The sequence below is a fragment of the Lepidochelys kempii genome, chromosome 6, assembly GCF_965140285.1.
Source record: "Lepidochelys kempii isolate rLepKem1 chromosome 6, rLepKem1.hap1, whole genome shotgun sequence".
Classification (NCBI taxonomy): domain Eukaryota; kingdom Metazoa; phylum Chordata; order Testudines; family Cheloniidae; genus Lepidochelys; species Lepidochelys kempii.
Genome location: NC_136385.1, coordinates 105,200,907 through 105,303,502, shown reverse-complemented (window position 1 = coordinate 105,303,502; position 102,596 = coordinate 105,200,907). Strand labels below are relative to the sequence as shown.

General features: G+C 44.2%; 2 protein-coding genes across 2 annotated transcripts; one reads left to right on the top strand and one right to left on the bottom strand.

Annotated features, from left to right (window-relative positions):
- Positions 1-18,557: 18,557 nt before the first annotated feature.
- On the top strand, positions 18,558-50,647 carry ASB2 (ankyrin repeat and SOCS box containing 2). The gene is made up of 9 exons (XM_073350707.2): positions 18,558-18,811; positions 20,548-20,640; positions 23,497-23,663; positions 25,945-26,100; positions 27,753-27,998; positions 31,975-32,146; positions 38,609-39,170; positions 45,025-45,178; positions 46,791-50,647. The coding sequence occupies exons 1-9, from the start codon at positions 18,558-18,560 to the stop codon at positions 46,925-46,927; spliced, it is 1,941 nt and encodes a 646-aa protein (XP_073206808.1). The 3' UTR covers positions 46,928-50,647.
- A 2,968-nt stretch (positions 50,648-53,615) lies between these two features.
- Positions 53,616-55,673, bottom strand: FAM181A (family with sequence similarity 181 member A). The gene is made up of 2 exons (XM_073350706.2): positions 55,629-55,673; positions 53,616-55,188 (listed from the first exon to the last, which is right to left on the bottom strand). Exon 2 carries the CDS (start codon positions 55,117-55,119, stop codon positions 54,244-54,246), a length of 876 nt encoding a protein of 291 aa, XP_073206807.1. The 5' UTR covers positions 55,120-55,188; positions 55,629-55,673; the 3' UTR covers positions 53,616-54,243.
- Positions 55,674-102,596: the final 46,923 nt, after the last annotated feature.

The window sequence follows — 102,596 nt, the reverse complement described above, 5'->3', positions numbered from 1 at the left end:
ACATTCCTGGGGCAGGGGGATCAGATTTATCCCACATCTGCCTAATGTGTGGTTTCTTGCACCTTCCTCTGAAGCATCTGGTGTTGGCCAGTGTCAGAGACAGGATACCAGACTAGATGGACCTTGGGTTTGATCCAATCTGGCAATTCCTATGTAACTGAAAAACAGGTAATTAAACTAGGCAAGAGATTAATATCTATCTATACACACACGCACACGCAGTGCGAACATGACTAGAGTACTTAAGTTATAACAAAAACAAAAGCCATTTTTGCATGATTTAAGTGCTCATGAAATGTGCTGTCCTCACAGCCCCAAAAAGCAAAGTCTTCTAGTATCTATAAAACAGGCACAGCATGGACAATATAAACATCCTAGCAGTGACTTGGTAACTTCAGCTCTGACCTTGAAGGATCCACTCTACATATGAGGCAGGCCTTTCTGCTGAGCTCACCCAAAAGGGTCCAATTCGTGCAGTTGTGACGGTTTTTGTGATGTGAGCATCTATCCATTGCTATCTGGATTGGGACCTCCAAATGTATCTCTCATAGGCTACTGTACAGCTTTCAGATGGCAGCAACGTCTGATCAGTGCTAGGCTGGATTTGGCCTGGGAACCTAGAGAGTCCCTATATCCAGTTTCTAATCCCTTGAAACAAAAACCTTTCCTTTCTCAGCAGCCACGTGGAAGCTACTAAATTCCACACACTCCATCACCACATTCTCTGATGTTCTTATAGCACCTCACATGCTGCTTATACCCATAATATGTCCCGAGCATACACCATCCAGAAGCACTATTAGATGCTGAGCTTAGACTCGTATATAGATACCACTGTGATGGGTGCCTGGGAAATACCTGGCGTAAACAGATGTACTAGGACCACTTTATACACTATTGAAACGGAGCCTTCTTTGGGACAGAGCATAGCAGCCATTCTTTACCAACCGTGCTGTAGGTCACAACTGGGTTTTAGTTAGTGAAGAAAAATGCATTTATCACACGCTGCCGAGGGAATGTTGGCAAGCAGAATTTATTCATCCACATTATTTATCTCTAGTCCTCCAAAAGGGCCACAGGCTGCTTAAAGGCAACAAGCGGCCAGAGATTTCAGCTTTCTTCTAAAGATCGTGGGGCAGATCCTCAGCTGGTATCAATTTCAATGAAACCAAGACAATTTACACCCGCTGTGGATCTACCCCAGTACTTGTAGGAGCAAAAGGACCCTCAGCATGAAGCAGGGCCATTGGCTAAATATTGACTTAGAAGGAACAATTTTTAAGTACCAAGATGATAGGAGTAGGTGCCTTAAAAATACCACAAATGGATAGACGGATAGTGGATGATAGAAATGTGTCACCAGTACTACTGTCTGTGGCATCTATTGTTGTCTAGCCAAGGCCAGATGAAGTCCCGATCTTGCTTACCTCATGTGTTTGGACAAGACACAGTGGTCTGTTGGCAGCTCAAATGGAAAAAAGACCCTGAGTTTATTAAAATATTAAGAGTATGACACAAGTCAAGACATTTCAGGGTTGATACTTCAGCATTAGTGTATGTTTTTGTGCCTGTTTTACTCTTGTCCATAACATGGTTTGGGTACTTTTGCCATTTGTGCAACAATCTTTTCTGTTTTTGAGTTTTCCCTGGAGGGCTAAGAGGACTCTAAATACAACTAAAACAAAGCTGGGGGCCAGTTGTAAATGTATTTGGTGAGCAGATTCTACTACCTTCAGTCAGACCATGTAGTACCTTACTCCACAGCTAGTCACACAGAAATTAAGGGAACCACATGTGTAATAATCTGCTATACAGTATGAGCAAGGGCAGAAGAATCTGGCTATTTACAGAATAGGGATAGGAATTAAACTAAATCAAATTAAGGCCACTTGAATTCTGTATGAGGGTGTTCACACATGAATTTAATGCAGTTTAACTAACCCACTTCAAGAAAAAATAATCCAAATTAACTAAAGGTGTGAATTTGATGTCCCTGAGTAGGCAAGCACTCAAACAGTCTCCCTGCTTGCCCCTTCTCCCTACCCAGTCATTCCACAGATAGGTTTGGAGAGGTCAGCTGGCAGGCAGGCTTCTCTAGGAGCTCCTCTTTTCAAATGAGCTCTGGTAGCCTTTCAAGTCCAGGTACTCATTAGTCAATCACCAAGGTAGTTACTCAGAGGTGGCTGAGATGGGCCTATTCTCTTTGAGCAAGCCCATCTCCCCTTAAAGGGGCCAAGCCCCACTGTGACAATACAAATATGTTTAAAAGAGTCCGCCTGCTTCTAAAGAAATGACTATGGAATGATATTTAGTATTTATCTAAACAGGGAGACTGAATTAATATAGGAAAGAAAAGGGGGAGGTTATGTTTTCTTGAGTTTATTAATCAATCTTGTCCCCTTGCATATTTGTGTCTCATTATTGTACCGTCTGTTGATCATTGCAGTGGATAAAATCCAGGAGCCTGCCAAATTACGAGGTAAGCATACAGTTATTTTTAACTAAATTAAATTTTACTCGTTCCATGGCACGTTGTGCAACAGACATACACTAGTGTCAGATGACATTCTGTCCAGACACTTATGCTAAATTTAACTCCTCTTGAGAGATATAGGGCAAACAATTAAATGTCAGCCCTGCAAAACAAACCTGTTGCATTATGATTTGCATTTAGAAGAGAAATAAAATCCTTCTTACCTTCTCATCCATAAACAAAGTAGTTGGAGGAGGATGTCTAAGCTTTCTCAGTGGTTGTAATTAGACTTCATTTGGACTGGACTTTAAATGATGAAATTAGACACATTTCAATTTGGCTGTACAGCAGTGAGTAAATAGAGATGACAGTGCATTGTCCTTCAGCATATGCTGTTCTATTCCTTTTACAGCTCTCTTCACCATAGTATGAGAGTGCCTTCTAGAAGTGCATTAAGTGACATGACTACACAACTGTCCTGCATGGTTCTCCTTTTTCTCCCCATATTATACATACAGAGGGCCCAGTTCTGCCCTCAATGAGGCCCCAATCCAAAAAAGCCCTTCATCATATGCTTAGTCTGAGCATGTGAGTAGTTCCAATTGAATTCCATGAAGCTACTCACATGCTTACGGTTAAGGACATGCTTATCAGCTTTGCTGGATTGTGACTTTAGGTGGATGTCTCTCCTATTGACCAGGCTGGCCCACAACATTTTGGCACCTGAGGCGGGGAGCTCAAATGATGCCCCCATACCCTCTCGCTTGGGAGAAAACTTTGAAACTCTGGGTCCTAGTGGCATCCCTCCCCCCCACACACACACAGTCTGGCACCTGAGGCGGGCGCCTCAGTTCGCCTCATAGTAAGGCCAGCCCTGCTATTGACTTCAGCAATAATTTTTTCTGACCCTTAGGAATTTGAAGGAAAGCAGATCTGGTATGCAGCAGACCTATTTTCATGTCATTGAAGGAAGGGGAAGGCAAGATTGACAGTAAAAAGTCACACATAGTCCTACTATACACAGTGGATGGAACAGTTGAAAACAGAACTTCCAAATCACAGCCCTAAAGAATGAGGTTTCTGTAGGATTTTTAAAACTTGTCTATAGAAATCTAGAGCAGGGGAATTGTTATACTCATGGCCTATAAACAGAAACGTTAAATAACATCAAATACTCTTGCTGGAAGGTTGCAATGTAAAACTAATTCATTTCTTAGAATCCAGAACAATAACACACAGTAACCAATAATAGAGAGACAAAGCAGGCTGCTCCTTAAGGCAGAAAGGCAAAGCTCAGCCCACCTTTTTCTGAATTGGCTCCTTCCTGACTGAGATCCCCAGATCACACACTTCACTTTCACAACAGAGAACTCACCCACACTCTTAAAGGGATAGCTTGCAATTCCAACAGTTTTCAATATACCACAGGTGAGATTCTCTATTAAATTCTACAGCTTGAGTTAAAAAGACTACTGAAAGGATACTTTTTGACCTGCCTCCAGGTAGCCACGCTAGTCACTAGCATGGATAGGGGCCACTAAGGGCCAGAGTTAGCTCCCATTCCCACCACTCAGTATAGGCAATTAGGGATAAATATCTCCTTATAAGATCAAAGGTACACCTACATTTTGGTTCTCAGGACCTCTGAAAACTGACTCTGTAGGGTCAGCTGCCTTATTCTTTTAGGGAAACGTCCTATAAAAAATAATAGAGAGTAAACCAACAGAATTCTATAGAAATTCTACAGGGTACCATATAAATATCTCAACAAACTATAAAATTTAGTAGAGACTGATATCCTTTCTGTCAAATTTTAAGCCAGCCTATTGGGGTTTAATAGAGAAGCACATTCCTACTATAGCTTTCTGTAGACTGGTTTAAAAATTTGATCAAAAAATCATTTTCTGTCACATTCTGTAGGATATCTCCATTAGGGCAGTGATTCAGAAACAGTGGCTTTGGCCATTATGTTCATTGTATGTAGTAGAATGATGTGGAACATATTGCCATTCTTGCCCTCATCCTTCCCTCTAATAATGGGTCTTCAGCTTCTGTTTCTGAAAGGTCAAGGAAAAGAACAAACCTTTCACTAGAACTCCTGATAAATCTCATTATAAAATATAAATGATATTTGCCCAACAAAGAATAGCAGAAAGGTGATGTTTACCCAAGTAAAAGGAACCTGTCTTTGTTTACATAGTCATGGAGGTTTTATTCATTGTGCATTATGATTACATATTCTCCTGTACTTTAGTCCCTTTTCATTTTGAATCTGTGTACTTGACCTTCTGATGATATTTGCAGAGAGAGGCTGAGACTGTAATAACTGCAGATTCCTCCAAGGTTTATTGGCTGTCAGGTCCAGCCTGAGTCAGCAAGCAGCTAAAATGGTGCTGAAGAGCTTATATATTTGTTGTTCCCCTTGGTGCTAATATGCTATCTCCAAAGAAGTGAGGACTCCCTCTGGACTGTAACTGAGATTCAGAAAGAAGTCCCTATGCAAAAGTGGATATAGCACGCTCAGCCACTATGCTGAATCTCTGAGGCAGTGGGCTCTAAAACACACCAAAATAAATCAGAAGCCATTCCACTCAAATCATAGGACGTACACTGATTTCACATTAAGGTGAGAGGAAACTTGAGTCTTAAAACTAATATAGTCTGAGAAACTTTTTTTTTTTGGGGGGGGGGGGGGGGGAAAGCAGATTCAGCAACACCAAAGCATTTTGCAAATTCATGGCAATTCCACCAAATTGCCGCTGTTGAAAAATATTTCTGAAAAAAAAAATCAAAACATTTCATTGACATTTTGGAAATAAAACATTTGTTTTTTCATTCAAAATGACTGTTTTTTTAAAAAAAAATGTAGCAACAAATCAAAAATGGTTTACATCAAAATGAAACGTTTCCGTTTTGTCAATATAAAACATTTCATTCAACCAGAAATGAATATTTTTTTCAATTTTTTTGAAATTCCCAGTGAACTGAAAAATCACCAGCTCTAATTCTGAGTTGATTGGGGTTGGAAGGACTTTGCAGCATCAGGGTCTTAGATAGCAGAGCCACCAAGAAATAATATATTCTGTAGACATCACACCTTAGCAATTACCCAGACCTTGGCATATTCGATATCTCACATCTTTTTTATTAGAAGTGTCATAGAATTTCAGGCCAGAAGGGACCATCAGATAATTTAGTCTGACCTGTATATCACAGCTACCAACATCACCCAGTACCCACATACTAAAGTGCTGCTGGCTTATTGTCACCATCATATAAGCATGGCCAAAGCAATCACTTCTCAGCCCATTCTTGCTATGGGAAGAAATTGAAACCTTCATCTATTGAAATTCTTGTCCCCTTGCTAGTTGGATGGAGTTTTAGTAGCAGCATGTGTGTGTGTGGAGAGAAGAATGGTCTGTTCTACAGAAATTGAAGCTAGGAGCTCCTGAGATCTAGTCCTAGCTCTAACACTGACTCCTTCTGCATCTCTGCCCTTCACCCTTCCGCCTTCCTTTCCCCCAGCTACAATGTTGAGCTAATAATAGTCTCCTTTCCCTGTTGTTAGGGTCCGTCAATGCAAAGCACTGCATAAACACTGAGTGTACGCGTTTCTCCTCTTTCACAAGTGCACTTCAGTGTATTTTATTGGTTGGCATTTTTTGCTACTATAACTCTAAATGTGAAAATTGAAATGTATGGTGTAAACAATGTTTTTAAATTAAGAATTTGGTTACAGGGTGTGTAAGTGCTGAGGAATCAAATAGAAGGCAGGTATTTGCCAGATGGTATAAAATAAAAAGCCATCTAAAACAAAATGTAGGGTCTATTGAAAATCATTTGCTTTTTCTTTGAAAGGGATCAGGATTGGGGGGTGAGTGTGGGGTAGGAGAGATGCACTGGAGTTTGCTGGTTATCTCTGAGAGTGTGCGATGGTAGTGAAATATAGCAGGCACACCAAATATCAGTTAATAGCGGAATCCCTCTCCCCATCGAAACCAATGGGAGTTGTGACATTGACATCAATGGAAGCAGGAATTGGCACCAGATTTTGATAAAGATGACTGTAAAATATGAGAATGCATGCATTGCACATTTTCTCAATGAACTACAACACCCATAATGCATTGCACCTAAAGACTAAGCCAAAGTTTAGAAGAGCTCTATGTTACCCATGAACAGTGTCACGCTCCAGGTAACCAATAGAATATCACCATGGACTATAGCTTAGAAGATATTGTGGTAAATGCTGTGACTAAATCTGCCATAAGAAATTCAGGTCAGGCAGAAAACCTAATTAAACAGCTGCTCTGCAAATGCATAATGTAAGAGATCCCATTAACTGGATCTTCTTGCATCTCATATTCCATGTGTCTTTTCAGCGCCCACTTTCTGCATTTGCTAGAGAACTACCATGTCTGAATGGCCAGCTGAAATGAAGTGGTTAGGTTGCCTATTGGAATTACAGTATCCATCAGACACAGTTAGTCTGTTGCATCTATTCAATATGTTCTTGCTTTCTCGATGGTGTCTGAATTCATCTGATCCAAACTCTCGAGTTTAGGCATCATTAATACCATTCCACTACTGAAAGGATAGCATACATGATGCGTTCATACTCATTTGCACATGAAGATTTCTAATCATGAGACAGCAAAAATGTTTCTATTTTCTGACTCCAAACGTAGAATCAGTTTCTAGTCTCACTGGCTTGCATGCACAAATTTGGTTTCTAGACTAGTCTTAGCTGCATCCACAGTAGAGGATCCTGCTGAGAAACAAGGCCTAAGGGAACTGAAGAGCTGATTAGTTAAAACAAAGGGAAGGTGAGCTTGCAAGCAAATGTAAAGCTGAAGCAAAGGTTAAAGAGGCATTTAGAAACTTCTGCTGGCTACTTTTGAGGAAGTAGGAAAAGGAACCTGCTTTTTTTTTATTTACCAAGTTTTCACAGGGTCTCCTCTCTTCCTCTTTCCTCAAACTCAGTTTTCCCTTTATGTGACCCATTCATGAGACCCTAATCCACTTCCCATAGCCACAGTGAGCTGGTTTATGATAGTGTTTTTCAGAGTAAAGAGAAAACAGATATTAATGTGCAGCATCCGAGTCTGAAAGCATTCCCAGAAAATGACATCGCATTTTATATTTATTTTTGCTGGTGACATTTTGTAATCTCTTGGAATTAAGTATTAAATTAAGATGCACAACTGAATGCGTCTTTGGGAAAAATATAAACACTTCTTCTACAATCATGATTGTTACTATGCTTTGGATGTGTTGTAGCAGACTTACAGCTTTGCTTTATTGAAAAATAAATAAAATGTATTTCTGTACATTAGTACTTCAGCAACTAATACTTCAAACTTCCAGAGGAGCTCCATCCAAGGATACAAAAACAGTTTTCCCTCAGGTAAATAGTCCTATTGGCTTCACATCAGTGAGATGTCAGGACTGAGCCCTACACATCCTTATGAGGTAAGTTAGAGCCATTATTTCCATTTGGAAGTGGGGAAACTGAGGCACAGAGAACTTAAGTTGCTGCACAAGGCTTCAAAGAGAGTCAGTGGTATCTGGGAATAGAACCCAGATCTCCTGATGCCCAGTCCTAAGCTTTAGTTATAAAATCATGCTTCATTATGGGAAAACTCTAAGGAACTACCATACCAGATCAAACAAATGGTACACATACTCCAGTATCCTGCCCTCAGCAATCAGCTGTACTGGATGCTTTTAAGTAAAGCAAATACCCTTTATACAACTGTGAATATCTGCACAGGCTGCAGAGTTCTCTCTTTTATGAGTATTTATCCAGGATGCAAAATGGGGGCTCCTAACTTGTGTACAGGGTGGTTCTAGTGATAGCAGGAAAGGTCACTGCTGACAAACTGCAGAAAAATTGCATTACTCAATGTATGCTGGTCAAAGGAGCCTAACAGGAAGACATAAATGCTACATTAAAAAAATAACCTAAAGGTGAATACATTTTTACATACTAGTAGACACATTTTCAAAGCCATTATTCCTACCACTGTTCTGCAAGAGGGTTCTCTCAGAAAGTTCTAACTGCTGCCAGTTTTGGCCCGTCTCTTGGGCAATGGATCTATGAGTCCACTGTCCTGTCCCTCATGAACCCACCTGGGAGGAAGCTAAGTGTTCTTTACAATAGTGCCATTGGCCAACAAGCTCCACAGGTCCTCTGGGATCTGCATGGATCAAAGGGAATCTGTGGCAGTCCACAACCAGCTGTTGAGAGGCCCTGTACCTCTGCACCAGCTCTGTATCCCTTATGGGTCATCCTTCCTGCATTCCAAGGCAGCACAGCTCTGATGGGGGATGATACATGTCCTAACCTGCCTTGCTCCACCCCTATCCCTTTCCCACTGCCTCACCCCTCACAGACCCCAGGACCCATAGTGCATCTTCCACAAGGTGCATGGGGGAAGGTAGGACAGTGCCATGGAGGCAGTGCTGCCCCGTTTCTGCAGGAGGAAGACACTGGTACATGGAAAGTCCTTTTCTCCTGTGGATCTTGGGACCGGAATCTGGCCCCAATGCCATTTTCTAATTAAATGCTTAATCCTGCAAGGTACTGAGCACTCCGGCCCCAATTCAGCCAAGCGGTTAGGCACGAGCTTGACTAAGTGCATGAATAGTTTCATTCAACTCAGTGGGACTCCACACAGCCAAGTAGATCTGATGACAGGGTCAGAACCTGAGAAACAAGCAGCAGGGCAGTTTTACAGAGGAAAAGAAAAAGAAGAGGAAAGGCTCTACATGTTAAATGAACAGTGGTTATCATTAAAACTAACTCAGAGAAGGTTTTAGGTTATGCTTAAAGGTGGAGAAGGGATTGCTGAGATGATTGTCAAAGGTGTGCAAGGTTCACACCCTAGGAGGTCACTGCAGCAATTGCTTCTTTGACTGCTAGCATTAGTGGTGGAATACCTTAAATGTGGTCTGAAAATAAGAATTGCTCTAACATCACGCTGTCGTGAAGGACAGAACATTCACCAGACAGCAGCTTAGAAGGAGGATGCATGATGAGATGGCCATCTGCATCACACCAGAGCAAGCTGGTCAAGGAGAAGGAACAAAGAAGGGGTACCTCTGATGTAGAAAGCATCTAAAAGAAGAGCAGGTAGACTGAAAGTAACTGAATAGATGAAGGAATATTACTAGGGTGGCTCCATCTAAGGCCACCTTATTGAGCATTAGTGTGATGGGTATTTATGCTCTGCGACCAGGCTGAGGCTCAACAAGGTGTTGACAAATGAAGGAAAGGGCCACCCACCATGAGCTTGCCCTCCATTTCGCTCATGGCACCAATATGGTAAGTGCTGGGAGAAGGAGTATTGGTATCAGCTGATTTCACACTTAGGTTTCTTCTGCCAAGGGCCTGGGGAAGCCTAACAGTCACACCTGTTTTCCCTCAGGTCTTCCAGTGACAAGACTCCCTGTTCACCTCTGGATCTCTTCCTCAGCCAGCCCTCAGGTTAGAGCATTCATTCTCCACTCCTCCCTAGTCAGCCTCCTACTGGTCAGCATTCTTCCTTTTAAGGCCCACATCCTGCCCAGGTGTGGCAGGGTGGGGCTAACTGAATGAGACTGACTGGCCTTAGGTTTCCCAGGCCCTAAAGGGGCAGGTCACCCATGTCTAGTTATTTTCAGTCCACCTGGTCTTCTTTTAGACTCCACCTGGATCCATATTATCTACTCCTTGAGCAACTTCTCTAAAGGCCACCATGAGGTATGTGACCACCATGGCACATACACTGGCCTTAAGCTGTCAAGGGAATGGGACTTTCCTTCATGTTCACATGCTATTTAGAGCAGTTCTTTCTCTGTAGTAAATGTTTATGGAATCATGTGTGGGATTGTTTCACAAGTGCTTCTGTGATATCTTGGAAGTTCTAAAGACTCGGGCTCCATGAATTCGAGTAGCCTTAAAATACATTAACCACTGTAAAACCTCAGCCAGCACCCACTGTCATGTTTGCCCTATTCTGTTTATGCAGCAGCAGCTGCAGCAAAAGCAGCTACAGTAGAAAATCTGCCTGCACCTTTCACCAAAAATAAATGAAACCCTCCAGGACCGCATACTTTATATCAAAAATATATTGCAATTTCTTTTTTCCCTTTAAGTTTCAGAAAGATATCCATATATGGTCTACTTGTCAAGGACAATAAAGAATGATGTAATAGAAAGGTCAACCTTGTGTCATTTAGCTACAGGATGCTTGATGAAATGAAGTTCTACAAATTAAAGCAACAAAGAAGAACTTTAGGATGGGTAAAAGTTTCTCCAGTGCATCTTCCAGCAGGAAATCTGAGATTCAGAACAACTTATATTTTGGCTGGTAATCCTTGATCATGGGGTGATCCAGAAATAAACTACAGGCTTCACAGTGAGAGCATTTCAAAGCTGCCCTGCAGTAGATCAGCGCACCCAGGGAAAGGCAAGAGATGAATACTAAAGGGGATTTTCTGTACTGAGACTTACTCAAGGAGAGAACTCTTTGCAGCATTATTGTTTTGTTTCAGAAACCATCAGGTAATGCAACTGTGCATGCTTTAAATTTACTTATCTTATGCAGAATCTATTGACGTGTTATGGGTTGTGAAAAAACTTCCTCCTATAATATTTTGTAAACTAACCAAGACTTTTTTTAAAACGCTCATCAGTTAAATTTAATTTGGAAATGGTTGGAAAGAATCATAGCTGCATAGTTTATTTACTTTTCCTTTACACAGAATGTGCACTTGGAATGTTTGCATGTCTTGTTTCTAAGGCACATGGAAAGATAGTTGCTGATGTTGTTGTGACATATTTAAGGTACTGTAAAGTGAATGCAGTGTACCAGGTATAGAGTAAACTAGCAAAATGATATTAGCAAATGGTTCCCTTCACTTATATCTCTGAAGTTGTTATTGCACTTAACTCTGTACTGGGATCCAGTTTGGTAAGAAATAAACCCTTTGCATCAAAGAGTTTGTGCAGACTCATGGTTTGACGGCATTGTGAGATATGCCAAGCTTACTTCATAAACAGTTAGACATGTTCTGACAGCTGGGGCTGAAATGGATTTGTTTACCTGGAAAGTTCCATCTGGAAGCCTATAGTTGCTTTATTCTGCATCGTGCTATAACTTGACCGGCTTGCATCAACCGTTATTGCAAAAGTATACTTGGCTGCTGCTGCTGCTGCTGCTGCCCTACATTATTTGTTTTCCCTCTAAACACGGTAATTCTGCATGGTTTCAAATGGAAAATCTTTTCATTGTTTAAAAAGCCCATGATATCCTTAGCAGTAAACTGCCATAATTTACTCGGAAAATTGCAGAGGTTTGACTGGCAATTTACCCAAAAAAAAAAAAAAAAAGCCAGATTCCCAACTGGTGTAAATCAGCGTAGCTCCATAGACTTCAACCCCATCTGAGGATCTGGCCCTAAAGCATGAAGACCTAAAGGCACAAGTAATGGCCTCGACCCCGCAAAGACTGAAGGACATACATAACTTTGCACATATGAGCAATCCTGTTAACTTCATATGTAAAGTTAAGTATGTGTGGAAGTGTTTGCTGAATTGGGGCCTTAAAAACTAAGAGAAAAAGAAACAGTAAGCCAAGAAATCCTCCTTAACTCTTTCATTTGGAGTCTCTTAATCTTGTTGTTGTTGTCAGCATGATCAATGCCATTTAATGAAGCATAAACCAAAGAAACTGAAGTTCTGTATCTACCTACAAGTTGAGCAGAGTGAAATCAGTGCTAAGGCAAGATCCCCTCCACTGCTCCTTTAATGACCTCTTCATTATCCTTGACCTACTATCACCTTTTCTAACAGTAAGCTGCAATGCTGCTTTCTTGAGTCTTTTGAACAGGGACTGGCTGTCTTGATACATTATGTTTTATGGGAGGTGCGTTCAGAGGCGACTTGTCGTTTCATATAAATTGTCATACTTAGTCACTAATTGTACTGAACGGTGGTTCAAGAAGTTAATGACCAACTTTTTATTCCCTATACTAATATTATTTATTTGCATTGGGTAGTGGCTAGAGGACCCACTCAGGGATCAGGGCCCCATTTTGCCAGCCACTACACACACACACACATACAACAAAAAGGAGGTCTCTGCTCCAAAGAGCATACAGTCCTATAATAATGATAACTACAGATGTCCATGGTTTTTTCCACAGAGGCAGATGGTGAGTCTTTACTCACATTGGTGAGCAGTTACTCACATGAGTAGCAACCTTGATTTCAGTGGGACTACTCATACATAACTGCTCATTCATGCAAAGAAGGAAGTCATGACCTGGCCTACAATGTTAGCACTTCATTCCTTACCATGTACTTTTGTCTCTGTTTACGCGTAACATATCCATGTACATTATGGGTCTGATCTTCTATGCCTTACTTAGACAAACTTTCATTGAAATCAATCCAATAAAAAGAAGAAGAATACTTAGCAAGGGGGAACTCTGCCTGTGCTGAAAGTGCAGGAGCAGACCCTACGTGGAGATGGCTGTGAATTAAAACCCAGGAGGATCTTGTTAGACTGAGATATTAAATTATAGCACAGTCAGCAAAATGGTACAATGAAAGAAGAGATCAGTAATGCAGCAATTCAGAATAGAGGCAAAGGGTTTTGGTAATGAATAGTGATGGGCAAAACGCCTCAACATTCAGATTCTGTTCCTATCAGGCACAATAGGTTCATCATAATTGTGTGAGCACAGGCTCTTGTGAGATTCTCAGTATTGCTTGAGAATTCAGGGGACATTCAGAAGTTCAAATCCAAATAAAATGTAGTCATTTTAACAGTTAAACCAGTAGTTTGAAACCTACAAGCAAGATTCATTTTCAATATGAAGAGATGGCTTGAATTGATTCTTACTTTAACTAAACTGGTTCAACCATTCCTAGCCACAAAAAGTTTTGATGGCACTAATTTCCCTTGCAGTGGATGTGGAATATTCAGTTTATAGGGGGCATTCATAAGGTCATTTTGGTAGCTCACCACTAAATTAAGGCAGCTCAGCTACATATCAGAAAAGCATTGTGAGAGGGAACAGTAACTTACCAGCTCTTGTGCGGCAGTAGACTGCAGGTTGGCTCCAGTCTGTAGAAAGAGAGAGGAAGGCCTGCTTCTTGCCTCAGCAGACTTAGTTCTGATACACCTGTTGCCCAGTCTTAAAATGGAGCAGTTTTGTTTTCTATCTTTGGTGGATTCTTGCTTAACTAGTCCTCAGGAGAAGTGTGTGTCCAGGCAGGATGTGGATGAAGGTGGTCATTTGCTGGTGCACAAAACAGGGAGACTGTTCTAAACATAAGGCACGTCATGAGGACAGGCATGTGGGCCAAGATTTTCAAAACTAGGGATGCCTTTTGTAATTCCAGACACTCACTGAGGTGCCTACATAAGGACAATAGTAGCCTAACTTGAGGCACCCATGCCTGAAATCCTTGGCCACAGGCAGGAGCTTGAGAAAGATGCAGAGGGGGCAGCAGATGGAAGGGGTGGGTCTGTCTGAGCAATGGGAGTCAGAGGGGGAGGAAGAAGATAAGAGAGCAAAAGAGAGAAGGAATGGAGTTATGTGGAGTGGAGTTATGCAGAGCCTTCTGGGCCCAAACCCTACCCATATACTACCCATATGCTGTGGGTGCAGAGGGCCCCTGACACAGCTGAATTGGCATGATTCCTCTACATGAGTAGAGCAGCATGTCTACACAGCAGATCATGCACACTGTTTGTGCCAGAGCTAACTCTCTGGGGGCAGGATGGTGACAGGCAGCATTTGGGGCTGGCTGGGGTTGGAACATCCAATGCTATGATGATTCTCGCAAAAGAGGCATGATATGGAGCCTATTCCAACCCTTTTGCTGAAGTTGAATGGAAAAAAAGGATTCCTTCCACCTCCCGCTCTGAAGGGCCCCAGCATCTAGTCACGTTACTTAGCTCTGGGCCATGGTGATTTGGGATTATTTATTGTTATTTATTTGTTTAGCAAGGACAATATAACTTGTGATGCAGGATCGAAAGCGCCTATTTGTTTGGTTATGATGACACCTCTGCTTTAGAGTACAGTTGTCCGGTAAAAATGTGACCTTGCTGTCAGAGCCCTGGATGTGCATGAAAAGAGAGACCTATTAGCAGAGAATGAGTGAGAATCAAATCTGGACTCTCGTCAGTAAGGAATCAGAATGTCCTCAGCTTTCTGTTACTTCGAGCCTGTCTGAAAATTCCTAGAAGTCAGGAATTTGGCTTTGGCTCCCTCATCCTTGGTCCTGCGAGTTCGATGAGAGAAACATGACTTACTAGTAAAAAAACTTTCTCTATTTTGGGCCCCATACCATTTCTCTCTGCAGGATGAGTCAGTGGTTGGAGCCGCTGCCAACGCTGTTGTTTCTGCACTCGCTGGGACTCTTGTCATAATATTTAGATAAGCGGAGAGCATCAATATGGATTTTTTTGCAAGTGGGTGGGATTGCTTAACCCATACAGAAGACGCAAGAGAGAAAATAAGAGCCGTCCCAAAATTCATGATCCCATATACCCCCCATTACACACTCTGCAGGTGATGAACCAAAAGAAAAAGGGGGAGAAGGACACTAAGAAATTACCTTCATGTCTAGGTTGTATGAGGCTTTCTATCATACAAAATGCCATCCAGCTACTTTGCCATGTACAGTCAGACAATGCGGTCTCCATACATCCACAGCACACAGACACCAGCCGCCAAGCAAGTACAGTGGATGATGGAGTGTAAAACAGCAGAGCAACATGTCAGGAGTTCAACTAGCCCGGGGCAAAGAGAGCCATTGGGGGAAGGTCTGTGTCATGGTACTTGACTTGTCTGTGGCACTAATGTCAAAGCATGGATAGGTAACAGAGTGGCTGAGAAGGGAGGTAGGGCCACTGTGGCTCTGTTCCTGCAGCTGTCAGCTGTTTGGTGGCTTGGCACAGATCCCTTGGATGCACAGGGGTCATAGCACTGGCCTGAGGCTGTCACTGCCTGTGTGCCAGCTATCACTGAAGACAATAATCAAATATCAGCCTTGTGAGATCTGGCATAAAACAGGGTTGAAGAACTTCAAGCCTCCAACCTTTTACTTAGACAACTGTTGTGGGGTACAGTTTGCATATTGTACTCCTTAATAGTCAGATTACCACTCCCAGCATGATTGAATACGTACAAAATCAAGGGTAACTCTCCGCCCTTAACTTTCCCTCTTTTGCTTTTGTGGTGCTTGGAGGCTGAGATCAATGCAGGCAGTAATCACATGTGTTATATACCCTGTGGCACTTTGCACAGCCATTATAAATGAGAATAAAGGTGAGTCCTTAAATCCACATTTCCTTGCTTTTGTAGGTTTTACTCAGGCTCTTAAATTTAATGGTAATCAGAGAAAACATCCCACGTCTCAATGGAAATATGAATAGAGACCGTCTTCACCGATTTTGACATATCCCTCCGCCACTGTAAAATCGAGCATCAGGGCTGTCTCCTCTGCCCTACAGACAAAGTCTATAAAGGTTGCTTAGAGCAGTGGTAACATATTGTAGCTGGAACATGAAATACTTTAAGTTCATGGGACCATAGTGATATGCCTGTGTGCCTGGCTCTGATGCACCACTGCTGCTCACATTCTATGCATCTGTACTTGCCATAACCCCTACCAGAGGGTTATGTTCTCCTCTAGCTGCAGTCTAGTGATCCAGAGATCGAAATGGAGAGTGCACAGTTACACAGGGGGCTGGCAGAGCAGAGTTCTTGGCCTAGTAAACTGGTACAGACACCTAGAGTGATTGGGAATGAATGGTGGTCTAGAGCAACAAAAGGTTATATGGCTCCCTACAGTATGTGCGTGAGAGAGAGACTCTGGGGCAAGAGGGGTGGGCATTTACCAGTGTGCTTAGAGCAGTACAAATGCTACAGGCCTGTCAGTGCCTGACATCTCTCCCAAGAACCCAGGCTTTTCTCTTCTGTTAGACCTTGCACACAGCTTTACAAAGTAGCAGCCGTGTTAGTCTGTATACGCAAAAAGAAAAGGAGGACTTGTGGCACCTTAGAGACTAACCAATTTATTTGAGCATAAGCTTTCGTGAGCTACAGCTCACTTCATCGGATGCATTCAGTGGAATAGGGACATTCCGTTCAGTGGAATGCATCCGATGAAGTGAGCTGTAGCTCACGAAAGCTTATGCGCAGATAAATTTGTTAGTCTCTAAGGTGCCTCAAGTCCTCCTTAGCTTTACAAATGTGACTCCTCACCCCAATTTTGAGCGAGCCCGTTATTTTGCTTATGGCGGCCTACAAAATACTTGGGAAAAGTCGGTTGCAATCGAACAGTCAGGAGAGCACCTAAAAAGGGATGCAACGTAATAGCCCTAATGAGAGGCCCTCATGGATCCTGCAGAGCTGATGGAGATCTGCACCAATGAGACTCAGTGCAAGGAAAAGGGACTCACCAGCTTTCAGATATCAGAACAGGGTGACCAGATGTCCCTATTTTATAGGGACAGTCCTGATATTAGGGCTTTTTCTTATATAGGCGCCTATTACCCCCCATTGCTGTCCCGATTTTTCACACTTGCTGTCTGGTCACCCCATATCAGAAGTTCTCTTTTGGCACAGTTGCACCTGGCTCTTGTTTCGCTATTAGAAACCCCATTGCTAGCGAAGTCATTTCCACTAGAGTAGCAGCATTAACCAGCTGTTTGCTTTTTCAGCCTTGTGCATTACTTCCTCTAAGGAGCCCCTTCCTGGGTCTCTCCCACTCCCAGTAAGCTGCTTTTAAGCATCTTGGGAGGGTAGCGACCTGCCTTTAAGGATTAACCAACAGGGCACTTCTGCAAGCCCATCAGATTTTTTTCTTTCTTTAAATGCAACCTCTCCTTATTTCTCCCAAACAGGTGATTATCTAGGAGTCATATTCACTCCTCTGCTAGTGCCAGAAGGAGGAATGCTGTCCCCGCTGCATGCTCCTTTCTTCCCCCTCCCCCAAATCCTATGGGAGACACACGGGTGGTTTTAATGTTGGGGCTTAGTGTACATTTGAGGAAGGAAGGAGACAGGGTGGAAGACACACTGTACAGCATGCTCCCATCCAAGTGGATATGTGAAATGAACTGGAGCTCTTTGAGCCCAATTGTCCACCAGTCAGCGCCTTGTATAGTCTCATATACCGTACCTGCAGAGAGTGAATGCAAAGCAGGCATCAATCACTGCCATTCAAATTGGGTAGCATTTTACACCCTCTTTGCACACGTGTAAATGAGTGCACAAAGTGTGGGGGCAGCAGAGAATCAGCCCTTGTGTCTGCACGGCCCTGAAAAGCCAGGGATTTAGCACAGGCTAGGGGTGGATGATCAATGGGAACATGGGCCTGCAGAAGTGCTGCTGTCAGGAGAGGGAGCAGATGTGCAGAAGTGAAACTGACCAGTATCTTTTTTTGTTGTTCAAGCTGAGTGCACTACAGAAAGTAACCTAATAGCCTAAAGGGTGAAAAGGGCATGGCAGGCCAGCTCCTCAGCTAGTGTAAATGGGATTAACTCCATGGAAATCAACAGTTATCTTGCTTTACACCATCTGGGGATCTGGCCCAGCAACTTTCATCTTCAATAATCAAAGACAAGTAAGAGTAACACAGAGGGGGGACATGTGAATGTTTTCTTTGATTCATTTTTAAACTGACAGTGTTTTCTTAATCCCTTGGGGCATTTCCACTACATCTTATTGCCCAGAGGTGCCCTCACCTGAAGGAAGCAGAAGAAAGTCTGCTTTACTCATTTGTAACTTCTCCCATTTAGCAAGAGATAAATTAGCTGGGTCCGCGAGGTGCAATTATTATAAGAGGGCTAAAAGAGAAAAAAAGAAATCAAGCCCATTAAATTTAAATGTTGCTTCTAGTGGATTCATTAAAATGTGTTTTCTCCTCGACTGAAAATATGCTAAGGACTCTGGTCAGTATAAGTCAAGGGGCAGATCTGACCCTGGACACAAAATGGTTGAACGTCACTTGCACATTTTCAAGATTTTGATTTTTACAGTTTCTTCTTATCCCCTGGTACTAGGCAAGCAGAGGATGGCTACAAAGATCACGGCCACAACAAACACCCAGAGAAAAACAATAGGTCATGAAGAGTACAGTCTGTACAGTAGCATGAGTGAAGACGAGCTTATTCAGCTGGCCATAGAACAGAGCTTGACAGAAGATCCCTCAGGTCAGTCAGCTGCCCAGAGTCATCAGAAATCGGTCATGACAGCCCCCGGAGAGCCACCTACGTTGACTCGTCCTTGCTCTCATAACCCACCAAACCAGATTTATCCTTGGCACAGGTGAGTGTGTGAGTGGCTGGAGCTGTCACAAAGCCCACAGTGGAAAATGGCTTTCTAAACAGGTTTATAGACCAGCACGGAAACGCGTTTAACAGACCAGTTTGTAATTAATTTACAGTGGTCAACTTCTGATCTCATTGCCACTGGGGTAGGTCCACTGGAGTCAGTGGCATTACTCTGGCCTGACACCATTGTCAATTAGATTAGAACTCGGGCCCGAATGTCGGCTAAAAGTTGTGGATCTTTGCAAAACACTGGACCAGTCCTGCAACCTTTTCTTACCTAAAGAGACCTCACTCAGGTGGCAGCCTCATCACGCCGCAGGGAGCAGAGTGCTTTCCTGAGTTAGTTCTAGTCAGGTGAGGCTTGCAAAATTTTTATGAAAAAATGTGGAATGGTTCTGATTTCCCCCCCCACACACACACAAAAGAACCAAACTACGTATATAAAACACACGGCTGTAAACACGACTGAGATGTCACAAACGTATTGCTTTTGTTTACTTCGGCACAAATTCTGAGCTCATGTACCCCCAGGTGCACCCGAGTAACTCCACGTCTAGGCAGACCCCTCTTACCACACAATGTCGCACTCGGGGCCAATGCCTAAGCAGCCCACTGGGTTACAGGAACCTGCTGTTTTAAAAAGCAAACATTTGTGATTTTCATTTTTAAAAATGAAAAATTCTCAAAAAAGATGGAAAAGGTCATTAAAAAAATCCAAATAATCAAAAAATAAAAGGTGTGTTTCAAACCCTGCAAAAGAACAACAATTTGTATATATTTTGTGTATTTTTGACAGCTGTAATTGTAATCTTATGACGCCACATTTATTACAGGCCCCCAAACAATGTGATGGGTGTCATGGGTGTTTTATATACACAGAGTGAAATCCTGGCAAAATTTCCATTCATTTAAATGGGGCCAGGATTGTACCCACTGTGATTGTTGTAGTGTTACACGATCTGGTGGAGGTACTTCTGTACGGCGCCTGATATAAGACCTGTTGTGTGGCTTGGTCATGTTGCTTAGTGTCTGAAGTGGGGATCTGATATGGGGCAGCTTCAGGGCAGATCTGTCAGCTTTGGCCCTGCACTCCGAAGGGTCCCTTGCCTCCTGCTGATTTTAGCACAGGACACCATCTGCTGCTTTGCACACTGACTGATGCTCTCCCACCTCTGCCTGAGCTCAGCAGTTTAGAGCTCCTATGCTCTGCAAGGGCACAGCCTGCCCACCCTATTACTAGGCAGGTATGGGAGCCTGCATGAAGGTTTGTGGCCCCAGGTCTTTAGCTGGCCTTGGACCTTGGTAGGGTAAGGTCCAGCATGAGGCCCGTTGCTGAATGCACAGTGCTAATGACCCTATTTCAGCCCCTCACCAGGCTTCCTCATCTGACTGTGCTCTCAGATCCTCCTTTCCTTGAGGTGAAGAATGTCATCTAGCTCTGTATCTTCCTCCTGTGTAGTGTGGGGGGGTTAACCTCATTGTTGTCTTATATGGTCATTCAAATCCCCTGACACTTCCTCAGTGGGCCAAAAATAATTCAGAGCTGAGAGAGCAGCTGAGTTCTGCACAGAGCAAGCCGTGGCCATCTGCTTTCATTCAAAGCCCCGGCGGCAGGCTCCTTCTCTCTGTGTGTCTCTTTTGGCTCCTGCCTTTATTAAGGGGCCTGAAAATGACCTGCTTCTCATATGCAGAGTATTTCTCTTTATTTCATTCGTGCCATCGCTACTCCAGGTTGGCAGCCCAGTCCGGAGGCCAAGCTCCAGGGTCATCTTGGGGGGTCAGACGAAGGTACAACGGCAGCCTGTTCATCACCCCCCAGCCTGTGTAAGTGTCTCCGTCTCGCTGTGTCTTGCTCCAAATTAGCCTTGTTGTCTGTCTGCCCTCACTCGCCAGCTGGAGGCTTTTGGGTGGCGGGGGTTGTGGCGTTATGTGTGTTGGGAGGAATGCATAGTACTGCCTGAGGGAATCGTATTCATTTCCTCCCTTGTCCACCCTACCTGCCCTCTCCTGCCCGCTCCCGAGCCCTCTACACACACTCAGTCACTCCTGGGCTATTCAGCCCTACGGCTCCCCGCACTCTACTGTGCAGGCTTCTGTGGGTCCCTAGACATCTGTGAGATGACAGGGGAGAGAGGAAAAGGGATGTGTGTGTTGTGGTTTATTTATACACACTGGCTTCCATGTCGCAATCACAACGGAATCAGGCGGGTGTTATTTTTAACTGCATCATGAAGTTCAGAGTTCGAGCCTGGGAAACAGGAACATAAACATGTCAAAGGGCATCAAATCTGAGTGAAGAAGCCTGATCCTTATCAATGCGCTTGGTCAATGTGTTCAGGACAGCTTGAGCCTCATCTGTTCACTGTACAGGGCTCCTATGTGCAAGGGTACATGTCCTCTCCCATGCTCTCAAGAGGGGCCGTGGTGTTCCTCCTCGCGGGCTGTGGCTCTGACCCTAAGGGGGAAGCTGCCATTGCAGGCTGGACTTCTTCCTTGTGAAAGAGAGTAATCGTGCTTGGCTGAGTACAGGTACTGTTGGGGAAAACTGCTGGATAGGTTAGATAGAGAGATCAGACAGGGAAGATGTAGCAGGGGGAGGGGACCAAACTGTGCCCATACTCCCGTGAAAGTGCTGGGGGGAGTGAGACCACCTGCATGGTGTTTGCATGTCACAATGCCTGTGAGGATGTGTTGAGGAGAGTGCACTGAGCACTCACTGCAGAAAGAGGCAACCTAAATTACCCTGCCTACCTGCTTGTGGGTGCTAGCAGGAATGTGACTGGGTATGTGTATGTGTGGGAGCCTTGATCACACCCCCAGTTAATCTGGCCATGCCCTTACGAACCCCCATATGCTCAGGGAGAGCCAGTAGCATCATTCTGCCTGGGGCCTGAATGGGGTGCTGGGAAGAGAAGATGGTTCCTGTACCATTTGTGCTCCAGCCCACCTGCTCTGGACTACTCAGAATAGACCCCATCCCGAATCGCTCTTGCAGTTGGAATTCAGCCGCCTGCTACCTGCCTTAGAGATGCAGTAACTAGTCTGAGCAGTTCACAAGATTCAGGGTTTTTTTTAAAACTGCCCGCTTCCTTCCTGCTCCTGCTGCAGAAGTTGTCCTGTTTCTGACAGAAACCAAGCAGCAGAGTGTTTATTCTTTTATAAAAAGAAAAGGAGTACTTGTGGCACCTTAGAGACTAAGCAATTTATCTGAGCATAAGCTTTCGTGAGCTACAGCTCACTTCTTCGGATGCATACTGTGGAAAGTACAGAAGATGTTTTTATACACACAGACCATGAAAAAATGGGTGTTTATCACTACAAAAGGTTTTCTTTCCCCCCACACCCCACTCTCCTGCTGGTAATAGCTTATCAAAAGTGATCACTCTCCTTACAATGTGTATGATAATCAAGGTGGGCCATTTCCAGCACAAATCCAGGGTTTAACAAGAATGTCTGGGGGTGGGAGGAAGAGAAAACCTTTTGTAGTGATAAACACCCATTTTTTCATGGTCTATAAAAACATCTTCTGTACTTTCCACAGTATGCATCCGATGAAGTGAGCTGTAGCTCACGAAAGCTTATGCTCAAATAAATTGGTTAGTCTCTAAGGTGCCACAAGTACTCCTTTTCTTTTTGCGAATACAGACTAACATGGCTGCTACTCTGAAACCTATTCTTTTATACTGACCAGCTGTGCTGCAGGCAATCACACAAGGGCTCCAATGAGACACTCATTAAACTTTCTGTGCTGCAGTGGAGTCTGCTTGGCTAGTGCATCTAGGGCCTGGTCCAGCAAACCCCTTACTGACACCAGTAGTTTTTATTCAAAGAACAACTCATGGGAATGAAGACTACTCACCTGGGTGAGGGGTTTTCAGGAAGGTGCCTTTAGGGATTTTCTAAAGAGCTAAGGGGCAGATTTTCAAGAGCTCAGATACCATATAAATATTTTAAAAAGGACCGGTTTTTCACAACTGTTCTGCATTCAGCAGCTCCCATTGTGATTCCTACAGACAGATTTTCAAAGGAACTCAACATTCGGAAAATCTGGCCACTTATTTTGGTGCCTAAGTGGAAACTGAGCATTTTTTAATACCTAGTCCTTACTGTGTTGTGTTTGGAGTTTCATTGGGGTGGACAGCTTTTCTCTTCCCCTCCTTAACTCAATGGACGTGATTTCAGATCTTTACACAAAGGTTCAGGTATTGATCTGAACTACATTGCTGACTTCTTAGAAACTGGACCAGCTGTCTTCTCAGAAGAGGCTCTCTTGTGAGGTTCCCAGCACTTTCTGCTTTCCACAAGAACAATCCCTCATGGTATTTCAGCGTTTCTACTTCTGGGCTCATTTCTTTTACACAATTAAGCAAACTTGTGCAAACCTCAGAAAGTTTGGTGCAGGTTAGGTGTGAGTTTGGAGCAAAGCATTGGGAAGAGGTTTCTGGACAGGTTTGACCATCCCGAGTTACCTTTTAGAGGAAAGCAGTACATGGGAGTACAATCACATAGTACTATAGAGCTAGTGTCCATTGCAGCCAGTGCACCCCAGAGCCACCAAAATCTTGCCATTTTAGTTTGCATATGTGGGCTCTAGGCTTTAAACCGTCTTGGTTTAAAAAAAAAAAAAAAGCTTTACTGTAATGCTGCAAAATGTCATTGGTTTTCAACATTGTTTTAAAGAGAGCTGGATCCTGTAGTGGAAGCAATCAAGGAAGGAGATGAAAGTGCCTTGCTCAATATGATGAAATCAGGGAAGAACCTTTCCGAACCTAACAAGGATGGTTGGCTACCACTGCACGAAGCTGCCTACTATGGCCAAGCAGGCTGCCTGAAAGTGTTGCAAAGAGGTTAGTAAAATAAAAACAGCTGATTACAAATGGAAGAAAAACTAAAAATATCAGCCAAAAAGAAGAAAATATAACCACTCCCATGTTCTGTTCACGGCATACACACAGAGACAGATTAATACTCTTGCTGAAAGGTTGTACTTGTAACACTACTTTATTTCTTAGATAACACACAAGAACCTAAAACCACAGGGGGACAAAGCAGGCTGCTCCCTGAAACAGAGAGGCACAGCTCACTCCACCTGACTGTAGGCTAGCTGGCTGCAGACTGAGTGCTGCTAGGCCCAGATCACACACTTTCCTACAGACTGCAAGCAGGATCAGGAAAAATCCTGAAATTTAAAGTGACAAGCTACAATTTTAACAGAGTTTTAATACATCGCACCAACCTTTGTTCAGTTCCTAGCTAAAAGACCCTTTACTCAAGCTTTGTACATGTGTATGAATTTCACCTATTTGAATAAGCAGCTTGCAGTCTGTACATAATAAACAACAGTTAAGATCTTAAGTGCTGATTGATATCTGTCGCTATTCTGGGTTGATGTAGGCTTGCCCCATATTATCTGGTTTCTTAGGGTATAAAATAGTGGTCTAGATCCTGAGCTGGTGTAAATCAATGTAATTCCAGAGAAGTCAGAGGAACTACACCAATATACTCCAGCTCAAGATCTGGCCTGGCCTCTGTTTGCTAATAGTTAATAATGGGGCTACTGGTTTACTTTTGGTTTCAAGTTCCCATTGGAGAACAGTTGCTCAATTGCTTTTTGAATCACCAGTTGCTATAGTCAACCTACATTTCTAACATTTTAACCTAATTTAGTGTCCGACCTATTATTCTCTAACCTATTTTATAGTCAATCTACAGGATGTTCTCAACCTACTTTGACTTTGTTTATTTGGGGTGAGGGGAGGGACCCTGAAGGATTTTGAAGGGTTAAAGTGCCTCGAAAAAGAAAATGCAGAGCACAGATTTTGGGTATCACAACACATGGATCTAAACACTATGCTCCAAGATGTCAAGTCAAAGGGCATGCTACATACCGATGGTCAGTAGGAGCACTGCTCTGGGGTGCACTGGCTTATGCTCTAACCCTTCCGGTTTATTTCTATTTCATCCAATAAATGGCACCGCCAGCACTGGCAGATACAAGTTGCACCTTTCTGATCCTCATGCAGACTCCCATCCTCTGCCTCCCCTCCCGCTGAAGACAGCATCATCACCCTTCCCCAGGCTTTCCACTGGGGCATGGCAGCTTTACATTGTGGCTCGGACTTCACTGGAGCCTCACCAGCAGAGTATGCCCAAGGGCCGCACTGAGTCATCCTGTTCTCAGGGAATACGTTGGCCACATCTTGCTCCTATCCCGTGCCAGTCACCTTTGCCGCTTGTGCTGATTGGTTATGAGCCCCTCAGTGAGAGAAGCTGGACTGCAGACACTCTGTGCAGTAACATGGTAAATTTTCCACCCCTTTGGGTCCTGGATTACCCCACCAGAGATGATGGTCTAGAGAGGGGCCTGAATTTACATCCAGATTTGGCTTCATAGCCAAACTTCCCCCAAAGCTCAGGATTGTTCAGATTTGGTGTTTCACTTTATCCCATGATACAGGCAGGCCCAGCCCCGAGTCCTCAACTTTGAATCCTCATCTGTACTTGATCTGCACTTCGAGGGGCTTGGCTGTTGTGTTCTGCTTCAGATCCGTTGCTAACATGCTGGTTAATTTCTCCATCAGTGAGATAAGGTGCCTCTTACTGATAACCAGAAAATGCATCACCTCTAAGGCTGAGTGTTAGCCAGCATGTATTGTTATGACTGTCTAAATCCAGGCCAGCTGTATAGATGAAAGCACTTTAATGTGTCAGCAAACTCATTCATGCATTTTTTTAGCGCAGCATTGATTTCTAATGCCATATTTACTGCAGCGTTAATATATGGAGTGATATGTAATGTCGTGATTTTATTTTCCTCTTTTAAAGAATCTTTCTTATCAGAGAGTTTTGGGTGGTGTTGCAGAGAATAGTGGAATCTGGTCTGGATGGCATGGCAAAGCCATCTCTTGGGTAATTTCTTAGCATTTGGTGTGTCATGTTTGAAATCATCATAGGAATGTAGAGCTGGAAGGGCCTCAAGTCACCTAGTCCATCCTCCCCACACTGAGACAGGACCAAGTATACTTAGCTCATCCCTGCCCCAAAATGTTTAGCAACAGAGTTCTTCGTTTCAGTTAGACAACATATGCTATATGCCTTACTAACTATGGAACAATGACATCTCATTAGCATACCCTGGAACCATTGATCAGCGTACGCTTCAGGAAGAGACACCGCTGTACATAGCAACAAGCAGGGGAAACCTGGACTGCCTACTTTCTTTGCTGCAAGCCGGGGCTGAACCTGATATTACAAACAAGTCCAGGGAGACTCCACTCTATAAAGGTAAATGGCCTGATTTTCAGAGGTGCTGAGCCCCCTAGATTTCAGCTGAAGTGGCAGGTGTTCAGCACCTCCAAAGATCAAGCCCATGTTGTTTCTATATGAGTATGTATGTGTTTTTTAAATTCAAAATTCAAAGCACCTATTAGATATCAGAACAAAAATAATTGAGAACACGTCAGTCGTTCACTTATAGTGTGGGCACAGGCACAAATGTACAGTATTTACTACAACAGATGTATGCTAATATGAAAAAATGCTATAAGGTATCCTGGGTACGCTACATTGTTGCTTTGTGTTGAGCACACTTTATTCAGCAAAGCCACACAAAATCCATGGAATCAGAGTTTGGAGAAGGAGAAGTTCTCTTAGGTCATCAGGTCCATCTCCTTGTGAATGGATGGTTCCCCATGGTACATTTTGTAGTGCTCTGTCTAGTGCCCATGGGACTCACTCTAGTGCTCTGACTAGCCTAGTCTTAAACGTATAGGCCCAGATTTTACAAAGTGGCCACTCTCTTTGAGTGCCTGGATTTATGGAGACCCAGCTTGACACTGGATTTTGAAAATCTGGCCCAAAATAGGCTACCAGATTTAAGGGACTGTTTCACTTTTCAGTAAATATAAAAGATGGGACAAAACATAGCATATGGAAGCACACCCAGCCTTAGAAAACTGTTACGAAAATTTACTAGTCTCAGCACAAAATCTGCTTGCTCACAGGTGGCAGTGTATTACCCAGGCAGCATATTACCTATTTCTTGGTGGGTCCCTTTAACTTTCTTATCACCAGCTCCACTGGGCATGGCTGCCAAAGTCTTTCAAAGTCAAAATGATCTTAAACTCAAACTTTGATAACCAACAGATTTCTTCCCAGTGCTCCTCCTGGCTGGAGGCATTTCTCACTTCTCTTCCAAGGCCTCACAAGGAGAACCCAGGTCACTCCTGCTCCTTCTGTGAGTAAGGGTTGAAGGCTTACTAGCAGAACAATCTTTCCTTATGTGATGCCTTATGTGATGCCCTTCTCCAAGGGTTTTATTTTGACTGGTTGGAGGCTTGATTGGGAGAGAAAGGAGCATTGCCCCACCCTTCATTACAAGGCTCCTGGTGCCTTAAAGAGACAGTCATATCTTCTCAGCAAGACTCAGTCTTACCCCAAGACCTCTCCCCCTCCCCCCAGCCAGCTCCTCCTCCCCCCCAGCACCTCCTGGCTGCCGGCAGCCCCACCGATCAACTCCTCCCCCTCCCTCCCAGTGCCTCTACCCACCATGGATCAGCTGTTCCACAGCATGCAGGAGGTGCTGGGAGGGAGGGGGAAGAGCGGGAATGGGACACGCTTGATTAAAGCTTTTTACAAAAGGAAAGTTGGGGGTGGAACTGAGTGGGAAGAAGCAGGGCAGGGGTGGAGCAGGGGCAGGAAGAGGCAGGGTGGGGATGGGGGCTTGAGGGAAGGGGTGGGATCAGGGGTGGGAGTGGGATCAGGGACAGAGCAGGGGTTGAGTATTCCCGGGGCAAAGAAGAAGCCGGCACCTGTGCCTGTGATTCTAGGTACCTCAGGTTCTAGCATGTTGTAATGGGGCACCCAGAACTGTGGCACCCAGAGTTAGTGGCCTCTTGAAAAGTTTGGCCTAAATGACCTGCTTTTTGTTGAAACAGCCTGTGAACGCAAAAACGTCGAAGCTGTAAGGATGCTGGTGCAGTACAATGCTGATGCAAACCACCGATGCAATCGGGGATGGACTGCTCTCCATGAGGCTGTCTCCCGGAATGACATAGAAATAATTGATATCCTGATCAAAGGGGGAGCCAAGATTGAAAGCAAGAACACCTATGGGATCACCTCTTTATTTGTGGCTGCCGAGGGTGGGCAGTTAGATGCTTTGAGATACCTTGCCAAGTGTGGTGAGTACAGTGGTGCTGTTCATTTGCTTTATATATTATGGCCTAAATATTCAAAAGTATCCACTAATTTTGGTTGGCTCAGTTTTTCAGTAGCCAACTGGAGATGAGACCTAGTTTTCAGAGGTGGTGAACACCTGTTGCTCCCATGGAAGCTTCTAGCAAGAACAGTCCACATGGGTGAGAAGGGGGTGCTGCTGGTTAGAATACAGGTGCACAATGATTGTGTTTCTTCAGTATCAATGGACACTCGGTTTAGAAGCAATTTGGTGCCCTTACTTTGTGCGGCAATGATAACACAAAAATTTTTGTGACTCTCACTGTACATGTGTATCATAAAAATTCAGGGACAGAAGAATAGGTCACAGACAGGGAAAGATAAGAATAAGATCAGAGTTAAATGTTAGCCAAGCACGGTCTGCTCATGAACATTCGGTAAGATATGACTTGAGCAAAGCTAGTTCTCCTCAAATATTATATCACTTTGTCCTGTTTTCCATAATGTTGAAGGTTCACAGTATGCAATGCTGTTGTACCTATGTCAGGATATTACAGAGACAATGTCAGTGAGGGAATATCTTTTATTGGACCAACTTCTGAAGTGAAATAAATAGATATTACCTCATCCACCTTGTCTCTCAGAAGGTCACAGGGAAGATATTTTTTTCCCATGGTCAAGGGACTCCCTCTTGTGGCATAGGGTAGTTCACTGAGGCTCTATTGTAGCTTTCAGCCATAGCCCTGAGTAGGAGTTTTGGAGCCACAGGTCTCCAGTGGGAGCAATGAGGGGCACAAAGCCTCCTAGAGCTCCACATCATGCAGAGAAAGTGCAGCATTGTTCATCTGTAGGAGGGTGCAGCGTACACTCCCTTTCTTGGACAGCCAGCTCTGTTGGCTGACAAGGTGGTAGGAGGGACCTTAGCTTGGTTCCTTCCCTCCCTATCCCTTTTCAAGTGGCTTGTGCTCCAGAAGGCAAGGATCAGTCTTTGAAATCTATGTGATTTTTGTCCGACCCTTTAGCAAGGGGCAAGAGGGGAGAAGACTTCTGGTACCTTCCACACTTGTACACCTGCGCTGGGGCTGGTCACCTCGTTATCCCCATTTTACAGAAGGCGATACCATACTCACCATTCCCACCTCATAGGGGTGCCAGGAGGATTAATGAGGAGGTGTTTGCAAATCACTTTGCAGTTGAAAAGCACTAAATACATTTATTAGTGTTAGGGAGGGGGGAGGATTTTAAAGTCCCTAGGTAAGGCCAAATCCTGCTCTCATTACTCATGTGAGGAGTTAGTCCCTTTGAAGTTACCATGTCTATTGTTGTGAGTAAGACAAGCAAGATATGGCCCAGGAAGAATATATTTCTTAGTCAGTCGGAGGAAGAATAAGAATATTTTGATTCTCATAATGAGTCAAGAAGTCACATCTCATATTACTTCCCCCCCAGAAAGGCCTTTTAGAATCCAGCTCTCTCCTGTAGTCCCATGAGTCTTTGTGCTCACTTCTTCTCAGGTGGGTTCATAACCTTAAAATCTCTCTTACACATGCACCAGAGCAGATTCCTGGCACTTCATGATGCATGTAAAACCAACCCTTTGGCTTCACCATCCCTTACAAAGAAATGATACATCGGCCCCTTTCAGCTGTGAACAGGCCAGCAAATACAAGGAGACCATGCTTAAGCCTGTCGTTAATGTCCAGTGCAAACAACAAATTTTATGTAGTTTATCAAATAATAAAGATTCTCAGCTGGTATAAATTGGTGAGGCAGCATTTAAGTTAATGGAGCTACACTGATTTACACCAGCTGGGAATCAGCCAATATGTGGTGTGTCAGTGTGTTTGTATAGATAGATAGAGTGGGCCTGATTCTCATTTACACTAAGGCCACTTACACCACTCTAGTCATGTAAAAGGACCTTAAAAGTGGATGCAAATATAATTATACTGAATATAATTTAATCTGTCTCCTTTACACTGCCAGAGCAGCGCAGCCTCCTTAGAGTAAAGGAGAATCAGACCCAGCATATAGAAATGTTGCATATAGAGTCCAGCGAAGGGCAACAAAAATGATTAGGGGTCTGGAACACATGACTTATGAGGAGAGGCTGAGGGAGCTGGGATTGTTTAGCCTGCAGAAGAGAAGAATGAGGGGGGATTTGATAGCTGCTTTCAACTACCTGAAAAGGGGTTCCAAAGAGGATGGCTCTAGACTGTTCTCAATGGTAGCAGATGACGGAACGAGGAGTAATGGTCTCAAGTTGCAGTGGGGGAGGTTTAGATTGGATATTAGGAAAAACTTTTTCACTAAGAGGGTGGTGAAACACTGGAATGCGTTACCTAGGGAGGTGGTAGAATCTCCTTCCTTAGAGGTTTTTAAGGTCAGGCTTGACAAAGCCCTGGCTGGGATGATTTAACTGGGAATTGGTCCTGCTTCGAGCAGGGGGTTGGACTAGATGACCTTCTGGGGTCCCTTCCAACCCTGATATTCTATGATTCTATGAAATATATTGATGAAATAAGAACTAAACTGCAATGAAGATAAGAAAAATCTCTAAAGAAAGATATGTGGCTGTAAAAATACAGATTGCAGTTATGGCTGATAGAGAACAAAAGATATTGCTGGCTTTCCAGTTCACTTTTTTCACAAGTCAGCTTTATGCGACATTGAAAACTAACCAGTTATTCCATCGTGATTTAAAACACTGATTTGAATATAATTTGTGGTTCAACTCAATTACATGTTAGTATTCCCTTAAAGTTCAGTTTTGAGGAAAGTCCAATAAAAGTGCCCAATATTTCCCAGCCATAAAAGACCCGCTGAGAATCTCAGTAATAATATAATTGTATTTTTACAATAAGCAATGTTTGCCATAAATAAAAAAGAAAGATTTCATTTATTTCTCATTAAGAAAGTAGCTCTGTTTTGTGTTTTGTCATTGAAATTCTCCTGGTGTTTCAAGCTACAGTATCTTTAAATTGCCAAACAAAACACAGATGTTTCAGCTAGGGGGGAAATGTTCTCTTTGGCGGGGAGTTTTCACGGCCAAACAAAAGACTGATTGGCTGTACTTTTTTTTTGTTTGTTTCTTATCAGAGTTTGGGAAGCAGAAAAACAATGGATTGTAATTCTCTTTTAAGATACCCATAGATCAGGCAGCCTGAAGGCAGAGTGGCACTGTGTATTACAATCGAAGCCCCAGTTTGGAAATTGACACAGGTTTTCAGGTCCTAAAACTGTGCCACAAAAATAGCTACATTTCAACGTGGTTGTGGCCCAACAATATTTTATCAGGGTTTATTCTTGCTGGTGTGCATATTAAACCATGTAATGACTAGAGCTAGTCAATACAAAAAATAAAATAAAATGCAAAATCCCTACCATGTTACAGAATCATCTTTTAGCCTGGATATATGCACAAGGATTAAAACATGGTTCTTCAACACAGGGTTATATAACATGGGACTTTCTCTGTCCATGCAGGCAAGAAAAGGCCATGTTATAACATGATTTCTCCTCAACCATATTTAACCATAGTAAAGAAGCTGGGGAGGGTGGGGCTGGGCTCATGACCAGAATCTAACTGTAGACACCCTTTGTGGGTATTATCCTGTGGGTACTGCTGTTTAATCTCTCTTCCTGTGTAGTGTATTACCACTTATATGCAATGGTTTGTCCTTGGTGGATTGGCTGGCCCCAGGGAATACCCTGTTACACTCAGTCCCTCAGCACTGGGGAAAACATTTACCTCATAGCAGAAACACAGTGAAGAAGACATAAGCTGTTCTTTTATTGCCTTGACCACATTCTCACCCCACCCCAGCAAATAGTGCTAGGAAAATATGAGCAATCACTTGACCTTACTGACAGTTTTGTAGTTGAAACCTTAGGTAAGTCATGGAGACTTGGGCTGTTGATCCAAAATATGTTACATCTGATTCTAGCCATTTAGCTCTTCAATGTTTTTTGTGCTCTTAGGAGCTGATATCAACACCCAAGCCAGCGATAGTGCCTCTGCTCTTTATGAAGCCTGTAAAAATGGACATGAAAAGGTGGTGGAGTTTCTCTTGTCCCAAGGTGCCGATGCTAACAAAGCCAATAAGGATGGGTTATTACCTCTTCATATAGCATCCAAAAAAGGCAACTATGAGTAAGTTTTTGGTGTGTTTTTAATCACTTTATTGTATCATTTCACCCTGTAGAAAGGAATTCAGATATTTTATTAAATTAATGGCCCAGATACTCACATATTTATGTCAGTATATCTCCATTAAAGTCAATAGAACAACACTTATTTATACCACCTAGGAATCTGGCCCTATATTCACAGAGTTTGGGTTTCAAATACTAAACTCAAGGGTGTGTTTGCTGGGATGGTATAAGCCAGTCATAGGGCCTTCCCTTCCACACCAGGGATGGATCCTGCTACCTCAGCTGAGATATTACTTATTAGTGGTGGGCCTTCAGAAGCAGAACATGCTGCCCAACTCTTCAGTGTGTTCAGATTTTATCACCATTTTTAGAGAACAATAACTCAAAGGCTGACAGGCGAGGAGTGGATAAATGACAGGCGAGGAGTGGATAAATGAATCTCTATGGCATTAGAGAGACCACAGCTGGAATACTGTGTCCAGTTCTGGTGTCCGCACTTCGAAACGGATGTTCAGAAGTTGGAAAGAGTTCAGAAAAGAGCTACAAGAATGATCTGAGGTCTGCAGAATATGCTATAAATTATAGTAACAGTCTAAATAAGATCAATCTGTTTTGTTTAAACAAGAGAAGGTTAAGAATTGATTTGATCACCTTCTGTAAGTGGGGAAAAGACTTCTGATAGATGGCTCTTTAATTTAGCAGACAGGCATAACAAGTTCCAGTGGCTGAAAGCTGAAGCTCGACAAAACACATTTTTAATAATGAGAGTAATTAACTATTGGAACAACTTACCATAGGATGTGATGGATGTGTGTGGCCCAACAATATTTTAGCATGGTTTATTCTTGCTGATGTGCACATTAAACCATGTAATGACTAGAGCTAGTCAAATAATGCCAAAAACCAATGCACTTGAAGTGTTTAAATCAAGGTTGGATATCATTCTAAAAAATATGCTCTTGTTGTAGAAACCACTTGGTGAAATCTATGCAGTTATGCAGGAGATCAGACTAGGTGATCCTAATCATTCCCTCTGGCCTTAAATTCTATGGATCTATTAATTTTTCCAGAAAATCCCCAAATAAATAGTAGAATCAGAAACTAAATACAGCTGCAAAATGTGTGTATGGATTTTTCCCATTTCATAGTGCATGAAGAACCAAACCTTTTTGACAACACCATGCCTTTTATCCAAAGATCTCCGTGCACTTTGCAGACATTAACTAAACTTCTCCATATTACTGTGATGTATATAAGGATTATTATTTTCTGTAACTGTACCGTTGTGGAGGCTGTATGTGCTAGGAGGCATCCCGGAGTGAATTTATGTAACTGATGTATATATTGCTATCATGTGAGTAGGAGTAGCTATTACAGCCTTTTGCTGGCATGACTCAGAATTCTCTCTGGGGTTTAAGTTAAAAAGAGATTTTCTTAAAAACAAACGTATTTTAAACTAGAAAAGGGTCAGAGCAAAAACCCGTTCCAGTCCTCCTTTCCTAAACTCTGGAAAAGTGGCTCTGAATCTGAATGCCTATACTAAACCTGAACAAGACCTCTCAGTTTGAACACCCCCAAAACCTGGACAAGTTTAACTTCAGTTCCAAAGCTCTCCAACTTGAGTCCAACCCCACTTTCAAAATAAGGGGCCTGATCCAAATCTCTCACCAGTCATTGCTGATTCCCATCAGTGCAAATGAGTTCAGAATTAAGTCAGAAGTCTTAGTTCCTTCACACTTAAAAGGTTGAACACATTTTTTGGTTTATAACTGCTGTGAACTGAAGTGAAACAAAAGTATCCTTTCTTTAGCGGCCAAAATCAAATATTTATCCAGATGACAAAGCTTTACCCCAAGTGGCCAGTCGTTCTTAATTCCTTTGGTATTCAGTATAATAACACCCTTCATGGTGACCTCTCTTTATATTCCTGCGGATTTAATATGTAATTCTCCAGGAATTCCACATTCAGACTTGCTGCCAGAACACGGAGGCTTCATAACGTCAAAAAGCCAAGAATGTGGTCCCAGGGCTCAACATTCAACTCTTATTGCTTGGTGTTTGTTTATTTTAAATGATGCCTTGTCAATATTAATGTAAAATGAATTTTGTTGGCATGGAATTCATAATTGTGTATCATCGGTGTCATGATCATAGCAAGAGGTCACTTAACCCCTTTCTTCCCAGTGCTCAGGAGTGGTGGTGGAGAAGGGCAGAATTTGTTTGTGATTTATTTTGATTTTTTAAAGATGGCAGTCAATCACTAGGTGCATTTTTATTGGTATCCTATTATCTACAGCAGCTGGGAGGCAATGCAGCCAGCAGTGGCATTGGAACAATTTGTATAGTGGGGTGCTGGAAGCCATTGAACAAAACTGAAAACCCTGTATATGATGAAAACCATTTCAAGCCGGGGGCGCTGCTGCACTCCCTGTGTCCCTAGTTCAGGCATCCCTGGTCTCAGGTGGCAGAAAGGGTCAGGTGGTAGGGACCATGGGGAATCTAGCATCACTTCCAGTGTGAGTATGGCACTTGGGTGGCCCTGTGAAGGAGGTGGCCTTGGGTGGCCATGTAAAGCAGTAATTGGCTTTGCTTGGATGTCTCTCACTGGGAAGAACCCCCCACCTTTGAATAGGAAGTACAGTCTGCAGCCTTGGAGGCACGGTCATGCTGAACAGAGCCCTTGGGGTCAGAAAGAGAGATGGGCTCCAGCTGCAAAATTAGGTTCCTGATACCCATTTTAGTGTTCCCCATCCCCAATCCTAAAATACATGCAGGGGGCTTTGGATCTGGGCTTTGGGTTTGTCACTTTAGCAAGAGAGGGGACATTTGCAAAATTCAGATCCAGAGCCAAGTACAGATTTCAAATACCCTCGGAGTTCAGGATTCTTCAGGCCCCTCTCAATCAGATACAGAGAGCTGGGCTGAGCACATTCACTTCTTGAGCAAGAGAACAAAAGCAACCCTTAAATCTTAACAAGACCCAGTAAATCACGGGATGACTAATGCTGGCACTTGGCATGGTGTAATCGCAGTGCTGCATGTGCTTTTTTTGCTTTTATGGCTATTATGAAGCATTTGTTGGTGATGGATGATAGCCATCTAAGCAGCACCCAAATCGCCTGGATTCTGGTGAGCATCTTTGTTACATGAGGTCAGTCTCTGCTTTGAGAAAGGCTCTGGGTGGAAATTTCCTCTGTAGGCTTTGGATCTTTTCCTTAAATAAAGACAAAACTTCTTCAGGTATATAAATAATGGTGTAGCTATAAACTTGCCATGGGAGACATCATAGTCCAACATGTAAATAGGCATATAAGGTTCTGCATGTCTCCAACTCTCATTTTAGTCCGAGTAGAGGAAGCTTAGCACCATTCAGGAGCAGCTAAGCACATGGCATCATCAGATGCTTTAAAAGTTATAATAATTACTATTAAGTTGGATTTATCCTGTAAATATTCTGATCATGGGATATGCTGAGCAGCTGCCATTGCAGTCAAGCTAAAGATGGCCAGTACCTTGTAGAAGGCACCCAACGTCTTGCAGGATTGGGCCCTAAATGGGTTTAAATGGACCCTAAGGGGGTTTAAATGTTTGTTGTTTATTTGTTAGTTATGATGGCTTAGGAGGCTCAAGAGCTGAGTGAAGGAATGGGTTAGTTGTTAATTAGTACTTATTCACCACCTGCTGTATAATTGCTGCGCAGGGATGGACCCAGGCAACAAGATTCAGATCTAGATTTTCTCAAAACACACACAAATTCTGGGGGTATTTAGCAGAGCTAGTCAGGAAATCTTTATTTCCCAGCAAAAAATTTCACTATACATGGTTATACTGAAATTTTTCAGGTTTTTGTCAAAAGCCCCAGACCCAAAAGTGGTGGGGGTTTTTTTGTTTTTTGTTTTTGTTTTTTTTTTAATGTTGGCATTTGGTTGTTGAGACCAGAAAAATTTTGGCCAGTCAGGCAAAAAAAATTCAGTTTTACTGAAGACTTTCAATTGATTTGCTGATTTTTCTCTGGTTGTGTTGCTAAAAATTTTCATTTTGGGAGTTTTCAGCAGACCCTCACTATCTTTTTTTTTTGTCATCACAAACAGACATTTCCCATGAAGATGACCATTTTGACAGAAAAAAGCATTTTTTCAATTAAAAAAATTTGTTTCTCAAATAAAAAGTTTTGACCAGTGTTTTAGATCTGTTTAGAGCTAGATGTGTTTTGATCAGGAATTTTGGCTTGATTTGTTAGAGAAGGGGGCCAGATAGGAAATTTGAAGCAGGTTCAGATTCTGAACCACACAAAAGCTGGGGTGTTCTGACGTACGGCTTTAGCTCAGGAACTTCTCTAGTGCTAAGTATTATTAATTATCCTGCCCACAGTATGACCATTATTTATTATTACTTGTTTTTATCCAAATCAGTGTTTACATCCCTAACTATCCTAGTTCAAATAAGAGAAAAAAGATTAAATGAACTAAAGTTTAATGCCATCTGATATAGTGTGTTAGTTGTCCATATCTCCGAACAAGCTTGCACACTTTTCAGAGACATTCTGAAGAACTAGCTAGCTTCTCGGGTACATATAGCAGTGCCTTCTATGAACTGGAATCAACACTGCTTATCTGTGTGTCAAAGACCACATGCTGCTATCACTTAACAGAGATTTTTCATTAGCTCAAGTGGCACAGGCTTATGCTTTTGCTTTTGGCACAGGATAATCTAAATTCTGCTCCCCTCCCCCATTGGAAAATTCCAGATAGCTACAATGCAGCATGGGGACTGCTAGAGCTGGGTGAAAAATTATTTGCACCTTTAGACCCCCTTCTAAGGAGACTTTTGCATCATATTCAATGTCTTTTCATTCACTCTTTACAAACCTTCATGTATTCATAGACCTGTTTGTGGAAGATACATTTGAGGCCCATGAGGAGATTACTTTAATCCCAAAATTTGTTTCACAAATGAACTAAATCTTTGTTGGACAACAGTAAGTTATAACAGTTGGGTTGTCTAGTTCAGAGAAGAGAAACTGTGTCCTGTGATTGAGCTCAGGTAAGGAGTTAGAAATAGTGAACGCACAAGGGAATACTTGCTGCGTCCAGCAACCCATAGGTTGAAGAATGCTCACAGAAAACGTACGTCAGGTTTGAAGCGTGAATACATTAATAAAAAACCCAGTCTGCTATTGATTTTCTCTTCTGTGGTGCTCATCACTATTAGTAACCAAATGCCTCACAGACTTCAATGAATTTAGACTCACAGGGTAAGTGTACGCAGCAACTAGACACCCGCGACTGGCCCATGCAAGCCAGCTCGGGCTCTCAGGGCTCAGGCTGTGGGCCTGTTTCATTGCTGTGTAGAAATCCGGGCTCAGGCTCGCACCCAGACTCTGTGAGGTGGGAGGAAAGTATTAATTATCCTCATTTTAGAGAGGACAATACTGAGGCACTGAGATTAAGTGGCTTGCACAGATTTCTTGAGGCCTCAGCCTAGCGCCATGACCAAAAATCCCACCTTCCTGTCTGTTTGCAGATGATTTATAAGCAGGAAGAAGGGCTAAACTCACTGAATAAAATGTTCATTGCAAATTGCGTGCCCATAGTAACAACTATGAAGACCTAAAAGCAACCATGGATTTGTTATTATATGTTTAATACTCATCACACTTTTATTGTTAAGGCTGTAGGATGATGGCAGCTCTATTTGAGTTGTTAAGGAAGCACCGTTGTTTCCAATAGAAATTCCTGTTTACTGAGGTTTATAATTTTGCTGTACATTTTTTTTCCTCTGGGCTAATGCTTGGCAATCTGCCTGGAAAACGGCTTTGGTTCTTTGTTTTATTTTAATTCCTAATTGTCCTTTTGGCTCATCACAACCAGACCAGCTTGGGTTGACTCCGATAGCCCCATGGAGTTGCCCCTCCCCATACCCACAGAGTGAAGGGCTCCAGAGTGGTGCCCAGTGCAAGGAGTTGGATTTGGTACCTGAAGTGTAACGCTGGCTTCGATCCTGGACCTGAATATACTCCCGAGATGAGCTCAGAACTGAGCTTCTGGCTTTGCTCTCTCCCTCTCGTTTGAAGCATTGTGAAAACTCAATGCATAGAAATGCTTCAGGGCCAAAACTAATCCTAATTTTTAAGGACTAGGGTGAGACCTAATGTGGGGGCAGATTATCCTACATCTGCTGGGTTCTTACTCCTTCCTCTGAAGCATCTGATGTTGGCCATTGTCAGAGGCCCCTTGGACCACATGGACATTGTGTCTGACCCAGTCTGGCAGTTCCTCTGCTCCTAACCCCACCCTGTCAGGATGAAAATGCACTGGCTGAGTTGTGGAGGATAACACGGCTCATGCCTGTGTTATCAATCCTTCACTTTCATGAGCAGCTGGCTCACTCCTGTGTCTCACTATTATTTGCTGTAGATTGTCTAAGGCTAACAGCTATCCACTGAATCCCCTACTTGCAGGATAGTCAAAATGCTGCTCCCCGTGACCAGCCGCACTCGGGTCAAGCGCAGTGGCATCAGCCCGCTCCATCTTGCGGCAGAGCGCAACAACAACGACATCTTGGAAGAGCTAATTGAGGCCGGCTATGATGTGAACACCACCCTCTCCTATGAGAGAGCCCGGCTCTACGAGGACAGGCGCAGCACTGTCCTCTACTTCGCCGTCATTAACAATAATATCTACGCCACAGAGCTGCTGTTGCAAGCTGGCGCCAACCCCAACGTCGATCTTATCAACCCCCTGCTAATCTCCATTCGCCACGGCTGCCTGAAAACCATGAAGCTGCTTCTAGACCACGGGGCAAATATTGATGCGTACATTTCTAGCCATCCCACTAGTTTCCCAGCCACCATCATGTTTTCAATGAAGTACCTCAGTCTGCTCAAATTTCTAATGGATATGGGGTGTGACGCCGACTCCTGTTTTAAGTGTCAGTATGGAAATGGCCCACATCCTGTGCTGGATCATAGAAGGGACAGATTGGATGATACCCCAGTGAACAAACAGCCAAACATAGTACAGGTAAGTCCAACGAATCTAATTGATCTATGATATTTATATGGCCACCATTAACATAGTCTCTGAGCCCCTCACACTCTTTAATGTAATTATCCTCCCAACACCCCTATGAAGTGGGGCAGGGCTCTTCTCCCCATTTGACAGATGGAGAACTGTGTCACAGAGAAGCTAAGTGACTTGCTGAAGGTCACACAGGAAGTCTGTGGTGGAGCTGGGAATTGAAACCAGATCATCAGCTAGTGCTCTAACCACAGAACCAGCCTTCCTACGTAGGCATTGATACCACTCTCTTTGCCTTGGTATTTGAGCCATCATGAATTAAATTACCTTGCTAGGTAGCACTCCCTGTTTCGTCTGGGATTTGGGCAGAAGAGATCTGCCTTGAAACATTTTCTATTTTAGACTTTTTCAATTAAAAATTTACTGGTAAACTTTGAAGATCCATTGCGTGCTCTATTGGGCTCATCCCCCAATAGTCCATTGGATGATGTGTGGTCTATTGTTCTAATGTTCCACTGTGTGCCAAAAGAGTGTGCTCTTTTAGTGGTCTGTGCCAGTGGTTCTCAGGCCAGCCTATGTCAAGAGGGGCCATGCTGCTCTTTTCTGGAGCAGGGTGGATGTTTTGACTCTACCCTTTTGATTAAAATCAAATTTGGTTTCTAGCCCTTCTAGCTGGGAGAGTAACCTAGTGAATGTTCATAACTGCAGTAATCTGGTTTACTGAATGTATAGCATTAGAGAAAGTGCGAGTCACAATATTTGCAACACATATATGTAAATTATAGTTGAGGTTCTCAAAGCCGTGTAGGGGAGTTAGACACATAGGCTGATATTTGCAAATCCACTGAAGGGATTTAGATGCCCAGTTGTGTAAATTAGCCATATTTCTGATATAGCCATATCTTCCACTATCATTAATGAAAGATTCCCCTAGACTGCTTTGAGAAGTCTGATTATACATTTTAATATATTTTAATAAGTAAAATGATCAAAATGATATGCACTGAATGGAAAGCTTTTTTTGGCCATATATGGAACAAGCAGTGTCAAGCAGTTAGCAATTATGTATTTTGGAGTTTGGGGGGTTGTTTATTTGCTTGCTTCTTTGGGGCAGAAATGCCACAAAGGATTCTGAAATCAGGGATTTTTATCCCTTTCCTTTTTCTTCTCCCCTGCACAGATTCATTTTTTATTATTTTTATTTTTAATGGTAAATTGCATTTGAAGAAAGAATGGGGTTTTAGGGATAGTGAAGTTTCTGAGAGTGTGAGAGATGTTGCTATTGTTGTAGGAACAACTGGGGAACCCCCTCCCCCAGTATTTCCATGCATCACAATGTGTGCATATGTGGCAAGGAAGTTGGGGAGGATCCTCTTATCTTGCACTCAGCCATCTGCTAATGTCCCCACCCAAATTTGCAATGCAACATGCATCCCTATAAGATATCCCGTGACAGCCCTTCCCCCACAAAGTCACAAGGGAGAAGTGGCTCCCCTTGATCTGTAGGGCACATTCTGTCTGGTTTAGTATCAGCTTATAGGGGGGTCAGAAGAGAATCCATCCAGCCCTCTGTGCCCAGAAGTATGGTCACTGAACAATGGCCTTTGAGGATGAAAATAGTAAAGGAAAGCATGTAGGGGATCCCCAGGAGTCAAAAGGCACTTGCAGGACCCCACAGCTCCTCCTGGAAAAAGATCTTTTCTTCAAGACAAATCTAGAGTGAAAAACCTTGCTGAAGAATGTAGGAAAGGTACACCCATAATAGCAATACACTGGTCCCAAACTAAGCATGTGCCTGTCAGTGGATGTACTGAGGCAGGCATCACTTGTGTGTCATGGTTTTCTTCAAGAAAATAACAAAACAGGGCCCATCAAGTACAGAAGACACGGATGAAACTCAACATAAAGTGTAGTGGTTAGAATTCTAAGGACAGAAGAAGGTTTTCGTTTATACCCATCTACGATTTCCAAGCCACTCAGAACCAGCTGACACTGTTCCCATGTAAATAGCTCATTTCCCATTCTGGGTCTCAACTAATATTATAATTATTATAGTGCCTAAAATTGTGCATAGTGTCCCACAAAACTAAGCCTCTGCCCTGAAGATTGTTCAGTTTAAACTTGACATGACAAAGCTAGTTAAAGTCATGTAAAATCCTATCTGTGCCTAAAGTAAAAGAGAAATCATTGTCAAACTAATTCTAACTGAGCATAGGAGGCATTTTCCTCTTTTTGTTATAAAATTTGCTTCTTGGCACTAGGGGATTGCTTAATAGAAGATGGGTATATATGGTTTAGCTTGTTAATATTTTTGAATACCTTTATACTTTGAAATAAAGTCCAGGAGATCATTTGGGACCTTCACCATTAAACTTCTCCTCATAAAATATATGGACTCATTATTTCAATCATATGAGATTACCTGAAATTACAGACATCCCAGACTTTTCACCAATAACTGTTTACAGACCAACAGCTGATAATAGATCTGAATTATTAATCTTTAGCCAGAAAAGATAACTAGATATCGGAAGATGAATTGAAAAGTACATCACTTGAAGTGAGCTGTAGCTCACGAAAGCTCATGCTCAAATAAATTGGTTAGTCTCTAAGGTGCCACAAGTACTCCTTTTCTTATCACTTCATACTATTACTATTGTTGCTAAAGTTTATTGTTCCAGTCTACAGTACTTAAGACTTCTATGAACATTAGGATAGGGAGATCAGTCTACAAATATATTAGCTCATGATTCCATAAAATCTTCCATTTACCTATGTAAAAAGGAAACAATTGGTTTCTTCTCAATTCACGTATTGAGAATTAGAATGTTGGAAATATGAAGATGAAGAGTAATTTACTGTAATGCCACAAGAGGACCTTTTGTAGGCCTGGCTTGACATGCATAATTGGACATGGCAAGGCCTCATCTCTTGGGAGACTGGATTAGGGAGAAACAACGAGGAGTCCTTGTGGCACCTTAGAGACTAACAAATTTATTTGGGCATAAGCTTTCGTGGGCTACAACCAACTTCATCAGATGCATGGAGTGAAAAAAACAGTCAAGCAGAATATATATTATAGCACATGAAAAGATGGGAGTTGCCTTACCAAGTGGGGGGGTCAGCTAACGAGCCAATTTAATTAAGATGGAAGTGGCCTATTCTCAACAGTTGATGAGAAGGGGTGAATACCAAGGGAGGGAAAATTACTTTTGAAGTGCTAACGAGGCCAATACAATCGTGGTGGACGTCGCCCATTTCCAACAGTTGACAAGAAGGTGTAAGTATCAACGGAGGGAAAATTACTTTTTGTAGTGACCCATCCACCCCCAGTCTTTATTCAGGCCTATTTTGATGGTGTCCAGTTTGCAAATTATTCATTTATTCTTTTGCATAGAGACTGTCCGGTTTGACCAATGTACATGGACACAAATCAGACATCAAGAATTGTAACATTCAAAAACCAGTAGGTGAACACTTCAGTCTCTCTGGACACTCAATAACAGACTTAAAAGTGGTAATTCTTGAACAAAAAACCTTCAAAAACAGACTCCAACAAGAAACTGCAGAACTAGGATTAATTTGCAAACTGGACACCATCAAATTAGGTTTGAGTTTAATCAACTCAGTGTAGCTTTGCTCTCTGCCAAATTAAGGAACCTGAGTGACAAGAATGGAGTAGAAAAGTCCAGAGCTATACCAGCCCCAGTGTAATTTTGTTTCTGTAACACTCACATTTCCTAGGGTTGCACTCTGTGGTTCCCCCCCCGAACATTTTCTGTTAGTTTATTTGATGAGTGTTTGAATGTAGTCTGTGTATATGCAGAGAGGGTGGCTGCCAGAGAAAAGAAGAAGAATACCATTAGACACAGGATCTGCTTCTGCATTGTCTTGCACTGTGTGTCATCATTTAAACCTGGACAAAGTGGGTATAAAGTGCTGCCATTTGGATGTGGTAGCACTTTACACTCACTTTGTGCTCCCTTTAGGCAGGTGTGAATGCCAATACCACGGGTAAGGAGTAGGAAAATCAGGCCCATATAGCCCAAACAGAACTTCTTATAACCGGAAGAGCAGGAGACCCACTGAAGTCTACTGGGGACCTTGCAACACAGATCTAATTTACTTGTCAAGGTTCCTTCCCCACTCTGAACTCTAGGGTACAGATGTGGGGACCTGCATTAAAACCTCCTAAGCTTACTTTTACCAGCTTAGGTTAAAACTTCCCCAAGGTACAAATTAATTTTACCCTTTGCCCTTGGAATTTCCACTGCCACCACCAAACTTTAACTGGGTTTACTGGGAAATGTAGTTTGGACATGTCTTTCCCCCCAAAATCCTCTCAACCCTTGCACCCCACTTCCTGGGGAAGGTTTGGTAAAAATCCTCACCAATTTGCATAGGTGACCACAGACCCAAACCCTTGGATCTTAGGGCAATGAAAAAGCATTCAGTTTTCTTACAAGAAAACTTTTAATAGAAGTAAAGGAATCACCTCTGTAAAATCAGGATGGTAGATACCTTACAGGGTAATTAGATTCAAAACATAGAGAATCCCTCTAGGCAAAACCTTAAGTTACAAAAAAGACACACAGACAGGGATAGTCATTCTATTCATCACAGTTCTTTTCTCAGCCATTTAAAGAAATCATAATCTAACACATACCTAGCTAGATTACTTACTAAAAGTTCTAAGACTCCATTCCTGTTCTGTCCCTGGCAAAAGCAGCATCCAGACAGACCCAGACCCTTTGTTTCTCTCCCTCCTCCCAGCTTTTGAAAGTATCTTGTCTCCTCGTTGGTCATTTTGGTCAGGTGCCAGCGAGGTTACCTTTAGCTTCTTAACTCTTTACAGGTGAGAGGATTTTTCCTCTGGCCAGAAGGGATTTTAAAAGGGGTTTACCCTTCCCTTTATATTTATGACACTTGGAAAACAGTCAGATACTTTGGTGATGATCATGACATGGCCCCCTAAAAGAAACAGAAGGATGGGGTTGGATTTATGTAGAAAGATAGGCCATATTTTTTAAATGGGTGCTGAAAGTCAGGCTTCTAAGATTGTATTTAGACACCTAAATGAGTGGCCTGATATTCAAAGGTGCTGAGCGCCCACCAGCTTCCATTGACAACGAGTTTTTCCTGCTTCAGGAGAAAGTAAGGGGGACGGCAGGCTTTAGGCCCCATATTAGGCCCAGTTTGTTTTTTGACACAGAATAACCTACATAGTGAAGCAAAAGCTCCATGTGGTTTATCTTGTAGCATCTCCACCAGACTGTTCCTTAGCCAGGAGTTCAGCTGCCCCACAAACCTGAAGATGTCAGGGAATCTACTGGAGGCGTCATCTTTCCTCGTTGAAGTCCTGTGCCCCTGCACTGCCTACCCTGCCAACTGCTACCTCAGACTTTCCCCAGACTAGGATCCCAAAGAAAAGAAAGGGAACATGCTAAGGGTGATAGAGCCTAAGGTTGTTCTGACTTTAAAGCAGATGCTCTGCTGGTATCCATGGAAAGCTGTGGGCTCTCATCCAAGCACCCAGCCACTCATGGATCCTTGACTACCCTGAGGACGCCTTTTTGGGTGACAGAGGATACTGTGCCCTATAGGTGGTTGATACCTCTTCCATGCTCCAGAGCCAGGAATCCACTGGGATTTTGTTTCTTTCACGCACAGTGGGAGAGGGGATGATTTTGCCCTCAGCAGCAATAAGGGGTTTTTCGTAGAAGTTTTCAGAGGGAAAATTAAGAACTGTCTTTATCCATGGTATGAAGGCATAACCAACATGATGTCCTGACAGTGTCTCCCCCTGAGGAACTTATCAATCTCACACTTACTGCAGTAGCTATGGTTTTTGTTTCAGTTTTGTGATATGGTGTCTGCTCCGGAGATGAATCGCTGGGCTGGGCCTATTATCGATGTTCTCCTGGATTATGTGGGCAATGTGCAGCTCTGTGCCCGGCTAAAGGAGCACATAGACAGCTACGAGGACTGGGCAGTCGTGAAAGAGAAAGCAGGTATGACACTGGGCTGAATTACATTACACAGGCCAGAATCGGTACCAGGGAAGTCACATTGCGGGGGGACAGCCTGATGGTCATAAAAAGCTTCAGCAGTCAGAAACCACCTTCCTTCACAGGTAGGACGCTCTATCATTGGATCCCTTGTGGAAAGGTAGGGTAGCTCTTTAGTGCAATTTCTACTGAACTGTATTTGGTGTCATGCTTATTAAATTCTGTCAGGTTATTAGTGGGAGGGTTTAATAGTGGGAGACTGAGTATAGTTAAGACAGGGATAGTCATTCTATTCAGCACAGTTCTTTTCTCAGCCATTTAAAGAAATCATAATCTAACACATACCTAGCTAGATTACTTACTAAAAGTTCTAAGACTCCATTCCTGTTCTGTCCCAAAAGCCGCTCAGCAAGACAGTAGCAGACTCTGAGATGGACTTCAGGAGTCCTAAACTCTAGTCCCCTCTTTCAGCACTACACCTAAGTGCCTGGGCAGCCACTGATCTCAGTGAGACTTCGCTGTTCTAGAGACTCTTTTGTGTTAATCCCTCTAGCTTTTATCTGGTTTATATTTGCATCTCCACCTTTTTGCTAAACAGTGTTTGCATTAGGGTTCAGCTCAGTTGGGGACTGATCCTGCTTTGAACAGGGGGTTGGGCTAGATGACCTCCTGAGGTCCCTTCCAACCCTGATATTCTATGATTCTAATGACAGCTGAGCTGGCAGATCCTCATGGCTCGCATTTTGTAATGCAGGGGATTACTTGGTGACCTGGCTCATTGGCACAAGGGTTCACCCTATTCCCCCTCCACACTTACAAATCTCCTTTTTTCCAGGGGATTCTTTCGGCCCTCTTCAGAATCCTGGGGATCCCTAAACCATTTCCCCAGCTACTTTCAAGGCCTCATATTGTGCCTACCATTGTTCTGGCCAAGGAGGGCTGAGCATGGTTCCTGGCTGAGCCAGAGGGGTTGCCACAGAGCTATCTGAAGTATTTCCTCTCTTCTTCCTCACATTGTGTCTCAGTTCCCGCCAGCCTGCGAACCAGGGGCATAGCTCCCAGCCCCATGTGGCAGTGTGATGTGTTAGCACATGGAGCCAGCTGTCCTCCCCCGGCAGGTCTGAATCTAGAACTTGGCCGGGCTGCAATGTCGGACAGACTGGAAGCAGGCTGTGGTTAGTGCGGGGCATGTATTAAGGTGCAAATGCTCATCCACCAGTAGCATACTTCAGCAGGTGTGTCAGGCACTGAGAAGATGAGCTGGGATGAGGGAGAAGAGAGGGAAGGAATCTCACCCCCCATCCCAGACAGCAGAGACACTCCACAGCCACAGCTGCTCCCCCATGCCCCCGCTATCTGATCTGCCCCACCCCCACTTGCAGCACACCTGGACCTGTCAGGGAGCTGAGCTGAGTGCTGTGCAGAGGATGTACACACCATAAGTGGCTCACCTCACAGTTCATCCCCTTTGACTGCACTGACTCCACTGCTGGGGGTCCTTCCTCCACAGCCCCTAATAAATGTCATGGCTCAGCATGTGAGGCACTGACCTAGCTTAATAACTCAACTGATCTGAAAATGCCCGACTAACATTTAGGTCCTGTCTCTTTTCCAGAGCCCCCCAGGCCTCTCGCTCACCTTTGCCGGATCAAGGTTCGAAACGTGATTGGGAGAAACCGCATTAAACTGATTGACACTTTGCCTCTGCCGGGCAGACTGATTCGATACCTACAGTATGATTATTCACAGTGACCTCGTGCAAACCTGGTGATCAGCAGCTTCCTGGTGCAACAACCCAATTCATTAGAGAGGAGAGTATTCACATGATCATGTTGAATGGACTGCATGATGGGAAGGATCACCCCATAGCTAATCTATGTGCATTACAATGCTGGAAAGGGAGAGAGAAGAAAGGGAGGGTGAAAGACACAGGGTGACACAAACAGGACAGACTACCCTTTGATTTTTTTTTCCCAAAAGAAAACAAGTGCTTTGCAATGTTACACACCTGAAAGCTCTGTAGGGAAGGGGACAGGAAAGCCGGCACTGAAAAACTAGCAGAGCCAAAGCCAAGTGACATTGTGGGATTCAAAAAAGACCTGAGGGTCTTTCCAAGGTTAGAGTTCTTCAATGCTCAGGAGTCAGTAATTGTCAAGAATCTGCATATGTGGGGAAACAATCACATTTCCCTGAGTGTTATTTTGTTTTCTGTCATGTTAGACTGAGCTGTTTGCTGGTTGCTAATTCTCTGGTACCTTGACATTGTCTCTCTCACCTATTTATTTTTTGTTTCTTTTGGCCTTTCTTTATGAACAGTTCACTTGATTTCCAAGCGTTAAAAACTCAGAACTTTTGAGATCCCCCCCCCCCCCCAGCAAAGACATTTTGTAAATATTGGTGCAAACCAAGAAGACTTGACTCATCCTAAACTCCTGTTTAAGTCAGTGGACATTTTATTTGAGTAAAAATCTAAGGACTGAAGGATTTAGCTCACAGTAAATACTGCTTGTGGTATATTAAAAGTGTATAAGAAGTAGACAGGGTTCTGGTGTAAGTGAATTTCTACAGTGAAGATCCAAAAGCAATTCTGAACTCCTTTTAACTGGTATAAATCCGAAATAGCACCACAGAAATCAATGGATTTTCTCCACCATAAAATTGCTGTGAGAGCAGAATCAGGCCCTGAAGTTCAGGTGACAGATTTAAGTGAAGCCAAGACACTGAGCTACTGTTACTTGTAGAAGAGTGAGATTATTTCAAAATTATAAACACTGGCACTAAGATTTTCAAAAATGGGTGCTCAAAATTAGGCTCCTATGTCCTTATTTATGCATTTAAAATAGTGCCAGATTATGATACACTTACATTAAACATTTACTTATGCCACAAGTAATTCCACTGAAGTCAGTGGGGGACTTGTGCAGTAAGGTGCTACTCAAGGAACATTACATTATCATAAATTGGCCCTAAATGGCCTGAATTTCAAAGTGCTGAGTACCCAGAAGCTCCCACTGACATCAATGGAAGCTGCTAGATTTCAGCCCCTTTGAAAATCAGATAACTTATTTGGCACCTATATAAGGATTTACATTAGACCCCTACCTTTGCAAAACTTGGCCTAGAAATACATAGGCTCTTCATCCTCTTATTGTAAACACAAAAGGAGTTTTGGGCTCCAATCTGATTTGGATTCATACCAGAGATTATCTGCACGTCCAACCATACATACATTAGGTATGATTTTGTGTGTTGACTTGCCCACCAGATACTGATTCAGATAGAAATCTAAGCAAAGCAGGGGAATTACAGTTATTCCTGACAAACAGGGCTGCATTGCACAAAGGTTTCTTTTTGTAGACTTGTACACCTTAACACAAAACTATTAAGTGTATTGCACACATGCATGTCTGTTTTTGCCCAACGTTTGGGGTGAAATACCTTCCAGCACTTGCGGAAGGGAATGTACGCAACAGTAGCAACAACTGCAGCTAATTGCACCTGGGTGTGTTGACTGTCCCCTTCCAAAATGCAGTGGCAGTTGAGAACCCAATGCCCTTTCCATTCAGATGGAGCTGTGCTCCTCTAGCAGAGCTTTGAAGAAAGTGATTAGTGCCTGGCCAGCTCCGCAGCTAGTGAAAATGGAGACAGCTCCACCCGTTGTCTTCCTTTACTCCTGCTGATGTGCTGGCCCCTCATTCTCAGGTCTAACAATGATGCTGACCATTTTCCCTCCTCCGGTGGGTATCTCCTGCACTCCAGACACACTGTCAGGGTAGAAAGGGAGATGAAGGACAGAAGAGATGCCAAACACCAGGCTATTTCCCACTCCAAAAACAATGATGGGCCAGATCCTGCAAGATGCTGAGCAGCTCGATATAGAAACCTCAGAGAGAAAATAATTCAGAATAGGCGCCCGCTCCGCAGTTAGTGTAAATGGGCACAGCACCCGTTACTCCAGTGGCGTAACACCCATTTATACCAGCAAGGATCCAGCCTTTGGTGTTTGCAAACAGTCTGCTGCAGGGAGCTCTGAAAATCACCCCTGCTGCCTGGTAACTCATCCCAGCAGCATGGCGCTTCAGAGAATTTTTACATAATTCTAAGAAAACAATTTTTGACACCACTTAAAACTCACCACATTTCCCCCTGTCAATAATGAACCATAATTTGCCAAGAAACATACAATAAAGAATCAGAAAAAGACTCACCCTGGGAGCCCTACTTGTGAGGCCAGGCACATTACCGCCTTCCTGAAAGGAAGCCGTAGAGCTGCTCAGACACAACCTTGCTTTTGAATATTTAGCATGAACATCCTAGGTGAACAGATGCATGGCCTGGCCATACAGCCCTTACTTATGCTGGTGAACACTTACTTCATTGAAGAGACTTATGCCTGCGAGTAAAGTGCACACCCACATGTGAAAGGATTCCACAGGCCAGCTCAAGTAGTCCTAACAGTACTGTGTGAACTAAGTAGCTTTTGATATATAAAAAATCACCTGTTTAGCTGGCATAGCTCACACCTGTGTGGGTTGAGCCTGGAGGGCCTGGTTCTTGCTTACTTCCACTACTATAAATCAGGAGCAACTCCCCTGAAATTAAACCAGTGTCACAGGCTAGAATCAGACTGAGTTGCAAACAGATATTGATACTGAAACCTGGCATGGTGGAGATGGTTTACCTAAATACCTATTTGTTGTATAATCAGATTATCCGAGGCCACCTTTTTGGTAGAATTATCTGCAATCACAAACCGTGTACATGCAGTAGTGCTGGGATTTCATAAGCAATCCAAAGCTGTGGAATACTATGGAGAGGAAACCTTTACATATGCAAAATGATCATGGGATGCAGGATTGTTCTGTTTTGTTGAACCTGGAAAAACTGAAACTGGGTATGGGTTGAGCAAAAGACGTATTACTCCTTAACTGGATACCTACAGGCCTGATTCCTCTATCATATTTGTATCGGTCAGGATAATACCGCCACTGAAATCAATAGAGCTACCCTGGTGTAAAATTAGTGCAAGCGAGAGCAGAATCAGGCCCGTACTGTGCACATAAACTGAGGAGAGATCACTCCATTGAAGATTTGACCTGGCAATCACAATATTACTTTATCCTTTCTGCTTGACCCTCACTGCCAGTCTTTCCACAGTTGGTTTACATTTATTTGCACTAAAACAGGGTAGGCTACCTCTCTCATACCCGATGTCCTGAATCTGTACAAATTCTCCTTTCATTTATAAAAATGAATACAGCTGTGAAACGGAAAAAATACTTTGGAGCCAAGGCTTTGGAACCAGTTCAGTAGTTCCAATATGCAATAAAATGGTATATTTTTATACATCAGGACAGACATCTTCAGTGATGAGAATTGTTTCAGCTGTTCCAGGAATATTAAATGGCCAGATTACTGTACTTTTTTATTGCAACATGTGCAATTCACTTTATGTTCTTGTGCACTTTTTTGTATAAAAGCTTTTTCAATTGTTTTATTATTTTTTGCCATTATTTATAAAATATAGTGTGGGTTTAATATTTTACATTTGCATTACATTTGAGCAAATGGTGGCTTTCCAATGTTATGTTTTTCAGCTTCTAAACAAAAGGCAAATAAACTAACATTCTAAAATGTTACCTGCTGCTCTGAGGACCTAGACAAAGAGGTATCTGGGGAAAGTTTGAACTAATCAAAGCAGTAATAAGTTATAATCTATAAACAGTAATCACAGGAAGAGGAGACTTGTATTGCTGGAGGAGAGACTGTAGCTTCCCAGAAGGCTTAAGAAGAATGTCTCACACAAACATTTGATTTCGCTGGGGATTCGTCCTGCTTTGATGACCTCCTGAGGTCCCTTCCAACCCTGATATTCTATGATTCTATGAAACCTCGTCAGTTACTTCAGCTACATATAATGATGTCATTCGCGTTCTGGAGCACTGCTGCTTCACTTCTTAGGATACACCAGAACTCCATGAAAGGTCCCAGCCCTGGAACTAGAACCATCCAGAGGTTGGGCTTTCCGTTTCGTGACGGATTTTGAAATTTGGCGTTGTTCAAACTTGCAAAGGAAAATTAAAAAAAAATAGTTTTAGGGTGATAAGTTTCATTTTGACATTTTGTTCCAATTCTGATGTTCCAGAGTTATCGTATTATAGTGTTAGCCATGATCCTACAAAATAAAAAGTTCTAAATGGAAAGTCACTTAAAATAAAAAAAAAAACAGAAGTGGTTTGACGTCAGAACTCTCCCTTCCCCTCCCCACCTTCCTCTGAAATGACATTGACCCAGTTTCATGAAGTGTTTCCATTTTGATGGAACCATACCTTCTGAAGTGGTTCCAGAGAGCCAGGTGCTGATCCCAGTCATCCTGCCTGCTGGCAGCCTGGCATAACACCAGTGAAGCTACGCTGGGTTCACACAGTTGTTGACTGTTCAGCATCTGGCCCATTGGTTTCAGTCCGACTACAAGTGTGAGAAAGGGTCACTGATGTGAGAAAGAGCTACAGGAACCCCTTGTCTGTAGCTCTGCAGCTTGCCTCTCTTGGGCCCATTTCTCCTTCTAAGAGGGAATTTTGAATTTCACTTCAATGGATGCAGGATCAAGGACACTGCCTCTTCATGGAGTCTTTTCTGAAGCAAGGAGGAGGTATTGAAGTGTGAGAGAGGAGCCAGACCCACACTTCCATGCTGGCCCCCAAGACTTTATGAACCTGATTCTTCTGGACCTTATGCTATTATTTACAACCATGCAAAGCTGGTAAAATGCTACCAAATCAGAGAATTGTGTTGTATAATGCCTTCTTTGCACAGGTGTAAATGACTTACAAGGAGAAGGAAGTTAGGACTCAAGCCTGGTTCATCTTTCATGCTGTTACTTTTAGACTGCAGGACTAATCCACTCTGGCTTCACTTCTGCATAAGCTACTCTCAGGGTTATCATTGGGATGGCTGCGAAAAAATGGGCCCACAGGCCAGAGAATTATCTGCATGCCCTTAATAAAAGTTTCAGGCAGTATACAAGACCAGATCCTCAGCTGGTGTGAATGCATGAAGTGCCATGCCCGTTTATACCAGCTGAAGAGCTGAGGATCCATTCCTCAGGGTTGTTTAGCTGATCGTTTTCTTTACGATAGTTAGGCCCTCAAAAGGTGTTGAACCTGATTCTCCTCTCACACAGGTGAGAATCAGGAGTAACTCCACTAAAGTCAATGGCACTACACCAGTGTAAAGCACCACAGTAACAGTAAAGGGACCTAGCCCATCTACCACTAAAATTATGGAAAGGTTCCCATTGTCTCCAGTGGGAGCTGGATTAGGCCCCGGATGCACATGGCCTGATTCTCCTGTCCCTTTTATACTAGTGTATCTCTATTGACCTCAGTGATTTACACCACTAAGTGACTGGAGAATCAGGTCCATAATATTTAATCGTAGGTCTCCTGTCCTATTTAACATCACTTCTTTGTAGGCTTTAGAGAAGTTTAACAAAACACTCCTTTTAACCTTTCAGAAGTGATTTCATCACACATGACCAGCTTTGCAAGTGAATAACTTGCAAACTACTAGAGTACTTATTTATCTGCAGCTTTCCATCTTAGAGTCAGGGCATGGCTACACTTAAACCGCTACAAAGGGACAGCTGCAGTGGAATTCTTCTGTCCACCTTGTGCTGGTTACACCGGGGGTTAGGTCAGCATGGCTACATCACTCGGGACTGTGGATCACCCCCGAGCAGTGTAGTCATGCCAATGTAAGCTCCTAGTGTAGACCAGTCCTCAGGCAGAGTAGAGAATTGTCCCTGGGAAGCTCATTGCCCTGATCAACTGAGGCTTGGTTTACACCTAAAACATAGGTTGACCTAGTTATGTCGCTAAGGAGTGTGAAAAATTAACCCTCCCCCCGAGATACATAGTTAAGCCAAACTAAGCCCCCTTTGTAGACACCTTTAGGTCAACGGAAGAATTCTTCTGTCAACCTGGCTGCTGCTTCTTGGGGAGGGGGATTTATGACAGCCCTGGGAGAAGCCCTTCAGAGCCTGTAGTGAAGTGTCTGCCCTACAGTGCTGCAGCAGAGCAGCTGTGTCACTGTAGCAGACAGACCCGGAGGCTTTAGTGCCAATGTGTTCACGCGCCGATCTTCTCTCTTATCTCACTAGTTTTGCACTTACGTGTTCAAATGCTAAACCATTTCCAGTCTATTCGCCTAGTTGTCACAGGGGAGGTCTGCTCTCATTCACACCAGTTTTAAACTGGCTAATTTCATAGCCTCCCGTGGAGCTACTCCTGACTTACACCACTGTGAATGATGGGAGAATCAGGCCCCCGTTTCTGAATGACAACGCCTTTACAAACTGAACCTGAACCTACTCCTTGGGAGGAAAATAAACATGCAGTCTGAACATACTTGAGATGTGGAGACAAATAAAATTACCTGCTTTATTCTTTTAAAAACTCTCTTGATATTTACACAAGAGAAGAGCTGAAATCGATTTACAAACTTATCTTCTGCATGAAATACTGCCCTATTGGTAAAAGAAAGTGACCTGAAAACCTTAACTGATTTCTTTAGAATGACTTTAAAGTACAAGAGACGTTATCAGTTTAATCACGGCATTGGTGCTGGTGGTACAAAGTGTCCCCCTAAAGACAGTCCCATATGGAAAAGGTCTCGTAGGTGTTACAAGTGCAGATTCCAAATGGTTCTTAGCCTGACACATCCTGGCTCAAACAATTATCTTAAATACAAGAGGCCCAGTTCGCCTGTCATTTAACTGCACTGGCTTCCGTAAGAGTTATTCCTGAATTATACCAGTGCAGTGAGGGGAGACTGACACCCAAATGTATTCACAACCACTATTTAAGTCAGCCAGCTTGTGCCTTTCCGATTAAAGGAGCAGCCGGTAATGGCTGCCCATCTATAGACAGAAGGAAACGACAGCATATTCTTCCCCGAAGAATTGCTCCACAGTGTGACTAGCTGATGGGCCAATGTCTGAAGTTACATTTGAATTTCATTTGAAAGAGCTACCGTACACAGCACAAAATCCCCTCCCCTCCCTCAGGCTAAATGTATCCAAACACATTGAAAATAGGAGGTGGCCCAGCCGGCTTGGTAGGGATGGGTTTCAAAACCACTGGTCTGTATAGTTTCTGCCCCATACTGCCCACCTCCTTGCAGAAGTGTTGGATCTCCCCTGTGGGTGCTGTACTTTTTCTCCATAGCCCGAGGCCTGGAAACGGTGACTGAGGTAGGGCTCCATGGGTTTGGTAAACAGGTTGTCCATGGTACTGAAATGGACAGCAGCTCCAGGCATTCATCCGGCCAGATAAGGATGTCCCGGGCACTTTGATAGGCTCCTTCTCCCCACTGGGTTGGGCAGGCAGAGGGGGGCTGCCTGGCTCTGTGGTATCGGGACCCTTTTTGCTTTTCTTGCCCTCGTAAGGAGGAAGGTCCCTGGAGTTTGGGAGCCCATCCAATCCGGCAGGAAAGCTCCCGACCAGCAGACTCTGAGTTGGTCTGGGCTCTTCCCAGAAGGAAGCAGGCAGCTGTCTTTTCCTCATGGGCACCTGATCTGGCCTTACAGACTCTGGGCTTTGCTCCTGCAAAACCTGTTCCCCACTGAAGTTCTCCTCCACCTCTGATAGCCTCAGGGCCTTTTCACTGGAAACTGTGCAGTGATTTGGATCCGTGCCATCTGGGTCTGAACTGCGATTTCTATCCTCTGCCCCCTTTTTGGAGCTGGATTCCATGGATTTGCTGGGGTGGCATCTTGGGATCCTGGAATATTTTTGAGAAAAACGTTTGAGCTGCTTCTGCAAGTATTTTCTGTGGTCAACTGAGCGGCGGCAGGGAGCAGACTTGTCCAGAGCGGCTTTGATGTCACTAGAGGCCAGGTTCACAAAATTCAGTAACGTTTTCACCTCACTGTCTGATGCCATTTCAAAGAGGGACCTTCCTGGAGATTTCCATCAAAAGTTTATAATCCCACTCCACACACCTGGGCAAACCTGTGAAAGCAGGAGGGACATATTCATGACTTCAAACCCAAATGCTCCCCTGCAGCAGGACAAAAATTGAAAGCATCAAGTAGATGAGAAAAACAAGAACAAATCAAACTTCTCAGCTGACCAAGCAAGGTGTCAGCTTGTCATGCTAGCCAAGTTTGAAACATCTGCCGCACATCCACATCCTTGCAATCACAAAACCTCTGCATGCACACACACACACACCCAGGACAGCTTGTTACTGCTGAGAACCAAATGGTTAATCTTGTTAGACAGGTAACGTTTAAAGCGTAAGCAGAAAGCTCAGCAGCACTTCCATGCCTCTGTAACCAAAACACACACACTGAGTAGATTGTCTCTCTAATATTGATTGTTACTGTATCACTGCTGAGAAGAACCCAGTTCCCCGGCTAATCTTGTTATACAGGTTATACACTACCAACCTTTAAAGAAGCAACCGGAGCCTCTGAGTGTTTAGAAGCAGTTTAGCAGCACTTGAGTAAGCTGAATGAATATCAACTCCTTCTAGTTAGGGGGCTTTCTCAGACCAATCAGAAGCCACTTTGCCAAATACAAAGCATCCCAATCAGGCATTAGGCTCCCCCATTCTCACATTCTTTGTCATCACAAATTGTCACCATGGGGACAGCCACAGAAAGACAGCTAATAAATACGACCATTTCCCTGTGATTTCTACCATTCTCCACTCTTTCCTCCACCCCTTTTTTCCTCCTCCACCCCTGTGAGGGCCTTCCCTTTGCTTCCCCCCACCCAACAACAACACAATCCAACATGATATGCTGCTGCTGAGTAAAGAAAGTTTAGACACCCTTTTCTCTAAACTACCCCAAAGCTGTCTGGAGGCTGGCAGTAACCATGCTTCAATGACACAGGACAATGCTAGTTTGGGAGACCAGGCTAGCCTGCTTTTAACTGTTCTTGATCAGGGCTTTTTTTTTTTTTTAAGGGAGGATGATGTCAGGAAAAAAGGTAGGAAAGGAACAAATCTCTAAAGAGATGTGCAGATATCCATGGAAAGGGAGCTTGAGCGCTCAAGAATCTTGTCTTTATGTTTGCCCCCTCAATTGAGCCACACAAAAGCTGAATTACCCATTCAAACTGCCCGGACAAAAGGATGGAGTTGGATAGTACTCTTGCATCTGTAGTCAAACAGTTAGAGACTTAAATCGAGTCGTCATGATGGAGAAAGAGTTAGACAAAGCCCATAGAATTGCCATCAGCAAACATTTTCCTGTGTCATATTAATGGGTCTCCATGACTCCCCCTGGCCTGGGGACAATAGCACAAGTTTGCACACTCGACTACTGTCACCCTGCCAACGCTGGCAAGGAGCAGAAACAGGACAATCCTTTAAGGGGAAAGCATGCCCACTGCAGGGAAGGGAAGAAGAGAGCGAAGAAAAGCGTGTGAAATGCTAATTGAGCTGCTTCCTTTACTGATCCAGAGTTATGCGAGTCCTCCTCCTCCTTGCAGGACTGTCCCAAGGGGTGGCACAATAACTTAATAGCACAGTAAAACCCGGAGTCCCATGATGCACATTATCCCCTTGGAGATCTGTGAGAATAGGAGAGCAGAAAAACCTGCCTCTGGTGAATTTCAGAAATGCCAGCCATTCAGAACTCAAGGCAGTTTGCACTCCCATCCAAACAGCCATCGCCTCAGGCTTGAGCAGCCATCAGCTGAACTGCAGTGTTCAGTTGGAAGACTAATAAAGATTATCATGCCTTTGAGATGGAAATGCAATATAAAGGCTAAACATTATTACTTATTATTATTAAGAGGGCCCAAATATAATCTCTGGCTCCAAACACATCCATGCTTTGGGGCTGTCTGAAAATCCAAACCCAGATCCAACTTTTGCAAACAAAAATCACTCTTTCAAGGGTCAGTTGCAAAGACCTGAACTTTAAAATCCAGCCAACATCCATATTTTACAGCTTGTGCCCATTTCTATTAATTTTACTTTCCGTACAGGAAAGAAAAGTGCTTGTTTATGCCATGTGGGGTTGATGACGCACTTTAAATTAAATGTCTCACTTGGCACAAGAGCTTGAAGACCTTATTCCCTTTTTTGCTCATCCTTTCCCCAGCCACTTGTGATGTCATCAGGAGTTCTGCACCTGTAAGGGCTATGTAAAAACTCAGGGCCAGATCCTCAGAAGGTGTAAATCAGCATAGCGCCATTGACTGCACTAAATGCATTGTTTTACCCCTGGTTTAACACAGTGTGAGATTGAAATCAAGCCTTAAGGCTTTTTCTTAAAGACTGGATTTACATGCTGGGCCAGATCCCCGATGTACTACAGCCCCTTTGTACCGGTCTCATCAGCACAAAGGATCACTGAAGCTGGTACGTCCAGCCAGCAGAGGCACAATCCCTAGGCTACCCTGCTTCTGGTGGGGCAGGTGAGGCCAGTGGTAAGAGGCATGGTTGGAACACTCCTGTCCTCTGGCAATCACCAGCTGCCAAAATGGCCCCAGCTGTTGGTTACACCACTGCAGTGGCTGCTCCAAACTATACTGGAATCTGGGCTGGCACAGATCCATCCCCAGCACGGGTGATCTGCAACAGTTTCCATTGCACTAGCCTCCCAACGGCACCCAAGCATCTGTCCCTCTGTTTCCAACTAACTGAGGCAGAAGAGGGTAAACATGCTTGAAGAGCCAATATAAAATTTCAGCAGACAAGAAGTTGAGATCTACTGATGCAAAGTGCTATATAAGCACAGCATGATCGTCCAGATGGGGCTGTAACTACAGTAGGCTGCCTTGCGTAACCTTTCCCACCATTCCAATTACAGGGGCGTTCCACCAGTGGGAGCGCTAGTGTAGACAACCCTGCCTCAGGAGCCTTGAAAGAAACTCTCTTGAGACCTTAGTCCTGTGTTATTCCATGCTAGAAATCTCTCTGCACTCTTATAATTTCAGTCCCCTACACACACACACTGCTTGGGAATGACAAGCAACCGTCTCTTGATATATTAATCAGAGACTAGTCTTCCAGTCCCAGTTCACACAGTGATCATTTTGCTTGCCAGGTCCAGGATAAATTTTTTATTCTGCACAGGTTAGATGAACAGTGTTTTCGTCCACCCAATGTAAACAGGTACCCTTCCAAGGGCTCATCTCTTTGCTTATTTCCAGGTAACAAAATTATATCTTGTGTGTACTTAACATATGAACCAGGCTGGATAAACTGTGTAAACCCTTGAGTAATGTAATCCCCTCCTAAAGAGCTTAATGGCTGCCCCAGATTTTGGGAAGAGAGTGTAACAAACAGATGGAAGAAGGATTTGGACTGCTCTGGGCTGTCACAGAATGTTAATGAGCTGTATCTGCCGAGGCTTGGGAAACTCATGTAACATAGTGAAAGGTACTACACAGAGCCTCCACTGGCACATGGAACAGAGCCACCTCTACCTGGGCAGCGTGTGAGCCCCCTCAAGTCTCCTCTGTGAAATGATTGCTGGGGCTAAGTGCACCAAGTTCACCCTGGCCTCACTCTAATGATGTGGATGGAGTTACCCTAGGATGGTGTCAGCTCATTCGTTATATGAGCTCTGAGCAAGGAGAGATGCAACACCTGGGAGGGTCAAAGACACCCCTCTGAGTATCAGTTCCTCCCCCACTTCCTTCTAATTTACTGCTTCCCTCAACCTTAGCTACTCTGGCCAGCAAGTGGGGTGAGTTTGTGGAGCTAAGGCTATGCATTCCCTGCCTACTCCTCACCCACTGGCTCCAGTGAGGTGCCTAGCCCAGCTTACTCCCACAGGCCTGGGCCCAAGGGCCAGTTACCCCCTGTAACCCTTTCGTGGGCTTTTTACCCCTTGCTATTCCCTTGGGCAGGTGTGGAGTCTAAGGCCATGTCTACACTACACTGTTAAGTTGACATAAGTCAACCTAACTGTGGAGGTAGACGCACTGCAATGCTCCTCCCGCCAATTTAACTCTCCTGCTAAATCGACATAATAAAACCACCTTGAAGAGAGGCATAGCGCTTATGGTGACGTACGTAGAGCAATACAGTGTCACTGTAGACACTGAGTTGCTTATGTGACCCTAAGTGGCCTCCAGGAGGTGTCCCACAATGCCCATTGTGACCGCTCTGATCACCAGTTTGAACTCCGCTGCCCTGCAGCCAGGTACTCAGGCATGGGCCCCTCCCTTTTTAAAGACCCAGGAATTTTTGAAATGCCTCTTCCTGTTTGCTCAGCCTGGAGAGCTCACATTGCATCTGCCCAGCTGACCATGCCGGCTCCCTGCAGCAAACTCACTCCTGCCTGAAGTACACTGGAGCGGTTGGATCTGCTGGGTCTGTGGGGAGAGGAAGCTGTGCAATTACAGCTCTGCTCCAGCTGCAGGAACTTTGATACCTCTGGGCAGATTGCTCATGGCATGGAGGAGAAGGGGCATGATAGAGACATGCAGCAGTGCTGTGCTAAGATCAAGGAGCTGAGGCAGGCATACCAGAAGGCAAGGGAGGCCAATCGTCGGTCTGGTGCATCATCAAAGACATGCCACTTCTACAAAGAGCTGCGCACCATCCTCTGCAGCAACCCCACCACCACTGCTAAGAGCCCTGTGGATAATTCGGGGTGTGGGATGGGGGGGGTGCTGGAGACAGTGGCCAGCAGAGTGAAGCCTGAGGATGACATGGTAGACGAGGAAAGAGTTGGAGGACGGGCATCAGGAATGTCTGGTGGCCTGGTGAGCCAGGACCTCTTCTTAACTCTGGAAGGGTCTAGCCAGTCCCAGCATTCTGGCTCTGGCAAGCCTGATGCAGAAGAGGGGAGCTCTGGTAAGTATTCATTGTGCTTTGATACTGCAGGGAGGCATGATGTAGAGGTCTCCTTTTTTTAATCAGGATAGAAGAGGGATTGACATAACCAACACAAGCACCATTTGTATCTGGTTTCATTCCCCTACGTAGCTAGGCATGGGGGCCCTGCGGAAAAGTTTGTTGATGCACCACAGGATGTCATAGGAATCCTCCATTGAGATTTCTAGGAAACTCCCTTGAAGGTACTCTGCAGTCCTCTGCTGAAGCTTTCTTGGGAGGCTGTCTTGCTTCTTCCCCTGCTGTAGGAAACTTTACCACACCAATTGGCAATTACTTCTGCAGGCAACAAAGCAGCATACATGTGAGCAGCATATGGACCTGACTGGCAGCCACATGCAAGCAGGAACTGCACACTAGAATCTTTGGTTACCCGCAGGAATGAGATATCAGCTGCTATCACCTGCACCTGTGGAAAATGGTGCCAATATTCAGAATAGTGGCCGTAGGCGCTCATAGTGATACCCCTCTGAAACTCCCCTCTGAAACAAGTTGTGTTTCTAACTTGTCTGCATCAAGGTTGTGAGTGCACTCACAATAGTGCCTCTGTCGTTTCTTTAGCTTCTGCAGTTCTGCCCTTGACTGTCTCCTCCTGCACACTGGCTGAGTGGCTCCAGATAAGGAGGATGAATCAGGAGTAAGGAATACATGTTCTGGGAGGTGCTGCAATCCTCTGATGCTTCAGATTGTGAGCAGAGAGCACGGAGAGAGGCTATCAATGAGAAACTATGTATGGGTAGCCGGGAGAAGAAACAAGAGCAGGAGCAGATGACACAGCTGCTACAGGGCCAAACAGACATGCTGAGGACCCTGACTGAACTGCAGACAGAACACATCCATTCTCACCTCCCCCTGCAGCCCATACAGAACTGCCTTCCATGCCCTCCCCACTCTCCACCCCCACATTCGTCGCTTATTCCCAGGCCATTTCAGTACCCCATACACTCCACCTAGGGGGACATGTATCATAATTACAGCTGGACATATACCCAACTGTGAGAGCCTCATTTGAAAATATGTCCTTTGTTTTCAAGTCCCTGGCACAACATAATAATGTTTGTACCACTGTTGAATAAAAATGTATTTATAGAAAGATAAGGAATCTTTGCTTGTGTCCTACAAATGGTGGTTGCTGCTGCTGAAATTCATACACAGTGGCAATTGGTGCATTTGCATTATAAAATTAATGCACACACAGCAATCATAACAAGGTTCATACTACAGTGCAAGAAAACAGTGTCCGGCTAAACGCATTATAGACAGAAACATTACTGGGGCTCATTGTCAAACGCTCCTTCAAAGCCTCCCTGATTTGAGTAGTCCCCCATTGAGGCCCTCTAACAGCCCTGGTATTTGGCTGCTCAAAATCGGCAGCCAGCCAATCCACCTCAATGCTCCACCCCTGCAGAAAATGTTCCCCCTTAGCTTCACAAATGTTATGCAGAACACAGCAGGCTGCTATGACCATGGGAGTATTTTCCTCACTGAGGTCTAACCTGACAAAAAGGCAGCACCAGCGAGCCTTTAATTGTCCAAAGGCACATTCAAAGGTCGGTCTGCACCTGCTGAGCTTACTGTTGAAGTGCCCCTTGCTGCAGTCAAGGTTTCTGGTGTAAGGCTTCATGAGCCACAGAAGCAAGGGGTAGGTTGGGTCTCCAACGATCACCATGGGCATTTCCACATCCCCACTGGAATCTTTTGATCTGGAAAAAAAGTCTCTGCTTGCAGCTTTCTGTACAGGCCAGTGTTACTTGAAGATGAATGCATCCTGCACTTTCCCTAACCACCCCGCGTTGATGTTGGTGAAATGACCCCAGTGATCCACCAGAGCTTGCAAAATCATAGACAAGTAGCCCTTTCTGTTGATGTGCTGTTGCAAGGTGATCTAGGGCCAAAATGGGGATATGCATGTCATCTGTCGCCCCACTGCGGTTCAGGAATCCCATTGCCACAAAGCCATCCACTAGTACCTGCACATTGCCCAGAGTCACAGTCCTTTGTAGCAGGAGGTGATGCACACTTGCATCACTACAACCCCCATGGTGGACTTCCCAAATCCAACATGACTGATCAGTAGTAGTCTGGAGTTGCCAGCTTCCACAAAGCGATCTCTACTCACTTCTCCACCATTAGGGCAGCTCTCATTCTGGTGTCCCTGTGCTTGAGGGCTGGGGCGAACTCCGCAGACAGTTCCAGGAAGTTGGCTTTTCACATCCAAAAGTTCTGCAGCCACTGTTTATCATCCCATACCGGCATCACGATGCGATTCCACCGCTCAGGGCTTGTTTCTCATGCCCCGAACTGACAGTCCACTGTGTGCAGCTATTCCATGAATGCCAAAGGCAATCTAGAATTGTTTCTTTCCACAGCAGCCAGAAGAGCAGACACCACGGAGTCATTAGCAGATTCACGGCTCCTGAAATACTGCAGGATCAGCCGTGTTGTATTCATACTTATCACAATACTAGAGAGAAGTGTAGGATCCATGCTTTGAGACAGAGATGGTGGGCACACAGTTTACAGGGGCTGTTGAAAAGAGGAAGAAAACGTAATCAGAAGCCCATGGAATGATGGGACGGAGAGCCCGCCACCATGAAGCACTGTGAACCCTTCCTAGAATACCCAACAGCAGGTGGCGCCATAGGCATGAGAAGTATGTGTGTGGGGGGGATGCTGCAGCAACCCCAGGTTTTCTGTGGGGTCCCAGCTGCCAGCCCCGTGCCCGGCCACACATGCAGGGTCCCGGTTGCCAGCCCTGGGTCTGGCCGCACACGCAGGGTCTGGGCTGCTGGCCCCACATGTGGGGCTCCGCTACTGGTCCCACACCTGCCCCCAGTCTCAGCCCCCTTACCCCTGTCCGTGCCCCCCCTCCTTGGAGACACAGCCCTGCTCCCAGCCTCAGTTGGTGGGTGGGGAGCACGAGGTAAAAGATTTGGGGATAGTTTTGCTGGCTTTCAGCACCCCCACTATAAAAAGCATTCCAGTGCCACCGGCGGGTGGTGAGTTGCACATTGGGATAGCTACTCTGGGAGCACTGCTCTCTCTGTCGATGCAAGAGTAGCAACAGTGGACGTGCTCCACTGTCACAAGAAGCGTTGTGTGGACATGCAAAAGCAATTTAATTGCAGTGATGGATCATCATCAACGTAACTTAAGTCGACTTAACTTTGTAGTGTAGACAGGGCCCACGTTCCATTCTAGCCCTTTATTTGCTCCATTGTGTCTGGCCCTTCCTAATGCAGCTGGTTTTAGAATCAAAGATCTCTGTCCACTAACACTTTCCTCTGCAGCTACTGTGCTGCTGCAGAAGGTAATTCACGATGACGAGGCTTTGTCCGCTGCTCTGGTACCCCTGTTCCCCTGCAGCTGGGTAACAATAGGAATCCTAAGGGGGATAGACTGGAGAGCAGGATTTTTATTTTGAAAACCCTTTCAAGGTCAGACTCAGGTTGAGCCGCATAGGGTTTTCTCTAAGAGGCCTCGGGAGCCCTTTTGTTCCTCTCTGCTCCAGCCATGTTCATCCCAATGTACGTGTGAAAGGAACAATTAACAATAGGGCACTTCTCTCTGAGTTTCCAATGCACTTTGAAGTGTCCACCCAGCAACGGCTTAAGAATGATACATCATTTTCCACTGTGAAAGTGTCACACTAGTACAGCAACTGAAAAAATGCCTCCACATGCCTGCCCAGCATGCAGACAGGGACCAGCTGGAGAGCCACTTCATATCTGACATGTCACCCTCGACAGCTCTCTTCCTGGGAATTTTCGGGATGCAAGGTTAAGTTATTCATGAGAATACACGCATTGGATTTAAAATTACAGCCAGGCTCTCAGCCATGCAGCCTTTGCTTCAAAACTGAAGCAATGAGAGAAGGGAAGAGAGGGTTTTCTTAGGTGGAAATACGGGAGAAGCGTTTCTAAAGTGTCATTTATTTTAAACCATGTAAGACTTTAGCTGTGTCCACAGCAAATCCTCCCACTACTTCTATACATACAGAGGCCTTGACTGCAATGGTTCTTCAACACCAGCCTAACTTTAACCATGTGAGTATCCCGTTGAAATCGTCGTACCACATTTCTTACTGATGGGGACCTTGAGTCATTTAAACGGCTCAGTGCCAATAAAAGCAGTTTCCCTGGATGTGCAAGTCACTTTATTCAGATGTGTCTCCCCCACCCCACCACCATGGCTTGAAGGGTGAGGTGTGGCTTGGTGGGTAGGAACAGGAGCTAAATCTGCTGGTTCCCTTCCAGTAACCTATTTACAGAATGGAAACCAGTGTTGTGAAGCCCAGAGCTGTCTTTAACCACCATTCATTTTCATCCTGTAAAACAAGATCCTGCTTTGGGCCGCAGCACTATGCATATATACAGGAGTGTTACGATCTGTAAAATGACTATTGTTATCACCTCCTGTCATGTGGGTAGTACAAAGGTGAGCTATTTCATGTTTATAAAGAGCTTACAGATTTTTACCTGAAAGGTAATGCAACATCATAGCTGTTGTGATACAAGAAAATCAAATATCAGAGGGGTAGCCGTGTTAGTCTGGATCTGTGAAAGTGGCAAATAGTCCTGTGGCACCTTATAGACTAACAGACATATTGGAGCATAAGCTTTCGTGGGTGAATACCCACTTCATCACTTGCACCCGACGAAGTGGGTATTCACCCACGAAAGCTTATGCTCCAATACGTCTATAAGAAAATCAAAATGCTTCCTTCAGATATTAGCCATGACTACAGTTAGTTAAATACCCCTGTACAAAAAAACGACTTTTTTGGCTAAAAATTTCCTGGAAACTTTATCCTGTTTTTCAATCAAAAATTTTAGTTAATATTAAAATTTGTAACTTTTTTGACTAATTCTATCGCTGACTGAAAGACGGGAGGCCATTTTCATAGAAAATCTCAACATTATTTTCTTTTCTTTTGGGTCAAAATTCCATTCTGCATCACATTGACAGCTTTAATTTAGCCACACTGAAGGTCTGTTTTTTTGCAATCAGGATAACAAGAGCATAACAAACAGGAAAGATCCCCTATGGGCTGCCTGCTTAACATCACATTTGTGTCTCTATTAACTACAGATGGAAAATTTAAAAAAAGTTTCAGTACACATGGATGTCCATGTCTCTTGAAGAAGGTGCCTTTGAGTTTACAAGTAACAGGTGGCCACAGAGCTGCTAAGTTCATTAGCTTTGCTAAATATTCTCAGGCCCAGATCGTTCCCTCTCCCTCCATAAATGGGGAGCATGAAAACCCAGGGGAAGAAGTGTGGGACACAGAAGTACCTCCTCCCCTTAGTCCTTTAGCAACCCGTCCCCAGGGGCCTGTGGAGGTCAGGCTCTGGGGGAAGGGTTGGCCTGGGCTCAGCGTTAAACCTAATCTAAGCATGTAACAGCATGCCCAGCGTGTTGTGTGGAAAGCCTAACAGTGTACTCTGCATTGGCATATCCGTTAATGAACAAAGTGCCCTTGTGGAAAGAGAGTAAGTGGGATCTGGTGACTCAAGCACAGGATGGGTGTCAGTTTTGGTGTTGGATTTGACGTTGATTTGTTCTGTGGCCTTGAGTAAATCACTTAACTTACCTATCTATAAAATGGGTATTATGAATCCTTACCTACCTGACATGTATATCATGTATTATACAGTCTCAGAGTAAACTACTATCCTACAAGAGGAGCCAAAGTCAGCATTTGAAGTATAATGCAGTCCCTGCTTTAACCTGTTGAGACACTTTTTCAGGGTGTTCGGACCATAGGTCACTGTGTTACCCCCTGCGCCCCCAGCTCAGCAAGAGACAATTGTTGGTGCTAAGCTGTGTTTCAGTTCCCTGGCAGTCTCACCCCTGAACTCCCCAGAAACATCCCCCTGGAGCATCCACCCCTATCACTAGACACCCCCAGTAAATACCAGGTAAGCTGTCCCCAGAGAGTCAGTGTACATACACCTGGAAGGTTACAGCTCAGGAGCAGGTCCTTTATAACAACACAGCACTGTATTTATGGTGCTAAATGTAAATCAAATGTAAGTTTGTTAACAAAGAACCCTTATTTACAGATTCTAGTGGGTATTGAGTAGGAATAATAGAAACAGAAATGGTTACAAATAAATCAAAAGTATAACATGCTCTCTAGAGACACAAGCTTAACACGCAGCAGTTTCTCACCCTCAGAGACTTCCTGGAGCGTATACTGGTTGTCACTCAATCTAGGATCCATTTGTTCACCACTCTCCACCACGTGTGTTCCTCAGTGAAGTAGATAATGGGGTGTTGTCCTTATACTCTGTTATAGTCCAATAGGCCTTTGAAATACATTCCTTTTTGTTCTCCAATGTGCTGGTGTCATACTGAGGTCTCATTCCCACATCAACCTGTTTTTCCTGTTGGCTTTATAGGCCAATGTATCTCCCATTGTTTTTGACTCACAATACTTAATTTACATATGGCAGAGAGATAATTACCTTCCCCCTGGTCTGGAAGAAACCTGCTTCTTCTTTTATCTGGTTATAGACTTTAAAGCATAATATAAGTAGGTATACATAATGCCTCACCTAGTATTTAATAAATACATTTCACAATGATATTAATCACTAGTGAGTCACTGGCTTTCATTTGATACCTCACACAACATTCTTTATAGATAAATACTATGATAGCAATATGTTAGCTGTAGTGAGTTTGTCAGGCCTGAGAGGAGTTGCTGACAGAACAATGAACCCTTTGCAAGTTGGTATTGGGGGGTTCTTAGGTCACACCTGCACACTGGATTTTTATATATGAATCAGTGTGACTGGCTCTTTCCTGCTAGATCCCTTCTTTCCCCTTTGGAGCGTCTATGGACACCCTCAGCCCCTATACGATTGTACAGCAGGTAAATAATGCTGAGGGATACTGAACTCATGTAAGTTACTTGGGAGAATCTCATTTCACCACTTTCGGTGAGATACAGAAAAAATTGCCATAGGTGGGAGAGTAAAATCCTGTTGATCATGGATCTTGGTCTATAGGGTTAGTCCATTCTGACTCCTGGCAAAAGCACTGATAGCCTGTCCCTTCCCTTCTTTAAAGGTTTCCCATGTATTTGTTTTACTGACTGAAGTACCTTGTGGATGCTAAAAGCATGAGCTTCCCCAAAATCTTTCTGGGGCATATTAAAGGAGAGGATATTTCCTCCTTCCTTCCTGATAGTCAAATGCACCAGAAGCAGTAACAGAGTCTGCAGCCCTTGTCTAGCTGAGGCTTTCAGAACCAGACCTCTGTTCGCAAGGCACTGAGGTGTTACTTTGCTTTCTTTCCTCCACTCCACCCCAACTCCTAATAAAAGAGCAGTATGACTCTGGCCTGGCATTTTAACCTGCCTCCCTCAGTAGCCACAGCCCCCCCGGCCATTTCCTTACTGATGGCCTCACCTCAGTTCTGCTCTCAAAAGTTGGAAATTGCTAACTTCATAAATATTCCCTAGCTGAACTTCATAGCTGTGTATGTTTGTCTAAACGCTCACATGGGCCAAAGCTAACAGGGGCTAGCTCACAGCCTGAGCAATCTGGAGAGATCCTGAGCTGCTGGGAAAGACTCTCTGGGCCACAGAGCCTCTTCCTGGCCCTGATGACTACCTAGGGATGGAGATAGCCTCTGCAGACAATGAGGATCCAGTTTTAGATCCATTGGCTTTGTGGTGGGATTCTGTGGGGAGCTGCAGAATGTTGTATTTTGAGGTGTACCGGGGTGTGGACACCCCGCACAAATGCCCTATTCCTGCCATCTGCCATGTAGTAGAACTGTGTCATTTCTGCTGTCTTCAGGCTTTTTTCTTGGGCTTCAGCAAGGATTTCGCTCCATGACATTAAGGGCCTGATCATGTGTTCTTTGCACACTCCAAATTCCTAGTTAAGTCAACAAGTGCTAGAGGTGTGCAAAGAACACACAAATGAGGCCCAACTATTGGGCCTGAATGATTGGCGGAGAAGGGCTGGAGCACTGAGCCGGGGAGAGCCTAAGCCAGGTGTGGCTCAGAATCCCATTTCTTTGTATCCCCAGCATTCAGGACTGGGAGAGGGGCACAGTGGGAGAGAGAGGGTTTGGTTAATTTGCAGTGCCTGATATTCTCAGGCTTTCAGAGTGGTCACCTCTCCACACAGGACAGCAGCAACCTGGCTCTAACCCAGGGAGCCGCTTTTACACGTTTCTACCTGGATTTCACAATCGGCGTTGCTCAAACCAGCATCACCACTGTGATTTAGCTGCCCGGTTTGCTGCACTTAGGGGCAGACTGAGTATTTGCTAAATGCGGAGGCTGTTAGGAGGCAGAGGGGAGAGAGCAAGAGAGGAGGGGGGTGGTTGCTACCCAGAAGCCTGCCATTCAGGCAGATGGTGGAATGATTTGATATGAATAGCTGCTGTCAGTCTCATAGAGTGAACTTTACAATTGTGCTACGTGTCGGACTGCATGTGACTAATGCCATTCTTCTGCTGGCTCCAGGCAGAACACAGCTGTTTTTTAAGGACAATTTTGGATTTATGGACAGAAAAATCCATAGCAAGAACCTGTTAGGAAATGCGCAACATCCAGCATTCCACTCTATAGACAGGATCAAATCCCTTCAAGCCTTTCACCACCTCTGCTAAGTCAAATGCATGTTTAAAGACAAGCTAGATTTTCTATTTCTCCACTCAAACAGGTAGGGCAGGGGTGAAAGCAGCCACAAATTTGGGTTGGTTTGCATAATTCCAGTTTATTTAAATGTTGCAAAATCAGGAAGTCAATTAAGTGACAGATGCTGCAGGTGGTTTCTGTTGAAGAGACAATACTGCAGCAGGGATGCAAAAAAAAGTTATAGCAGAAGCTAAAGATCTGACATGAATTGGAGATTTTGCATTTTAGTAGTTAAAGGCCCCAGTTCAACAGTCAGAAAATGCAACACACAATGGGCACTAGACCAGCAATGAGGCGAACCCTGCAGAGTGTGGAAGAGGAAGGGGTTTAAAGGTGAGCTAAGCGATAACTGTGCAGATTTGTCAGTCTGCAGCCTGCATGAATTTCTGCAGGGCACACAGCCCTGCTCCCTGTCCTGTTCGTCTCAGGCAGTGTTTCCCCCTTTGCTCCCCCTAGTGGGCCAGAATAACTCTTTCTTTAACCAAACAGCTGCTGAGTACCTGAGGTCAGGATCCAGGATTTGGCCCTCCCAACTTGCCATCCACACCACACCTCTTTTTTCCCCTTATATGCCATAGAACAAACATCCACCCCATCCTACCTGTTTGCTCTGTGTTGTGCAATGGAGGGGTGGGGGTGGGGAAGGAGGCATGCCATGGATGGCAATTGTATGTGGCCATGGGTGGGATTCCTTATGCTAAACCATGGAAAGCAAAGCAGCCCTTTTGTTGAAGAAAAAATTGCTCCTGTTGGGAGACGTAACTAGAGAAATGCTGCCAGAAGCAGCAAGGAGTGACCAGGATCCGAATGAAAGATTCTTTCATTCATAGATTCCAAGGCCAGAAGGGACCTGTGCGATCATCTGTTCTGACCACCAGCATAACACAGGCCACAGACTGCCTCTTGCTCCATTTTCAATGTGTGGGACATGAAGCCATCCATCTCCTTTTTTAAAAAAACACCTATGCAGGATCTGGCCCAGTATGCCTTAAAAATGATAGTCCTTCAAACGCCGTTTTAAAAAAGTGACTAATCTACAAGCAAAGTTGTTCTAATCCCCTCCACTTCCCATTATTTTGAACAGTAGTAAATGTCAAATAGAGAGATTGACTGCAGTGATGAGGGCATCCCTCCTTTAGTGCATGTTGCTCTGCTCTCATATGCCACCTTCATCTAGTTCTTCACCAGAGCTGGGATAGCAGTGCTCAGCCAGAAATATAACCACCAGCGTCATTCTTGCAACCTACCTACCGTGGGTTATTGTCTCACTTATGTAGTAGCAGGTAAAGAAAGCTCCTATCCCAGCCCTTCAGCCCAGGGTGAAACAATCGACCCCTTTGCTTGTACTAGAGTCTGGGATTGTTTCGGCTTAGTTTTGTTTTACAGGGCCAGATTCTCAGAAATTGCTTTCATTTCAATGGAGCCACACCAGCGGAGAACGTGCCCCGTTGAGTTGAACGGCTCTGTTGTTCTAGACATATACGTGTTTGACCATTTTATGGTATTAGCTACTGAAATATGTTTATTGATTTTTTTCAGTCTTATAGGAAAACCGAATGACATGACAAATGTTTTGTCTTAATGTGAGAGTCAACCACCGCTGCTGGACTTACTCACCAGGTGTCCCATTGACTTCAGGGGTACCGCAGGATTTGCCCAAGGTAGCTACCAGAAGAGTTGCAATGCTTCACTGTCAGTAACATGATCTATCCCAAAAAAAGTACTCCTCTAACTTGTGGCAGATGCACTGACATTTGAGAGGGATGATGTGACATGCTGAAAGGCTGGCAGAGCCAGAGGTAGGGGACACAGACATTGCCAAGAAGTGAGGTTTTAAAGAATAAAGGAGCCTGAAGCAGCAGGACATGCAAAACGGAATCTGTTGCTGCCATCCAGTTATATGATAAAGCTCCCAAAGAATGATAAACAGTGTGCAGATTCCTTATTTGATGGAGTGATTGTCATCTTCTCTATAGGAAGACTGGTAAACATACCTTGGCCCAGCCTTCTAGTGCAAGGCTGGAGTTACAGTTCATTGTTGCATGTTTCTCTACCTGGTAGTTAGCCCTTATCACAGACCTAATGAGGGACATGACTTAAAGCTGCGGTGACTGCTGCCGGGTGAACTGGCTTTCTCAAGCTGTGCACCAGATTTCATTTAGGAAGTCTGCTTGCCCTTGTGAATCCACCATGTGGCAGTTGGAGAATCTATTATGTATCAGGTACCTGTAGCTATTTTCCAGAAAGCCAGTAGATCACTCAGGGTAACCTTGGTGCATCTCCCATTCTAAACGTGCCACCAAAGCCATTGTTTAAAAAGCTGGAGGGGTGGAATGAGCAGTATCAGAATTAGGCATTGACAATAACAAATATTAGCTAGCTACCGTATTTCGAGAGTCCTTAGCACTCTGACACACAGGTGTTCCTTATTATGCATGGTCTTGTGGTTAAGCCAATGGATGGGGACTGAGGAGAGCTGGCTTCAATCCCCAGCTCTGCTACCCATTTCCAGTGTGACCCTGGGCAAGTCACTCAATCCCTCCATTTCCCAGCTGTAAAATAGGGAGCTGTAAAACTGCACTTTGTCCGCCTGGTGTGTTTAGATGACAACTCTTTAAGGTAGGAGCTGTCTTTGTGTGTTTGTGCCCTGATCTTGGCTGGGGCCTCTAGTATGCACTACCATCATATAAATGAGAACAACCACGGCCACTCCTTTATTACCACTTAGACTTGTCCTAGTCTCCCTGGTAAGAACATTAAAAGTATAATGTGTCAAATCAGTTCAATGCATCCTCCAAGCTCCAACATTGGCTAGAAATAAAAACATTTCCTGTCCCCACTGCTTCTTGTTGGCTTTGCCCTTTAGGGGTTCCAGGTTCAGGTTTGTCCCCACACCGGGCCAGTGGCACAAGCATTGCATCCGCTCATCTGCACTGGTCCCGAGACTGCCTCTCCGTCACAGAACCATCTCATTGCAACTGAGCCGATGGCTTGTTACAAGAGGGAGCTGCAGCTGGGACTTGAACACCTGTAGTCAACAGATACTTGGGCCAAGCTTGTCCAACAGGGGAAGGATATAATACACTGGCCTCGTGTGGGCATGGCCATGATGCCCTCTCGTAGCTGACCCCGGCAACCATAAAGCCTGCTATTGTCACACCGCTAAAGGACTCCTACTTTACCTCAAGTTGCACAGGTGGGTGCTTTTGGTGTAGAAGGTCCAAGGTTTGATCTTGGCTGATGGCCTGGTGTCTGTGAAGGTGTGGTGTAAGTCATTACATCAGCATATGAGAATGCTCCACTCCCGTGGTTATCAACATGAGGCACCATGGGAATTACTCTGTTTTCATGTGAACCCCTTGACACTCAGGAACAGCTCTATTTCCAGGGGGGTCCTCTGTTTGTGCCATCAGAACAGCTCCAACGCTACATGTGTCATGGACATGTGGCAGGTGAGAGTGACTCAAGTGCCTGCATGTGTCACTGACATGTCGCACATTGGTTTAGCTCTGAATGACATAAGTGAGTAACATGGATCAGAGCAGTTGCACAAGATAGTACAGGGACACAATGCATGAATTTGATGTTCATTGACTCAGTGGGTCAGATTCAACCCCTTCACTCATGGTTCTGTTGTACTCTATCAGTTTATACTACAGAACTATGTAGTTCTATGTAGTTTGTATATGTACAAAAATACATATATTTTTAATGTAATATAGCCGTGGCCATAAGACCAGATTTCTTAATTATCACAGATCTCACTGGCCTAGATTGTAACACCTTTGCTCATGTGGAGTAGTGTCTTACAATTGGGAATGTCCAGGGCTGCTTTCAGTTGCTGGCAAGCCTCTCCCCACAATCATTGAGCAGGTTTTATGGCAAGTCTGCCTCAGTTTCCTCTTTGTTCAGCCAATCACAATTTAGCCCTCTGTCTGGTAGCTCCTAACTAAGGCTTGAGCCAGATTATTAATAGTCTCTCCCCGCTCTGGGCAGCAAAGAGTCTAGAGAATCAGGAGGCCAGCAACCCTAGCAAAGGGTTGACAGTCTCCAGCCTCTTTGGGATTCAGATCCCTTTGCTCTACAAGTGTAAATAATCCCTCTGCTGGGGTTGATAGGGGAACCCAGGCCCACTCATTCCTCTAGGTTCCTATTCAGAGACCGTGTACAAAGCCACTGGAATCAGAATCTCCCAGTGCCTTACTGCTCCTCTGGACGGCTTCCTCCCACACCCTTCTAGTAGGGTGTTCCCCAGACTCATACTCTGTCATCCTCTCCTTCTGGAGGTCCAAGTACCTAGATATCTTCCTGCCAGTCTGTTGCTGAAGGATGCTGTCCTCAGTGGGTCCTCAGCCTTTCTGGCAGACACCTCTGCCTTAAGATCTGCAGCCTTTTTATCTCCTCAGCTGTTGCAGGGCCCCCAATAAGCCCCAGCTGAGAAGGCAGCTGATCTCCCTGTTAGGTCTTTAGTGACTGAGACAGCATGGGGTCTGTACGCCCCATGAGAGGGGAATAAAGTACTACTTAGAATGAGTAAGGGCAGCAGGATCTAGCTGAGGCAGCAGAACCAGGGTGGCGGCTAGCATCCACGCAATGGAAATATTTGGAGGGGGGGCTGATAAATGTTTCCATCCCCCTGTGTTCTCCATCCCCACAATGTCTCATGGAGGCAAGAGTGGGAAGCAGAGATGGGGTGAGGCGGCTGCCACAGCACCTGGAATTGGGCCAGTAGTTAGGGAGCAGGTAGGAACAGCTCTCCTCTCCCAGTAACACACAGTGTATGGCCCCGGCCGGGCGGGGCTGGTGTGCAGGGACCACACAGCAGTAACACAAGTGTATGCCTCCAGCTGGGCGGGGCTGGTGGCCATTTACATGACTCCCTGTCAGCCAGCCCAGGCTGGTGCCACCTTCCAGCCACCATGGGTCCCGCAGAGACACCCAGCACAGGGCAGGGGCAGAAGCATGTGCACAGGGTTGGGTGAGGGACAGGGCACCATCAGCTGGGCAGGAGGGCATCAGCACATAAGTGCCAGCTGCCAAGCGGGGGCAGAAACACAGGGCTCCAGCCTCCCAGCTTGGGTCCATGCTGGGTTATTGTGGCTACTAGCTCACTCCAGCACCACGATGCATGCAGAGGAATAAAACGCAGCACCATTAAACATACAGGAGAGCTTGGGAAGGACGCCGCTACTTAAAACAATGCTGACAATTTCTATATTTTTTAATAAAAAGAAAAGGAGTGCTTGTGGCACCTCAGAGACTAACAATTTTATTTGAGCATAAGCTTTCGTGAGCTACAGCTCACTTCATCGGATCCGATGAAATGAGCTGTAGCTCACGAAAGCTTATACTCAAATATCACGGCTGCTACTCTGAAACCTGTCATATTTTTTAATGTAATTGAATCTCAGTAGAAGAGAGAAAAGCCCACTGTAACTTTAAGTGGAAAAGCCAGTTTAATAGAAGGAATGGTATATGGTTAGAGCTGTTATATTTATTGTCTGCCTGGGTATAGTTTTTAAGAAAGAAATGGATCCCGAGGGGTATACAGGCTCAGTACCTTAGAATGGTGCTTCGGTAATGTAGAAAAACATTGCCCAGAGGCTTAATGGTTGCATGCTGCAGCCTACACTAGATATTTGGGTTCAAACAGCAGCCCAGCTCTCTCACCTTCTAGGGCAGGCAAGGGCTAAAAGAATTGCAGAACCAGCAATCTGATCTCCCTGAGGCAGGAAGAAAGACCTGTCCCTCAATGGTACAAGTAAGGAGCTGCTCCAAAGGGAATGCAGTCTTGTCCATTCCTCTGCAGCTGGATGGACCGTTGTTGCTGGCTGGGGCCTGGAGCTTGAGAGTGAGGGACAGTTAAAGGCAGGGGAAGGACATGCCTTCCCACCTGCTGGAGAGGCAAAATGGCTTTTGCTGTTCCTTTGTCAACAGCTATCTATAAATAGCACTTTGCAAACTAAGAATTGCTTTTGCTGGGGACACACACATTAAATTTTAGCCCCAGGTCAACTGTTGTGCTTAAGTTAGGAAGCCGGGTATAGGGAGAGGGGATAAAAAACTGCTGACACAATCTTAACCAGAGCTGCACAAATGTCAGTCCTATAATAATACCAAAAGGAAAGAAAAAGAAACTGTCACTCTGACAATTTGGATTTCAATGCTCTTGTGCCCAGCAGCACGAATGGATGCCCAGAGACTGACACGCTGTCAGAGTATTTGGCTCTTGCTGCTTATATAAATTGCATTGATTCACTCCAGGCGCTTCCATATCACAGTGCCGTCCATTTAGTAGGTAGAACAGCTACCACTTCTTTAGGGCTTGAGGGATCAGGGAAGCCTCCCATCCCAGCAATGTCATTGGTCCCTGTCCCGTCCCCCCCACTTTTTTTTTAAATGACACTTCTGGTTTTTTACTCACTGTCATCAGTACCTTGTCACCAACCTCCACCGAAAGGACAGAAACCTTGACTTTAATCACTCCCCCCATCGTTAAAACCCAGCTTGTTTCCCCTCCTTGAGGACATGTGCCTTATGCCTAACGTTTCCTTTTGAGTCATGCATGATACTGATGTGCTCCCTTTTTGGGTACAGAACTCTAGTGCTCGTAACCTGTTCGGAGATAGAGGTCTTGTCTGTATCCACAGAATAGCCATGGCAGTGCATGTTCCCCCAGCTTTCTTCAACCCTGTTGTGGAGAGAGAGGACATCTCTATGGAACAAGTCTCCATGGATCATTCAGTCCTTGGTGTCATTGCAGAGACTGCCAACAAGGTTATCAATTAATACCAATTGTGAGAGTGGTTTGCTGATAGGGACACCTGCCAACTGAGAACTTGAACTCAGACCAGACCAGCTACCACACTGATGACAGCTTTCAGTCACTGGGTATGGTGCAAACTGGAGACCTAACTGAAGGGCAATAGATCCCATTCTCATTCTCCTGAACCAGCCAGTTGCCCATGTTCTGAGTTTTGCCTCCATCTCAGTTATTACGAAATGTCAACTATTTTGATCCACAGCCCAGCAAACATTTCTGTGTTAGTTTCACTGACCTGTTTGGCCTAACAGCCTTCCATTTCTGGTGTCCCATGAACTCTTTATAAGAGACAAAACTCCCTTGGCGGGGGATTGGCGCATAGCGTAATAGAGACCTAGATGTTACAGGGGCTTTATAACTTTCTATCAGTGTTCAGAAAGATTAAAAACAAATTGAAAATATTCTTGCCTATAAGACACAGTTTTTAAAAATATTTGTTTCATTTATATTGACATAGACACAAAACCTGACACTCTCCAGGCCTTTGCTACACAGCTTGAGATGCTGTCATCTGTGATGTTCAGAAGGCATGAGTGTGTTATTCTACAGTGCATGTTTGGTACAGGATAACGTTGCCTCTAGTAAAACAGGCCCAAAGTGGAACAGAGGAAGTGTGGCAAGCACTTGCTCCAGATCTTGTTCTTTTGAGGGGTGAATGAGTAGGGGGATCCAAGAACAATCATCAGCCACATCACGAATAGCATCATCATGCAAAGTCTAGATAGAAATCCTATTTCAATATGTTGGTTGGGGCGGAGGGAAGAACACACTTTACAACGTAATCTTGGCCACCATTCACCTGGAGAAACCGACCACGCCCCATCACTGTGGGGCCTGATTCTGATTTCACCCCAGCATAAGCTGAGATTCAATTGACCTCAGTGGACTCACTCCTGAGTTAATAATTCCACTTTCACTGAGATCAGAGTCAGGAACTTTAGGCCTGATTTTTCAGAGGTGCTGCTGAACACTGACAATTCTCACTGACCTCTCTGGACCTGTGGGTGCTCAGACTGTCTGGGTACAACTTAAATTTCTCCTGGTCTAAGTTTCTATCTGCTTATCTGCAATTGACCTTGATATGTTATGTTACCACTAGAGAGCACTGCAGGGACCAGCTTGGGAGTTGGGACTGTCATCTGTATTGATGTTAAAGTTTGCACTGTCTATTTTCATCCATTACAATAATACCAGGGTTGCTTTCAGAGCATGCAACCAGCAATTTAAAGAAACACCACTGCTCTCTCCAGGAAAGTGGACATTTTTTTTCATCCGTATGTAAAATGAATCCAATGAAAAATCCCTCCCCTTGTTCCAGTCCTGACACATTAATGCTAGGTGGGATATTCTCCTGCTGTACTTCTGCCTTTTTAAGGATACACAATACCAGAAGCCACTGTGGGTAAAACAAAACAATGTATATGAAGAGTTAGGGCCTAATTCTACAAAATTTGGAATGTTCTCAAGTCCTACTGAATTAAATGGGAGCTGAAGGTGCTCAGTGCCTTGCAGAAGATGCTCAATCCCTTCCAGGATTGGGCCCAATTCCACAATCCTAGTCCAGTCAAAGGTATTGGTTTACACATGGAAGGTGGGATCAGGCCCAAGGTCTGCTATATAAATGTCAACGAAAGTTAGCGGAACAGAGAGCCTATATTAGCCCTTTTGTGAGTATACAGTTAAATATTATGATTATACACTTGAGTTCAGCACTTGGGATGTAACAATTCTGAGCTCACTCCTGCTTCCATGGAGTTTTGCCATTGATTTTAACAGGAGCAGGATTGAGGCCTTCTATTGCAAGCACAAACCCCCTATATCTGGAGTTAATGCTCCATATGTTTAAGATACTGTGGTGCACCTGGTGAACAGGTGGTGAATTCTGCACATAAGTGGAGGTGAGCAGCAGCAGCATCCATCAAAAGTGTTTCTGTAGAACGTGAAGTGTTTGGAGGGGGAGCTCAATAAGCTGAAATGAAACTGTCGTGAATATTTATGTGGCCAAGTACAGAATTTACACATCCATCCTTTCTAGTGATGATGATGATAGAATCATAGAATATCAGGGTTGGAAGGGACCCCAGAAGGTCATCTAGTCCAACCCCCTGCTCGAAGCAGGACCAATTCCCAGTTAAATCGTCCCAGCCAGGGCTTTGTCAAGCCTGACCTTAAAAACCTCTAAGGAAGGAGATTCTACCACCTCCCTAGGTAACACATTCCAGTGTTTCACCACCCTCTTAGTGAAAAAGTTTTTCCTAATATCCAATCTAAACCTCCCCCACTGCAACTTGAGACCATTACTCCTCGTTCTGTCATCTGCTACCATTGAGAACAGTCTAGAGCCATCCTCTTTGGAACCCCCTTTCAGGTAGTTGAAAGCAGCTATCAAATCCCCCCTCATTCTTCTCTTCTGCAGGCTAAACAATCCCAGCTCCCTCAGCCTCTCCTCATAAGTCATGTGTTCCAGACCCCTAATCATTTTTGTTGCCCTTCGCTGGACTCTCTCCAATTTATCCACATCCTTCTTGTAGTGTGGGGCCCAAAACTGGACACAGTACTCCAGATGAGGCCTCACCAATGTCGAATAGAGGGGAACGATCACGTCCCTCGATCTGCTCGCTATGCCCCTACTTATACATCCCAAAATGCCATTGGCCTTCTTGGCAACAAGGGCACACTGCTGACTCATATCCAGCTTCTCGTCCACTGTCACCCCTAGGTCCTTTTCCGCAGAACTGCTGCCTAGCCATTCGGTCCCTAGTCTGTAGCTGTGCATTGGGTTCTTCCGTCCTAAGTGCAGGGCCCTGCACTTATCCTTATTGAACCTCATCAGATTTCTTTTGGCCCAATCCTCCAATTTGTCTAGGTCCTTCTGTATCCTATCCCTCCCCTCCAGCGTATCTACCACTCCTCCCAGTTTAGTATCATCCGCAAATTTGCCGAGAGTGCAATCCACACCATCCTCCAGATCATTTATGAAGATATTGAACAAAACCGGCCCCAGGACCAACCCTTGGGGCACTCCACTTGATACCGGCTGCCAACTAGACATGATGATGATGATGATGATGATGATGATAAAGGAAAAAATAAATATTTTATTTGTCTATCATAAAAATGTGACTTGCCTGAGGCGAGCGGCCAAATAGGATTTTGCAAGTCCAAAGCTGAGTGTTGGGTTTTTTGGTTACTTTTTACCTTCCATGTTGTCATAAATATAAAGGGAAGGGTAAACCCCTTAGAAATCCCTCCTGGCCAGGGGAAAGCTCCTCTCATCTGTAAAGGGTTAAGAAGCTAAAGGTAACCTCGCTGGCACCTGACCAAAATGACCAATGAGGAGACAAGATACTTTCAAAAGCTGGGAGGAGGGAGAGAAACAAAGGGTCTCTGTCTGTATATATGCTGTTTCTGCCGGGGATAGACCAGGAATGGAGTCTTAGAACTTTTAGTAAGTAATCTAGCTAGGTACGTGTTAGATTATGATTTCTTTAAATGGCTGAGAAAAGAATTGTGCTGAATAGAATAACTATTTCTGTCTGTGTATCTTTTTTGTAACTTAAGGTTTTGCCTAGAGGGATTCTCTATGTTTTGAATCTAATTACCCTGTAAGGTATCTACCATCCTGATTTTACAGAGGTGATTTCTTTACTTCTATTTACTTCTATTTCTATTAAAAGTCTTCTTGTAAGAAAACTGAATGCTTTTTCATTGTTCTCAGATCCAAGGGTTTGGGTCTGTGGTCACCTATGCAAAATGGTGAGGCTTTTTATCCAACATTTCCCAGGAAAGGGGGGGTGCAAGTGTTGGGAGGATTGTTCATTGTTCTTAAGATCCAAGGGTCTGGGTCTGTAGTCACCTAGGCAAATTGGTGAGGCTTTTTACCAAACTTTGTCCAGGAAGTGGGGTGCAAGGTTTTGGGAAGTATTTTGGGGGGAAAGACGTTTCCAAACAGCTCTTCCCCAGTAACCAGTATTTGTTTGGTGGTGGTAGCGGCCAAACCAAGGGCAAAGGGTGGAATATTTTGTACCTTGGGAAAGTTTTGACCTAAGCTGGTAAAGATAAGCTTAGGAGGTTTTTCATGCAGGTCCCCACATCTGTACCCTAGCGTTCAGAGTGGGGAAGGAACCTTGACACATGTATCTGGTACAGATTGCAGGCTGTTATTTTTGCAATAGTTTGCAAGCTCAGGACCTTGATATCAAATTTACTGAACACACACAGAGCCCCACTGAAGTCAATGGGGATGGGTGAAGACAGGTGGATCTGACTGTAGGACTTGGGCCTTTTTAAAAAGTGCTTTAAAAGAGCCATATAAAGGCCCTCACAAAATGCTACCTTCAACTATTAATCTGGAGAAGGCAGTGCTTCCAGCCATTCCTCATTGTAACTTAAAATGTCGGTTGATTTGAACCCTTGCAAAGGAAACCAATTTTAATCCGCTACTTTTATGGCTGCAAAATTTATTCAGCATTTGCTTTCTTTTCTTCAGGAAGCACGTTGTCTCATCAGGGCTGAAAAGTGGAGATGCAGGAAGTATATTGCAGTGTCAATCTGCATGCCAAGGGGGTTACAGTAACAGGGCTTGCATTCCACCTCATTAGTAAGGGCTGAGCAGATCTCAGGACCAGTCTTCTTTCATTTAGATTCCTAAACATGGCTACGAGAGGAAGACTGGGCTTGTGAGTTAGACACAAACCTAGGGGTTGAGAGCTCTGTATTCAGGTCCTGGCTTTGACACAGGCTTCCTGAGCAGCCTAGTCTCCCTGTGCCTCAAGTGTCCCTCTGTAAAATGGGGGTGATAGAACTTCCTTTGTCTATACTGTAAGATCTTCAGGGCAGGGCCTCTATCTTACTATGCTATGTGTTTGTACAGTGCCTAGCACAATGATCTCAGCTGAGGCCTCCGAATGCTACTGTAATATCCAATAACTTTAGGTTACCCATGTTTGAACATTTTAGCCAGATTTCATTACCTTACTCTTAATATAATCCACAGTCTGAGCACCCCGCCTATGATGAGATGTGTACCCTGCATCTTGATGCTGCACCTAAAATGTCTTTTCCTAATAAATACATTTTAAAACATGATATTTTCAGCAAGCAATTATGAAATACGTTATGATTCCTATTAATAACCAGTAGAGGGCGTTTTCTGCTTTTACTTATCAATACATTTTAACAGGCTATGAAATGGCAGTAGCTTTTGTTATTCTTGAAATCTAAATTACATCTGGAGGACAATCCGAAAATCTACGGTGAGAAAATGGTAACAGTTCATGTTTGCAATTTACACACCCCACTGAAAAGTTTTAAAGCAATTTATGCCCATTACTCTTGCTGAAACAAATAGGAATTCAGCTTGGCAGCTTTTGTAAGAGACCAATGGGCCATCTAGCCTGCTATCCTGGCTTGAGATGTGGCCTACACCAGATGAGTCAGAGGAAAGCTGTCATTCAAGAAGGGTATGTCTACACTACATAGCATAGCATAGACACTACAGTTACAGAAGGGGTTTTTCCGTTGCTGTACTAAATCCATCCCCTCCAGATGTGGTAGCTAGGCTGACAGATTAATTCTGTCAACTTAGCGGTGTCTATACTGTGGCTTAGGTTGGTTTAACTACAGCTTCTAGAGGGATGTTTGATTTGTTTTACACCCCTGTGTGACACAGGTCAACTTTAACTAAGTTTCAGGTAGAGACCAGGCCTCAGTCACTTGTGCTATGCTGTACCCCCAGAGGGAGCTGAAGAGGCAGAAAATGGTTTCCCTCCCATTAAGGAGAAATACAGGAAAAGGTTTAATTATACATGTACACTTTGCTTTAGCCCCGATATATACCCGATTCAGGAAAGCCCTTGATTATGTGTGGTACTAATCAGGTCAGCACTGAAGCATGTGCTTAACTTTAAGCCCTATTGGAGAGGAAGGATGATCCAGTGGTTAGGGCATGAGCCTAGGATGTTACAGACCCAGATTCAAATCCTTGCTCTGCCATGGACTTTGTACGTCCATGGGCAAGTTATCTAACATCTCCGGGCTTCAGGTTCCCAGCTTTAAGATGGGGATAATCCCTACCACACAGGACTGTTGTGAAGATAAATACATTAAAAGAATCATAGAATATCAGGGTTGGAAGGGACCTCAGGAGGTCATCTAGTCCAACCCCCTGCTCAAAGCAGGACCAATCCCCAACTAAATCATTCAAGTCAGAGCTTTGTCAAGCCTGACCTTAAAAACTTCTAAGGAAGGGGATTCCACCACCTCCCTAGGTAACGCATTCCAGTGTTTCACCACCCTCCTAGTGAAAAAGTTTTTCCTAATATCCAACCTAAACCTCCCGCACTGCAACTTGAGACCATTACTCCTCGTTCTGTCATCTGCTACCACTGAGAACAGTCTAGATCCATCCTCTTTGGAACCCCCTTTCAGGTAGTTGAAAGCAGCTATCAAATTCCCCCTCATTCTTCTCTTCTGCAGACTAAACAATCCCAGTTCCCTCAGCCTCTTCTCATAAGTCATGTGTTCCAGTCCCCTAATCATTTTTGTTGCCCTCTGCTGGATGTTTTCCAATTTTTCTACAGCCTTCTTGTAGTGTGGGGCCCAAAACTGGACACAGTACTCCAGATGAGGCCTCACCAATGTCGAATAAGGGGAACAATCACGTCCCTCTATCTGCTGGCAATGCTCTTACTTATACAGCCCAAAATGCCATTGGCCTTTTTGGCAACGAGGGCACACTGTTGACTCATATCCAGCTTCTTGTCCACTGTAACTCCTAGGTCCTTTTCTGCAGAACTGCTGCCTAACCATTTGGTCCCTAATCTGTAGCGGTGCATGGGATTCTTCCATCCTAAGTGCAGGACTCTACACTTGTCCTTGTTGAACCTCATCAGATTTCTTTTGGCCCAATCCTCTAATTTGTCTAGGTCCCTCTGTATCCTATCCCTATCCTCCAGCGTATCTACCTCTCCTCCCAGTTTAGTGTCATCCACGCCATCCTCCAGATCATTAATGAAGATATTGAACAAAACCGGCCCCAGGACCAACCCTTGGGGCATTCCACTTGATACCAGCTGCCAACTAGACATGGAGCCATTGATCACTACCCGTTGAGCCTGACAATCTAGCCAGCTTTCTATCCACCTTATAGTCCATTCATCCAGCTGTTATACCAATAAAATAAAAACCAGCAGGATCTTATTAAAGGGAAAAAGGCAAAATACCACATTTATTGTGAATACAGAAAGAATAATAGTAAGCAGCTGTAGTTATAACATTCCATTCAATCTCATATTTATTCACACATTCATTCATACAAACACACACAGGTTCTGCAAGGTTGTTATCATAGTTACCAGCCTTAGAGTTGCTCATGCCAATCCACTGGCCAGGTGGCCTGGACACGAGGAGGGAGCAGGGCCTTGTCAGATGCTTATCTGATGCTCCTGGAAGCTGGTTTGCAGAATCAGACCCCAAAGTTCTCACTTTCTAGAGTCCATTTTTATAGGAATTTCTTCCTATGCCAGTCTATGGGAATTGCTTCATCATGCTGTTGCTGAATCAATCAGCAGATAGCACATTCCTGACGGCTCCGTGCTGTCAGATGTTATCTTGTTCTTTGGTTCTCCCATTCTTGAGGCTGTTGGGTGGATTCCAGTCTGCCCTCCGGGGGTCCTCTGGTTATTTCCACTTGACGCCTTCTTCAGCCGATGGACACTGCATTCTTAGGCTGGCATCTCCCTAATCATTCAGTTATTATCCACACCAAGCACCCATCCACATACATCCTCTAGCTCTATTTTAATCACAATTGTTAACAAAGCGAGATGAATACAACAAAAGGGCGGGGAGTCTCTGGGTGCTGTTTCTGTTGTTACAGAGTATTACTTTGAGTCTCTCTCTGTGTGAGTGGTTGTTGTTACAAAGAATTGCTTTGAGAACAGACTCTGTCTTAGAATGTACTAACACAATTAGCAGCTTGGAAGTTTCACACATAGAGGGAGAGAAACAGTATCAAAAACCAAGAGCCCTCTTAATTAGTAATACCCTGGAATTTAAACTATGGGGAATCAAAATCATTTGTGATTTTAATACAGAACTTCTTTAATGTGATCCAGCACAGCCCATACTTCTTTAACTTGTTGGCAAGAATATTGTGGGAGACCGTGTCAAAAGCTTCGCACACGTCCACTGCTTTCCCTTCATCCACAGAGCCAGTTATCTCGTCATAGAAGGCAATTAGATTAGTCAGGCATGACTTGCCCTTGGTGAATCCATGCTGACTGTTCCTGATCACTTTCCTCTCCTCTAAGTGCTTCAGAATTGATTCCTTGAGGACCTGCCCAATGATTTTTCCAGGGACTGAGGTGAGGCTGACTGGCCTGTAGTTCCCAGGATCCTCCTTTTTCCCTTTTTTTAAAAGATTGTGAAGGCCTTTGAGATCTACTGAAATTGTCATCATGAAATCAATCAGCCTTTAGGCATGTGTGTAAATCCCATGGAAGTCAGTGATAAAGTTAAGCACAGGCTTTAGTGCTGTCTTGAATCAGGGCCATGCTGTGCAAACTGATCTCCACATTAGCTTATCAGTTTGGACAACACTTAGATTCAGATAAAGCATTGTCATGCCACCGTGGCACTGTGACAGATACTAAACACAATGCTAATCTCAGCTACCCCCTCCTGGAATGCCATAGATTTTGGCACAATTGCCTCTTAATCCTTTAATAACAAACATTATGACTTAAACACTGTCTGAAGAGGACCAACTAGTTTTAATTGGAAATTCACCCCAGTGCAGAGGGCTTGACCAATGCCCTTAACCCAGAATTTACTGGGGCAGTGTCACCCATTACTAGGGTGGCCAACTTTCTAAATCTGTGAAAACTGGACACTGAGTGCCGGAACCTCCCCCGCCCCCTGCCCCGCCTCTTTCCCTTGAGACCCCACCCCCTCCACTTCCCCACACCCCACCATCACTCCCTGCTCTCTCCACCACCCTCCCCCTGATAGCTGAGCAAGGCTCTAGGGGTAGACAGGTGACTGGGGCAGGATATTGGAGTCATGCTCCGGGGAGGAGTAACTGGGGCAAGATGGAGGAGGGAGAACTGGGTTCCAGGGATGGGGGGGGGTGTATGGGGCAGGGTGGGGGAGGGAGAGCCGTGCTCTGCAGGTGGAGGGGTGAGTGGGGCAGGGCAGGGAAGAGACAGCCACGCTCAGGGCAGGATGCAGGAGCTACTGGTACCTCTCTCCACCAGAGCCATTGCTGAGTGATCCTCCAGGCTCCAGCAGCAACTGCTGCTTTTCCTGCCCCCTGGTCTGCTGACCGAACACTGCCAGGTTCCCTTTTCCACTGGATTTTCCAGTCAAAAACCCGACACTTGGCAACCCTACCCAATGTATCTGTAGCTATCTATCTATTGATATTCTGCATAACAAAGCAGGTAATGAAATAGCATTCTGTTTAGGGCTGGAATTTCAGAGGCAGAAGGACGCTCAATGCCTTAGAGGCAGAAAGTGCTTCATATCAGCCATCAGTAATTTCTTTGGCCAGTGAATAGGCGGCACGGATAAGCACTGGAAGGTATCCCATCCTGCCCCTCTGGAAACGGAATGTGATCACCATTGTGCATGAGGCCTGGAAGCTGTGGGCTGGCCAGAGTCGCGTGGGGAAAACGGCCCTCCTTGATTCTTTGCACAAAAACTTCCACAATTCTGAAATTCGAGCAACCTTGCATGCATGGAATTCTGCTTTTATGTAAAGTGTCATGAAATGGGGGTTTCAATTCAAAACTGACTTTGCATAGTTTTTTGAGCAACGATGGGACTTTCCATCCCTCAAAGGGTGGTCCATTCGTGAATGAGATTTCATTTTTTATGGCTCAGAATGGAAATTTAGTCGGTCCGCTTCAGCAGCAGGAGATTCTGGTGCCACCTGTAACCTGTTCAACACGGCTTTAAACACATGGGAAGACAGTCCTTGCCCCCAAAGAATTAACAATCTGGGGGTGGGGTGGGGTAATTCCACAAACATCTGTGCACGTTTAGCTTTCATGCAAGCAAGTAGTCCCGCCAAAATCCGTGTGTCTGTACCCAGGACCAGGGCCTCAGAAAGGCAGGGAAGGGCTGGGAGAGGAATAAAACCATACCACACGAATATTTCTTTTGTCTTAGTTCCTCGGTCGTGTCACCGATTCAGAGACGCTAGCACCATGTTGCAATGTCCGGGTTGCAAACACAAGAGAGCTGTTTCCATCAGAATTTAAAAAAAAATGTCAAACATTTCTACTGGCCCCACATTTTCTTCAAACTTCCTATGAGCCCAAATCTGAGGCCACACACTGGAAGGGAAGGCTGTGCCATCCCAAATACAAGAGGAATTGGAGCTTTGATAGCACAAGCGGAAAATGGTAGGAGACTCACCAAATCTCTTGTGCACATTTCCTCTATCAATCAATTTCCTAGTTTTCAGATACTGCAGTGAAGTGTTGGGTAGAAAAATGTTGTTTGTTCCCTGATCCAAATGGATCGGCTTTGATAAGTGCAGCCGGATTGATCTGTGCTGTGCGTCCTTTAACTGAGTTATGATGCATAATCTTCTGTGGAACAGAACATTTACATTCAACTGACCTAGTTGAAAAAATGCATTAATTTTAATTTATGTAAAATTCTCCCAATAGAAGAGCAAGAAGAGAGAGGAGATGCCTATTTGCAGTCCCTGCCTGCTTGGAGCTAAAGTGAAGTCCAACTTTTTAATAAGGATTTTTGAAATGGAAAAGTATTTTATGGATAATTTGTTCATGTAAATCCACATACAGATTTCTCTGCTCCTCTTTAGCTGATTGTGGTCATGAATAAAATATACTCCTTCAACTTGTCTCCTTTCTACTTTTGGGCACCCACTCCACCCCTTCGGGTTCTTAGGGCAGATTGATGCCTGTGGATAGGTGGAGAAACTCAACAGCTTAACTGAAGAAAGAATTCCATTTCAACTAGAGTTACGAAAACCACCGTCGTATTCTGCAGCTTTTGTGAAAGCTAATCCCGTAAATCGGGCTAGGTGCATTTGCAGAAGGTCCACATGGGTGGGAACTTTGTTTTGAGATTAATAGGTTAATAGCATAACAAAATTTACATCTTCATAGATCCTTTGATCCAGAGAAATCCCAAAGTACTTAACAAGCGGAGACACAAGCTATCTACAGCTTTGACCCAGCACAGCAGTAGTTGCTGCATATGAGCAACTCCTATAGGAACCAGTGGAAGTTGCTCCTATAAGGAGATTCAGACACTGGGACCACTTCATAATTTCACAGACATCTGGCCTTCTTCCAATTGCTCAGTAGATTCAAAAGCAGCATCGTGGGCTCTTTGGCAAAGATGCCAACTATGGACAAAAACGTCCCAGCACCTTGTGTTCTCAACTCTCCATCAATGCGCAAAGAAGAGCATGCGCTGACCCTACCTGGTGTTGTTGCCAGTGGGGCTGCCCTAGAGAGTTGTGCATTCGTAGGATGGAGCCAGCTCTGGGAACTTCGTTCTACAATACCTAGTATGATATCATCAAATGTGGTCACTCTGGCTTTCACAATGGTCCTCAACAAACTGTACATTTTGATGAGGATGGTCACTTCATCCACCTCTGAAATTAAGCATCCCAGTAGCACAGTTTAAGACAGAAAGGGGCAAATACCATTTCTAGGTGAAGCTACAGAGGGAATTTGGGTGGGCAGAATGGTTAGGACATCAGGAATAGTTCTCCTCCAAGAGGAGGGGGCATATCTTTTATTTAGGGTTTTTCACCATTAGGGAAGCCAGACATTGTAAATAAGAGATGGGCCCAAACCAGAATCCCAGAGTGAGCCCTTGCTCTAGACCCAGACTTCAGGGTCAGTCTTCAGCTCTGGCAGTTTTGGCTCTAGCAAAGCCGCTAGAAAGATGCTCTAAAGAGCTATCTGAGGATTTCTCCTGACAGAACAGAATCCTTGAGTGGCATAGAGCTAGCATAGATGTCTCTATGCTGTCCAGCTGCCCCTGTCTCCAGTAAGGGGGCTGGCAGCTGAGGGGCTGAGCAAGGACAGGATGGGGGAAGATCACATGGTATGCTCCATGTGCTCTTTGGCTCATACAGTGGCCCCTATAAAATTGCTGCTGGCCCTTTATCTCTGTAACTGGCCAAATCAAGATCCTCCCGAGGTCAAACTGTGCTCGCCCTACTTGTGCAGGGAGCCCCCTGTAATCAATGAAATTATTCACTGGGTATAGTCAGCAGGATTTGGCTTGTTGGACCTAAACACCCCTAAAAGGGGGAGCTCCAGCTCAGAATCTGTATATTCCCTTATTGTAGAGTGTTTTGATTCACCCATTCAGAAAGTTGTTTGGATCTAGATTCTGTTATGAGCCCATCTCTACTGAAAATACATCAAAACACATTCTGTTGTTGAAACAATGTTCTGCATGATAGCTCAGAATGTTTTCTTATATTAACCCTAACATCTTGTGTTACTTGGTAACTCAACAAAGTGCTCAACAAAGAATTAGAGAGAAGTATGTATATTGTAGCTGTGTGATTGTTACACCTCTGTTTTAAGTTTACTACACCTTTATGTTTCTAAGACCTTTCTCAGGATCAAGGTAGATGCCTATTTGCAGCTAAAATTGAAGTCTATGAACAGTGGAAATCCAGCACGGATGAATTTGGTCCCTGCCATGGGGTTTCTCTCTTCCCCTGCCCCAGACTGCATATGTAAAAAGGGCCCATTAACCCTGTGGCAGGTGGCACTTGGAGGAGAGACAGGGTTGATAAGGCCTGATGGCTGATGAAGCCCAGCTGGGGATGAGCTGGGATACGCATAAAGAGAGGAAGTTGGTGATAAGGGAGGAACTCTACAGCTGCTCCCTAGAGAGGTGGGGAGTTGGCAACAGACTGCGAGGCATAAGCCCTGAGATCCTGCTTTAAAATACAGACTCTGGCAAGAACTTGAGAGGGGGTGAAATAGCCATAGGGAGCAACAGTAATCCAGAGGGAGGCCAGAAGATAGGAAGGAGCCTGGGGAACTGCAACAAGATCAGAGCTTGAGAAGACTGTAGTTGCTGGGCATAGGGCCCCTGGGCTGGAATCCTGAGTAGTGGGTGAGCCCAGGTTAGGGTGACCAGATGTCCTGATTTTATAAGGACAGTCTTGATTTTGGGGTCTTTCTTACATAGGCTCCTATTACCCCGCACCCCGTCCTGATTTTTCACACTTGCTATCTGGTCACCCTAGCCCAGGTTCCCCTACCAGCCACTGGGGAAGTGGCACAGATTGGGCAGTGGAGCCGAAGACTGCCTGAGACTGTTTGTCCAGTAGGACTTTGATAATCCACAAGTGTAGGATTATAGTGAGCTGGCTGGAGGGGCAAGCCATGAAGAGGGAACAATAGAGTTGAGAGAGGCACCCCAGTGGTGAGTAGCAAACCCCATGGCAGTCCCCAATGTGCAGAACTACCAGTCATTTTGTTCCCAGGGTTGCTGCAGCTGGTTACGGAGAAGATGCCAGGCCTACAACACACCCACTGTGGTCTCCCCTAGAGACATTAAGGAAAGCAACAAGAAAGAACAAAATCTAAAATAAAACTAATTTCAGATCAAAGTAGGTGTTTTGTTCATAGAAAATGAAAGTGAGGGAATGTCTCCACTTAAGCTCTGAATTTGTGTATCAGTGGCTGTTTAATCATTGTCAGCGCTGTTCACGTAGTTGAAAAAGGACCATACATATACTATACTTCAGCTTTGAGGCTATATAATGCTATAAAATACAGAGAGTGATTTGTGACAGAAGAGAAATGTTGTTTGTCTCCTGCCAAAGAGCTGTCATTCCTGACTGTGCATAATATAAATGGCTCTCACACAACATGAAAAAGCTATTACAGAAAGTAACCTCTCTGTTTTCTAATAAATGCATTCCAGCAACAGAAGAGGTACAGTATGAGACAGGTATAAATAATGCAAAACCAGGAAAGTGAGAGGAATACTGTCTGCAAAAGGAAGTTTCCCTTCAGTTCCCAGGAACATTTCCTATGATTTATCTGGTGATTAAACTGCGGCCTTATTTATTTCAAATATTAAAAACCAATTGTCAGGTTTTTATGCCCCAATGATTCACGAGCTGTCAGATCTCCTTCCAAACACACACACATACACCATAGCATTCAGAAGCTTGTCTGCTTCTGCAGTTGGACCTTGACAGGGCCTAGAAACAAATGTTGGTGAGAATAATTATGCAATGATACAGCTAAGTGAAAGGAAAAGGGAGTAACTGAGTAATGCTAATGAGCCAATATGTATCTAGCTGTACTATGTATGACCGAGAAACTCTGCATCAAGCACTGCCCCGGGTAAATGGTATGGCAACCCTGGCATTAGTTACTAGAGGGAGTGGCCAAGACTCTCACAGAACCAGTCTTTAGATGATGTGAGAAGATTATTTTCAAGCAGCCTCTTCATTTTCAGTGGAAATTCCTGCAACTCTCAAGGGATTAGGTGGTGTTAAAGGCCTTGGTCCTTATGCCCTGCCTCCTTCAAATCTCAGACTGTGAATAAAAGTAACTGAGGGCTTCCAAAATGGTAGCCTTATTAGTTTGCAGATGTATAAATAACCATCCTTCTTCCTCTCATTTCCATACTTTTAATTTTACATGAATGGATATACCTTCTGTAGGCTGGTTGGCTGTCCTAGGCTGGTCAGATCCATCAGCCATGCCCAGTTCTGTTTGTAGCCCTTTCCTTGGGGATCTGTTTATTCCTCAAACACACAAACAAAAGGAAATGTGGAATAAGCAATAATTTTGTTTGGGACTGAGACTGAGGGACCCTCTGGCCGCCAATAGCTAAAGGGTTTGCAATTCCCTCAGGCCGAGGGTTTACAGAGCCTACTTGCCCACTTACAGCCTGGTGCTGCAGCCACAGGAGAGTATATTCTCAGCTCTTTCCTGGTCCCAGGCTCTCTCACAGAGCTGGCAGCCTCATTTATATCCTCTAGCTGAGACTCAGACCCAGTCGTTAGATGCTGTCCAGCTGGATCAGGCTGATTCCCAGCACCTGCCTGTCCAGCTTCCCTTCAGAACGGGCAGCTGCTCACTGCCCGCCCCGCCCCCAGGCCTTTAAAGGGGCAGACTGTCCTAGCATACATACCCAATACAGTTGGTCAGATATTTGCTGAGAATAATACTCATTGTGAACTGAGCCTTTTTTGTTTTCTGATTGAGAACTGTACATTCATTCATTCATTCAGTTTGTCAGAACTGGGCTTAAGTGGAACCTGCGTGATGCACAGCAGAGCTGGTAGCTGTGCTCTGAATAAAAGCAATTCTCATTTAAAGATAGCCTTTGCAAAAACAAAGCTTGTGAAAAATTGCCAACGTTATCGAATTTTTTTTTTTTTGGTAAAAAGCTTTGACATTTTTAAATCAACCTTTTAATCGCTTTAAAAATCAAACCCACTACTGTAATGGTTAAAAATAATCAAAAATGGAGTTATATAAATAAAACTTCTATAGACATTTTTTGATCTTGGTTTGAAAAACACTGATCAAATTTTGTTTGCTAAAACAGGTTTTTAATATCTTAGAAATTCATGAAATGTTATTAGCCAGTTTTAATCGTAGGCTTTTTGCTGGCCCTCTGCACAGGGGTGAATTTCATGCACAAAAAGCCGTTTCTCAAACGGCCATTAGGGGGAAAATGGTTCACATTCATACCAATGTCTGAAGTAGTGACCTGCAAGGGGTCATGACCAGGGCTGAGTTGAACAATGACTGGGAATTTGCACAAATATTTACCAATGCTATTTACAGCGTTCAATCAGATCTAATTGCCAGCATAAAAGCTCTCAGTTGGTATTTAGAAAAATACATTAAGAATCTGAATGTTTGTTGGCTTAGGAAGCATCACTTTTTAGCTAGAATATTGATTTGTATGCATAAAATTTAGACAATCTATTTCCTGAGAGGTTTGTAGGGAAAGTACCTTATGATTGCTGCATATTTTACATAAAAGAACGTTGTGCTTTGTTTCATTGCATGTGTATTTTATATGTCAGAAAGTGAGTAGTGTTTTCTTAAGTCCCCTTGCTACAAATCATAGTTATATGCCCTAGGCTGATGTATTAATTGTTTGTATACTGTCCATTCTGAAAGAGAAGATGGGCCACACCCTTAGCTGGTGCAGAGCAACACAGCTTTGCTGAAGCCAAGTATAGAATGTCTTTATTATTTTAGTCTATTGAAATGCAAAAATGAGATTTTTTCTCTTTACTCAAAGGTTTACAGGGAGTGCCTCCTACAACATCTGCAAAGCTAACTCATTATCCATCTTCACTTTCCTCCATAAAACACTTCTTTGCCACAATGCTGTTAACAATGGTTACACAGTGGTCACAGCACACCAGCAGCCCTTCACCAATATTGGTTGATTGTTTCCTTGCACTGCCCCACGTCTCTGTATCCATATATCATCTCTTGTTTTATACTTAGATTGTAAGCTCTTTGGGGCAGGGACTGTTCTGTGTTTGTACTGCACCTAACACAATGGGCTCCTGATCCATGACTAGGGCCCTTAGGTGCTATGGTAATATAAACAATAAGAACAGGGGATAAGAAGGAAAGTGTGAAAATATTGATACTGTAACGACATGGCTAGGGTATATATGCCGCTGCTCTCTGGTGGATAGAATCAGAACTGCTTTTCTGTGTCATAGCCCCAACATGGTTGACAGCTAATGAAGATTCTCCTTCAGCTCAGTAGTAGGGGCAAGTGTTTTTGGCATAGGAGGACGTTCTGCTGTTTCTGTGAAATTCTGAATGATCATAGCAACAACCATGAATTGCTAGGTGACCATGGATTTCTTACAATAACTTCTTTTATCCAAGGAGCTCAAAGCACTTTGCAAACCTTAGTGAATTAGGACTCCCAATCCCTGAGGTAGGCAGGTGCTGTTATGTCCATTTTACAGATAAGCACAAATGTCTGTGGCTCAGTTTCATCCTAAGAAGGTATTTATGCCTTGATCCTTGGCAGACTGTTAATTTCCACCTTGCACTCAGGCGTTAGCCAGCTACTGCATGAACCTGACTGCCTAAACTATTCACTCTAAACAAGTTCTACATGACAATGTATAGCAGGGCCTTTAAATAGTTGTTTTAATACAGAGTCACATTCGTCTGATTATGCAGCCTTCAAAGCTCAATCTGTAACTTTCTCTATCGGTCCTTCATGTTTCTCTATTTGCCTCCATTGCAAATGCTAATGTTATTTCCATCATTATCCTGCTTGCAGCTTTTAGATAGAGGGAGAGAAAAGTAAGATCTTTCACCCATATGTTTATCTCACTACCGGGAATTAGCTGAATGGAAGATGAGCACAAACAGCCTTCATTTACCAAGAAAAAGCAGGCTGGAAAGTGTCAAGAGATGCAATGAATGAACTTCTCTTGCTAATGGCTGACTGGTCTTGTTATTAATACAGATATAATGATGTTAAGCTTCTCTATTAAGTCAGCAGGCCTGGGCTATTGGTTACACTTCATTTCTTAGAAATAGACTCATTTTTCAATTACATCTTAATTTGCAGTGTCTTTAAATGCCTGGAGAATACAAGAAGTTCAAGAGCCTATTATTGAGGATGCTGCTGAGCTTCATCCAGACAAAAATGTTAATGAGATGAAGGTTTATGTTTGGAACTTACTTATTCTTTACTTGCAGGGACCTGTGCATTGGCTTGTCTCCCTTTTCTGAAAGAAAATAATTGGATCCGCACAGCTCAGGAACCAACACTTATAACAATGAACACAAGTAAAACTAAGCCAAGATCACACTGAGGATATGGCTGAAAACTTCCCACAAATCCAGGCTGTTCAGTCTTATGGATGGAGCAGTGCTATACCAGAGACCTCAAAACATTAACCCAAGCTAGTGAGTTAAGCAGTGCTTAACAGTTTAGGCTCAGACTGTGACTGGCCAGAGAGTGGGTGTTGAGCAGGGCAAGGGGAGAAGGATGGTAAGAGGCTTCATGTTTTTTGTCTTGTATCTATTATCAGCTCTTACTTTGGGGTTGAAATTTTAGTCCTTGCATATTCTGAGAGCCTCTGGGCTTAAGTTACCCAATGTCCCCTTGGGTGAGAGGGTTCCACACTGCCCGCTGTGCAGGGCTGTGGCAAAAAGCAATCTGGCCCACACTGTAACGCCATCAATATGGACCCCTGCAGCTCTACATTAGTATTATATAAACTGCATCCTTGGTGAGTTAAGGATTGAATAAAGCCAATGTTAACGGTTGCCAAGCACAGAGAGAGCTGCTGGCTCAGACTTAACCCTGGGAAGAAAAATGTAATGGTGGTTGGCAGAGGGAAAGCACTTACCTTGCCAGCAGCCTAACCTCACCATTAACTGGGTGACCAGACCACACACGCAGCCTTGGTGGGCTGCTGGATTCCTCTCTACTCTTGGACACACAGTGTGTATTACTAGAGTGTCGAGGTATGCTTTCCTCTATTTCTGGCTGGCATGGGGCCTCTGCCCTTTTCTCTCAGACAAGGAAAAAGCCACAGCGACCTACACACTCGTCATCTTCGTTAGACTTCTGCCACTCATTCTAGTTGGAGCTGAGTGTAATCATCACACAAACTGGAGCTGACGTAGCATTAGCAGCCAGTATCTTAATGCCCCAGCAAAACAGCAGCCCCACAAACTCCACCGCCTCTCCCTTTGTTTCCACACTGAATTCAAGGTCATATGCCTAATGTATAAGGGCTTTAGCAATCTGGGACTTGACTTTTTCAGGGACTGACTTATCCATGTAGAGGACTCCACAGGATGATGCATTTGGAGAGGCTGAAGATACAGGTTTCAAGCCCTGGAGGCAAAGTGCTTGTAGCAGTGGGACACCAGTCACTCAGCTCCTTGCCAGAGAAGACCACGTTAAATCTAAACTCAGCTGTGCTCTTATTTACCTTTTCCACAAAGTCTTCCTCCGGAAACAGCTTCCTTCCTTAAGGAAAAGAAAAACACCCAGGAATCATTTGAGAACAGAAAAAGAAGAATGATAGTGTGGACTTCTGGGCTTCTACATGAATGTGACTGCAAGGTAGGGGCCCCTAGAAATAGCTTAGATAAAGCTGCTGCAGCTGAGTAGCTTAAATGTGAAGGCAAGTAGAGGAGACACAGGAAAGCAGGTTAGTATAAGGGCTTGTCTACACAGGGTTGTCTGGGAAAGCTAATCAGAATTAACTAAAGGTGTGAATTTGAAGTGGATTAGTTAATCCGCATTAAATTCCTGGGCGAACACCCTCAGTCAGAATTAAAGTGACCTCAATTTGGTTTAACTTAATCCACTTCCAGAACGAATTAAGCTAAACCAAACTGAGGTCACTTTAAACTGCATGGATGCTGTTAATCAGAATCAAACTAATCCACTTCAGATTTACACCTTTAGTTAATTTGGATTCACTTTCCCGCAGGCCTCTGTTTAGACAAGCCCTAAGAAACTGGAAACTGAAAAGGTGTAAATTGTACCAGCGTAGGGCAGCATAGATTATGACCCTCTGTCAGGACCTCCCTCTGTTACACTAGTATTACAGTTCAGCTTCAGTCACAAGAGACATCGATTTGTTGCACGTAAGATATCCAGATCATGCAGCCAAAAACAAAAACCAAAGCCCAACCCCCAGAACAGTTGAGAAGCATGCAGGCTCTCAATAGGAGGTTCTCTGGACGGCCACAACAAAGGGTCTGTCAGGTCAGCAGAACTTGTTGTATCCCTCTCTCACTATCAGGAATGCTGTAACTGAACCTCTAGTTTCACTACAGCTTTTGAATTTTCGTCTCTTTCCTTAGTGTCAGCGCAACTTGAAAGGGAAACTTCCCTAAAGAGAAAGCTCTTTATTGCAAGTAGGCGGCAGTGGCCATATTGCTGGCAGGGCACGTCTCTACCGGCAACGTTAAAGCACGGCCTCCGCAGCGCGTTCAAGTGGCTTGTGTAGGCATGGCAGAGCGCTGGGAGACAGCTCTCCCAGCGCTCTAAACAAACCACCTCCACGCGGGGCGTAGCTCCCAGCGCTGGGGCACTTTCCACCCTGGCACTTTACAGCCCTGAAACTTGCTGTGCTCGGGGGGTGGGGGGGTGTTTTTTCACACCCCTGAGCGAGAAAGTTGCAGCGCTGTAAAGTGCCAGTGTAGACAAGCCCTTAGTCAAGCATGCTCACACAATGCACTTTTCCTTACATGCCCCAAACTCCCATTGCCTAAAAGGAAATGGGTCAGAAAGAATGCATGTGCTGGAAGGAAAGAGGCTGCTAGTGCCTTGTATGGGGGGCGAGGGGTGGGGGGGGAAGCTGTGCAGGAACAGGTCATCCACGTAAACTTTCCATCCCTGTCATGCTGCCAAGGTCAAAGAGACAGACATTGCTCTGTTGTGCTGAGTAAGTGATGGCTGGGCAAGTGACAGCTGTCTCGGAGCATGTCTACCTTTTACACGCACAGAGTTTAAGGCCAGAAACTCCCACCAGATCATCTAGTCTGACCTCCTGTGTATCACAGGCCACCCAGCACCCACACACTAAACCCAACAACCAAAGACAGAGCAAAGTATTACACCCTCCAGGAGACGAAACTGAACACCACTATCAGCAATTAAAAGGGCAATGGAGAAATTGTGTAGCTTGCTCTTTTTTGTCCAGGCCCTTCCATTTTTCTGCTCTTATTCCCCCCTCCCCCTGACACCACACACCTCCAGGGTGTGTACCAAACCCCAGGAGGCAGAGTATTGACACTGCACCACTGGAATGACTGAATCACAAAGGGCCAGTTCCTTGTATACATTGGGGTAAATCCTCCTCCCAGTGCCCAGCTTGAGGTGCTGGGCTGCCTGTTAGGAGCTGGGTGGTGGTGACCAGCTGGTAGTAGGGAAAGAATCTACATGATCGCTCCAGGCTGTGGAGCCACAGTGGAGTTGCTTTGTGGCTGGCTCTGATGCCCTGGGACTGCAGAGGCAGTCACTGGTGGATCCACCAGGGCCACTCTCTGCTCCTCCCCGGCTCTGCTCTCACAACCCCTTGCATGGCAGGCTGCTAGGAATGCTCCAGGGAGTGAGGCTCCATGCACCCACTTCCCAAATTTCACCCCCACTTTGGCTCTCTAATTGCCCTCTTTCTGTTGCCTCTGAATACTCAGTGCTCACAGGTGGGGGGAGAGAGAGTAGGAATTACCCCCATATGTATCAATCTGGCCTAGCTATGGGTTTGTAAGGGGGTAAGTAAAAGGTGTCCTTGAGGGTAAGCAAGACAGGGTAGACACACAAGGCAGAGTAAGTGATTTGCCCAAGGACACACAAGGAGTCTGAAGTAGAGCAAGAAAAAAAATCCAATCTCCTGAGTCCTGAACCATGGCTTTAGCTGTTAAACCAGGCTTTCCCCACAAGCTAGACTTGACTTGTACTCTGCACTTCCCTAGTACCTTTCATCCAAGGGTCTCCCTGCCCCTTACAAACATGTAATTGCTCTGACTTCACCACACCTCTTTCCATTTAAGAGAAGACATGGAGGCCCTGTTGGAAATCCCCTACTTTGCCACTTGAAGCTGACCAATTTGCACATACCAGACAGATGGTTTGGCAGGTGGTCATTCTTTGTACACATTGATTGAGAATAGAAAATTGACTCCAAAAATATAGAGGGACACAAGAAAAGGGTTTGTTCGATCTCAACCAGTGATCAAGCCAATGTAGTGTGGTTATCGGGAAGCTAGTTCTCTCTGGTGATGCAAAAACATGACTCAGCAATACCCAACATAGCAGTGTATGCTTTGGTGCACTTCTCATGCTGGGAGATTGATCCTTGAGTGCGTGAACCTGTATTTCCTAATCTTTTCATCTTCATATATTTGACTTAAATCTTACCGTGGGGAAGAATGACTCTTTGCCTGGTATTCAGTTCCATGGGATCTCTTCTGCTCAAAGTAGGTATGGCACGTAGATCAGCAAACTAATCTTTCAGTCCATTAGTGGGGTGGGGGAGAAATGACAGCTCCACACAGCTCTGTCACTCTGAAACTAAAATGCTGCTGGGAACAGTCAGAGAGATTTAACCTCCCCGATTAAAAAGACTAAACCTTCTGAATTTAAAAGCTGCTAATATTCATAACCTTTCCCTCTCAGAACCCAAAGTCTGTCTTTAAAATGCACTATTGACATCTGGGAATATCCAGAAGGCTGAACAGTTCTTGCAAATAGGATTTGAAATGTTTAACTTTCAGCTAACTTGATCGGGGACCAAGTCAAGAACTTGCCTTGGAAAAACTGGAAGACTGGGGATTTATGTAATGTAAAAATAGGTGACCCATCCATGAAATATTAGTATTTTCATTTGCTTGTTTAATTATAAAGCTATTAAAACTAGAGGTGGACCCACAAGCTATGGGTGAAATTCACCCCTGTGCAGAAGGCCAGCACAAAGAGTCTAGGTTGGAAAGGACGGGGGGGGGGGGCAAATTTACTGACCCTCCGAGCCACATATGATAATCTTCAGAAGTTCAAGAGCTATGCACACCTGCCGGGGTTCCAGCCCTGCTGGGAGGAGGGTCTCAGGGTTTCAGCCCCAGAGGAGGCATCTGCCAGGGCTGAAGCCCCGAGCCTGGGAAGGTGTGCCCTGCACTGATGCCGCATCACTGTGCTGCAGGGCAGAAACTCCAACCTCCCCCACCCCCAGTCTGGTTGGCAGAGAATGAGGGGAGAGACATGGAGGGCTCCACAAGCTGCAAATTGTAAAAGAGCCACATGTGGCTCACGAGCCACGGTTTGACCACCCCTGGTCTAGTAGCGAGGGCATTGGCTTATGACTCAGGAGTAGAGCTGAGCCAACATTTTTGGATGAAGTTTTTCAGTGAAAAATGCAGATTTGGCAACCCCAAAACATTTTGTGAACCTATGTTAGTTTTGCCAAATTGTTCATGTCCAGAAAAAAAACCCCAATCAATTTAAAAGTGACTTTTAAAATTTCCTTCAATATTTTTAATTGCTCAAAATTGAAAAAACATTATTCACACCAAAACAGGCTATGTTTTTTACTTTTTGATTTGTCAAAAATCCCCCAATTTTCCAGTTTGACCCAAAGCCATTTTTCACAATTTCGAGTGAACAAACAAACAAACAAACGTCAGTTATTTGCACAGCTGTGACATTGGGCAAGCCATGCCATGTGACATTGGGCAAGTCAATCTATCGTCCTGCACCGTTTCCCATCTGTAAAATGGGGATAATTCTTCCCGACCTCACAAGAGTGTTATGAGGCTAAAAACCCGATTAATGATCTGAGTTGCTCAGTCACCATGGCAGTGAGAGCCATATAAGCATCTAGACTGATAGCTTATGTGACCCTCAAAATAGGTGAAAAGAAAAGGAGGACTTGTGGCACCTTAGAGACTAACCAATTTATTTGAGCATAAGCTTTCGTGAGCTACAGCTCACTTCATCGGATGCATCCGATGAAGTGAGCTATAGCTCACGAAAGCTTATGCTCAAATAAATTGGTTAGTCTCTAAGGTGCCACAAGTCCTCCTTTTCTTTTTGCGAATACAGACTAACACGGCTGTTACTCTGAAACCTGTCAAAATAGGTGTTGCGCCAGCCTTCTGCCCAAGGGTGATTTTCACCCACTGTGAGAGTCTGAAGTCTAAGATTTGCAAACAACCCTCATCGCCAATGGGCTGAAGTTAATCCCCATATTTTTTCTTTGGGGGATGGGGGCAGATTTGAAATTTGGACCCAAATCTATAAGCTGCACCCCGAGTGAGATGCAGAGGATCATTGAGTCAAGGTTGTTAAAGTCATTCATTAGCATGGCTTTACAAGAACATATGGGTGTAATTCATCTCCAGGTAAGAGTTTATGGAGACAATTCTGTGCATCTAGCCAGGAGGATTTGTTTCAAAATCCGCTAAAACTCTCACACTTGTTCTCCCATTTGTAGGTGCACAACATACAGTAAACAGCTGAAGGAGAGGATGGTTATGTCCCTGCATAAAGAGGCAAGTGGATGGAGACAAAACTCTGGAGACTCATTTTCATAAACCCAGGGGCCCCAGTAAAGAGAAGGAAGGAGTCAACTTCCATTGCTGGCTGTATCTCAGAAAACAATGTGGTCCAATTCCAGTTCCTTGAGGTACAATCTACACATTGCTCCTGGCTCCTTTGTTGGCCATTTCATTAAAGTAGCAGCAAGGATAACAAATTCTATTAAATTCTACAGGATGATTTTAAAACAAATCAAACAAACCAAGAAGTTGGAGTATATCGGATAGTCACGCCGGATTACCAGAGTGGTCCTTTCTGCCCTTAAAATCTATGAACCTACAGAGAGGTTACCATTTTCCATTCAGCATAATAGGAGCTCTTAGGTGCTGTGGTAATACAACTGTATTACTAATAAATAATGAAATAATACAGTAGGTAGCATTGGGCTCTAAGCCAGGACAGAGTTTGCTTTTAATATATGTGGTAGATTGGAAACCCCGAGGAAAATTATGGACCTGCAACTGAGAGTAAAATTAGGTTGAAGATATTTTTATTGCAGTCTGCTCTGTTTTTGTACCTCCTTGTAAAGTACATCCACAAAAAAACTAGGGATTTGCAGCTGTAAACTGTGCACTGTGGAAAAATCCAGCAAAAGAAAGTTTCTTTATTCAGACCATTAAATAGATAGCTATAGAAGTTGTCAGAGTTCCCTCCCCACTCTGAACTGTGGGGTACAAAGGTGGGGACCCACATGAAAGACTCCCTAAAATTATTTCTACCAGCTTAGCTTAAAACTTCTCCAAGGCACAAATCCCTTCTTGTCCTTGGACGGTATTTGCTGCCACCACCAAGTGAGTTAGACAAAGATTCAAGGAAAAGAACCACTTGGAGTTCCTGTTCCCCAAAATATTCCCCCCAAGCCCCTTCACCCACTTTCCTGGGGAGGCTTGAGAATAATATCCACACCAATTGGTACAGGTAAGCACAGACCAAATCCCTGGGGTTTTACAACACTAAAACCAATCAGATTCTTAAAAAAAAAAACAGAACTTTATTATAAAGAAAAAAAAAGTAAAAAAAAAAGCACCTCTGTAAAATCAGGATGGAAGGTAATTTTACAGGGTAATCAGATTCAAAACATAGAGGATTCCCCTCTAGGCAAAACTTTAAAGTTACAAAAAACAGGGATAAACCTCCCTCTAAGCATAGGGAAAATTCACAAGCTAAAACAAAAGATACTCTAACGCATTTCCTTGCTATTACTTACTATTTCTGTAATTTTAGATGTATCATTCAGTAGGAGCTGGATTACTTGCTTGGTCTCTCTCTTTGTCTCCCAAGAGAACACACACAGAGCACAAAAACAAAGCCTTCCCCCACCCCCAGATTTGAAAGTATCTTCTTTCCCCATTGGTCCTTCTGGTCAGGTGCCAACTAGGTTAATTGAACTGATTAACCCCTTACAGGTAAGGGGATTCTGTACTTCTGGCCAAGAGGGATTTTATATTACTCCATACATACATAAAGGTTGTTACCCTTCCCTTTATATTTATGATGGAAGTACCAGTCTAATATGAGCTAATGCGCTAGTTTCAGAGCTAGTGTTTGAAGTGCTTTGAGATCACGACGCATTCCAAGCTACTACCCCACATCAATTAAATGCATTAATACTCTATTCTTCTTAAGTCTTAAATTAGCACTGTCATCCGTTTCACTGTGTGAGTCAAGCAGTAAATTATTTAGGGACAATCTGATTTACACTACTGTAAATTAAGAGTATGTCCACTGGCTTTAATGAAGTTACTACAGATACACCCCCATAGTGAGACCAGGATATGGTCCTTTGTAAATTGCACAGATTACATGAGAATAACCAAGGCATACACTGGGGAAATGGAGTGCCGATGCACAGGGAGAGATTTCTCAATGGGCCGTACTGTGAAGTCCTCACTCAGATAACATGTTAAAGTCAGTAGGGCCTTTTGCCTGAGGAAGGACTGAATAAGTCTCAGTCTATTTATAGAGAAACCAGGGTGTGACACTGGGTTTCTCAATATTCACTTCAATCCCTGCCTCCCCTGCTAGAGTAAATGTTTCAAAGGTGCCTAGGGGACATAGGAGCCTAAGGCTCATTCTTCAGAAGGGATTAGGCAATTAAGTTTGAAGTCTCATTAAAAGCCACTTTTGAACATGATGCAGGCTCCTAAGTGCCTAATTACTTCTGAAAGTGGGACTTGGGCTCCTACGCCCCTTAGGCGCCTTTGAACATTTTTTTACTAGAAGGTGGGCACACAAGTGGTTTAAAGATTGTACTTAAAGGAACAATCATTAGTAGTTTGCTGTCAAACTGGGAGGATGTATCTAATGGGGTCCAACCTGCTCAGTCCTAGGTCTGGTACTATTCCAATGTTTTCATTCAAGACTTGGATAATGGGAAATATGCTCATTAAATGTGCAGGTGACATCAAGCTGCAAGGGGCTTCAAACACTTTGGAGGACAGGATTAGAATTCAAAAGGACCGTGACAAATTGGAGAATTGATCTGAATTTAACAAGATGAAATTCAGTAAAGATAGGTGCAAAGTACTTCACTTAGAGAAAAAAATCAAATGCCCAACTACAAACTGAGGAATAACTGACTAGGCAGCACTATGACTAAAAAGGATCTGGGAATTACAATGGATCACAAATTGAATGAGTCAACAATGTAGTGTAGTCTTGCCAACATTCTCAGAGTCTAACTGATTGCCATATTTGGGGTCAGGGAGGAATTTTCCCTTGGGTCAGATTGGCAGAGAGTCTGTTTTTTTGTTTGTTTGTTTGCCTTCTTCTACAGCATGGGGCATAGGTCACTTGCAGGTTTAAACTAGTGTAAATGGTGGATTCTCTTTAACTTGAAGTCTTTAAATCATTATTTGAGGACTTCAGTAACTCAGCCAGCAGCTATGGGTCTATTACAGAAGTGGGTGCGTGAGGTTCTATGGCCTGCAATGTGCAGGAAGTCAGACTAGATGATCATGATAGTCCCT

Excerpts from the sequence above, each read along its gene's own strand:
- ASB2 (XM_073350707.2), top strand. The coding sequence starts at position 18,558 with ATGGCTACAAAGATCACGGCCACAACAAACACCCAGAGAAAAACAATA. Across the intron at positions 20,641-23,496 it reads TTCATCACCCCCCAGCCTGT|AGAGCTGGATCCTGTAGTGG; the intron begins GTAAGTGTCTCC and ends ATTGTTTTAAAG. Across the intron at positions 27,999-31,974 it reads GAGATACCTTGCCAAGTGTG|GAGCTGATATCAACACCCAA; the intron begins GTGAGTACAGTG and ends TTGTGCTCTTAG.
- FAM181A (XM_073350706.2), bottom strand. The coding sequence starts at position 55,119 with ATGGCATCAGACAGTGAGGTGAAAACGTTACTGAATTTTGTGAACCTG.